Source organism: Stegostoma tigrinum, unplaced genomic scaffold, assembly GCF_030684315.1.
Source record: "Stegostoma tigrinum isolate sSteTig4 unplaced genomic scaffold, sSteTig4.hap1 scaffold_58, whole genome shotgun sequence".
Classification (NCBI taxonomy): Eukaryota; Metazoa; Chordata; class Chondrichthyes; order Orectolobiformes; family Stegostomatidae; genus Stegostoma; species Stegostoma tigrinum.
In genome coordinates, this window is record NW_026728516.1 from 1,230,602 (window position 1) to 1,374,780 (window position 144,179).

Sequence of the window (144,179 nt, forward strand, 5' to 3'; positions counted from 1 at the left end):
GTGCAATGAGGCAGACTTGACAAGGGAGCTTGAGGTAAAGGAACCCTCAGGAGGTAGTGATCAAAAGATGACAAAATTTTCTCTGCAATTTTACAGGGAGAAGATATGATCAGAATAACGGTATTACAGCTGACTAAAGGCGACAACAGAGGTATGAGGGAGGTGCTGGGCAGAATTGACTGGAGGAGGAGCCTAGCAGGACAGACATTGAAACAGCAATGGTAGGAGTTTCTGGGAGTAATTCAGAAGACACAGCAAAAATTCATCCCGAGGAAAAAGAAGCATGGTACAGGGAGGATGAGACAGCCATGGCTGACAGAGGAAGTCAGGGATAGCATAAAAGCAAAAGAGAAAGCATGTAATGCGGTGAAGGGCAGTGGGAAACCAGAGGATTGGGAAGCTTACAAAGACCAACAGAGGGCAACAAAAAAAGAAATAAGGGGGGAGAAGATTAAATATGAGAATAAGCTAGCCAATAATATAAATGAAGACTGTATGAGTTTCTTTAAATATATAAAGGGCAAAAGAGAGGCAAAAGTGGGCATTAAACCAATGGAAAATTACGCTGGAGAGATAGTAGTGAGAAAAACAAGGAAAGGGCTGAGGAACTGAATAATTACTTTGCATCTGTCTTCATGGTGGAAGACGCAAATAATGTCCCAAAAATTCAAGAGAGTCGGGGACGGAGCTGAGTACGGTGACCAACAACAAGGAAAAGGTGCTCGTAACACTGATTGGACTGAAGGTGGATAAATTACCTGGACCAGATGGACAACGCTCCAGAGGTCTGAACAGATAGTTGAAGCATTAATGGTGATCATTCAGGAATTGCTAGACTCAAGGAGGGTCCCAGAGGACTGGAAAATTGTTAACATGACACCCCTGTTTAAAAGTGTAGTAAGGCAAAATACGGGAAATTAGCGATTAGCCTAACCTCGGTTGTGGGTAAGATTTTGAAGTCCATTGTGAAGAATGAGATTTCAGAATATTTGTAAGTATCTGGTAAAGTAGGGCAAAGTCAGCATGGTTTCATCAAGGGGACGCCATGCACGACAAGTCTGCTGGAATTCTTTGAGGAAGTAACAAGCAGGGTAACCAAGGAGAGCCAATGGATCTTATCTCCCTGGACTTCAAGAAGACCTTTGACAAGGTGCCACGCAGGAAGCTGCTGAGTAGGATAAGGGCCCATGGTGTTACAGGCAAGGCGCTAGCATGGATTCAAAATTGGCTGTCAGGCAGAAAGCAGAGTGTGGGGATAAAAGGGCCTTTCCTAGGATGACAGCTGATGATAAGTGGTGTTCTGCAAAGGTCAATGCTGGGACCACAACATTTCTCCTTCTACATTAATGTTCCAGATGAAGGAACTGGGGCTTTCTGGATAAGTTTGCAGACAATACAAAGATAGGTGGAGGGACAGGAGGTATTGAGGAGATGGGGAGGCTGGGGCAGGATTTGGACAGGTTAGGAAAGTGGGCAAAAAGTGGCAGATGGAATACATGGGAAAGTGTGAGACCACACACTTTGGCAAGAAGCATAAAAGCATGGACTATTTTCCAAATGGGGCGAAAATTCAGAAGCCTGAAGTGCAAAGAGACTTGAGAGTTCTTGACCAGGATTCCCTCAAGGTAAATTTCCAGGTCAAGATAGTCGTCAGGAAGGCATATGCAATGTTGTCATTTCTTTTGAGAAGAATTGAATATGAAAACAGGAATGTAGTAATGAGCCTTTTAAAGGCTCTGATCAGGCTATATTTGGAGTACTGTGTGCAGTTTTGGGCCCCATATCTCAGGAAGGTTGCACTGATCCTTGAGCGGTTTCAGAGGAGGTTCAGAAGAATGGTCCCAGGAATGGAAAGCTTAACATATGAGGAACGTTTGCAGACTCTGGGACTATAGTCAAAGGAGTTTATGGGGAATCTAATTGAAAATTACACAAAACTGAATGGTCTGGACAGAGTGGATGATAGGAAGATGCTTCCAGTGGTAGGAGAGACGAGGACTCAATGGCACAGCCTTAGAGTAAAGGGAAGGTCTTTTAAAAATGGAGATTTGGAGAAATTCCTTCATCCAGAGAGGGTTGAATCTACGGAATTCACTGCCACAGAAGTCTGGAGGCCAAATCGTTGAGTACATTTAAGACTGAGATAGACAGGCTCTTGATTGTTGAACGGAACAAGGGTTGAAGGGAGAAAGCGGGAGATTGGGGTTGAGGAACTTATCATCCATGATTGAATGGCAAAGCAGATGGGCCAAATGGCCAAATTTCTGCTCTTATGTCTTATGGCCTTAAAGCAGACAGCATCTCCAATTTTGAAGAAGGGTCACTCAATCCGAAACACTCAATCTGATTTCTCTTCACGGATGCTGCCAAAACTGCTGAGCTTTTCTGCAATCTCTGTTTGTGTTTCTGATTTACAGGATCTGCTGGTTTTTTTTGTTTTTTTCTTTCGTAGAGGCTCCTTGAAATAACATTGCTACCTTTGAAAGAAATATTGGTGTGTCTGTTCACAAACTGAGATCTGCATTAGCTTTACAATCCAGCCTGCAACTTCTTAGTGTTGGTATTAAGTTTACAGCTGGAATTTTTGGCTTCCCAGTCAAATCAGGTTTAAATGTATTTTTTTAAAGAACTGATCATTTCTATTCTGAAAATTTCTTATTTCCAGTTCCCCCTCCCTTTCAAACTGCAAGGGTTCTCCTCCTGTGATTACATCGCAACAAATGGATACCATCAATTTCGGCTTTGGAACATTTTCAGGCAAAACATTGTTTGGACTGCATTGCAATTTTGAAATGCATGCATTAAACTAGCTCTGACATACCACCTTGGGTCAATTTCCAAGGGTTAAACGGTTGCATTGCATACACAAAGTCACTGAGAAACTTTACATTTTCACAAGCTCATGATTAATCCAAAAGTGTCCAAGTCCTTCAGGTTTAAGACTTTATGTTTTATTTCTGCACCTTTAACTATTTATGTTGTCGATCAGAATATGAAACCACGGTGGTAGTGTCCCTAATTCTGAGCCTGGAGCACTGTGTTCAAATCCCACCTGCTCCAGACCTGTGTTATAACATTCCTGAACATGTTAACTAAGCTTATCAAGAAGTAAGTGGATATCAATGCGGTGCAGGAAAAGGGCTGGGATTTGATTCCAACCTCAGGTGACTGTGTGGAGTTTCGACATTCTCCTCTTGTCTGTGTGGGCTTTCTCCGGGTGCTCTGGTTTCTTCCCAAAGATGTGCCAGTTAGGTGATGTGGCCCTGTGAAATGCAGCTAGGTCTGGGATCTTCGGAATGTCAGTATCGAGTTTATGGGCCGAATAGCCTACTTCCATACTGTATTGAGTTACCTGGTTCACTTGAAGCTTTCTCTGACCAGCCAATGCGACAGACAATTAACTGTTTCATTCTGCCAAATTTTCATTGCAAGACTTTACCCGTACAATATTTTAATAGTCTGACATCATTTTTTTATGAGGTGGTGCCATTCCCAAAGGGATTCAAACAGGCTGGGGTTGTTGACCTGGAAAGTTGGAGAGTTGTGGCTTTCCTAGTGGCTGTAAGTGTGATTCCATTTGTATCAGCATCAAATAGACAGAACACTGATCTTCTTAGGACTGCCTGTGGTATATGGCATCAAAAGGTTGCATAAAACCAACACAGATTTACTTATATCTGTCACGAAGGGCCACAGTGTAGTATATACACACAGCCATTTGAAGTTGGATTACTTTTATATTAATGCTTCGAAGTGAAGTTGAGAAGGGAACCTCAATGGGATTTGGGCAGTTTATGTGACTTGGTAAGAACACGGCAATTGGAATGTAATGTGAAATTTTCCACTTTGGAATGAGGGAAAATGAAAGACAGAGTCTTTCTTAAACAGTGAAAGGTTGAGAAGTGTTGCTGTCTATAAGGACCTGGCTATCTTGAGCCTCCCAGTAGGCAGCAGGTACAGCAAGCTGTTGGGAAGATAAACCATTGGCCCTCATCACAATGGGATTTAAGCACAGGACTGGAGGCATCTTTCTGCAACTGTTTCAGGCATTGGTGAGACTGTACTGTGCACAGTTTTGGTCTCCTTCTCCAACAAAGGATAAGTAGAGACAGTGCAAGAAGGATCAGCAGACTAATTCTTGTGATGGTGTGTGTGTCTTATGAGGATAGATTGAGGGAGCTGACCTCCCTGGGGGAGGTGAAGGCCTAGTGGGTATTATTGCTGAACTGTTAATCCAGAGACCCAGCTAATGTTCTGGGGAGCCCAGTTCAAATCCTGCCATGCGCATGGCAGATGGTGGAACTTGATTTCGATAAAAATCTTGAATTGAGGATCTAATGATGTCTACGAATCCATTGTTAATTGTTGGGAAAATGATTCTGGTTCACTAATGTCCTTTGGGGAAGGAAATTGCCATCCTTACCGAGTCTGGCCTTCACGTGACTCCAGGCCCATAGCAATGTGGTTGACTCTTTATTGTCCTCTGGGCAATTTGGGATGGGCAATAAATGCTGGTCTCACCAGCGATGCCCTCATCCCATGAATGACTAAAAATAAATATTCTCTCGTGTTTCAATGAATGCTTGGAGATCTCATTGAAACGAACACAAATCTCATGGAGATTGTCAGCATGCATGTAGATAAAATGTTTCTTCTCGCTGGCAAGGCTAAAGGCAGAGGATATAATCTCAGAATAAGGGATGGGCCATTTAAGACCAAGGTATGAAGAATTTCTTCACTCAAAACTTGCTGAATTTTTAGGATTCTATACCGCAGTGTGTTACGGAAGCTCAGACATTAAGCACACTCAAGACAAAAATGGAAAGATGTTTGTACACTGATGGCATCAAGGGATAATGGATCTTTACTGTAGACGATGAAACATGCTCTAATTGAATGACAGAGCAGGCTTAGGGGTCTGACTCGCCCACTCGTGTTCCTACATTCTGTTAGAAACTGAAAAGATGTATTTTCCAGTTCTCAGTCCAGTTGACAGTACCACAATTCCCACAGGACCAATTTGGGATTCGAAAGGAGGTTAATAAAATAAATTATATATAATTATAAAGGAGGTCATCCAGGAAACTAAACTGTTTAGAACATACTGCAGACTCCTGGACTATTAGTTTTTTTTCCCATGCAGTATATTTCAACAGCAACTACCTGTGGACAGAACAGCGACAAACCACGTGGAGCCTGACTTAGCTGCCTCGAATCCTATTTACGTTTCAAGCCTTCATCAGAAAATATGTTGTTTGCTGCTCCAACTGTTTTCGCTACCTCTGCGGAAATGTACAATATGTGCTGCTACAATGCAATCCTCTTCCAAATTACTTTTGGTTTTCAATTCTTCATTCACTACACATAATCTCTATAGGGGCCAAATCAACCCTGTGCGAAGAACTGAATATTCTGCTTGTTGCGAATTGCATATTCCAACAGAAATTTAACAGGGATGAAGAATGGCTCTTTCAATAATTAAGGGTCTGCTGTTGAAAGACTAATGTTTTCCAAGCTGTTTGATCCTACTGGGACAGTATTTTTTTTAATATGTAAAAAATAATCATGTCTATCACAGGCTAACTCAACCTAAATGAAATTAAAGCAAAATACGACAGAAGCACGAAATCAGAATGTGGGAAAATTGGGGAAAACGGAAAGTGCTGGAAATATTCAGGCAACATCTGTGAAGCGACAAAGCTAACATTTCAGCAAACATTTCAGCTAACATTTCAGCTAACATTTCCTTCGCCCTGCTTTGGTCCTAGATGCATTTTCCGATAAAACAGCCTCACCAGCTCAGAGCTCAGTCACTGCAAAAATAAACATGCAGCTTTCCTTTTTAGAAAAGGGAAAAAGCAATGAGCATCAAACAACATTTTGATAAAAAATCTTGTGAGCAAAGCATCATGACCAGGGATTTACCTAATGCTCTAAACAAAGGTCAGTATGCAGAAGTTATAAGATGCGGAATTCCACCACTAACCTTGAAGAATAATTTCTACTTTATATAAAAATATTAAAGTGGTGCGGACAGGAAGCGTTGCTGAGCAATTCAATAATGAGCAGGAACTGGTTGAGTAGCATTATCAAACATATTGTGATCATCTGATTTGATAAATACCATAATTTACGTTCATGAACCTGCCATTTGTGTTCTGACACTATGCTGATGACTGCCAAGCGTGATGCAGCTGAGATTATATCAAATCACTCATGTTGGAATTATTGAGAAAATCCCCCATATCAGCTGCCATGGGTCACCTTCACGACTTAAGCAATTAGCTGGTTTCCCTGCAGAACAGGACACATCACATTTGCCACTGCAGCCAAGTTAAATCTTTAGTGTGGGATGTCTGAGCTCAGATTTTTGCAAACATCTAAATCAGGCCATGGGAAACATGCATTACTAAAAGCAAGTTTGCATTTAATATTTTCACTTCAGGATTGCACGAAAATCTACTAGTTCCAATAATGAAACGTAGTAATATAAACACTCAATTTAGAGCATTTATTAGAGTCACAGAGTTGTACAGCACAGAAATAGACCCTTCAGTCCAACTTGTCCGTGCCGACCAAGTTTCCCAAACTGTACTAATCTCATTTGCCTTTATCCCCCTCTGAAGCTTTCCTCTTTGGGTAACTGTCCAAATATCTTATAAACGTACGAAGCAGAATTCAGCTGTAGTTGTCTGTACCACTTCCTCTGGCAGTTCCTTCCACATGCAATCCACCCTCTGTGTGAAAATATTGCCCCTCAGGTCCCTGCTGCTTCCCTCATGCAAGTAATATGTTTGGACTTTCAGAAAGCATCAGGAAGGTTTTATAAAAAGGATTAAATAGGTAAATACTCAAAATTAGACCTCAGGATTGGGGTTAAATATTGGCACATATTGGGAATTTATTAAAGGGCTTAAATTTGACACCAGGATTAAACAGTTTTGTTTGTGAACAATACGAGGGACTTAAGGGGAGGAAAGAGAGGAGGGGGCATGGTGATTTTGGTTTGGGATAACATTATGGCTGTACTTAGCGAGTACTTAGGGAGGATTCCTGGGAGTTTCCCCAAGGAAATTATTTGCGTTGAACTATGAAATAAGAAAGGGGTGACTATCTTGTTGGGATTGTACCATAGTCACCCCCAGTAGTCAATGGGAAATAGAGAAGAAAATATGTAAGAAGATCTCAGATATCTGTGAGAATAATAGGGTTGTAATGGTAGGGGATTTTAACTTTCCAAACATAGACTGGGCCTGGCATAGTGCTAAGAAGTGGGATAGGAAGGAATTTGTTAAATGTGTGAAAGAAAACTTTACTATTCAGTACATGGATGTACGTACAAGAGAAGGAGCAAAACTTGACCTGTTGGGAATAAGGCAGGCGAAATGATTGAGGTGACAGGAGAGGAGTACTTTGGGAAAGTGATCATAATTCCATCAGTTTTAAAATAGTTATGGAAAAGGACAGATTGATCAAAAAATACATTGGAAAAGCCCAATCTTGATGGAATTAGGCAGGAACTTTCAAAAGTTATGAAAACAGAAATCGCTGGTAAATTTCAGCAGGTGTTGCAGCATCTGTTGGGAGAAATCAGAGTTAACGTTTCAGGTCGAGTGACCCTTCCCGAGCTCTGAGGGAGTGTCACTTGATCCGAAACCCAAACACTGATTTCTCTCCACAGATTCTGTCAGACTTTTCCAGCAATTTCAGGTTTTGTTTCCAATTTAAGCATCCGCAGTTTCTTCAGGGTTTTTACTTTCAAAATTTGACTGGGAGAGATTATTTGCAGGTAAAGATTGGGAATCAGGACTCCTTTAAAAAATAGATAAGGAGAGTCCAGAGACAGTTTGTTGACGGTAATGTGAAGGGTAGGGCTGGGAGGTGCCAGGAATGCTGGATGAATAGAGAAATTGATGGTCCGGTTAAGAAAAAATAGGCATATATTGGTTTAGACAGCTGGGATTGAGTGAATCCCTGGACGAACATAAGGGCAATAAGTATATATTTAGGAGGGAAACCACGAGTGCAAAAAAGGACATGGAATGGCTTTGGCAAGTGCGGTTAAAGAACATCCAAAGAGATTGTATAACAATAATAAGGGCAAAACAGTAATGAGGGAGATAGCAGAATCCTTTAAAGGTCAACAAGGCCGTCTGTGTGTGAAACCGCAGGAGATGGGAGAGATACTAAATGAATATTTCACATCAGTATTTCCCCTGGAGAAAGACATGGAAGCTAGGGAACCTGGGGAAATAAATAGTGATGTCCTGAAAACAGTCCATATCACGGAAGAAGTGCTGTAGGTTTTAAAATACATAAAGTTGGATAAGTCCCTGGGACCTGATCAAGTGTAACCCAGAACATTGTGGGAAGCTCGGGTAAATTACTGGGCCCTTTGCTGAGGTATTTGAATCATCAAAAAACATGTGCGAGTTGCCAGCAGACTGGAGGTTGGCTAACGCGGTGCCATTATTTCAGAAAGGTGGTAAGAAAAAGTCAGGGAACTATAAGCTGGTGAGCCTGACTCCAGTGGTGGATAAGTTGTTGGAGGGGATCCTGAGGGACAGGATTTACATGTATTTGGAAAGGCAAGCATGACTACAGATGGTGAACATGGCTTTGTGCATGCGGAATTGTCTCTCACTAACTTGTTTGAGTATTTTATTTAAGAAGTAATGAAGAAGATTGTTGAGGGCGGAGCAGTGGATGTTGTTTATATGAACTTCAGTTAGGCATTCAACAAGGTACTGCATGGGTAGACTGCTCGTCAAGGTTAAATCTGTGGAAGACGGGGACAGCTCGCCATTTGGGCACAAAATTGGCTCAAAAGTAGGAGAAAGAGGGTGATAGAAGGTTCCTTTTCGGACTGAAGGCCTGTGACCAATGGTGTGCTACAAGGATTAATGCTGGCTCCACTGCTTTCTGTCATTTATGTAAATGGTTTGGATGTGAACAGAGGAAGTATGGTTAGTAGATATGTAGATGACACCGAAATTGGAGGTGCAGTGGACAGCGAAGAATGTTAACTTAGAGTACAACGTTGATCATTTGGGCTAGTGGGCCAAGGAGTGGCAAATGGAGTTTAATTTGGCTAAAGGTGAGGTACCGCATTTTGGAAAGTCAAATTAGGGCAGGACTTATACACTTAACAGTAAAGTCCTGGGGAGTGTTGCAGAACAAAAAGACATTGGGGTGTAGGTGCATTATTCTTTGAAAGTGCAGTCGCAGGTAGATAGGATAGTGAAGAGCGTGTTTGGTGTGCTTGCCTTTATTGCTCAGTGCATTGAGCAGAGGAGTTGGAAGGTCACGTTGCAGCTGTATAGGACATTGGTTAGGCCACTTTTGGAATACTGCATCCAATTCTGGTCTCTCTGCTAGAGGAAAGATGTGAAACTTGACACGATTCATATTCCTGTCATTACGAGGATTCATTAAAAGGATCTTGCCAGGTTTGGAGGGTTTGAGCTATCAGGAGGGGCTGGGGCTATTTTCCATGGAATGTCAAAGACTGAGGGGAGAGATTTTTTCAAAGCCATGATAGACATGGGGAGGGTGAATAGCCAAGGTCTTTTTTCCCAGAGGAGGGCAGTTGGAAACTACAGCGCACAGGTTTAAGGTGAGAGGAGAAAGATTTGAAAAGGACCTAAGGGGTCATGTTTTCACGCAGAGCATGTTGCATATATTGAACAAGCTGCCAGAAGAAGTTGTGGAAATGGGTACAATGACAGTTAAAAGGAATCTGGATGGGTATATAAATAGGAAGGTTTAGAGGAATATGGGCCAAATGCTGACAAAGTGGACTAGATCAGTTTTGGATATTTGGTTGGCATGGACAATTGGACCAAATGTTCTGTTTCAGTGCTGTAGAGCTCAATGACTCCATGAATACCAGAGACACCGTAACCTCAGAACAAATTCCTCCTCACCTCAGTCTTCGGCTGAGGCGTAGGACCTGTCAACTCTGTCCATTTCTTTTCTGCTTTTTGTCTCCCCTATTTTGGCTTCTTTCTTCTCGGTGATGTCCTGAATGTCCAGCCTCAGTGTAGGCCTGGCAAGGTGATCTGTCGGCTGACATGCCCTCAGCATGGACTTCTGGCCTTGAGGTGATTCCAGAGCAGTCTCCCGGCCTTGAGAGTCTCAAAGCGAAGCCCGGCATGGTTAGGAGTCAAGGCTCAGACTGGAGGCTCGGTGCCAGCGCGAACTGGGTTAAAAGGACTGACATTCTGAACTTTTTACTGATATTTTAAAATTTATTCCTGTGATCCATCATGGTGAATTTCTTGCTTTTGTTCTCACTTATTCCTCTGATCTATAATCCTGGAACTTTTCTTTCTTTATTTTTCTAATTGTCATTCTGACCATGAATTTGTACTTAAGAATCTTAACCTGGGTACCTCTGTACCGAAAATGGCCCAATATGTGGCATTTGAGTATCTGTGACAATGAAGCTACTTCTCAGATTCAGTTCTAACATGGGACCTTATATTTGGAGACTATGCCCTCTGGTCCTATAGTCTCCCATGAAGGAAACATCCTTTCCACATTTACCCAGTGAAACCTCTTAAGAATCCTGTCCGATTCACTGAAATCACATCCTCATTTTTTAAAATTCCAGACAGTAGAGTCCCAATCTGTTTAGCCTTTGCTCATAAAGTGATCCCAACACAGTGGAGATCATCTCGTGAACCTTCTTTGTGCTGCCTCCAGTAAAATGATATCTTTTAAATAAGGGAGGAAAAACTGCTGGCAGAGTCCAAATGTGTCTCACCAGCACACCTCCCTTGTCTTACCAAAATAAGGGCCAATATTTGATTAATCTTCGTGTTTACCTGCTGCATCTGTGTGCTAACTTCCTGTGTTTTGTGCACAAGGACCTCAACTGCCTTTATTGCAGATTTCTGCTGTTTTTTTTCTCCATTTGAATAAAACAACTCTTTTGTTCTTCCTTCCAAAACTAACAAATTTGCATTTTCCCACATTATACTGCATTTGCTTTTTGTCTATTCAGATAGCAATATTTCATTGTGAACTGTGTGTACATCTCTCACAACCCACTTTTCTACTTATTTTTCTGTTTTCTGCAAATTCGGCCCAGGTACTTACACTTCATTGCCCCAAGTTATTTATATTTGTTGTAAACAGTTGCCGTCCCAGTACTGATCCCTGTGAAACTCCATTGGTCGCAGGTCACCAAGTTGGAAAAGAACCTCTAATTCCTGCTCACTGCTTCCTGGCTGTTGGCCAATTCTCCATCCATGTCACCTTATCACCTCCAACACCATGGTTTTTACTGTAAGGCTTAACCTTTTGTGAGGTACCTTGATGAACGCCTGCTCGAATTCCAAATATAACACATGTACTGGTTCCCCCCTAACTGCTCTGGTTCAGCATTCTTCAAAAAACTAATAGTCAGACATGATTTCTCTTTCATGGAGTCATGATGACTCTGTTTAATTAGATTATTGCTTTCCAAATGTACTGTTATTATTTCCTTAATGATTGATCCCAACACCTTTTCAACATTAAATGTTTGGCCTAAAGTTACCTGCCTTTTGCCTTCCTCTCTTTTTGAATAGGGGTGTCACAAAGGCAGTTTTCCAGATACTTCCCCAGAATCCAAAGATGAGGAAAACTACAACAGTACAGCCACTATTCCTGGAGCTAACTCTTTTATCTGTCCCACCAATGCTTGTGCCAGCACGAGTTGCCCCACAGCGCTGATGTGACAGTCACTGCAAAAACCATTATTCAACAGTCTTGCACAGAAACTCTTTGAAAGGGCATCAAGGCCAATGTGGCCTTTGCACTGAAGCTTGCATTTTACAAATGGCATGGGGTCAGTGATGCAAGTGAGTAGACGGATGTCAGAGGCCATTTTTAATGGAGGCACCTTTCCCACATATTGTAAACAAACTGTTCCAATCCTGGCAGAGCCATTATTTGTTCGACCAGTTTGTCCATCAGCTGCCCCCCCAATAGAGATTTCCTGTGTGGTGCCAAGGGACCTGCCTTGCTCTCTAGGATTATGGCTGTCAATAACCCCAGATACATGGTTCGTGGAGGTGAGCTCTCAACACAAGTTGCTGATAGGAGGTTATATTTAGTGAAGCAGCACTAATTAGAGATGAAGTATACTCCCTCAGCCCAGAATTTGTCTTCTACTTCAAAAGAATGAAACAAAAGATTGCAATTTAAGCTTTTAATTTAAAACAAATGTAAGAACATTAAAAACATTTACTGAACACTATTTTTAGAAACAAAACTTAGACAAAGAACTCAGATGATTTTCTCTTCTACCTGTGGCTGGTATTGTTGGCATAGCCTCGATGTTGAACCATTTTAATTTTAAAGTGGTTATGTGTAAATGTCTAATTAGTGAATCCTATGTCGAGCACCAAGTGATTTACAGGAGGAGAAGGAAATAATATACATACGACCTCTCAAAAATCAGGGCGGTGAGCTCTCTAATTCCCTCCCTCACCAGAGCTCATTGATTCATATTGCGAAGGAGGCTCGAACATTGCCTGTGGAAGAAAGGAATGCCAGAAATGTTAAAGTGCTTGTTGTTCCGGGTGTTAATTTATACATAGTGCAAATGTGAATTTGACAGAGACTCAAATACTGTTAAAAATTCCTGATATTTTGCTACTTTGAATGGATTTTTGTTTTGGATCCATTTGAAAAGTGAATATACATAACCAACACTGTCCTGCACGTGAGATGTGATTGCATGAAGATGAAAAGGTCAATGAATGAGTTTCAGATTAGGCTGTTAACCAATGAGACCCACTTGAAACAATGACAGGTCTTAGTAATGGAACATAAGCAGATAAACTAGGAACAACAAGTGTATTTCAGTATTCATGTCTGAGGTGATCTGGTCCCCTGTGCATCTTTTAAATACCTTTTATCCCCAAAATGGTTTGCACTTTACAAATATATATTCTCTTACACGCGCGCACATCTCACAATATAACCATTCAAAATAAATTCATTATAAAGCTGAGCATTAATTAAAGTCTCAAACAAGTGCAATACCACTGGCAATAATAAACAATGCTTTATTTCTTGCAGTTGCAGTGAGTTAAAAACATCAATGGGTTTTTAATCCAGAATTAGTTAAAGCCTCTGGAAACAAAAGGTTGGCTGGAGACTTTAAAGGCCGAGCCAAACAGGCCAGCTGAAGTACTCATCATCCCACCTAATGGTCTGGATAAATGGTTAGTTTGTTAGTTTTTTTTTCCCTGAGATGGCTTGCACTTTACAGATATATCCTCTCATACACACACTCTCTCACTCTTACACTCTGACAGTTTCATTCAGTCTCACACTTACACACACAGTCTCACTCAATTTCTCACAGCCTGTTATAGTCGCTCACACACACTCAGTCAGTCTGACTCACACTTCACGCAGCCTCACTCACACTCAGTTTCACTCACAAATATGGACTCATTCACACACATGGACTGACTCACTTCCCTCACACTCTCAAACAGTCTCATTTACATTCAGTCTCACACAGTATCACAAGCACAATCTCAAGGGTGGCACGGTGTCTCAGTGGTTAGCACTGCAGCCTCACAGCACCAGGGACCCGGGTTCGATTCCAGCCTCTGGTGAGTGTCTGTCTGGAGTTTGTACATTCTCTCTGTGTCTGCGTGGGTTTCCTCTGGGTGCTCCGGTTTCCTCCCACAGTCCAGAGATGTACAGGCGAGGTGGATCGGCCGCGCTAAATTGCCCGTAGTGTTTGGGGGTGTGTGGGTTGTAGGGGGATGGGTCTGGGTGGGATGCTTCAAGGGGCAGTGTGGACTTGTGGGGTCAAAGGTCCTGTTTCCACACTGTAGGGAATCCAATCTAATCTCACACTCTCACTCATACAGTATCACACTAACTTTGCAGCTTCAGTCACACGCATACACAGTCTCACTCTGACTTTTTCACTCACACACATGGTCTCAGTCCCACACATACAGTCTCATTCTCACTTCACACAGTCTCACACACGTAGTTTGACTCCCTCCCACACAGACACTCACATTGTGTCACACGCACAAACTCAGGCTCAATAACACACATGCCCAATTTTGACTCTCACGCACCAACTCAGTCTCACACACAGGCTGTCTCTGACACTCTTAGCCAGTCTCATTTGACTGCACAGTCTCACCCACACAGAGTCTCACCTGCGCACAGTCTCACTCGCACGCAGTCTCACCTGTACATAATCTCACTCGCACACAGTCTCACTCATAACGCTGTCTCACTCGCATGCAGTCCCACCCCGTACATAGTCTCACTCGCACGCAGTCTCACCCGTACATAGTCTCACTCACACACAGTCTCACCTGCACACAGCCTCACTCGCACAGAGTCTCACCTAAACACAGTCTCACTCGCATGCAGTCTCACCCGTACATAGCCTCACTCGCACACAGTCTCACCCTCACACGGTCTTACTTGGAGGTTCAAACACACAGTATCACTCTGACTTCCCACGATTTCACTCTCACACACCTTGCCTCTCACACTCACATAGTCTCACTCATACACAATCTCACTCTGAGTTCACAGTCTCAATCACACATGGTCTTGTTCAAACTCACTCAATTACACATGCTCTCTCACTCATACATTCTCACACAATCTTATTCAGTCTGACTAATATTCAGTCTCACACTCAATCATACATTCTCAATTAATCTCACTGTGTCACTCAAACTCTCACTCACAGTCACACTCACATCGGATCACTCGCAGACTCACGAACACAGTCTCACTCACACACAGTCTCTCTAACACACACATTCTTATTCACACACATGGCCTCACTCTCACAAATGCACGGTCTCATTCACATACAAATTCCTACTCTTTCTCTCTCAGTCTCACTCTGACTCACTCACACACGGACCCACTCACAGACGGGCTCACTCACACACGGACCCACTCACACACGGACCCACTCACACACGGACCCACTCACACACGGACCCACTCACACACGGACCCTCTCACACACGGACCCTCTCACACACAGTCCCACTCAGACTCTCTCACTCACACACATGTTCTTAGTCACACACATGTTTTCACTCTCACAAATGCATGGTCTCATTCACATACAAATTCCTACTCTCTCTCTCTCAGTCTCACTCTGACTCACTGACACACAGACTCACTCACTCACCCACAGACCCACTCACACACAGTCCCACTCAGACTCTCTCACTCACACATGTTCTTAGTCACACATATGGTCTCACTCTCACAAATGCATGGTTTCATTCACATACAAATCCCTAGTCTTGCTCTCTCAATCTAACTCTGACTCTCTCTCTCACAGTCTCACTCACACATATGGTCTCACTCACACACATGCTCTCACTCACAGTCTCACTCTGACTTCATACACTCCCACTCTCTCACACCCACTCACACAGAAACTCTCAGTATCACTCACATAATCTCACACTGACTGTCATTCAGTCTCACTCACACATACAGTCTTACTCTAACTTCACAGTCTCACTCTTACACACACTCACAGTCTCACTCACACATCGCTTACTCTGACTCTCACTCACACAGTCTCATTCATATGTCCCACTATGACACAATAATTTTATGTTAAATTGTTGTAAAATTGAACATTAAGTAAAAACAGTTAAGGTCTCAAACAAGTGCAATATGACTGGCAGTAATAAACAACTCTATTATTTCTTGTAGTTGCCCTTTGTTGAAGGCATGTCAATGGCATTCTCTCCAAATTAGTTTAAGCCACTGGAGAAATAAAAATATTGAAGGCAGGAATGGAGTGCTGAAGAGTTTAAAGGCCAAACCAAACACTTCAGTTGAAGTATTCATCATCCTGCCATTGGTTGAACAAATGGCTGGTTTGCTTTTTAACCAAACAACCATTGAGGAAACCAGGCAAATTCAATCACAATTGGTCAACAAGATTGATACGTAAAAGATTCTTTTTCTCATCCAACCAATTGATACATGACTGTGATGTTCATAGAAGACAGGTGGCAAGGTTCAATTCTCCAGCGTTCCAGGAAAAATAGCTGATGTGCAAGATGTTTGAAAAGGACAAACAAGCACTGGACTCAAAAGTTAATGTTAAGCAATTGTCTGAAGTCAAGTCACTCTCTCCAAATTGTCCAATGATTTAAAGTAGAAAACTGCCAAAGTAATTTATTCATATATTGCAGGGTTTTTGATACTGAGCAGAGATTTTAGATCCAACAGAGTCCCATGAAACATTATGTTCCTTACAGCTAAAACTTGCATAAACATGAAGATCTTCTTTCGGTGAATCTCAGGATGAAGTCGTGATTCACTTTCTTGTCCATTGCATAATACAGGATGGCATTGGCCGGAAGTATGAGCACTGAAAAAGCAGAGGGAAAGCACATTATTGTTCACACGTGTTTTCATCACATTAATTGTGCACAGGTCCAACTGCTTCCTGGGTACGGAAATATCAATGGCTGGGAGGAACAGAACGAATGTACTGCAAGGATTCAGAACGTATTACAAAACACAAGAGAAAATCTTGGAGTTATACCAAATTAGGTAAACTCAACAATTAAGAACCATTGTATCTGAGACCCATTCTCAGGATGAGCATTGTTGGTCAAGACTAAAATCCATTTCAAACCTCTCACTGTCCAATGGCACATGCCTTCTTCATGACAGTTTGTACAATTGAGTGGCTTTATTAGGCCAGATATGAGGCTGTGAAGAGTCAGCATACAGTAGCCCAGGTAAAGATGTCAGATTTTCCTTACTACAGAACAATGCAAAACCCCAATTGATTCACGAATGACCCAGCAGCTACATGGTCACTTCTGCTGATACCAGCATCAAACACAAAAAGGTGCAGTGTGATCAATGCGAAAACACTGAGAAAAGCTATCCTCTCCTTCAGCATTGGATTAGAATCTAGAAAATAACACCACTGAGGGCACCTAAATCAAACACGAGTTAGTGATCCAGTGAATGGCCATTTTCTGAGGGCGATGATGGATGCAGAATAAATGCCAGCTTTGTTAGTGAGACTTACATCCAGGGAACTGATTTTTCTTTTCTGTGAAATCTGACAGGGATAGCATGCTGCAAAGGCATTGGGACCCTTCATTTTCATAATGCATTCTGCTTAACACAGCCTGGATGGCACGTTTTAAATCACAGCAGAATGAAACCCATGAGTCCTCGTTTCTACTTTTCACCAGGAAATGGTTGGGGGAGGGTTGCTACAGATTAGCAACTTGACAGCAGTGATCCCACCCATATTTCTGGTCTCTCAGCCACGGGCCAAAAAGAGGGGAAGAACAGATTAATTTCAGCAAAAGGAAACATTTATTTTGGAATAACCAGTTAAAATAAGAATGAACAAAGCAGAACAATGTGCTGACAATGCGAATAATTCAGGATTTAATGCCACACCCAAATCCTGATGTACATCCTTCATTCAATATGGCTTTAGGTAGTTTTACAAAAGGGCTACTGGACTCCAAACACTAACCCTGACTTCTCTCTACAAGTGCTGCTACTGCTGCTGTGCTTTCTGATTTCCAGCATTTGTGGTTCTTTGTTCTGATTTGGCTTTAGGGCAATCTGATGAAATAATGTGCTTTTATTAGGTGCAGGTATTAGTTGTTTATTGGCTTTACATTCCTCAGAGTTGAATCCTGCTGAACATGCTTGGATATGTTCAATGATATAAATTTAGATATCTGCAGCTTTTTGGTGAAATCAAAAGAAAATATCAATTCCCTTGCAGTGATTATGCTGTTCAGAAATAGATTTAACTTAAATTGAAGCAATTTCCACTGCTCACCTTTATTCGATTCAATGATCTGTACTAGATCAAATTTCTGAGGATGCTCGGGTTCAAATTTGAGCGCGGTCATGGCTTTGTTGAGAACTTCAGATACACGATCTTGATTAGTCACCTAATTAAAACAACATTCACTTTTCATTAATGCATTAGACACACACACCAAATGAAATATATAATGCCTCAATTTCCAAAGGGCTTATAAATATAGCTGCTTTCACCCAGAAAACTAATTGGGACATTACACTGAAAGTTGTAAAAGTTACATTAATGAAATAACATCTGGTAGGACTGTTATTGTAAAATCTGCATTCGATGCTCCATAACACAGTTACTGTGAACAGTAAAGGTTGGAATTTGAATGGAAACAGAGCCCAGTGATCAGGTTTACTTATACACACAGTTTGAAACAAGTAACTAATGACAAAATTCATAATTTAAATAATCCACTTCCATCCCCTCCCACCCAAAACCCCCATACCATTTGACATAATGGGAACTGCAGGTGCTGGAGAGTCCGAGATAACAAAATGTGGAGCTGGATGAACACAGCAGGCCAAGCAGCATCTCAGGAGCACAAAAGCTGATGTTTCGGGCACAGACCCTTCAACAGAAAAGCTTTGTTTCAAGGCTGAAGAGATTACAAGAGAGTTGCAGTGGGAGAGAGATCCACTGAGGTTTTTCCGGAGAGAGAAGGGTAACTTCTTCAGGTTAGGTATCCCTGGAAGAGGCTTCACAATGAGGTTAAAATTGTATCAGAGATAATGGGAACTGCAGATGCTGGAGAATCCAAGATAACAAAGTGTGGAGCTGGATGAACACAGCAGGTCAAGAAGCATCTTTGGAGCACAAAAGCTGATGTTTCAGGCCTAGACCCTTCATCAGAAAAGGGTCTAGGCCTGAAAGGCCAGGCTGTGTGCTCCTGAGATGCTCTGCTGCTTGGCCTGCTGTGTTCATCCAGCTTCCCACTTTGTTACCCCCATACCATTTGCCTGCTTTTAACAGTTATTGTCATTACAGCAAATGGCTCAATGTTGTTTGTGAAGTCTGCCATTTCCTAATGTTATGCTTATTCATATAAATTATTCATAAAATTGCTTTAACAGTTTGAAACATTTAGCAATTTGTGATTTGAAGACAGTGCAAATATTTAATATTCAATCATAATGTGGCTGTACAGGAATAATATTTGATAGGCAGGATATTGAGAAGACCAGTTTTTTGGGCAATTGTCTGCTTTTGTTTAATTCTCTGTTATATTTGGAGAATGCTTATCTCAGCTCAAGTTTGAGCAATGACCTGGAAGATGAAATGCACCAGCAAATTTTCTGTTTCTTCTGGAGAACTGCAATGTTTTCTGGTTGAGTAAACTCACACTTAATTCTACTTTAATTTTGCTATAGTTCATGGCTACAAAAATTACTTTTGCCACCCAGTCAAAAGCAAAGATCATATTAAATATATTAATGGATAGCAAATCTGAAAAATCCAAAAAATGTAGTGAAATTAAATTCCTGAGGAAGTGGCAGATGTGGACACAATTACAATGTTTAAAAGGCATTTGAATAAGTACATAAATAGGAAAGGTTTGGGGGGATATTTTGTTCGGTACGTCTCGACAATTCTATAAGTGGTAGAGTCAAATATTACACAACTAGAGATTAGATGAACTACATTATCTTTCTAAAGAAGGGTCTAGGCCCAAAACGTCAGCCTTCCTGCTCCTCTGATGCTGCTTGGCCTGCACTGTTCATCCAGCTCGACACCTTGTTATTTTACATTAACTAACATCCCCAAAAGTGATCTTTTTTGAATAACCAATACCTTTTCCACTCTGTATGCTCAGACTTTAAATGATTAATCACTAATTTTAGTGATTCATTGGTGATAAATTGGATTTTCTAAATTATGTTCGAAGAAGTGCCACACAAGTGTGCAAGCAAAATTGAAGCCTGTGGAATGAAATGGGCAGTGGCAGTATAGACACAAAATTGGGTAAGGATTAGAACATAGAATCATGAAGAACAGTCATTTGCTCAGGCTAACTAAAGTAAATGAGGGAAACTGTTTACTGGTCCTTCTGGCACTATGTACCAAGGTCAAAATCTAAGGTCATTGGTGGGGAGAAAAAGCAAAAACAAAAACGAATCCTGCTTTTTCCAAACCGCAATATCCGAATAGGTGGTTAAAGCAGATTAAATTACTTTCTAAAGACAACTGAATAATTACATTGAGCTAAATTTGCAGGGCAGGGCTAAAAGGGGCAATGGTGGTTGTGGTGGGGGAGATGGGTGGCGAATTAGGCTACTTCTCACTGAGATTTAACACAGACACAATAAGTCAAGCTTTTTTTATGCTTTGTGATAACATTCCACGATTCTCGAGTTGGCCTCTCATGGCTGTATTAGTTGGCAACAATTTGTTGCACATTCATCAGGAGACATTTTCGTCATTTTGGTTGAGAATTTTGTTTTCTGTGTTTCATAGATGTTCAATTTAAACAAGCTGTTTGCCATTTGCTTATCCAAATTCTGCCTCAGATCTTAGGCTGGTTCTGCCCCATCTCCAACTCACTGACAAGCTAACAAATGTTCTCTTCACCAGAGTAAAGAGGCGCTGTTTGTCAACAATATTTAAACACTAGAAGCAATTTCCACACATCACACTGACCTCTGTGGAGGCACAATCAGAGTACGACTGATCCTGTCAAGGAAAATGCATGATCAAACAAAACAATCTATGTGCCTTCTAATTTGGCCAATATTCCTTCGGCTTCCCTGAACTAGCCAGTAGGCAATTATTCTGTTTTGGATTGCACACTTGCTATTGGAACGCTTTGCCTGCAACGGTAGTAGATTCACCAACTTTAGGTACATTTAAGTCGTCATTGGACAAGCATATGGACGTACATGGAATAGTGTAGGTTAGATGGGCTTCAGATTGGTATGACAGGTCGGCACAACATTGAAGGCCGAAGGGCCTGTACTGTGCTGTAATGTTCTATGTTCTTCTCCAACCCATTTTTGATGTGTTTTCTTCCATGCACCAGCCTTTTAAATTTCACATGAGCCAAAGCCAGGAAAGAAATATTCAATATCTCTGTTAATATTACTCGATTAGTTTACAGATGGACCAAAGTGCCTGTGGTCAGCTAACTGAAGATCTGGTACCTCCTTGCTGATTTATTGTACAGTTAATGGTGCGTGTTAATTTGTGATATTTCCTCTTCAATAGTTATCAGCCAGTCCCCAAAATGCGGCAACAGAGTGCTGCACCTTGCCATGTACACTTAAAGGAGAAATGCAAGGAAAATGTGTTCAGGCCTAAAACCTAAACATTGCTAGTGCATTACAAAACAGGATCAAAATGATGGTCAAAGCACTCCTATTGACCAAAAAAAGGCTTCAGCAATGTGGAAAATACACACTGAATATGACTGCATGGCAACAAATAATTGGGATAAAAATTCCTCTTGCGATACTGGCAGAGAGCAATGGCAATTATTTGGACCGAGCATGACGAGAGCAACCAGTCCAGGGACTTACCAAAATCATTTTGAATTGTTGTGCTCTGTCCTCCTCTAATCGGACTCGGATGAGGCAGCTTTTCTCATTCTGGTGGTTGTCCCTCCGACGTGTTGCACACCAGCAGCTGCCCAAACCCGCACGCCTACCAGACTTGGCTTTGTCATAATTTGATTTTGCTGATGCACCACTGTTGGATAAACCTCCACAGGAGGCAGTATCCACGGATTTTAATGACTGTGGAATAATTATTTTATTTAAGAAAACGTTTGTCAATTGTTGCATATTAGATACTTCCCCCTTTCCAGTTATATTTATTATGACACAAAATATGCTCTCCTGCTGCCCATAAAGGTGAAGGCATTCTGTGCAGGACAGCTTAATTGTAAGAACATGAAGTTGCACATGAATTCTTGGTTGTTGCTGTCTTGTGAAATATTTAACTTGCAGTTCTTTCCTCTACCAGTAAAGATCACTTCTGAGGAATTATACTCCCGCTTGTGTTTACTAGCTGTTCAGTCAACATCAACAATTCAGTACTTAGCATGCCCATAAATTACTAATTAGTTTCCCTCAGCACAATAACATTGTGGTCATTTCACTTGACCATGTAAACTGGTGCTTCAATTCTAAGTTTGTCAGATAAACCCTTTGGGGTTTCAGTTTGCACTCAGTATGTGAACATGCTTACATAAATATTTATTTGCCCACTTCACCCTGCTACGCACCAAAATCTTGAATACAACTACACTGTTTGAAGTTAAAACACACATTTATGAAGTGCGGGTGACTGCGAATGGGCCAACCAGTGCATTGTGCAGGTCAGAATGTGTGCGGCACAGCACCACTGGCAGAAAGAAAGACAGACAGCAACAGCAAACCATACAGCAGAGAACTAAAGAAACCAGAAGTAAAATCATCCAAGTCACTGCAGCTCTCAGTTTATGATTAATATACAGGAAGTCACAACACTAAACAGGAGAATCCATAAAAAGGAAGAGGGTATTTTGAAACAAAGAAATACCACTCCAAAACACCTAAATGGGACCTAATAATACTTAGCCCAATTCTTAGGGGAATACATTATGAAAATATCCCTGGGACAAGTCCTAGACATATTCTGTAAACAATAACCATAACACAACTTTGATAATCTCCCAAGATACAATGGTCTTCAGCAGAGAATGCACTAATCATCAGCTCAAAGCCCAAATATTGAAGAAAAACAAAACGTGCAGTCACGAGGACTCCATGCAGAGAGCTACATTACTTTGTTGCAATTGCTGGATCAAGACCTATCCAACATACTCCAAATACTGTTTTTGTGGGCAGTGCGCTTCAAGCTGCGACAGATGTACCCCATGCACTAAAATTTACTGTGTAGAAATTAAACATGCTGTGAATAATTAAAGACGAAATATTTTGGCTATTAGTATAAAATCATATAAAATATCTAAGCAAAACAAAGCCAACAGCACAACTCAAAAAAAAACCAAATAAAATCAGCTCTCACTTCGTGAGCGAATAATACCTTTTCTGGAATCAAATGCTTCAGTAACCAGCACAAAGGTTGAATTTTGCTGGGAATTGCACAGCTGTCTTGCCTTCGTTCTGAAAGCAAGTAACCCAACTTTGGCAAGTGGGACCTGGGATGGAAAATTGCTGGCAGCAGCCAGTTATGAAGATGCTTGGTGGAACGGCATTCACATTAAGGATTTCAGTCTGGCTGAAACATCAAAATGGCTATTCGGCTAATAGCTCTTAAAAGAAAGGCGAAGGAGATTGGCTAGGCAGCCATCTAGCTCCAGTGGCTGGGACGGTATCACTGAGTACCCTTGTATCCTCTTGACTGCCAAAGTGTAGTCAGGATAATAGACGGCAGGAAGGCAGAAGAAAGGAAGGAAAGAAAGAAGAAAAAAAGGGTCTCGACATTATTAGACAAACCAGAGTCTCCAAGAACAACATATTTTACGTGATGAGTGCCTCACTGTCTCACCTTTTCCGGCGCTTTTTGCGAAGTGCTCGGCTCTTCCATTTCCAAGTGGCTGGAATCGGATAAAATGCTGGCTGCGGTAATGCTGTCGTCTGAATCCTCATTCTGAAGGGATGCTCGCTGCTCAGAGCTTTTAGTTTGAGTGTTGTGTATTTTAACACCTCTCTTTGAAAACAGGCTGCACAAGGGAAAGGGGACACAACAAACATGAAAATGTCATTGCATTCTAGAGAAACTGTTTAAAAAAATTAAACTAGAATGAAGGTATATTGATGATGTGAGTACCAGGAGTTTGATGTTCGCCACATTTGACCTGTGAGAAGTTAATAGTGGCACACTCATACCAAGAGCTCGCATTACTAGTATTGAACACCGTTACATTGTCTAATAGTTAGGGAGTATATGAATAGGTTACAATGTTTGCATATTCCAATGGCACAAGAATCTGGGCTTTTTGCAGTGTTTGTTCAACCTACTACCAACCTCAATCTCATGAAAGGCAAAATGTGGATTTGAATACCCACAGGGTGGAAAATTTCCCCCAACCTGGCCACATGCTAATGTGTATGTAATTTCATCCTGAAAGCCGCAGTTTATTAAAAATAAAACGTAAAACAAAGTAACACCATTGATAATTGATAGAAAACTGTATACAACACTTAGTAAGGTAGGACAGTGTACTCTGAATTTGGCCTTCAGTATATTGGTACTGCAAACGTTAGGATTTCTATTCAGCAATTTGCATTTATATTGCATGATTAACATCGAAAATTTTCCAAAACTCCCAAAAGAAGTACAGCAGATGGCATGATAAAAAAATTCCCACACAGAAAATCCCGATTGTTGGTATATTAGGCATTAAATAGTACAGGGAGCAAGAGCAGATGGCTGCTGAAATGTGAGATTGCACAATAATGCCGCAATGTTGATTGCCTGCACTTCGAGAATCACAATTAAGCCACGGAAGCCTAAATCACATCCATGTAACATCCACACTCATGTAAAGAGAAGATATCCTAGGAAGTGAATAAGTGTTTCCCTTCTCTTTCTTGGTTTCTATATAACAATAGTCACATGTCACAGTCCAGATCACTACAAGGCACAACACAGCAACAAGGCATGTTTTTGCTTCTCTGAAACTCGACATGGGGAGGTGGTGGAAAATCTGACTTTGCTGAGTTCTGGTCAGTCCTTACCTATTGAACAGAAATATAAGATAATATCCCCAACTCAGGAAAATTATCAAAAACAATAACTTTGAAGTCTTTACACATGTATGCACAACAACACAAACACATACTTTCATGTCACCTACATGGAAAGAGATTTGAGTTTTATAGACAATAGACAATAGGTGCTGGAGTAGGCCATTCAGCCCTTCGAGCCAGCACCACCATTCATTATGATCATGGCTGATCATCCACAATCAGTATCCTGTTCCTGCCTTATCCCCATAACCCTTGATTCCACTATCTTTAAGAGCTCTGTTTATCTCTTTCTTGAAAGCATCCAGAGAGTTTGCCTCCACTGCCTTCTGGGGCAGAGCATTCCATATATCCACCACTCTCTGGGTGAAGAAGTTTTTCCTCAACTCTGTTCTAAAGGGCCTTCCCCTCATTTTTAAACTGTGTCCTCTGGTCCTGGACTCACCCATCAGCGGAAACATGCTCCCTGCCTCCAGAGTGTCCAATCCCTTAATAATCTTTTACGTCTCAATCAGATCCCCTCTCATCCTTCTAAACTCAAGTCTCCAAGTCCAGTCGCTCCAATCTTTCAACATATGATGGTCCCGCCATTCTGGGAATTGACCTTGTGAACCTACGCTGCACTCCCTCAATAGCAAGAATGTCCTTCGTCAAATTGGGAGACCAAAACTGCACACAATACTCCAGGTGCGGTCTCACCAGGACCCTCTACAGCTGCAGAAGGACCTCTTTGCTCCTACACTCAATTCCTCTTGTTATGAAGGCCAGCATGCTATTAGCTTTCTTCACTACCTGCTGTACCTGCATGCTTGCTTTCATTGACTGATGTACAAGAACGCCTAGATCTCATGTGCTTTTCCTTTACCTAACTTGACTCCATTGAGATAGTAATTTTGAGGTGGAGCTTCAAATGTGAGAAGCATGGCTGATAATTTTTCAACAGAAGATATTTCTGCTGCCTGCTGACCCACAAAGTAGAACACAAATCTGATTTTTCACTCAAAATTGTTAAACATTGCTAGTTTTCATTATACAGGCCCACAAATATGCCAATTTAATTCACTGTAAGACCTTTTTTGCTTACTTGTCTCTCATAAACAAATTTATTCCGGTGAAATTTAGCCATGGTGCAGAAACTTCTCTGAATAAATGAGAATCGCTAGGCAATACCAAGCTCATCACAGGTCCACATTCTACACTCATGGTCATAGCAAAGAATCTCTATCAATCAGTCTACACTAGACACATGCACGAGGTGAGAATAACAGCACCACTCCTTGCATCATCTCAAATTACTCGAACAGTTATTAAAAAATCTCACTCCAATGAAGCAATAATGACCACACATCAAATGTCTCTATGTGTCAAGGAACAGATGTAATTACCTTTCTGTCCATTCATCCCAATAATAAAGGAAATAATGAGATATTTGCGGTGCTTAACATGGGATACTTACCAGCTGAGGTGTTTAAACACACTCTTTTTGGGCTTTGGCGGTTTCTCGAGTTCAGAGGAGCTGCAGGGTGGCAAATAAACATTTTCAGACAAGATTCATTCAAAAAGAATCAGATGCTTTTGTTCAATATTCTTATTTTTTGTGGCAAAATCAATCATTTACATAGATTTGAAATTGCAGAATGATAATTTTGTTTGCAAAAGGCACGTGTTTTCAGGCAGGAGAACACTGAACATTACTTAGAGTAATGAGCGACAAAAGTTTTCACTGTAGGCACATCGATCTTTTCTGCTTTATGAACAGCAGATCAAGACAATAAGAGTTCTGAAGAAATGTCATCAGACCCGCAAGATAACTCTGCTTTCTTTCCACAGATGCTGCCAGACCTGCTGATTGTTTACAGCAATTTCTCTTTGTGTTTTTGATTCCCAGCATCTGCAGTTCCTTTGCGTAATTTTTTACCAAGACGATAACCCCCTCAGTCTTTTTGCAGAACACGTGGAATTGAACAAAATACTTGAACTTCTACAGCAGGTACAGAAAAAATTAACGAGGACTGGGCTTGAAAAAAGTTAACTGGAAAACATGAGAATCAAACTTCCAGTGCCGAAGGTGATACAATAGGTTGTAAAGTTATACAGGAGTTTCTCTGGGCCTCATCCACACTGTCATGTGAATGTACAGACAATGTCAAGCAATGAAAGTTAGTCATGAATCAGTCACTTCCGGTGACTAAAACACCACATGCCACATCTCGGAGGTAGTAAAATTACGAGTATATCTCTTGACCAGACTTTCTGTTGCTGATATTTTCAGACAAACTGTCCGAAAATCAACCAAACTATCCGAGAGATCCAAAAGAACTTTAAATATAACTTATGATCCATGCAAAGTGAATTTCGGTAACATTTTGTAATTACTGTTATAAATAAATACCAGGTTTGAAGTTGGCCCAATACTGACTGTGCCACTGATGGAATTGACGATAATGCCAGGTGCTTGCTGCACATGGTCATCCATAGCCTGAGGATGGGCTTAATAGTGAGCTTTGATTTTCAAAGCAGGAATGTAAATTGCTACATCAGGTACATTTTAAATAATAACTTCTGCCCACCAATTTATGAAGAAGCAAACTGTTTTCAAGCAATGTAATTATTACAAAGCCTGCTCTGTCAAAACTAAAAAATAGTTTCAGTGATATATAATCTGGTTCTTTAATCAACTCTGGTCCAGGAATGGCAAAGTGTTTTGTTTTTCAGTTGGAGATTATTTTTGGTTGCATTATTAAAAATATACTGTGGCTATTTCGAGATGAGGGAATGATGTTTTTAGGCAGCCATTGAAAGATACTTTAAAATGCTGACCAATTGTGTAGGGTTATTGTTTATTTTATGTTAGTAATAGGATTATGTATTTGAAAAGAAATTGGAAGGAAAAGAAACATTTCTCAAAACTGGTACAATTTACATCTGGATTTGTAGGTGCACCCAGAATAGGAGCTCTTGGACATGTTGCTAAAATTGGTCACTCATCAAGTTTTTTGCATTTTCCTGCAATCATTGGCTTAGTGGTAGTATATTCTGCACTATTATATACCTTTGAAACGCATTTTGATGCACTACAACAGAATTGATTCATTGAGCAACTGGCTTTATCCTCATAGGTCAGAATTCATTGTCAAAACTTTGAAACCAAGGAAAAGGAAGACAGTAAGTAAACTGGCAGCTCACTAGCATTAAACAGCAATTATAACTAGAGAAGATTTCACACACAACCCTTAACTGTTTTACCTGCACACTCCTACAATACCAGTTACGTACTCGCTATCCTCACTTAAGTATTGTTGCATAAAGAACAAGTCTAGAAAATTCTCGTTTGGACGAAGGGTGTAAGATGAGCAAGCAAACTGCAGGGATTTGATACTCAAAATTATTTCATATTCCTGAAAGAACACAAATAAATAATGAGCTGTTAAGGCAAGTTTAAACTGCTATAATTGCTCCTGCTAAATCCGAGTCCGTGGTATTTTGAACAGCATCGATAACTTTATTCAAAGTGCACAGTACATCATGTCACAAAAATATTTCTGCTTTGGAAATAAATGACACAAATGTGACTTTTCAAGGATAAATTTCTGTACAGATTATCCAGGATGGTTTCAGGACACTAATTCCCAAAACAGCGCTTCAAAGATGGATTATTTTTTAAAAATGATTCACTTAAGAACCATAAGCTGATTTAGGGTGAAGACAAGAAATGTTATGAAAGATCGTTCATCCAAGCAAAAGGAAGTCTGCCAAGTACAAAATAAGTGGCTGATCTATAGTAACTGATACCAAGACAGACGGTGAAAATGTTCAGTTAATTTTTCAAATTTGCACCACCATGAAATTGAATGGACCATGAGCAGCTCGAAGTTACTGGACTATTTTCTTTCAACCACAGTGGCTTCTTGGTTGAATCTTGTCACAATTTCACATGTAAAAAGGGGCAGACCTTTCTAAGTCAAACTCTGACAACATGTTACTGCCAACTTGTAAAGTGCGTGCCAGTTGTCAACAGGTCAGTGAAAAGAAACACTTCACTACATCCACATCAGCTACTACAAATGGCGGGCCATTTGACAGATTACATTCCGAGCTGGTGAATTGGAGTCACACAGCGTTGGATGCCTATTTTAACACCCAGCTGATTTTACATCACATGGCCCAGTTTGGCAAATTCAGCATCAGCTGCTTCTGATCGGAACTTATTCTATTCATAGGGACCTCAAGTTACAGCTCTGTAAGCAAAATTTCATTGTTTGCCATAAGGTCAAATTCCACTCAAATTAATATTCTCAGGTTGCCTGCTGAATGTTGCAGTACAAGGTGAAAATACAATCTGAGTGGGTTTCCTCGGGGTGCTCTGGTTTCCTCCCAAGGTCCAAAGATGTGCAAGATAGGTGGATTGCCCATGCTAAATTGCCCGTAGTGCCCAGGGATATTTTGGGGTTCAGTGATTTAGACATGGGGAATGGGTCTGGGTGGGACCCTCTTCAGAGTGGCCCTATGAACTTGTTGGGCCGCAGGGCCTGTTTCCACACTATAGGGATTTGATGACACCCTCAACAGTAGCCGTGACAACAGGGATGTTTGAGAATTTGGTATTACCAAATTCAGAAATATGGAGTAAAAAATAGTGCCCAGTCAGTGAGAATCCAAACAGTTGTACTCCCTCAATTTCTGGCATCCCATGACGAAATGATGCCTCTCATCTAAAGGAAAATACTGACTAATATGGAGAGATTGTTTACCCAGTGTCTTCAATAATGAAATAGCTTCCATGGCACTGAGATTAATTGAACAACATCCTCATTCACATAACACCTGGCATATCCTGTACGTGGCTGTGACTGCTCAAAGGCAAATTGCAACACATTAGCAGGGCAAAAACAGGCCATTTGGCTGAACTGCTCCATGCTGATCTTTACACCTCTCCCACCTTGCTTCAAACTCTAAATATGCCGTTGTGTCCTTTCTGACATCTAACTTTCTCTCAAATACATCTGTGCTCATCCTCTCAACGAGTCCTGGTAGCAGCAGCTTCTGCAATCTGGCTGCTCTGAGCCACAAAGCATCTCCTGAATTCTTTATTGGATTTATTAGTGACCATATACATTTAGGATGCAGTTGTAGACCCCCGCTACACCCGCATCAAGCAAATAAAGCAGCACAAGATTGAAAGGCATGCTTCTCCCCTTTCATACAATTCCAAACATTTTGCACAGTGCAATTTTCAGTACTAACTTTTTGTCTCTTGTCAAAGTTGATCAAGCCATTCTGTAAGAGATAGACAAGGACAAAGAAAATTAGTTCAAATGTACAAAGGTCAAACAGTCCTACAAGATCATGAAATTTAAAAGATCAGAAGTGAAATACAAGCTCTGTAAACTTGGTTCCATTTTAGTAAATCGTCAAAGGCCAATCACAAATGATCTATCATACCACCAGGTCATATCTTGGACACCACAGAGAGCCCTTTGCTCCAGTCAAGTAGATCAGTACCAAGCTGAAGACATTCTCAGCTGTTCAACTGCTCAATAGGCAGTGACATCCAGGTAACCAATTTACCTGTACAGAATAAAAATGATGTGCAATTTATCCAACCTTTTGGAAAACTAAACCCATATTCAATTAACTGCAAAGTGATTTGCATGTTCCATTGTTTACAAATTGTTTGATTCACAGTACAAAGGATCAAATTATTCTGGTTGGGATTATTAATCAAACTCATTTGTTTTTTTATTGCTTTGGTTCTCATCTACAAGCAGCTTGCAATGAAACCATAATAATAGCACTCATCAGCAAATAAGGAATCCAAATCTTGTAAGAGAGACTTACTGAATGGCAATTCGGGAAAGCCGAATCCAGCGCTGAAAATTCTGTTAAGAAAGTTCCCAGGTACGGCACAATTCCCTGAACGATATCCTAGAAAAAGAGAGTGAATTTGTTCAATCCATTGTGAACTCATTGTCCTATTTCTCAAAATTACTACTCCATGTCTTATTTATTCCCTTGATCATACAACTAAATCTATTTAGAATCAAAATTTAGGACTCAAAATTTTAGACAGTTACACAGTGGAATGCATAGTTAGATCTATAAAGGCCAGGCAAGTTCAACGTTTGATCCCTGATCTGTGAACTGGAAACCAAACTTGTGTAACCTCATCATTTGGAGATTGGAAATTTTCTACGTAATGTGCAATTTCGCTTGAAGATAAAAGCAATTTACCTCACCAGATCTCCAAAACTTTGTCTCAACAAGTTTAAACGTCATTTTTTTCTAAACTCAAGAATATAATTCTTCTCAATGTCTTTTCATAGACACCTCTCTTACCCAAAGAAAAAATTTAATGGTCTCAGACGGTGGGTTGGTTAAGAACCTAACAGCCTAGGAGATCTATCGGAATTGGCAAATTGGAACCAATATTGGGTTTGTGGCAGGAAGTAAATGCGATTTTTGAGGGGCTTTTCGGCAACTTGATGCTTTCATCCAGCAGCATGCCAGAGGGTACAGTAATATTTCTTACTGTGCGTACATTAATGTTGAAGACACGAAAGCTCCAAGTATGAACAGCCGGTTCACAGATGACACAAGAATTGGACGGTTGTAAACAGCAAAAAGCCTTAGTCTCTCGGGTTACACATATGGGCTGGTTAGTAGGCTTGAACAGAGGCAAATAGAATTCAATCCAGAAAAGTGTGAGGTGAAGCATTTTGGGAGTCTAATAAGTCAGGACAATATATGTTCAATGAGATAATAAGATGTGGAGCTGGATGAACACAGCAGGCCAGGCAGCATCAGAGGAGCAGGGAAGTTGATGTTTTGGGTCTGGATGACAGAGGATCAGAAGGACCTTGGTGTGTGCATAAACATATTCTTGAAAGCAGGAGGACCTGTGGATAAGTTGATAAAACATTGGATACTTGCCTGAATATAAGAGCAAAGAAGTAATGACGGAACTGTAAATAACATTAGTTGAGCCACAGCTGGAACAATGTGTGCAGAGAAACTAAGGCATTTTGCTACTGACTACCGCTCCAATTCTTGTGTCATCTGTGAACCTGCTGTTCATAGTTGGAGCTTTTGTGTCTTGAACATTAATGTACTCACAGCAAGAACTATTGCGGTGCCCTGCACCATTGCCAAAGCACATTTGTGTAAGATGCTGCAAGATTAGCAAACCATGCACTGTCATTCACTGCATAATCTGGGAGAAAGCTTTATGGAAGTTATACAACTGTCCAATCATGAACTCACATTTTCCCCTGTATACTTACAGAATTTTGCACCACAAAAACAATCATCATGCAGAGCACACATTTTTGATTACAAAAGCAAACCTACTTTTAGATTCAATCTAGATCAGAAAAATATGTTGAAATTCTGCACAGTGCACCAATCACAACACACAATAAACAAAGTGTGACAGCAGGGCAGTAGAAATTCTGGGGCAAACATCTGGAAAGCAATGTAAAAAGATAGTTCACTGCAACTGGAACATTGAGCAGTTTGAAACATGGAGTGTCTGTCAAACTGACAACATGCGAGCATGATTACTGCATTTCTCCCTCTTCAAATACCAGCTTAAAAATGCTTCAATTCCATCTAAGAATGATTTAGAGAATAAGAAAACTTTGAATATTTTCTGAGCTGGACAACTAGTTTGGTATAGTGGCACCAAAATATTTATATCTGACCAATTATTTTGTTCTTTTATCAAATTCAGGAGCAAAATGAGTGGACAAAGAGCATGATAAAAGGAGTGAGGAGGAATGGCTAGAAACTTGTCAGTTTTCGTCCACGCTAGTAAAACTAGATAGTTGATGTCTGAAATACTGAACGAACAAAGAGATATGAATATCTCTCCATTCCTACGCAGCAAATAGTTCTTACTGCGGAGAACAATAAAAGGAAGACATGGTAATTGAGTAAAAACACTTATGAGAACCAGTTAAATCTCTTAATGTTTTGCCTTGGCTTTTATTAATTACAAGGCCCTTGAAGTGTACAAAGCAAATGAAAAAGAAATTGGCAGATATCGCACTTTAGACATTGCTTCAGTTCAAATTTCCAAGATAATGAACACAGAGAAAGATAATCTATGAAGGCTGCATCACTGCAGCATAACCACATTAGATGTTGATTAAAACGTTAACTGCAATATCATCAGCAATTGTAAGAATCATGGCAAAACAATCTTGGAAGACTTGAGCCAAGCCAGACCACCTGGACTGCAATACACATATTCCTGTTGCAGTATTGATTGACAGAATCTGTAAGCATTCAGTCACCAACTGAGTTCATTGCAGATATTTTACTGGAAACTATTGATCATGCCCTGAATATAGTCACACTGCGCCAAGTGCAACACCTTACCTCCATTAGCAGCTCTCTACTTGCTATAAAGTTATCTTCTTCATTATTTGAAAGGTCTTCAAATGTTGTCTTACTGCTCCTAGTCAAGGGATTGAGACACATTACTCTTGACAGAATAGAGTCAAGATAACAAACAGCTGATAAGGAACCTGACAAATAAGCAAGTAATACAGACAGTGAATGGCAGTGAAGCATTTTTACAATAAGTATAGTTATTTTAGCCAAATTGTTCAGAAATGTTTTGGCAATCTCTGGGGCAGGTAGAACTTGAACCCTGATTGTTTAAACCCAGGGATGGGGATACTGCCATTGTGCCGCAAAAGCTCTTGAGTGCAGTCGTTTTGGTGAATCTCATTGCAGCAAGAGAGATTTCATTCCCAAGCTGCCTACAAAAAACAACCATGATCAAATGGTCTGAGGCACACGAACATAAACTACAGGTGTGCACTTCAAAGTGTTATAGAGTGCTTTCTTGGGAGATTAAAATAATTGTTGTCTTTGTATTTTCGTATCCCACACAAACCTCCGGCTTATATCACCCCATCACAGCATATCCACAGGAAACTGTGTTACGTTCCATCCAACAGCAGATCAGTTTTTGAACACGATAGTTAAATATTTCGAGTTGCCAAACAGTTTTCTTTTTCCACTTAAACAAATTAACTCTTCGCTCCTTCGTGAAAGAATGAAAGATTCTGCCAATTAGCCAATTGTTACGATTGCACTGTAGCGCCTCTGGTAATCCTGTTAATGCACCGAGCGTGTGAAGATCACTTGGGCAAGTAAACCTGGAGGTCAAACCTGCAATTTCCTACCTCATATTTATTAAATAAAAATTACATGGCTCTTTCTGAACAATGACTTACTTTGACACGGCTGCCGAAGTCTTCTTCAAATTGAACACACTATTCAATTGCAATGCCGTAGTAATTGCATGCACTGACGAGAAATTCTGCAAAATCCTACATTCCTGTCAGAGAAAAAAAGCCGTGAGTTCTGTGGAAAAATCAGTGACTCCCCATTACCCAACACCTCAGACTTTTTAAAAAGGTTCTATCAGAAAAATGTTAGCTGAGAAAATAACAGCATTAACAAACAAACTTTTTGAGGGAAAGAATTCCATGATTCTTGGCAACTCAAACCTTGATATTCGTTTTGTATCCCTCTGAGACAACCTCTTCAGTTGCCTTGCTGCCAGCCTGTGACTGGTTAGATATGATTACTGACAGCAAAGGAGAGCTTAAAATGAGTAGGATTGAGACAGGGACATCTGAGTGGTAGAAGTCGCGAAGGTAGGGGGGTGGAGGCGGGGTAATCATCTTTGTTATATCCATCACATTTCGCTCATAAATGAATGATAGGTTGTATTATCTGACAGAATAGGAGGGCAGGACCAGTCACGTGAGATACTCATTCGAGGGAAAACAGACAAATCAGGAAATTGGGTCTACTTTTATGAGTCACTACGTTATTGATACTGAGTTAACTAATCTTACCTAGATTAGCAGCTGAATGTCCTTCATCTGTTTGCCACCACCCCCCCAACCTGTTGGAGGCAGGGAGAAAACTGGATCAAATCAAACCTCCCAAATGTGTACTTTGGGGTGTGGTGGAGACGAGGAGGAAGCCTGCAAGTGTTTGTTATCAGGTCTCAAAGCCACTTCTGCTTGGGGAGGAAGGCCAGGGAGGGGCAGGGTGATCACACCATTTGGGATTTCTTTGGAGGTGCGTCAATTGGCATAATCATAAGTGCCTTATCTGATTAAGGCCAGCAGGTAGGTTCTCAAGCCCAGAGTCTTCCGGCTTCAGGGAAATAAAGCTGCTGCAGTAAAATGGAAGTAACGGAGGGCACTTCAACATGGAAGCCACTCCTTGTCAACTATTGTAAAAACTCAAAATCAGAACTAGAAAAGTCAGCCAAGTGATCAAGTGATTCCTCTTCAGAATAGCCTTTCATCCATGTCTACGACTGGGTGTCAGCCTACATTCGGTTGAACTGCTCCATATTGTAAAACTGGAGACAGACTTTCAAATCCCCATCAAGGTCCCATTAATGCCTCAAGACTCTTAACGAGTCAAAACTGATGCAGGCAGTGTTGCCAAGACCCAAACCAGACTTCTCTAAATTAGCTGGCAACAGAATTATTGTGAACTTTCATTCCAAACCTTAGTAATCAATGAATATTTTGTTGTCACGTGTATACGGGAAAATACATTGAAAGTACAGTTTCGTTGCAAAATCCAGTGCAATTTAGGATTACAAAATCAGTAAGAATCAATTACTTCCTTTACTTAATTAGTTAATTACTCGGTTCCTATCCTGATCCTTTCCAAATATACGAGTGGGAATGCCACATGTTGGCGACAAGTACAAACCTGGTATCAGATCTGACAGCCCTTCCTCACTCTTTTACCGATTGCTGACTAACATGCTGAGACAAATTCCTTTGGCAAACACATAAGAAACAGACAACCAGGCAAGTTACTGAAGTGCCGTCATGTAGGCATACAGAATGCAGAACATTGGGAATAAAATGTACACTGTTTCGTAGACTGATTACAGCTTGGAAGGGAGGCAAATAACACTATGTAATGCCCAATAACTAACTTCATTTTTGAAGGGCCAGTAAAAATCTGAAATAAGTTTGCCTTTTTTATCCACATAAATATTTTTGATGAGAAAAAAATACATTAATACTTCAATGCAACTGTAAACTGAGGCAAGAACTATTAGCAGCCAGCACGACAGAAATTATGAATGCTAGGATTTTCCATGAAGCATTCAACTCTTATTCAGAAAAGTATTCTGCTTGCCAGTTCAAGAGGCTTTCAAACCTTGGACATATCAACACATAGTGTTAATGGCTTGCTCTCTTCCACCATGGTTGTTTCATGCACTGTGGACTTTAACATGTCACAAAGGCTAAAAACCAATAAAGAATAGTGTACCTGGGCAACATCAATCCATTTCTCAATGATTTTAGCCCTCTGCCGTGGTTTCAGCTGTTGAGGTCTTAATATGGTGCTGGTGACACATTTTGTAACATTATTGAACTGTGTAATGGTGGCCTGGACGGTTGATACCAGATGCTGTTTTTCTTCCTTCCCTCGTTGAGACCAGATGGACCCTAAACATTGGCTGGGCACAAGTTTCCGAAAAAGATCCTGATCAAAAATAAAAAGGAAACAAAGGGTAAAGGTATCAGTCGTGCCATGTTTTTAGCAATGAACGACAAACAAGATTTGTCCGTCCATGGGTACATTCGTCCTGCTAGTTTGCAAATGTACATTAAAACTGCGTGCTATATTGTCAACGACTGGCTACATAATACTCACATTGATGCACAAGCGCACATTGGCTATTCAGACAGATCAAAACCCTCGAATTTTCAGTCATCTGCTTCCTATTTGTAGGTTAGATTTAAAATCACTGGTTATCTCCACCCAACTCCGACTGGGCTCCACGCACACCATCATGCATGGCTCTGCTGGCAATAGTCACTGCTACAGATGCTCAGCCCTGGTGGCCCACAGGCTAGACAGGCTGGGCATCAGTATAGCAGCCCTGCATCATGTCTACTTCTCGCACCAAGGCAGGTTGACAGAACACAATGGCAGCCTGGCCCTCTGTTGGTTCAACAGATCTCAATGTCAACACTTCCCCACTGTTGGTTTCATGCTGAACACGAATATTGCCAAACGTCCAAGCTTGTCAACTGGCCATTCAGATTGCATAATGTCCTTCTGTCTCCCTCTTCAAGATGAGCAACTCCCATCAACAATTATGCCCCAACAGTGAAAGTTAACACAGCTGGCAAATAGTTCCTTCAGATCCCCGTAAACTCATTCAGAATGGAGAAATTTGTCAGTCTCGTCACTTTCAAAGCCAGAGTTGGCTGTGACAGGTTGGAATAGAATGGAATGCTCAGAAACCATCGAGTGGGAAACTGTTGCATGTTTATGCAAGCATGGTGGGCTCTCACTTTTAACAGTCTGATCACGTCACAATGATGTCATCGATCATTTCTGGCAAGGAATAGCTTAGGGTAACCCTGCTGCCTCGACAGCAAACTACATAATAAAACTCCTGCTGTTTAATGCTTCAGCCCCCTGGACCTGTGCGGTAAAGGAAAAAAAAAAGAACTGGCAATGAGGATCAAAAAAAACCGCTTTGAGATTCATCAGGTCAAACCACTGATTTGAAAAAAGACTCTCAGCCCTCACTGCAGATCTCTATGATTCAACAAAAGAAAAGCAGCTACATTCCTCGACAGACACCCAACGAGGTTGCTGCCCACCAAAAATGGCTGCTGTCATCATTATGTCACATGATTAGACTCTAAATGCCAGTCGGTATATACATACACATATGCAACAGAAACTGCAGTGAAAACAGACAGTTACCTTTGGAACTCTGTGCAGAAAAGCAGCTGCCCCTTAACAAACTGAGATAACAAAGTGTGGAGTTGGAGGAACACAGCAGGCCAAGCAGCATCTTAGGAGCAACTGTGCTCACCCAGCTCTGCACTTTGTTATCTCGGGTTCTTCAGCATCTGCAGTTCCCATTATCTCTTATCCCATAACCAAAACCAACTTTTGACAAAGTGGTCACTTCCAGATGAGATCGCTGCACCCCTGTTCTGAACACTAACATATGCTTGGGATTTTTGAGACCTAGAGGACTACTTACATTCTAGAGTCACACCCAATGCTGACATACAGACCACTGAACTTCCACTTCAAGCCTAAGCCTATGACCAGACTTTGACATAACTCAAATTTTGATTCAGCAACTACGAGTCTCATTTTTTAGAGGTAGACATCAAGCCACCTTGCAGACGAGACTGGAATATCCTGTGGCTGATTCCACTCCAGAAGATTCTGGGAAAACAACAAAATTGCCATCCTGGATACTTCAAACAAAATCACTGGACTCTTGAAGAAACAGTGACTGTTATGATGAAACAATTAAACTTTTACCCTGAAATACTATTCATTTTGTAAAGGTTCAACACTAAGTTACAAAGGATTTTCAGTGCTCTCTCAGGTCACTTATTTCACATGACGTTCATTCAAAACAAATGACAAGTGCTGAAGTATTAGTTGGCAGGTATTTCAAGCGAGATACTGAAGTTACACGTCAAACAACACATTTTAACATCTTGGAAGACTGCATTTTGAAGGGAATTCAGTTATAACGACTGGTGGAGCAGTAATAGCATTAAACAACACAGAGAGATTCAGATGCCTACTGCTGACTGAAATATCTCATTCAGAATGACTGGGCCCCAGATTCCTGTTTACTCACAGCATCCATAAAAGTCAGCTGCTCTGCAATGAAGCGTGATGGGTAGGACAGGAGCTTTTCGTCAACTTGTTCGATGGTTTGGTCGTGTTCTTCTCCAATATAGAATCTAACTCTTCTACGGTAGCCTTCTGTGCAAGTGAAGAGAGACATTTATTTTGTGCCCAAAGTTCACATTGCTCTAAAATATCTCACAAACTTGTGAATAGAAGTCATGCATTGGTTTACAATAGTTATCTAATATTCATACTTCGAAATCTAGATTTGGTGAAATTAATATGATATTGCACTGAAATCCTCTTGTTGGGAGCATCTCAATTGCAAAAGAAATTGTATTTAATGACAGATTCCCATCCCAATTTCTAGCTTTAGGAAATCTTCCGAATCACAATCTATTGTTTCACAATAACTTGCAAACTTATTACATCAGATTATAAAATAAAATGTCATTGACGGCAACAGTTCAAAAGGAAATTGTCCAGAAAGTCGTATTACATGCTGCTGGGTCTTAGCGGACCATATTAGAGTATCAAATCTATGCAGAATTTGGTCTTGTACATCATGTAGTACAGGGGTAATCATTCAGCAATAATTTTAATTAACTTCGTTTACCCAAAAATTTGGAAGTAATTTTGAAGCTTGTCAAAGGAAACCAAAATGAACTAAATCCTGAGACAGAGGGGCAAGCCGCACACAAACTTGTAGGGAGGCACCCTGAATTAAAACCACATTTTTGCAACATAATTATAAATCTTACTGAACATCTCTTTCTCCGCTGTTTCCTCCGCCAAAAACCGACTCAGGAGTTTCTGGGCCCGATGTTCAGCATCTGACCCCGGCACTGTCTGGTTCAAGTAGCAAAGTACCTTCCGGAGACAAGAGTAAGTTGGAACTTGACGAAAGTCTTCGGCAGACTCCTCCAGCCAGATTTCAAGAATTTCAGGTATAGCACTGGAAATAAAGTCAGAGTTTATATCTGTTTATCGGGGAAGCAAAACGTGTGGGAAAAAAGCTTCTAATTCTACAAATGTAAATGCAATAGATTAAAGTTGGAATATGGGGTCATCGTGCTCACACAGGAGATGAGCTGCCATCTTGAGCTGCTGCAGTGCACATGGCAATGGTGATCCTGCTGTGCCATCAGAGGGGGGCTGTGTGGCACTTTGACCCAATGATGAAGAAATGACTGTCCAAGTTCGAATTACGCTGGCCATGGATGGAAACTGCAAGTTGGCCATGTTTCCAAGTTTTCTTCTAGGTAGATTGCACAAGTAAGCTTAAGGCTCACGTATAAAGTGATTTCACATGTGTCTGAGGTTACTTATTACACCAGCAGGACCTCTTGGTGTTTAGAGTTTGCTAGTAAAGAGAAAGTGAGCTTTAACAAAAAATCTTCTTTATAAAAGTCAAATGGGACAAATCAGATGAACAAAGAAAAACACAAGGATAATGATGATTTGTTTGGCTTTGTTCTGGGAGTTGCATTGCCAGCAGTTGGATACCTCGGTAACATGGATAAATTGGGTCCAGCTGAGGATGAATAATGAAATACTCCAACATAGTCAGCTTTCAATTCACTTATTTTAACTGCCTGCCTGGCTAATACTGAGAGGCCACGTAGCATTATTTCACAGGTAAATCAATGGTTACTTTTTTGCAACAAGACGTCAGCGGCACAGAGAAGTCATCACACCACTGAAATCGAACCCTTTGCACAGAAAAACTCCCCAGGGCACTTCACAGCAGATTAACCATTCAAAAACTGACAAAGGAGGAGATATTCAAACAGGTGTCCAAACATTTGGTCATAGTGACTCTTCATGAGTTTCTTAAAGGCGAGAGATGGTGATGTCTAGAGGAAGAAACTATACATCTGCAGGAAGAAGCACTAACGGTGGTGGGCTGATGAAAAAAATAAGAAGTACACAGCACACTGGACGTGGCAGAACAGAAATGTACCAAGCAAAGTTTGGGACTTAAAATAATTCCAGACAAAAGCAAAATAAGAACGTGAAAGGATGTGAACACAAGAATTGAAAGTTTTTTTCGAAAAAAAATCTAAAGTTCAGACATTGGTCAACCGAGAGACAACGTGGGCCAGCATGGACTGAGTTGCAGCTATGGTCTATGATGCAATAGGCAGAAGAAACCTTTGATGTTCCAAAGACTCCAAAAAGTAAACATTTGTTTGATTGGCATCCCCAATTTACATGGAATATTTTACACTGAAAGTGCTGTTCTAGTTTTTAATTTGGAATTTCCTTATCTGCAGCCCTACACTGAAACAGATGATCACTTATTTGAGTCCGTTCATAATAGATCATTACAGCACAGAAATTATATGATGTGAAACATTACACACAGACATTGGGGCTTCACTCAGACTTTAACAGCTCCACTCCTGTTAAACAGTGGTTGGTGTAGGAAGTGCTAGGCAGCCATAGTGCCATATGCAGCAATAGCCTCTTGTTGTTTGAGAAAGATATACGACTTAGAAATAGTTTACACTGGAGGGACTATTTTGACTTCATCTGCTTTCAGGTCAGTTGGCATAGGTCGTACTCTTTTGCAATGATTCAAAAACACAGCTGGCCCACACTGCTAAGATGCTGAATGATATTAACTAGTGAACATGGCAAATTATGAAATGAAGTGACTCATTTTTGGAAATGTCAAGAGATTGTTTTTCAGTGAGGTCAGAAGAATTATGAAAAGCTTGATAAAAGGTGAAGTTTTTAATCAGCTTTTTAAAAAATGGAGAAAAGCATACTGTGCATTTCAGATTTTAGAGTCTAAACAGCTGAAGCCATGGCTGGTAACAACAGGACAAACATAATCTGGCATAGGCAAAAAAGTGAAACTGGACAGGAAAAAAGAGAAACGTCTGAAGTAGACACAAGGAAATTGCAGAGATGGAGGGACAAGGCTGTGGAAATGTTATTTGTTATGTTACCTCTCGGAAACAGTGACTAACTGAAACACACTGGAAATGTGACTTAAGGAAGTTGCCTGGGCTCATTTGGTCCTGAATCTTTCAGAAATGCTTCGATCACATTACAAACACTCGAACAGTAACCCTCCAAAAATATATAGAAAGAAAAATCAATTCAAAAGATCACAAAACCAAAAAATTCCATATCCTACTGAAAGCCTTCGTGGCTGGGAAATAGGTTGCTGAGCTAAAGAGCCTCTACCCTGCTGACAATATGGTAGAACTTAATTAGTACTGTGCAGAGTCCAAAATTTGACCCAAAACACTTTTCTGTCGTCCCACTAGAATTAAAGTCTCTGTTTCCAATAGATTCATTAACAAGTTACTACATCCCTACCGAGTAATCTGAAGCCTCTAATCAGCTGCAGTGTACAACATCATTTCATTTAATTACTCATTATCATCCTTCCACCACCTAAAAGGATCATTTCCTAAAGCGAGCACAACATAAACTTAGATTGCAATGGCACTGGAGAGAAGTGTATTCTTAAAGTATTAGAGTCTTCCAGAATTGAAATAATTATGTACAGGTGCACTTTTGTCTTTCTTTTCAATTCTGGCCACTTGCGCATCTGAGATTAATTGTTTCATCGATGACAACTTCACTGGATATGTTCCTGCCACTTCTGCTCTCACTCAAGATGTTCCTTTAAAACCATGTTTTGACCATGCTTTTACTCAACCCCCAAAATATCTGTGTTTTCTTCAATGTCAAACTGACAGGTTGTAAGCTACTATTCTGTAGAAAACAAAAATGATATTTTTCTACATTACTCAACCCAAAAAACTTGAATTCAAAAGGAGATTAACATACCAAATAACATGCCAAACCAGCACATTACTTTCATGAGGATTACACTGTCCTCAATCGGGGATCAGGATAATTTAGGTTCCTTCATACACTTCATCCCTATATGTCTCTTGAGACATTAGTACAGGAATATTGTGAAATTAATCAGGACCAATTTGGTATCCACAATTAGCTGTGTTCATCCAGACATGAATAGCTAGGTGTTGGAGAAAAATGTCCAGATAACCACCAAGCCCTGTGGCTTAGATTTCTAAAACTTTGTTTCATTTACCCAAAAAGCCAACTGGGTGGGTTAGAGTGAATAGCAATGCACAAGGCATCCCAACTGTGTTCTGAGTTAGTAGGTACTGCTGATGCTGGAGTCTGAGATAACAAGGTGTGGAACTGGATGAACACAGCAGGCTAGCAGGCTAGGGGCTCAGGAAAGCTGGCATTTCAGGTCTGGACCATTCTTCAGAAAATTTCTGGTGGAGGGCCCAGACCCGAAACATCAGTTTTCCTGCTCCTCTGATGCTGCCTGGCCAACTGTGTCCTATTTGTTTGATTAACAAGAGGGATTTTTCCTTTGCTGCATTTTTCATAAATTGTTTGAGCTTTCTTTCAAACTTCAGTGCAGCCCAGTTGTGAACGCTTGCTATGGCATCTGAAGTAAAAATATTCCCTGAAAATCCTCACTCCCTCAAATTGACCATTTTTCTCAATGCAATACTGCAAAAATTTGCCTTTGTATTTGCTCACAAGTAATTTATCTGTGCTGGGCCCTTCAGGCATTGGCTTTCTTGATTATAAAAATGACAAACAATATCAACTCAAGAAAACAAAATAAATGAATAAACAAACCATGCACAAAAGAAAATAAATCACTGTATATATAAAGATAAGAATTTCAAACTTTAAAGTCCCCAAGTCCAGTCCAGCACTCAAATCTATTGGATAAGTGTTCTTTTGTCTTAATCAAAAAACACAGAGTTTAATCGAACGGCCAGACAAACCAGAATAATCCCATCTTTAATCCCATGCTGCCAAAGTGTCATGCAGGGCAGCATGGTGGCTCAGTGGTTAGCACTGCCACCTCACAGCTCCAGGGTCCCGGGTTTGATTCCAGCCTTGGGCGACTGTCTGTGAGGAGTTTGCACATTCTCCCCATGTCTGAGTGAGTTTCCTCCAAGTGATCCAGTTTCCTCCCACAGTCCAAAGATGTGCAGGCTGGGTGGATCAGCCGTGTGCTAAATTGCCCTTCGTGTTCGGGGAATGGGTCTGAGTGGGATGCTTCAAGGGACAGTGTGGACCTGTTGGGCCGAAGGGCCTGTTTACACACTGTAGGTAATCTAATCTTATTCAGAGCAGTAAAACAACCTCAGCAATCTGGTATAGCTCAAAAACAACTAGAATTCCAGCTAGAGATGCATTTGTGCGATGCTTTCTACAGTCAAATATCTTTGAAAGCACTTCGTTGACAAACTTCAAACATGAAAAATGATTTCACGAGATTATTTGGATTTCATAGATTCAGGAAGTATTAATTCAAGATCGATTATATGCAAAACGTACAACAGCAGCATGGAGTCAGAGGGCTACCAAAGTCAGGACACCACAAACAAACCACTTGCCAAATATCTGACTGCTCTAGATAGCGGTATCATTTGGTTTCAACTATTCACAGGAAGTTTGCAGGATAACTACTAATAAAGTGGTGTGAAGAGGAAAACCATTCCTGCAATAATGCATCATTATCACAAACTAGACTAATGACAATCTGAGATAAACAACCCCAAAAGCGTGATAATGTAGGACAAACAATTCCAAAAGACAAAGAATTTTGGATGATTTACACTGAAAAATATTAACAAGCCAATCTCTAGGAATAATGCAATCATTGGACATGCAAGGCAAGCAGCTTCTTTAATGCAAAAACAGAGTTAATATTTTGGGTCCAGCGACCCTCCCTCTGAACTGGAAGGGTCACACAGACCTGAAACATTAACTCCGTTCTTACCTTCACAGATGTTGCCAGAAATGCTGAGCTTTTCCAACAACTTTGTTTTTGTCCCTGAGTTGCAGTGTCCGTGATTCTTTCAGTTATTATTTAGCTTCTTGAATGTGATTGTTATGGGTTGGAGTGCCGTTTGCCATCCTGTTCTGGGTGCCTCATATCTTCATGACAAAGGCTCTACATTATTTTACAGGTCTTTCTGGCTCTCCAGCAATTCTTCTCACATTCTTAAATTTCACATTGAAAATACAATTTCACTACATGTCAAATCAAACTTACATTTTCATTAGTGTTTCCTTTTCTGCAGGACTGAAATTATATTCTTCTAGAAAGCTTGATCTGTTGAAGTCTATGCTTCTGCAATTGATCATAAACCACAAAAGAAAAAGCAAATTGAAATGGTGTTTAGGTCTACAATTGGTTGCCAGACGTAAAATAAAAAAATGAAGTCTCAAAATTCAGCATCCCAAACTGTGATCAGCTAACTTTATGAAACAAGGTCACACTCTAAATGTAAAACTGCATAAAATAGTGAATACGTTCTTTAAATTTCCTCAGGAAGTTTACCAGAAATGCCCTTGAGGGCCAAAGCAGCTCACCAGCAGTGGTGGCGGCTGGTGGTAACAGGGGAAAGGAGCAGGTGCAAGGAGTGAAGCCACTTCTTCAATAGCTTACATTTGCTACTAGTCCAGAAATTTCAGTCTGAGATAAACTCAACACCTTCACACGCAACTGCTGCTTGTGCTTTGTATTGCTTGTTCCTCAGAATTAGGGAGAGAATAGGCAAAGAACTCAGAAGCTGTTTCTTCATCAATGTGCCATGATCTGGAATGATATCCGTGTTTTTGTTTCTGTGGTATGTGTTACAGAGTCATACAGCATGGAAACATCTCTGCCTTCATGAAGAGATTTCTGATTATCCAACCTATGGCCACCAGCTCTCCAGCCATTCCCTTTGTACACTACTGTATTGCAAATGAAGCATAACATGGTCACATTTTGGATCAAACTCACTTCTTGACTGTCGCTCCCTTTTCTGGTGAACTTAAATTCTGAATTTCATCAGAATTCGGACAGTGTTCAGACTCAATGCTTTCACAGCTGCAAATGAACATGAAGAACAATTTAAAACACCTCAAGCAAACCCTTTCATCTTCAGTTAAATCCAGTAAAATACCCATGAAAATTGAAGATTCAGAATTACAAGCCTCCATCAGATGGTTTTATTAAACAGGTTACACACCAGATGGTGAAGATTTCTGAGTCAGCATAAAATGTGAGCCCATATGCTCCCCAAGCATTCTTGCTTGAGACTGGGATTACAGTTCCTGTGATGCTGTCCCACCAATAAGATGAATCTAGTTGCTGGATTTATCCACACACTTTTGAACATAAACATAGTACATGTTGTAATCCTCCAGTCCTCTGATACCACCCCTGCATTCAAACAGCATTAGGTTGTTGTGCAAAGTGCCACTGCAGCCTCAAGCTATTTTTTTCTTTCTCAGTATCCTCAGTTGTCTACAATTCACTTCCTTCTGAGTTACCAACACCAGGGACAACCAGCCGTTCTAATCAAAGCAGAAATTGCTGTGTTAAGCTCAGTGGTTCAAATTACTCAAAAATGTTAACTCTGCTTTCTCGCCACAGATGCTGCCAGACCTGCTTAGCTTTTCCAGCAATTTCCATTTTCGTTTCAGTTTTCCAGCATCTGCAGTTGTTTTATTTTCACATTTCTAAAATGCTGTCCAACCTCAGCTCATCCTTGTCTCAACTATTTACTTTTCATCGTGAATTGGACATCAACTTCTTCTGAATAGTATCTCAGCCAGGCCCTTACCTCTGTGAAGATTAAACAGTGGATTTATGACCATTAGCCACACTTTTGCGACCCTTTCACTGCTCACAATGGAGGACGACATTCGGATTCCCTGTTAACATTAGCTGCCAGCATCATTTAGTTCAACACTTCCCTTCTGAACTACTTATAATTAACTCGGTACACATTGGGGTCATCAATAACCCTCATCATTTGTACCATTTGCCACTATTTCCTGCTTGTGGAAACATTCTGACACTGTCACTAAACAACCTCCTTCTGTAAGACAGACTGCTGTTTCATTGCAGTTTTCCCTGAACTTGTGTTCAACCTTACTTGCTGCAAACGCCTTCTTGCTCCTTTTGAGGTTGGACCTCCTCCAAATCAAAATTATTCTGGATTGTTCCTTCCTCTTTTCTGTAGCCAAAATAAATATCTTATGATATGGTGCTTCCTGAAATGATCCATGTCTGATATTCGATATATAGTGTGTGTGTGTGTGTGTGCACAATAATTATAGAAGTGGTAGTGCAGGTTGAAGATATCATCAGGATTCTGAACTTTAAAAATTGGAGTATTGTATGAAAAACAAATATGTTCTGACTAATCATGATTAAACAAAAACCTCCTGATTTCCCCTCAACTCTGGTATTTACCAACCACACTTCAGGAAGGGATTTGAGAGGGTGCACAAAACATTCACAAAAAATATTACCAGAGATGACAAACTAGACAGCCCTGTGGAGAGGCTGAAGAAGCTTGGGCTGCTCTTGGAGAAGACTAAGAAGTGATTTTAAAAGTGTTCAAAATCATAAGGGATTTGGTTAGAATGGATAAGAACAATCGGTTCTTTGTGACAGAAGGCTTAAGAAGAAAAGGACACTGATTTAAGATGATCAGCAAAAAGAACCAATGGTGACAAGGATTTTTTTTAAAAATAGCATCATTAGAAACTGGAAAGCTGTGCCTAATAGTGTGGTGGATGCAGCTTCAATTGAGGTCTTCAAAAGTGAGCTACAATTTTCGAAAGGAGAGGTTTCGCAGTATTACACAGTAAAAGGACTTAGGAGTGAACGTAGGCAAGTCCCTCTTTGAGAGCTGGTACAAACATTATCAAATCATTGTCTCTGGGCTATTACCATTTGATGGCTGTACAACATTGCACAAACTGCTAGCTCCCCAGCTATTTCCTACCGCTTTGTCATATTCTGAATAATGACTCACTTTGTCATGCATGCAGTTAAACTTACTTAGCAATTATTTCGCTGGATCCTGAAGAACCACAACTTCCATTTTCCTCACCATTTGCACTGTCAACATTTCCAGAACTGCAATTGATCAAAGAGGACAAATTAAGTCATTTAGAATAGGCAAACTCATCCAGAATTAAATCCAACTCAATTCAACACAAAAAAATCACAGTCTTGACAGCAGGTTCTTTTGACTTCCACAGGATGCCCACAGGTCTTCATATTGAGGCAGTGCTGGGGTGGGGGTTGGAAGAGACAGAGCAGGGCAATAAGGAGAGAAAACCATTTCTTCAGTATTTCACCCTTGTTGAAAGCCGTTCCTGCGCTGTGCAAGAACTTGATACTGAAAGACAAGGAAAATTCAATCTACCATTGAAAAGCTTTGAAAGCTTTATGCTAATTCAACATTATCCCATCTCTCAAAGTAAGCCAAACATTGCAGAAGCAGTCAAGCAGTTGCTTCATGTGATTGCTATTGTCTGGATTGGTGCTCACTGCACTGCCAATTGGGGTATCTTCCTGAGGCAACCCTGACATAATCTTACAGCAAATCCCAACAGTTTCCTTTCACAGTATTAGATCCCAAATACCATACAACAGGATTAATCTGACGTCACATCAAATTTACTTGTCAATTACTCCTTCAGTTTCTGACAAACTTAGGTTTCTACCCACCACACAGTGTGACATGTCAACATTTTCACAGCTGCAACTGGTCACAAAACACCAAATAAATCATTTTACTTGTGCATATTATCATAATGTTAATTTCTGGCACTCTTATCAACATTGGGATTTTTGGCTGAGAGGGGGAATGAGTCAGTAGATGAGGTGTAAAGATGTCAAATAAAGAACCTCTGCACTGGGACAGACAATAAACATCCCAAAAGAGAGGATTTAAGTTTAACTTCCTCATCTCTGAAAAAGAAACACAAGCTCTTTACAGACTATTGACAATTCAACTCTCACAAGCACAGCTTGTAACTCAAAGTTTGATTCGGAGCACTGATGTAGGAATTTGTCATTGCTCAAATTCACTGAAGCTTAAGGTCAGATTAGTCACCAGTGGCTGTTTTGCTGAAAAAAAAATCATTTTTCTACCCTGCTCCTTTAACAGTTCTGAGTTTAGTTAAAGATCTGGACAGAATAAGCTCAGGATTAATTCCAGGTCTCTGACTTGGGAAAGTGCCTGACTCCATGAATACACATGGCAAATGGCCAAATTAGATAATTAAAAATGCAAACTATTCAATGGCAATATTGTATGGGAGAAATATCAAGGCTCGGACACGGGGAGCAGGTCACATTCTTAATTGACGACATATTTCTTCAAATGTTACGGACATTTGGAGGACACTTCAATGAACTTGGAGGAAGTTTGTGGGGAGGGTGCAGCTGAAGCAGGAAGGAGGAACACAGAGAAGTGCTGAGGTGGGGTAGAGGAGATTAACTCATTTCTTTAGCAATTTTACCAGAGCCACATTGTCCAGAAATATAACCTCAATATTGATCTGAAAACAATTTCCCATCTAAGTGTTTTGGATGCTTCAATGGTGATGCTATTATTTTAGACAACTGTCTCTGTTATAAATTTTCCAGGGAGGCAGCCCAGCAGACACTTTATTGTGAGAGAGATAATGGGAACTGCAGATGCTGGAGATTCCAAGACAACAAAATGTGAGGCTGGATGAACACAGCAGGCCAAGCAGCATCTCAGGTGCACAAAAGCTGACGTTTCGGGCCTAGACCCTTCATCAGAGAGGGGGACGGGGGGAGGGAACTGGAATAAATAGGGAGAGAGGGGGAGGCGGACCGAAGATGGAGAGTAAAGAAGATAGGTGGAGAGGGTGTAGGTGGGGAGGTAGGGAGGGGATAGGTCAGTCCAGGGAAGACGGACAGGTCAAGGAGGTGGGATGAGGTTAGTAGGTAGCTGGGGGTGCGGCTTGGGGTGGGAGGAAGGGATGGGTGAGAGGAAGAACCGGTTAGGGAGGCAGAGACAGGTTGGACTGGTTTTGGGATGCAGTGGGTGGGGGGGAAGAGCTGGGCTGGTTGTGTGGTGCAGTGGGGGGAGGGGATGAACTGGGCTGGTTTAGGGATGCAGTAGGGGAAGGGGAGATTTTGAAACTGGTGAAGTCCACATTGATACCATATGGCTGCAGGGTTCCCAGGCGGAATATGAGTTGCTGTTCCTGCAACCTTCGGGTGGCATCATTGTGGCAGTGCAGGAGGCCCATGATGGACATGTCATCAAGAGAATGGGAGGGGGAGTGGAAATGGTTTGCGACTGGGAGGTGCAGTTGTTTGTTGCGAACTGAGCGGAGGTGTTCTGCAAAGCGGTCCCCAAGCCTCCGCTTGGTTTCCCCAATGTAGAGGAAGCCGCACCGGGTACAGTGGATGCAGTATACCACATTGGCAGATGTGCAGGTGAACCTCTGCTTAATGTGGAATGTCATCTTGGGGCCTGGGATGGGGGTGAGGGAGGAGGTGTGGGGACAAGTGTAGCATTTCCTGCGGTTGCAGGGGAAGGTGCCGGGTGTGGTGGGGTTGGAGGGCAGTGTGGAGCGAACAAGGGAGTCACGGAGAGAGTGGTCTCTCCGGAAAGCAGACAGGGGAGGGGATGGAAAAATGTCTTGGGTGGTGGGGTCGGATTGTAATTTGTGACTGCTCTCGTCTGGAGTGGCACTCATCACATTGCACTAAAAATTTTGAAGAAATCAATGGTTCCCCATCATTCTCTTTTCACACTGCTGCATTCCAAATGAAGCAGAATTAAAACACATCAAAATTATTTCCGATCAACCTTGCTTCCTCATGGTTACACAGATGCCTGGCAAACTTTGATTCCCACCCACCCGACAATCTATACGGCCAAAATATCTGCAGCTGCAAGTGCTCATGAAGCACAAATTATGAAAAGGATTTGCATCTACAACTGATTTATAAACACTGAAAATAAATTTTGAAGCCCAAAATGCTCAGTATTTCAAGTCCTCATTCGGTTAAAGTCCAGATGAATGACTACACTGGATGGTTTGCTTTCCAAATTTTCAGAGAAACTATGTCGGTCACTCCAGTTACATAGGCTGGTGCATTTGAGGGGAGGTGGGAGGTTTCGCAGTTTAGCATTGTTGCAAGTTAGACCACCAAGGTCTGGATGTTGAGGGCCAATCAAATTTTCACTGAACATTTTTGAATGTTTTCTATAGATCAAAGGCTGAAATGTGTCATTGATTTAATTACTGGCAATGGCCTCGGAGGGAATAAAGCTGTTTCTTTAATGTGATTTTTATCGTCTCGAATGGCGACATAATCTTTCAAGAGCTACTATATTCACAGCAATTTCTTTTCATGGTATGTATTACGAATGAAGCACAGAAGGAAGAAACTTACTTTGAATTTTCTGCAGTCGCTTTCGGTGAACTTGGTTCTTCAACTTTATCAGAGTTTGGGCTGTCAAAGGTTTTGGACCTGCAATTCATTAAGACCATAAGACCATCAGACATTGGAGCAGAAATTAGGCCATTCGGCCCATTGAGTCAGTTCTGCCATTCAGTCATGTGTGATAAGTTCCTCAACACCATTCTCCTGCTTTCTCCCCATAACCCTTAATCCCCTCGATAATCTGTCTCAGTTTATATGTACTCAATGACCTGGCCCCCACAGCCTTCTGTGGCAGTGACTTTCACAGATTCAACACTCTCTGGCTGAAAAAGTTTCTCCAAATCTCCATTTGAAAAGATCTCCTCTTTATTCTAAATGTGGGCCCTTGGGTCCTAGTCTCTCCTCCCAATGAAAGCATCTTCCCAACATCCACTCTGTCCAGGCCATTCAGTATTCTGAAAGTTTCAATTAGATACCCCTCATCCATCTAATCTCCAATGAGTGTAGTCTCACAGTCCTCAAACGTTCCTCATATTTTAAGCTTTCCATTCCCTGGACCTTTCTCATGAACCTCCTCTGAACCCGTTCCAGGTACAGTGCATACTTCCTGAGATACGGGGCCCAAGTCTGTACACAGTACTCCAAGTATGGCCTGACCAGAGCCTCATAAAGCCTCAGAGGTACAGCCCTGCTGTTACATTCAAGTCCTTTCAAAATAAATGCCAACATTACATTTGCCTTCCTGACTATATAAGGCAAAAATTAAAGACATTGTAAACAAGCACTTGCACCCAGAAATGGCTTCCTTACAAAACGAACATTGAAAAATTTCATGTGGAATCCATAAGGCCATAAGTTTTGGGGGCAGGAATAGCTCATTCGGCCTAATGAGTCTGTTTTGCCATTTGATTCTGGCTGAGATCTTTCTCAAGCCCAATTTCCAGCCTTCTTCTCGAAACCTTGATCCTCTTATTAATCAAGAATGCTTCTCTCTCTCTATCTTAAATAGACCTAATGACTTGGCCTCCATGGCTTCCTGCAATGTTTTCCTCAGATTAGCCACTCCTTGACTGAAGAAATTCTTTCTGACCTGAGTTCTAATGGTTGGTCTCTTCACTCCACGACTGTGCCCGCATGTCCTAATCTCTCCTACTCGTGGAAGCATCTTCTCCGTTCCACGTGCAATCCTTCCAGGCCTCTCAGTATGCTGTAAGTTTCAACGAAATTCCAACCCATCCTTCTAAACTCCATCCTGTACAGAACCAAAACCCTCAACCACTCTTCAAATGAGAAGCCCTCTCAAGTTTTCAAGTACTTATCAACTGGATTTGTTAAACAGGCAACATTTCTGATGTGTATAACTACAATAGATCGTGATTTGTTTTCCCCCTCCAAGTTTTAACTGGTGGTATACAAGTGATTGTGACTGAGTCTGGAAGAGTAGCTGGGGGGAAGCTGCAAGGAAGAAGGAATTTCACCTTTCACACAAGTTTTCAGAACACCACGGTCTGTTTATTTTTGGGCAATGGGGGGAGGTGGGGCATGTAATAACACTGGAAAGCAGAGAGTTAGAGAGTCAAGTTTTTCAATACGTTTACCTGCATTGCATAGTCCAATGTTTGGAAAAGAAACATTCCATTAAAGATCCTGTGGAGAGGCTGAAGAAGCTGCGGTTGCTCTTGGAGAAGACTAAAAAGTGGTTTTAAAAGTGTTCAAAATCATGAGGGATTTGGTTAGAATGGATAAGAACAATCGGTTCTTTGTGACAGAAGGCTTAAGAAGAAAAGGACACTGATTTAAGATGATCAGCAAGAAGAACCAATGGTGACAAGGATTTTTTATTAAATAGCCTATTTAGGAACTGGAAAGCTCGACCTAATAGTGTGGTGGATGCAGCTTCAAATGGGGTCTTCAAAAGTGAGCTACAATTTTCGAAAGGAGATGTTTCGCAGTGTTACACAGTAAAGGGATTTCGGACTGAACATCGGCAAGTCCCTCTTTGAGAGCTGGTACAAACATTATCAAATCATTGTCTCTGGGCTATTACCATTTGATGGCTGTACAACATTGCACAAACTGCTAGCTCCCCAGCTATTTCCTACCGCTTTGTCATATTCTGAATAATGACTCACTTTGTCATGCATGCAGTTAAACTTACTTAGCAATTATTTCGCTGGATCCTGAAGAACCACAACTTCCATTTTCCTCACCATTTGCACTGTCAACATTTCCAAAACTGCAATTGATCAAAGAGGACAAATTAAGTCATTTAGAACAGGCAAACTCGTCCAGAATTAAATCCAACCCAATTCAACACAAAAAAATCACAGTCTTGAGAGATGGATTGTTTTGACTTCCACAGGATGCCCACAGGTCTTCATATTGAGGCAGTGCTGGGGTGGGGCTTGGAAGAGACAGAGCAGGGCAAAAAGGAGAGAAAGCCATTTCTTCAGTATTTCACCCTTGTTGAAAGTTGTTTCTGGGCTATGCAAGAACTAAATACTGAAAGACAAGCAAAATTCAATCTACCACTGAAAAGCTTTGAAAGCCTTATGCTAATTCAACATTATCTCACCTCCCAAAATAAGCCAAACATTGCAGAAGCAGTCAAGCAGTTGCTTCATGTGATTGCTATTGTCTGGATTGGTGCTCACTGCACTGCAAATTGGGGTATCTTCCTGAGGCAACCCTGACATAATCTTACAGCAAATCCCAACAGTTTCCTTTCACAGTATTAGATCCCAAATACCATACAACAGGATTAATCTGACGTCACATCAAATTTACTTGTCAATTACTCCTTCAGTTTCTGACAAACTTAGGTTTCTACCCACCACACAGTGTGACATGTCAACATTTTCACAGCTGCAACTGGTCACAAAACACCAAATAAATCATTTTACTTGTGCATATTATCATAATGTTAATTTCTGGCACTCTTATCAACATTGGGATTTTTGGCTGAGAGGGGGAATGAGTCAGTAGATGAGGTGTAAAGATGTCAAATAAAGAACCTCTGCACTGCGACAGTCAATAAACATCCCAAAAGAGAGGATTTAAGTTTAACTTCCTCATCTCTGAAAAAGAAACACAAGCTCTTTACAGACTATTGACAATTCAACTCTCACAAGCACAGCTTGTAACTCAAAGTTTGATTCGGAGCACTGATGTAGGAATTTGTCATTGCTCAAATTCACTGAAGCTTAAGGTCAGATTAGTCACCAGTGGCTGTTTTGCTGAAAAAAAAATCATTTTTCTACCCTGCTCCTTTAACAGTTCTGAGTTTAGTTAAAGATCTGGACAGAATAAGCTCAGGATTAATTCCAGGTCTCTGACTTGGGAAAGTGCCTGACTCCATGAATACACATGGCAAATGGCCAAATTAGATAATTAAAAATGCAAACTATTCAATGGCAATATTGTATGGGAGAAATACCAAGGCTCGGACACGGGGAGCAGGTCACATTCTTAATCGACGACATATTTCTTCAAATGTTACGGACATTTGGAGGACACTTCAATGAACTTGGAGGAAGTTTGTGGGGAGGGTGCAGCTGAAGCAGGAAGGAGGAACACAGAGAAGTGCTGAGGTGGGGTAGAGGAGATTAACTCATTTCTTTAGCAATTTTACCAGAGCCACATTGTCCAGAAATATAACCTCAATATTGATCTGAAAACAATTTCCCATCTAAGTGTTTTGGATGCTTCAATGGTGATGCTATTATTTCAGACAACTGTCTCTGTTATAAATTTTCGAGGGAGGCAGCCCAGCAGACACTTTATTGTGACTGCTATAGTCTGGAGTGGCACTCATCACATTGCACTAAAAATTTTGAAGAAATCAATGGTTCCCCATCATTCTCTTTTCACACTGCTGCATTCCAAATGAAGCAGAATTAAAACACATCAAAATTATTTCCGATCAACCTTGCTTCCTCATGGTTACACAGATGCCTGGCAAACTTTGATTCCCACCCAGCCGACAATCTATACGGCCAAAATATCTGCAGCTGCAAGTGCTCATGAAGCACAAATTAAGAAAAGGATTTGCATCTACAACTGATTTATAAACACTGAAAATAAATTTTGAAGCCCAAAATGCTCAGTATTTCAAGTTCTCATTCAGTTAAAGTCCAGATGAATGACTACACTGGATGGTTTGCTTTCCACATTTTCAGAGAAAATATGTAGGTCACTCCAGTTACATAGGCTGGTGCATTTGAGGGGAGGTGGGAGGTTTCGCAGTTCAGCATTGTTGCAAGTTAGACCACCAAGGTCTGGATGTTGAGGGCCAATCAAATTTTCACTGAACATTTTTGAATGTTTTCTACAGATCAAAGGCTGAAATGTGTCATTGATTTAATTACTGGCAATGGCCTCGGAGGGAATAAAGCTGTTTCTTTAATGTGATTTTTATCGTCTCGAATGGCGACATAATCTTTCAAGAGCTACTATATTCACAGCAATTTCTTTTCATGGTATGTATTACGAATGAAGCACAGAAGGATGAAACTTACTTTGAAATTTCTGCAGTCGCTTTTGGTGAACTTGGTTCTTCAACTTTATCAGAGTTGGGGCAGTCAAAGGTTTTGGACCTGCAATTCATTAAGACCATAAGACCATCAGACATTGGAGCAGAAATTAGGCCATTCGGCCCATTGAGTCAGTTCTGCCATTCAGTCATGTGTGATAAGTTCCTCAACACCATTCTCCTGCTTTCTCCCCATAACCCTTAATCCCCTCGATAATCTGTCTCAGTTTTAAATGTACTCAATGACCTGGCCCCCACAGCCTTCTGTGGCAGTGACTTTCACAGATTCAACACTCTCTGGCTGAAAAAGTTTCTCCAAATCTCCATTTGAAAAGATCTCCTCTTTATTCTAAATGTGGGCCCTTGGGTCCTAGTCTCTCCTCCCAATGAAAGCATCTTCCCAACATCCACTCTGTCCAGGCCATTCAGTATTCTGAAAGTTTCAATTAGATACCCCTCATCCATCTAATCTCCAATGAGTGTAGTCTCACAGTCCTCAAATGTTCCTCATATTTTAAGCTTTCCATTCCCTGGACCTTTCTCATGAACCTCCTCTGAACCCGTTCCAGGTACAGTGCATACTTCCTGAGATACGGGGCCCAAGTCTGTACACAGTACTCCAAGTATGGCCTGACCAGAGCCTCATAAAGCCTCAGAGGTACAGCCCTGCTGTTACATTCAAGTCCTTTCAAAATAAATGCCAACATTACATTTGCCTTCCTGACTATATAAGGCAAAAATTAAAGACATTGTAAACAAGCACTTGCACCCAGAAATGGCTTCCTTACAAAACGAACATTGAAAAATTTCATGTGGAATCCATAAGGCCATAAGTTTTGGGGGCAGGAATAGCTCATTCGGCCTACTGAGTCTGTTTTGCCATTTGATTCTGGCTGAGATCTTTCTCAAGCCCAATTTCCAGCCTTCTTCTCGAAACCTTGATCCTCTTATTAATCAAGAACGCTTCTCTCTCTCTATCTTAAATAGACCTAATGACTTGGCCTCCATGGCTTTCTGCAATGTTTTCCTCAGATTAGCCACTCCTTGACTGAAGAAATTCTTTCTGACCTGAGTTCTAATGGTTGGTCTCTTCACTCCACGACTGTGCCCGCATGTCCTAATCTCTCCTACTCGTGGAAGCATCTTCTCCGTTCCACGTGCAATCCTTCCAGGCCTCTCAGTATGCTGTAAGTTTCAACGAAATTCCAACCCATCCTTCTAAACTCCATCCTGTACAGAACCAAAACCCTCAACCACTCTTCAAATGAGAAGCCCTCTCAAGTTTTCAAGTACTTATCAACTGGATTTGTTAAACAGGCAACATTTCTGATGTGTATAACTACAATAGATCGTGATTTGTTTTCCCCCTCCAAGTTTTAACTGGTGGTATACAAGTGATTGTGACTGAGTCTGGAAGAGTAGCTGGGGGGAAGCTGCAAGGAAGAAGGAATTTCACCTTTCACACAAGTTTTCAGAACACCACGGTCTGTTTATTTTTGGGCAATGGGGGGAGGTGGGGCATGTAATAACACTGGAAAGCAGAGAGTTAGAGAGTCAAGTTTTTCAATACGTTTACCTGCATTGCATAGTCCAATGTTTGGAAAAGAAACATTCCATTAAAGATCGTGTGTAATGCATGCCCAATTATTCACTGGCAATTAAATTGGAAGTGAGAGGATTAGGATAATGGCAGGGAGGGGGTTTGCCACCAACACATTGCAAAGCTATATTGACATGGGCCCGTTCTCTTTGACACCTGGACTCTCCTTGACTTCTAAGGACTGCCTCCCTCATTTCCCTGATGGCGCCCACCTACACAACCTCAGTGACAATCAGCATTAACAGTTGGGCTGAGAAAGATGCTGATCTGCCATCCCTTTCTCTGGACCAGCAGCTGTCAAAACTGAGCCAAACCGTCAACTGGTGAGTAACGCCGGCAGCAATCTCTGTATTGGTTACCGTTGGAATCGGCCAAGGCCTCCAGGTTTCAGATCCAGCAGAAGGCCTGCAGCATGAACCACAAGCTTCCATCTAAAATTTCTTTTTACAATACTAGGAACAGAGCAAATATTAGAACAACAGCCAACTGTTTCTTTAATGTAAAAGAACAAACTACGGACGCAGACAATCTGAAAGAAAGGCAGACGTTGCTGGAGAAACTCTACAGGTTTTGCAGCATCTGCAGACAGAAAACAGAGTTCAAGTTGAGCCAAGCGACACTTCTTCAGAGATGCAAAGTTCTGAACAGGGGAACCTCAACTCAAAGCGCCCACTCTGCTTTCTCTCCACAGATGCTGCTCAGTTTCGGGAGATAGCCTCTACGTAATGTTCCTGAAAATGCCAGACCTCCAGCAGTTGCCCTTCACATAGTTGTATTCTGATTAAAGCATCATTTCCTCACACATTGGATCAATACTTACTTTCTGATCTCAGCAACTGTCTCTGGAGGAATTGGATTTTCAACCTCCTCACAGCTCGGAATGTTAGCATTGTTCCCGCTGCTGAAATTAGTTGTGAAGAATGTCATTTTAAATAAATCCTTGTACCCAGTAATTCTTAGCTCATCGGCAGTTTCCTTTGTATTCCTTGTACTCTGAATAAAGCAAAACCTTAACCACTTTTTGTATTCAAATTTACTCTTTCATGACAGATTTTAGAGTGCACGGTCTCCCATCTACCTTGTAGTTTGCACTGTCAGGTGATCTGCAAATGGTCCTAAAAGTGTTATCAAGTAAATTTGAGCAAACATCCACATCAACAAGAAAATTATCTTCATACACCTGAAAGACATTGAGTCGGCATTTCGTGCCATTGACAGCTAATTTTCTAACAACGGGTCAAGACGCAACTACAGAATATGGTGATTGGTCTCCCCAAAACCCTCAACGATAGTTTGCAGGATAAGACCGTGAGACTGGAGTGTGGAAGTAAAGGGAGAGAGAGAGAGAGAAGGATGCAACAAATCCATTTCTTCAACATTTTATATTTGTTGCAAAGTCTACAAATATCTCAAACAAAGAGCTCCAGGCCCAAATATAGAAAGGCAACCAACTTTCCAGTGAAGAACTTCAGACAGCGTCTCTACATACAGGGCTGAATGTCCCAAGTCAACTGGCCTTGGCCTGAGACATGACATTCTTGGCAAAGTGGAGGGGAATTCAGGAGGAAAACTGAACTCTCTTTTGCACCATTATACTGTATTGTCAGCGGTGGGCAAAGTAGCTGGTTTAATGACTCACTGGGCATGAATCACGTCACCAGCTGACAGCCACTTGTGTCTGTCTGTCTCTCTGGTAAATATTAGAGTTCCTCAGCTCCTGCAGTGGACATTGGCCTGCAAATCTCTTTTGTATAAGCTCGGCAATGCCAACTGTAATGACAGCAAAGAAAAGATTGCAGCTCTGCCTCTATTTCATCCTTTTGTCAACTGTTTTTATGAAAAAGATCACCCTCCAGGTTTAGTGTGTTCATGGACAGCAGTAGGTTTTTCTTCAAAACCTTCACAGGAGATTTGAAAGACAGCACAGGCAGACTGAGGGGAGGGGAGGAGGTCGGAACCTCAATTCTTCGACGTGTTGTATCCTTAATTTAGAGTTCAGCTATCTAAATGTTTGGCGACAAATGGAGATCTGAATAGTGAATGGATAAGCAATTTTTCACTGAACACTTCTGGAGCTTTTCTGTTGATACAACTTTTCTTTTTAAACAAACAAAATCTGTGTAGATTTTTGATACAATCAAACAACTTTGTTCATGTGACTGCTGCTGTCTAGTGTTTGCTGCATTGCTGTGGGAGGAAGGCCCTCCACAGATCTTACAGGAAGTGCCAGCAGGTTTTTTAACATTGTTGTATTTTGGATGAAACTTAATTAAGTCACACATTAGACTAAAGCTTACTTTGTGCTCACTGAATCGATTACTGGAATCTCTTCTGCCTCTGAGGTGTCAAAGCTTCCATATCTGCAATTGGTCAGACAGCACAAACTAAGTGATTTTAAACAAGCTTGAATCTGCAATTTGCATTCAGCCACTGAAAAACATCTGAACGTTCAGGGTTTCGGCATTTGAAGCCTTGATTACCAAGTTTGTTAAAACTTTGCATTGAAACTCCAATTTGGCATTTTACAGCATACCTGCCTCATCCCCTGCCACAGAGAAGAGTAAAACATTCAATGTGGTTTTGTCTCATCTGATCGTAATTTCAAATCTACATTCCTGCCTCTCCTAATGACCTTTCACCCCTTCTCTCTCAACAAGTATCTGTTTATCTTTGCATTTACAATATTCCAGTGCTCTGCTTTTACCATCATTACAGGAAGAAAACTTAAAAGAATATCCACATTTTGAGATTTTTTAAAAATCACTGTTTTAATTTGACAACCACTGAATTTTAGACACCCTTCATTCTAGGCTCTTCTGTAAAAGGAAACATTGTCTCCATATCTACCCTGTACAAATGCTCAGGTTTTTTTCTTTCAATCACATTGTACCTTCCTCCCTAAACATCGACTGATGCAAGACTTGCCTATGCAAATTTTCCTTGTGAGGCAAGTCACTTAGTCTCTTTATTATTCTGATAAACCTGCTCTGAACTGCCTCTCATATATTTACGTCCGTCCTTAAAAAAGACTGACCAATACAAAGAATATCATTCACGATATGGGCTCACCAGTGATCCCTACTTTAGTGCTTAAATTCCTTCATGATAACATGAAAACATTTATTTGCTTTCCTGATTACTTAATGTATCTGTACATAAGCAATTTGTGATTCATGCATGAGGATACCCAGAATCCACTCTAAATCAGAGCTATGCAATCTCCTTCAATAATAAAAACTGCTATTCTTCCTACCAAAATGGACTTCAAATTTACCCATGTACTATTGTCTTTTGTCAGATCTTTGACTACTTGCTCAACCTCTCTTTCTCTGCAGTATTCCAACCTTCTCTGAGGTTATTTTTTTAATGCATCTTTGTCTCTTCAGCAAATCTGTCAGCCATAAATTCATTCCTTCGTAAGTCATCGACTGTTCGTCAATACTTGGAAAACTTGGGCAGAAACAGATTATTAAAATTATATTGAAATTATGTGATCCAAACAATTTTGAGCTCCAGTTAATTCGCTGTCTCAAATAAACACCTCAGTAAATGAGAACACTCATGCAAAAAGGGATGAATTCCTTGGATCGAATTACAGAAAACCAAAATAACTGTAGCATTGAGTCAGCCTGTTTCTCCCTTTCACTACGTATATAGGAAAATCCTGAAATGTGGGATGTGTGTAAGGTGAATGGATACTATTAGCATCCATTGAATTATGATGATCTTTTAGCCGAATTAAAATGGTTGACTCAAACACTAATCTTAAACACAACATCTGTCCAATTGGTAAAATGGATTTGAACTTTCGAATGGAATGGAAGCCATTTTGTTCTCGACTTTTTAAAAACTCCAAGAATCTCCCTGCAGATGGAGACTTTCACCAAAAGACAATGGACAATTTAGAGATCTAAGCAGCCAAAGTAATAAACAGCTACACTGTGAAAGGAGGAGTTAGTAAATATAACAGATGATTGTCTTAACCAGAGCTATCTCACAGTTTAATGAGAACCAACCTCCTCAAATTTCAACAAACCACATTTTGCTGAGATTCCTTGGTTTTACAAATTTTTCACTTGACCTTTAAAAGAATACCATCATCAAAGATGACTACAGGCATAGCACAAAAGCAAATAAGAAAGTAATAACCTGCAAAGAATCTTTATGCACTATTGAACCTCTGAGAGATAATGTGAGACACATGAGTGAGCTGTCATGTTTAAAATTCGAGGGCAAGTATGGGTCATCTTTTTCTTTAAAACTCAAAAGCTTATTGGTGGAATTATTCTGCTGGAACATTTATTTACTTGGGCAAAGAAAGAGAATATTTTGGCCACAGGCAAAAAGAGAAACCCAAATTCCCTTTTGAAAGGTCCAGCTGGATCGATTTCTGCAATCCACTGGGTTCATGAAAGCCAGCTCATTAGCTTACTGCTTTGAAGAAAAATCTAATCACCGCTGGTTATTTGCTGATCTTCTCAAATTTTATAAGCATAGCGCATTTGTGAAACTTTTCATCCCTGGAGTGTCCCTGTAATGTCAGAGGCACATCAATAGAAGGTCAGCAGTGGTGAGAATCGCTTTGTCCCCGAACTAAGTTTTGATCAGTTACCCCAAAAAAAATTTGTGAATTGCATAAACTGTTAAATACTCACCAACATTTAGAAAAATAATGTATTAAAAAAAACTGAGGTGACAAGAGGTGACATCACTAATGCCATTTGAAAAACATTTCACCCACTATTACAGAATTGCGGTACTCCTGCATATTTCAGTTGTAAACAGACATTCATTTGACCAACATTTCAGTTTTGCAAAAAGGCTCCTCATACTGCATTCAGCTTCCAAACTTTGATTGTTATGCCCAACACAGACTGACAGAAATTGACAGACTTTTTTCAATGACAATAACAATTTTCCATTCACTGCATGCAGTAACTTATACATCCCAAACATTGTTTCAGGAAGCTCCAAACTACATAAAAAGTATGGAAGGAAGTCAACATCACTGTTTATCTTTAATACCAAAGTCTAGTCGTCATCCTAACTCATTCACCGCATTTTTTAAACTTTGTGTTGTACTGGATCAAAATCACTTCATTATTGCGAAAAATTAATCAGAAATACGTGGCCACCGGCTTCTGCATGATGTTTTGTGAGTCTGTTTTATTCACTTCTGTCCCAAACCACTAGCGGGGTGCTTAATCATGATTTGTGCCACCATTTGGGATCAGGGATATTGGAAGGGGATAGGGGCACAAAACAGGAGAACCGAAGGACTGCTTTGCCTTGTCGTAAACAAACAAGTTCATCACAGGATGTTGTCAAGGATTCCTGCAGGAAATGGGGGGGCTCAAAATAGTTAGAAGTTCATCTTCGAGAAAATAAAATCTAATGTAAATGTCGGGGAAGCAGAATGAATGTCACACACTGGGATTTCCACAACTCTTTTTCCATTTTGAAAATTAGAACAGTTGTGTATTGCCCGTGAAATCATTCTGACTGCATTAATATGGCACATTTTTTTGTGGGAACTTTAAATCTCTTACACATGCAAATCCACATTTAGCAAGAGATTACTGAATGCTGCAAGGCACCTGAAAATGTTTGCCAGTCTCCTTTCCTTCTACACTTCCCTTCTGAAGTACCTATATTTAACTCTGTACACATTGGGGTCATCAATAATCCTCATCATTTGTACCATTTGCTACTCTCTCCTGCTTGTGGGAACATTCTGAGACTGTCACTAAACAACCTCCTGCTGTAAGACAGACTGCTGTTTCATGTCAGTAAATGCCTGAACTTGTGTTCAAATTTACTTGCAGCAAACACCTTCTTGCTCCTTTTGAAGTTGGACCTCCTCCAAATCAAAATTATTCTGGATTGTTCCTTCCTCTCTTCTGGAGCCAAAATAAATATCTTATGACATGGTGCTTCCTTAAATGATCCATGTCTGATATTCGATATATAGTGTATGTGTGCGCTCGAATTATGGAAGTGGTAGAGCAGGTTGAAGATATCATCAGGATTCTGAACTTTAAAAATTGGAGCATTGTATGAAAAACAAATAAGTTCTGACAAATGTTTATTTAAAAATACTCCTGATTTGCCCTCAACTCTGGTATTTACCAACCACACCTCAGGAAGGGATTTGAGAGGGTGCACAAAACATTCACAAAAAATATTACCAGAGATGAAAACTAGACAGCCCTGTGGAGAGGCTGAAGAAGCTCCGGCTGCTCTTGGAGAAGACTAAAAAGTGGTTTTAAAAGTGTCCAAAATCATGAGGGATTTGGTTAGAATGGATAAGAACAATCGGTTCCTTGTGACAGAAGGCTTAAGAAGAAAAGGACACTGATTTAAGATGATCAGCAAGAAGAACCAATGGTGACAAGGATTTTTTATTAAATAGCCTATTTAGGAACTGAAAAGCTCGACCTAATAGTGTGGTGGATGCAGCTTCAAATGGGGTCTTCAAAAGTGAGCTACAATTTTCGAAAGGAGATGTTTCGCAGTGTTACACAGTAAAGGGATTTAGGACTGAACATCGGCAAGTCCCTCTTTGAGAGCTGGTACAAACATTATCAAATCATTGTCTCTGGGCTATTACCATTTGATGGCTGTACAACATTGCACAAACTGCTAGCTCCCCAGCCATTTCCTACCGCTTGGTCATATTCTGAATAATGATTCACTTTGTCATGCATGCAGTTAAACTTACTTAGCAATTATTTCGCTGGATCCTGAAGAACCACAACTTCCATTTTCCTCACCATTTGCACTGTCAACATTTCCAAAACTGCAATTGATCAAAGAGGACAAATTAAGTCATTTGGAACAGGCAAACTCGTCCAGAATTAAATCCAACCCAATTCAACACAAAAAAATCACAGTCTTGAGAGATGGATTGTTTTGACTTCCACAGGATGCCCACAGGTCTTCATATTGAGGCAGTGCTGGGGTGGGGCTTGGAAGAGACAGAGCAGGGCAAAAAGGAGAGAAAGCCATTTCTTCAGTATTTCACCCTTGTTGAAAGTTGTTTCTGGGCTATGCAAGAACTAAATACTGAAAGACAAGCAAAATTCAATCTACCACTGAAAAGCTTTGAAAGCCTTATGCTAATTCAACATTATCTCACCTCCCAAAATAAGCCAAACATTGCAGAAGCAGTCAAGCAGTTGCTTCATGTGATTGCTATTGTCTGGACTGGTGCTCACTGCACTGCCAATTGGGGTATCTTCCTGAAGCAACCCTGACATAATCTTACAGCAAATCCCAACAGTTTCCTTTCACAGTATTAGATCCCAAATACTGTACAACAGGTTTAATCTGACGTCACATCAAATTTACTTGTCAATTACTCTTTCAGTTTCTGACAAACTTAGGATTCCACCCACTACACAGTGTGACATGTCAACATTTTCACAGCTGCAACTGGTCACAAAACACCAAATAAATCATTTTAATTGTGCATGTGATCACAATTTTAATTTTTGGCACTCTTATCAACATTGGGATTTTTGGCTGTGAGGGGGAGCCAGTGGGTAGATGAGATGTAAAGATGTCAAATAAAGAACCTCTGCACTGGGACAGACAATAAATATCCCAAAAGAGACGATTTAAGTTTAACTTCCTCATCTCTGACAAAGAAACTCAAGCTCTTCACAGACTATTGACAATTCAACCCTCACAAGCACAGCTTGTAACTCAAAGTTTGATTCGGAGCCCTGATGTAGGAATTTGTCATTGCTCAAATTCACTGAAGCTTAATGTCAGATTAGTCACCAGTGGCTGTTTTGCTGAAAAATTAATTTTATTCATTTTTCTTTCCTGCTCCTTTAATAGTTCTGAGTTTAGTTAAAGATTTGGACAAAATAAGGTCAGGATTATTTCCAGGTCTCTGACTTGGGAAAGTGCCTGACTTCATGGATGCACATGGCAGATGGCCAGATTAGATAATTAAAAACGCAAACTATTCAATGGCAATATTGTATGGGAGAAATACCAAGGCTCGGACACGGGGACCAGGTCACTTCTTAATTGTGGGAATATTTATTCAAATGTCACGGAAGTTTGGAGGACACTTCAATGAACTTGGAGGAAGTTTGTAGGGAGGGTGCAGCTGAAGCAGGAAAGAGGAACAAAGAGAAGTGCTGAGGTGGGGTAGAGGAGATTAACCCATTTCTTTCATATTTTTTACCAGAGCCACATTGTCCAGAAATATAACCTCAATATTGATCTGAAAACAATTTCCCATCTCAGTGTTTTGGATGCTTCAATGGTGATGCTATCATTTAAGGCAAATGTCTCTGTTATAAATTTTCCAGGGAGGCAGTCCAGCAGCCACTTTAATGTGATTGCTATAGTCTGGAGTGGCATTCCTTACATTGCAACAAAAAATTTGAAATCAATGATTCTCCATCATTCCTTTTTCACACTGCTGCATTCCAAATGAAGCAGAATTAAAACACATCAAAATTATTTCCGATCAACCTTGCTTCCTCATGGTTACACAGATGCCTGGCAAACTTTGGTTCCCACCCACCCGACAATCTATACGGCCAAAATATCTGCAGCTGCAAGTGCTCATGAAGCACAAATTAAGGAAAGGATCTGCATCTACAACTGACTTATAAACATTGAAAATAAATACTGAATCCCAAAATGCTCTGTATTTCAAGTCCCCAATTGGTCAAAGTCCAGACGAATGACTACACTAGATGGTTTGCTTTCCAAATTTTCAGAGAAAATATGTAGGTCACTCCAGTTACGTAGGCTGGTGCATTTGAGGGGAGGTGGGAGGTTTCGCAGTTTAGCATTGTTGCAAGTTAGACCACCAAGGTCTGGATGTTGAGGGCCAATCAAATTTTCACTGAACATTTTTGAATGTTTTCTATAGATCAAAGGCTGAAATGTGTCATTGATTTAATTACTGGCAATGGCCTCGGAGGGAGTAAAGCTGTTTCTTTAATGTGATTTTTATCATCTCGAATGGTGACATAATCTTTCAGGAGCTACTATATTCACAGCAATTTCTTTTCATATTATGTATTATGAATGAAGCACAGAAGGATGAAACTTACTTTGAGATTTCTGCAGTCGCTTTTGGTGAACTTGGTTCTTCATCTTTCTCAGAGTTTGGGCTGTCAAAGGTTTTGGACCTGCAATTCATTAAGACCATAAGACCATCAGACATAGGAGCAGAAATTAGGCCATTCAGCCCATTGAATCTGTTCTGCCATTCAGTCATGGGTGATAAGTTCCTCAACATCATTCTCCTGCTTTCTCCCCATAGCCCTTGATCCCCTTGATAAACAGGAACCTATCTGTCTCAGTTTTAAATGTCCTGGCCTCCACAGCCTTCTGTGGCAGTGAATTTCATAGATTCAACACTCTCTGGCTGAAGATGTTTCTCCAAATCTTCAATTGAAAAGGTCTCCTCTTTATTCTAAGACCGTCCCCTCGGGTCCTCGTCTCTCCTATCAATGGACGCATCTTCCCAACATCCACTCTGTCCAGGCCATTCAGTATTCTGAAAGTTTCAATTAGATCACCCCTCATCCTTCTAAACTCCAATGAATATAGTTCTGGATTCCTCAAACGTTCCCTATATGTTTCGCTTTCCATTCCTGGGATAACTGTCGTGAATCTCCTCTGAACCCATTCCAGGGACAGTACATCCTTCCTGAGATTTCGGACACAAATCTGCACGCAGCTCTCCAAGTACGACCTGACCAGAGCCTTACAAAGCCTCAGAGATACAGCCCTGTTTTTACATTCAAAATAAATGCCAACATTGCATTTGCCTTCCTGAATATATAAGGCAAAAATTAAAGACATTGTAAACAAGCACTTGCACCCAGAAATGGCTTACTCACAAAACGAACATTGAAGTATTTAGTGTGGATCCATAAGACTATGAGATATCGGGGCAGAATTAGCTCATTCGACCTGCTGAGTCTGCGTTGCCATTCAATTCTGACTGTGATGTTTCTCAAGCCCAATTGCCAGCCTTCTTCTGGTACCCTTGATCCTCTTATTAATCAAGAACCCTTCTCTCTATATATCTTAAATAGACCGAATGACTTGGCCTCGATGGCTTTCTGCAATGTTTTCCACAGATGAGCAACTCCCTGACTGAAGAAATTCTTTCTTACCTTAGTTCTAAAGGTTGGTCTCTTCACTGTGCGACTGCGCCGGCATGTCCTAATCTCTCCTACTAGTGGAAACATCTTCTCCATTCCATGTGCAATCCTTCCAGGTCTCTCAGTATTCTGAAAGTTTCAATGACATTCCCTCCCATCCTTCTAAACTGCATCCTGAACAGAACCAAAACCCTCAACCACTCGTCAGATGACAAGCTCTCCCAAGTTTTCAAGTGCTTATCAACCGGGTTTGTTAAACAGGCAACATTTCTGATGTATGTAACTACAATAGATCGAGATTTGTTTTTCACCTCCAAGCATTAAAAGGTGGTTTGCAAGTGACAGGAGTTGAGTCTGGAAGAGAAGCTGGGGAAGTTGCAAGAAAGAAGGAATTTCAACTTTCACACGTTTTCAAAACACCACGGTCTTCTTTTTTGGGCAACGGGGGGAGGTGGGGCATGTAATAACATTGGAAATAGAGTTAGAGAGTCAAATTTTTCAATGTATTTACCAGCAGTGCACAGTCCAATGTTTGGAAAAGAAACATTCCATTAAAGATCGTGTGTAATGCATGCCCAATCATTCACTGGCAATTAAATGGGAGGCGGGAGGATTAGGAAAATGGCAGGGAGGGGGTTTGCCACCTATACATTGCAAAGCTATGTGACATGGGCCAGTTCTCTTTGACACCTGGACTCTCCTTGACTTCTAAGGACTGCCTCCCTCATTTCCCTGATGGCGCCCACCTACACAACCTCAGTGACAATCAGCATTAACAGTTGGGCTGAGAAAGATGCTGATCTGCCATCCCTTTCTCTGGACCAGCAGCTGTCAAAACTGAGCCAAACCGTCAACTGGTGAGTAACGCCGACAGCAATCTCTGTATTGGTTACCGCTGGAATCGGCCAAGGCCTCCAGGTTTCAGATCCAGCAGAAGGCCTGCAGCATGAACCACAAGCTTCCATCTAAAATTTCTTTTTACAACACTAAGAACAGAGCAAATATTAGAACAACAGCCAACTGTTTCTTTAATCTAAAAAAAAAACTACGGACGCAGACAATCTGAAAGAAAAGCAGATGTTTCTGGAGAAACTCTACAGGTTTTGCAGCATCTGCAGACAGAAAACAGAGTTCAAGTTGAGCCAAGCGACACTTCTTCAGAGATGCAAAGTTCTGAACAGGGGAACCTCAACTCAAAGCGCCCACTCTGCTTTCTCTCCACAGATGCTGCTCAGTTTCAGGAGAAAGTCTCAAAATAATGTTCCTGAAAATGGTGGCCCTCCAGCAGCTGCCCTTCACATAGTTGTATTCTGATTAAAGCATTATTTCCTCGCACATTGGATCAATACTTACTTTCTGATCTCTGTAACTGTCTCTGCAGGCACTGGATTTGCAAGCTCCTCACAGCTCGGAATGTTATCACTGTTTCCGCTGCTGAAATTAGTTGTGAAGAATGTCATTTTAAACAAACACTTGCAGCCAGTAATTGTTCGCACATCGGCAGTTTCCTTTGTATTCCTTGTACTCTGAATAAAGCAAAACCTTAACCGCTTGTTGTATTCAAACTTATTCCTTCATGGTAGATTTTAGAGTGCATGGTTTCCCATCTACCTTGTTGTTTGCACTGTCAGGTATTCTGCAAATGGTCATAAAAGCGCTATCAAGTAAATTTAAGCGAACATCTACATCCACAATAAAATTATCGTCATACACCTGAAAGACATTGAGTCCGTAATTTGAGCCATTGACAGCTAATTTTGTAACAACAGGTCTAGACGCAACTACAGAATATGGTGATTTGTCTCCACAAAGCCCTTGACTGCAGTTTGCAGGATAGGACCGTGAGACTGGGGTGTGGCAGTAAAGAAAGAGAGAGAGAGAGAGAGAGAGGGAAGGAGAGAGAGAGAGAGACGGATGTATCAGATCCATTTCTTCATCATTTTATATTTGTTGCAAAGTCGAATAATATCTTAAACAAAGAGCTCCAGGCCCAAATATAGAAAGGCAACCAACTGTCCGATGAAATACTTCAGATAGTGTCTCGACATACAGGGCTGAATGTCCCAAGTCAACTGGCCTTGGCCTGAGACATGACATTCTTGGTAAAGTGAAGGGGAGTTCATGAGGAAAGCTGAATTCTCTTCTGCACCATTATACTGTATTGTCAGCGGTGGGCAAAGTAGCTGGTTTCATGACTCACTGGGCATGAAGTAAGTCACCAGCTGAAAGCCACTTGTGCCTGTCTGTCTTGCAAATATGAGAGTTCCACAACTCCCACAGTGGACATTGGCCTGCAAATCTCTTTTGTGTAAGCTCAGCAATACCAACCTTCATAACAGCAAAGAAAAGATTGCAGCTCTGCCTCTATTTCATTCTTTGGTCAACAGTTTTTATAAAATAGATCACCCTCCAGATGTACTGGGAGTAGGTTTTTCTTCAAAACCTTCACAGGAGATTTGAAAGACAGCACAGGCAGACTGCGGGGAGGGGAGGAGGTAGGAACCTCAATTCTTCAACATGTTGTATCCTTAATTCAGAGTTCAGCTATCTAAATGTTTGGCGACAAATGGAGATCTGAATAGTGAATAGATGAGCAATTTTTCACTGAACACTTTTGGATCTTTTCTGTTGATACAAATTTTCTTTTTAAACAAACAAAATCTGTGTAGATTTTTGATACAATCAAACAACTTTGTTCATGTGACTGCTGCTGTCTAGTGTTTGCTGCATTGCTGTGGGAGGAAGGCCCTCCACAGATCTTACAGGAAGTGCCAGCAGGTTTTTTTAACATTGTTGTATTTTGGATGAAATTTAATTAAGTCACACATTAGACTAAAGCTTACTTTGTGCTCACTGAATCGATTACTGGAATCTCTTCTGCCTCTGAGGTGCCAAAGCTTCCATATCTGCAATTGGTCAGACAGCACAAACTAAGTGATTTTAAACAAGCTTGAATCTACAATTTGCATTCAGCCACTGAAAAACATCTGAAGGTTCAGGATTTTGGCATTTGAAGCCTTGATTACCAAGTTTGTTAATACTTTGCATTGAAACTCCAATTTGGCACTTTACAGCATACCTGCCTCATCCCCTGCCACAGAGAAGAGTAAAGCATTCAATGTGGTTCAATGTTTTTTTAAAAAATCACTGTTTTAAATTGACAACCACTGCCCTTTAGACACTCGCCCTTCATTCTAGTCTCTTCTACAGGAGGAAACATTGTCTCCATGTCTACCCTGTCCAAATCGTCAGGTTTTTTTTGTTTCAAACACGTTGCCTCTTCCTTCCCTAAACACCAACTGATGCAAGCCTTGCCTGTGCAAATTTTCCTTGTAAGACAAGTCACTTAGTCTTGGTGTTATTCTGGTAAACCTGCTCTGAACTGCGTCTAATATATTTACTTCCATCCTTGAAATACACTGACAAATACAAAGAAAATCATTCAAGATATTGGATAACCCTAATTTTGTGCTTAAATTCCCTCATGATAAAATGAAAACATTTAATTGCTTTCCAAATTACTTAATGTGTCTGTACATGATCATTTTGTGATTCATGCACGAGGATACCCAGATTCCACTCTATCTCAGAGCAATGCAATCTCCCTCAATAAAAACAAAACTGCTATTCTTTCTGCCAAAATGGACTTCAAATTTACCCATGTACAACTCTATTTGTCATATCGTTGACTACTTGCTAAACCTATATTTCTCTGCAGTATTCCGAAGTCCTCTAAGGTTAATTTTTTAGCGCATCTTTGTCACATCACCAAATCTGTCAGTCATAAATTCATTCCTTCAGAAGTCATGGACTGGTCGTCAACACTTGGAAAACTTGGGCAGGAACAGATTTTTTAAATTATACTCATACTATACGATCCTAACCATTTTGAACTCAAGTTAATTCTCACGTATAAAAGCACACGTAAAAAGGGATGAATTCCCTGGATCTAATTACAGAACACCAAAATAACTGTAGCAACTCGTCAGACTGTTTCTCCCTTTCACCATGGATAAAGGAAAATTTTGAAATGTAGGGTGCCTGTAAGGTGAACGGATGCTATAAACATCCGTTGAATTATGATGATCTTTTAGCCGAATTAAAATGGTTGGCTCAAACACTAATCTTAAACACAAAATCTGACCAATTGGTAAAATGGGTTTGAACTTTTGAATGGCATGGAAGCCACTTTGTTGTTGACTTTTTAAAAACTCCAAGAATCTCCCTGCAGATGGAGACTTTCACCAAAAGACAATGGACAAGTTAGAGATCTAAGCAGCCAAAGTCATAAACAGTTACACTGTGAAAGGAGGAGACAGTAAATATAACAGATGATTGTCTTAACCACAGCTACCTTAGAGTTTAATGAGAACCAAACTCCTCAAATTTCAACAAACCACAGTTTGCTGAGATTCCTTGGTTTTACGAAATTTTCGCTTTACCTTTAAAAGAATATCATCATCTAAGATGACCACCGGCCTAACACAAAAGCAAATAAGAAAGTAATAACCTGCGAAGAATCGTTGTCCACTATCTCACCTCTGAGAGATAACGTGAGACACATGCGTGAGCTGTGATGTTTCAAATTCTACGGCAAGTATGGGTCATCTTTTTTTAAAAACTCAGAAGCTTCTGGTTGGAATTATTCTGCTGGAACATTTATTTACTTGGGCAAAGAAAGAGAATATTTTGGCAACAGGCAAAAAGAGAAACCCAAATTCCCTTTTGAAAGGTCCAGCTGGATCGATTTCTGCAACCTATTGGGTTCATGAAAGCCTGCTCATTAGCTTAGTGCTTTGAAGAAAAATCTAATCATCTCTGGTTATTTGCTGATTTTCTCCAATTTTTTAACCATAGCACATTTGGGAGACTTTTCCTACCCAGGGATATCCCTCTAATGTCAGAGGTACATCAATTGAAGGTCAGCAGTGGTGAGAATCGCTTTGTCCCCGAACTGAGTTTTTATAAGTTACCCCAAAGCACCATTTGTGAAGTACATAAACTGTTCAATGCTCACCCAATATGCAAAAAAACTAATGTATGAAAACTGAGGTGACAAGAGAAACCATCACTGATGTCATTTGAAAAACATTTCACCCATTATTACAGAACTGCGGTATTCCTGCATATTTCAGTTGGAAGCAGACATTCATTTGACCAACATTTCAGTTTTGCAATGAAGGTTCCTCACCCTGAACTCAGCTTCCAAACTTTGATTGTTATGCCCAACACAGACTTACAGACAATTGATCAGAGATAATGGGAACTGCAGATGCTGGAGAATCCGAGATTACAAAGTGTGGAGCTGGATGAACACAGCAGGCCAAGCAACAAGTTCGGAGCACAAAAGCTGGGTCTAGGCCTGACATGTCAGCGTGTGTGCTCCTAAGATGCTGCTTAGCCTGCTGTGTTCATCCAGCTCCACACTTTGTTACTACAGACAATTGATAGGCTTCTTTCAATTAAAATAACATTTTTCCATTCACTACATGCAGAAACTTAAACATTCCAAACATAGTTGTAGGAAGCTCCAAACTACATAAAAAGCATTGAAGGAAGTCAACGTCACTGTTTATCTTTAATACCAAGGTCTAGACATTGTCCTAATACATTCACCACACTTTTTAATCGTTGTATTGTACTGGTTCTCGATCGCTTCATTATTGCGAAAAAATAATCAAAAATACATTGCCACCTGTCTCAGCATTATGTTTTGTGAGTATGTTTTATTCACTTCTGTCCCAAATCACTAGCGGGTTGCTTAAACATGATTTGTGCCACCATTTGGGATCAGGGATATTGGAAAGCGATGGGGGCACAAAACAAGAGAGCTGAAGGACTGCTTTGCCTTGTTGCAAACAAACAAGCTCATCAGTCCCACTGCAGTCTCTCTTTATGAAGGACTTCAAGTCTAATTACTTTTAATCAAGTTATTCAAACTTATTATGACACATGACATAGGAGATAGAATTTGAATCTGGACCTTTTAGGCAGAAGGTGGAGGATAAAACCATCTGTGTGGAGGATAAAATCCTCCAGAATACTTTAAAAAATGTGGACTTTTCTGATGAAACTGGATGAAAGTTAAAGCCCAAATTTGCAGAGCTTAACGTCCAAGGGATTGGGGTGCAGGTAAGTTCGTGTCTTCAATGAACAAAAAATCGTCTCCCTTACTGAGGGTTGGATGGAGATTGTCAGTTTACTGAGAGTTTGTTTCCATCCGGCTAGTTTCAGCGATTCATTGCCAGAAGGATTAATAACAAAAATTACTCGACAGAACATACTTTTCTATCATTACCATTAAACAAAGGAGATGCTCATTATATTTATGCTCACTTGTCCAGGAGGATGTACAACACACTTTCAGCAGTGGTATATGCTTTGTATGTCGAAAAGAATGTGCGGATGTAGAAACGCTCCTTGTTCATGAGAGCGATTACAAAATTTTCGACGAGTCTTTTTGAGGTCTCAGAGTTAAGAATTTGAACGTTGGGGGTATCGACAGTGAGATGGGATGGAAGCTCATCTCCTGATGCCTACAGAGAATACAAATTTAAAAAGTAAATGTGATGCAGGAACAATGTTTATTTGTATAGATCTCTGACATGGTAGAAATATTTCAAAATGCTTCACATTTACATAATCATTTAAAAATCGCTCCAAGATTCATGAAGCTAAAACTAGGGCAGGTCACCAAAAGCTTGGTCAGAAAGATTGGTTTTGAGGACAAAGAGGAGATGTTTTGGAACAGTGTCCCAGAACTGGGTAGCTGAACACACCAATGACAGAATAAAGAAGATCAAGCATGCAGGCAAGATCAAAGTGGCCGGAATTAGAAGTGCAAAGATATGAGCATTGAAGGGTTGGAGGGGAATACCATTGATGAGGAGATACAATATGTTCAATCCAATGATAAAGCAGCTGGTCACTTCATGTATTGCTTGAACCATTCAAAAAAACACAAAGTTAAAGTCAAAACATCACAGAAACATGGCCAGCTAGATTCATGCAAAACAGAAATTTGAGCCTTGGAGTTATTTTGTATCGATCTCAAGAATATTAAACCATCATTTTAAGTAAATAAACATTTAATATTAAATCCCTCCAGCTGACTACCCACTATTTCTCAATTTCTACTTTAATCCAGTCATCAGACGGGCCAGAAAGTTTCCACAACAGAGAAAATGTGGAATTATGTGCAGCAACTTCTGTCTACAGCTCGAGGCCACAGCAAGCAACAGGAAACATGACAGTCTGGCTTCAATCCTGTTTGAATTCTCTGCTAACAATATCACTGACTTCACATTTCTGAACAATATTGTTTTGAGGAATCTAATTACTCTTGAAAGCAAGCTTACATAACTGGAAGGAAAGCAGAGAGGCGTAAAATGTTTGCTGACTTGGCGGAAAATAGAAGGAGGGAGAAACTGAAGAAAAAGGAAACCTCTGTTTTTTTTTGTTCCACAACTCGTGCCATGCAAGGTTTCTTCCAACGTGCTGCCTAAGGGTTACCATACTTGATGCTGTGGAGTGTGCAAAAGAAATTAAGAACTCTCACAAAGAACTTCATAGTTCAAATCACATCAAGCACCCCTATATCAAATTCAGTTTCCTTCATGTCAGCAGATGAATATACCTTTGGGATTGGGCAGGGGTCAGGGTGGAGCATGTCAGCAAAGGAGGGAATTGGAGCACTCTTGAAGAAGCCTGATTTGAAATTTGAAATCCAATGTGAACCTCTCAACTTTGCCAGAGTAGCTGGCCGGTTCTGTCAGAATTATGAATCGTCTGTATTCACAGGAAATGTATTTCCAAGACTTGTTCCAAGTCATAGAAAATTGTACAAAATGTGTTTCAATTAAATGAAGTTGCCGTTTTAAGAACTTTACCCCACACAAGTATAAAAATGCATGACTGCAGAAAAGCATAACCTTCAAACAAAGATAACAAAGTGTGGAGCTGGATGAACACAGCAGGCCAGGCAGCATCTTTGGAGCACAAAAGCCGACGTTTCGGGCCTAGACCCTCCATCAGAAATGGGGGAGGGGGAGAGGGTTCTGAAATAAATGGGGAGAGAGGGGGAGGCAGATCGAAGATGGGTAGAGGAGAATATAGGTGGAGAGGAGACAGACAAGTTTCGAGGCAGGAATGGAGCCAGTAGAGGTGATTGTAGGTGGGGAGGTAGGGAGGGGATAGGTCAGGCTGGGGAGGTCGAATAGGTCAAGGGGGTGGGATGAGGTTAGACAGAAGAAAATGGGTGTGTTGCTTGGGGTGGGAGGAGGGGATAGGTGAGAGGAAGAACAGGTTAGGGAGGCGGGGACCAGGTGGGCTGGTATTGATATGCGGTAGGGGAAGGGGAGATTTTGAAGCTCAAATTGTTTATGTGTCATCATATTTTGATCCAGTTAGACAAATAACATTAAAAATAAATTGATGTTTTATGACCATGATGACAATCTCAGTAAGAGAAATTATGTAATGTCCATCTTTAAATATTAAAAGAGCAAAACTATTGAATGTTTGCAATACATTACTAAAATAAAGGCTACCAGCTGTCAATACATTGCCTTCAACATTTTTAATGGTGAAATTTCTGTTCCTTTCTCTCACCCGACTACTCATTCCTTCCATCTGTTCTGCTGTTGTGGTAAAAGGCTATCAGCTCCCCTACTCAAATTTACTTCATAATCATTCTTCCCGCTCCTTTCCTTCCCATTCATTGCACGGTGTAACAGAAGAAAGGGCAGGATATCTATGGAAGGATGTGCCCTCCAGTGTTCTAAGTTTTCACAATGCCAGCAAAAAGGAAACAAAAATACTATCGAGCGCAGTAAATCACGGTCCCTCAACGCACAGTTTTTGCGGCGATAAATCAAAACTGGTGTGTTTTCTCAGTATATTGTACACATGCAGTCAGTAAGCAATCAACAGGCATGGAGGAAATCTCTCAAGCAGATATTAATATGTCAATAAAAGCAGGATGGAAGAGTTGAAGTTAATTATGCAGCGGAGAGAATCAACTGAAATGTGCACATTCAGGTTTCAAATATTAAGTGGAGTTCCACATGAACATTGTTTTATTTTCCTCTCGTAGTCAAAATGCCACAACACACTAGCTTGCCTGACAGATGACATGTTCTTTTCTTGTTTCGAATTCAGGAATTGGTTTGCAAATCTGGTTCAAATTTGGACTTTGTTCACTGAAGGTTGCCAGGCACAGCATGTGGCAGAGCAGTGGAAAGTGGCCAGTGATTGAAACACCATCTAATGCCCACTCTTAACCCCTATTAACACACTCCAGTTTGTGGCTTAAGTTAGTTCTAGTCATGATGATTGTCAAAAATTTATGAAAAACATGACAGTTATTTTCACCACCCCCACTACACTACATCAAGGGACACAATTCCTCTTCATGATTATATCGTTGCTCTATGTTCATCATGAATGTAAATTGGGTGACTATTCTATCTCAGTCTAAAATTGAAAAGAAGAATTTGCACATGTCGCTTACTTAATTAATGCCAATTAGAAAAGTTTGAACAGATCTCTATCCTAGTACATAGCGGACTTTTGTTACTCCATTTGTCTTACAGTTTGCTTGCTGAATATCTCAGAACTTAAACTATATTTTTTGAATTCATAGGAATAAGGTCTCTTGAGCTTGCTCCATTGTATCACATCATGATGTATTTCTCTCTTAACTCCATTTATCCATTTACTGTGAATACACTAGCATAACATAAATGGCAGTCTTGAAGTTCTGAATGAACCCAACAGACTCCAACTTCAGAACCTCCAATGGACAACATTTTTTGGAAAAACGTCTGTCGCCAGATTTCACACCCATCGGACGCAGCTCGGATTTGAAAAGTGCAGCAATAGATATTTCCTGACATAAACAGTCAGTGATTATCACAAAAAAACCCAGCTTGTCTGTTCCAAAGTGACCCACCTTCGAAAAAAAAGTCACCATTACCACACCACATCATTGGGCTGTGCTCACATGAGCAAGAGAGAGAGAGACAGCTGGTGATTGTTTAACCAGCATGTCAGGCACGGGGAGAAGTTGATAAGGGCAAACCCTCATGGTCAACACAAATGTTTATTTACTCTTTCAATATCACCTTGCTCTTCCTTAGAACAACTGAAACTTTAAAAGGCCAAGTGAGCAGATGAGAGCATCAGCCTTCAAACATTTCAGCTCCCTCAAAATGAAACGGGACAAATCTGTGACCAAATATATAAAACATCTTGCACATCGTGGAAGAATGTGCGAGTGAGTGAGTGTTGGATGGTATATAGGAATATGAAGAATAAGTAATCAGGGGATTGGAATTTGTTGTGTGTGAAAAAGCAAGGGCAGTACATACCATTTTTATTCTGAGTAGTATGACGGAAATCTGACTGCTTCGGCAAGCTGACTGACCGGAAACAACAGTCAAATCTATAAGATAAATGAAAACATCATGAGAGACAAAACCAAATTCAACATGTAAAGAGAAAGACTGCCATAAAAAAATATAATACTGGACCAAAAAAGATAAAATGCTGACTTCAGTGTAGTTACATGTGTCCATGATCTGTTTGATCTTCTGATATCATGTTGCTCTTGCTCAGAAAACACAACTTTAAAATCCTAACTGAGCCAACATGGACGTCAGGATTCAGACTTTTTCGGCCACTCAAAATAAAAATCAACAAAGCTTTCACATCAATATATGAATAAAAATCACTCTACACACCCTGGAAGCACTGTCTCAGAATCTAAAGGGAGTAACCCAGAGTCAAAGCAAGGGAGGCTGCCTTCATGCAGGATAGGTTCACCAAGAGCAGTCTCTGGCATTAATACAGGGTAATGGGCTCTGCCAGATGGACACCCAAGGCAGTCAGCTTCTCAGAGTCCACACTTCTGCAGTCCAGTGAGTGGGACACAGTCAGCCCAGTGGGAGACCGAACCCGGTGTGGGGAGTGGGGAGAAAACAGCTGGGAAACTGTAGAGACATCAGTTAGATGTCGGGTCACCTATTGCTCAGTCTGTCAAGGTCGCAAAAGGGGGCTGCCACATCAGTCCTCATTGTGCTCAGTGATATTACACTGAGAACTGTCTGACTCCAGGGTCAGGCTGCTGTCATTGATGCAAGGCTGACAACTACTACTTTTCACAGGTGTCATGGACCGCTGCTGTTTTAATCTCGTCGGATACGGGAGGCACGGTGGCTCAGTGATTAGCACTGCAGCCTCACAGTGCCAGGAACCCGGGCTCGATTCCAGGCTCAGGCTGACTGTGTGGAGTTTGCATATTCTCCCCGTGTCTGCATGGGTTTCCCCTGGGTGCTCCCACAGTCCAAAGATGTGTCGGCTAGGTGGATTGGCCATGCTAATTTGCCCGTAGTGTTGAGGGGTGTGTGGGTGAAAGGAAGATGGGTCTGGGTGGGATGCTTCAAGGGGCGGTTTGGACTTGTTGGGCTGAAGGGCCTGTTTCCACACCGCAGGGAATCTAATCTAATTTAATATGTCACAGATGAGTATGAGAAAATGGAACAAAGGAGCAGGAATATTTCCAAGAAAACAAAGTGTGGGGCTGGATGAACACAGCAGGCCAAGCAGCTGCAGTTCCCTGCTGTGTTCATCCAGCTCCACACTTTGTTATCTTGGATTCTCCAGCATCTGCAGTTCCCATTGTCTCGAAAGGCAAATTTCCATGTGAGGTCTGGAATAAGTGAGTCGATGCCTGACTGAACACAGGGAGACAAGGAACTGGATTGAAGCTTGTGCTTTGTGAAAAATTAATGATAACTCATACCTTTCAGAATCAAAGTGGGTTGGAGTCTGAGGAATGAGAAAGGTGAAGTATCGTCAAACCTAAAAGACAAATGAAAACACAATAAAAGTAAAAACCAAATTCAACATGAAAAGAGAAAGAGTACGATCACACTTAAATACTAGACCAAAAAATATGCTGACTTCAGCCTCATTACATATGTCAAATATTCATTTGCGCCTTCACTGTCTACTTGGTCTTCCTTCAACAATTTAACATTTTAACTTGTCAGCTGAGCAGCCAGGACATCACCCTTCAGATACTTCAGTTCAAAATGAAACTCAACAAAGCTTTGCTCTAATCCAACACCTTGAACATCTGGAATGATTTCCCAAAGGGCCTTTTTCATCTAAATACTATTTTTTGGCTGCTGTAATGTAGGAAAGGCACTGGTTAATGTGCAGAAAGCACGTTTTCATCAATAACAATTGGTAATGATTAGCTTTTCCATTGAAACAACATTCACTGAGGGATAAGTAGTAGATGATTTATACGGGAGAATTCCATTCTTGTTTTTTTTGCGAATTGTTGTGATAATGGGATCTTGTGGTCATCCGAGATGAACATTTTTCCTGCTAATATCACCTTCAGCAAAGACCAGAAGAAACATTTTGCTCCATCAAAGAGCGGACACAAAAATGTGGCCAATATAATTTTGGTTTTGGCAAGTACTGGAACCATTGCGACCCACAACATACACACATTAATTCAATCGGGTTACCCCAAATTCACATCATTTTTCCAGTTTTCCCGTCTTTGAAATTCGTACTAAAATCCAATTTCTTTACAAATAGTGTCCAGTATATATTGAATTCAAATTACCTCAAAACTCTTCTCACAACCAAGAGTGATACCACGAAGGTATTGCTCCTTTCCCTCTGCTTCAATTAGTGTTAGTTCTAATTACACTGATGAGGGAGAGAAAAGAAATAAGCGATTCGCACTTGAAACTGCAGAGCGACAAGTCTGCAATGTTCACCTCACGTTGTCTCAACATGAAGTGAAGACACACAGCAGTTATTGTTTATTCTTGTTTGTGTTTATGACATCACAGGCAAACCATTGTGATGTCACTGGGCTTATTCTTTTTTGAAAGAAAACCTTCCTGAGAAAGAACACAAAACCTGTTCGAGCAGTTACCTGCTGTTTTCCACTTCATCTCCGTGTACGCGGTTGTCATGTGGGGAGGGCTTGTTTGTAAACGTGGGCATCATGTCATGGATGCAGTTTCCCATCTTCACCATCTTCCCTGAACAGCCTTCCTGGTATATTGCCCATGGGGGTAAAGGCACCAGGAGGCCTGCCCACATGTGACCAATACGTCTATTAATTTATTTGGTGGCCAGACTGGCTGGTCAGCTGTCAAGAGGAAGGATGGTCTCATCTGTCCTGAAAGTCCCTTAAAAACATCCCTGAAGTTAATTTAACCTTTATATTCACCTTCGAATCCTTTGCACTCCTCTCATCACAGTCACAACAACACTTCCTGTTATGTCCTGCATGTTCACCAACTCTCTATTCATGCTCATACATTACCTTCAGTTCCAGAGCCCTTCCCTTATCTATTAGCCACCAGTGTGACACCCTACAAAATGCCTCTTGGGAATCCAGGTGTTATGCAGCTGTTGGTTTCCTCTTTGCGACCTCACTTGTTTGACTATCAAAAAGGAATGAAATTGTCAAACATGCCTGGCCCCAGGGTGACCTTGAACTTACCTGCAACTGCCCTGTCTCCATCATGGAATGTCTTCTTCTGGATTGACCACGTTGATTTAATCAGATGATACGATTTTTGTTTTAAGTGCATTGCTGAAACATACTTAATGAAGAGACATTATTAAGCACTTTCCCAACTGATTGAAATCATGTTAACTGGCTTTATTCCTTATTTTTGCTCCTCCTTCTTTCTTACATAGCAGTGTTACAACTGCTAATTTCTACTGAACTCAGATTTTTCCAGAATCCAGGATGTTTTGGTAAATCAGAAACCAAAATATCTACAATGTCTGAAGCTGGGCTCCAGGCATATTCAGTTTCTTGGAAGGACTGACAAGAAGGAGGAGGTAGGTTAGCATTACTGGCTACGGAATAAAATTAATATGGTAATGACAATGGATATTAGTTCTGGTGAAATGGAGTCTGGGTACAGTTTAGAAACATCAAGGGACAGAAATTGACAGTGGTCGATGTATATACACCCCAGTTAACTCGTGTGGTAATTTTAGCAGAAGGCACTAAAAAGGAAATTGAAGACACCAGCAGAAAGGGAGAGCTCTAATTATGATAAAAGGTCACTGACTTCAAGAGTCCAGTGACTTCAGTCTGCATAAAGATTGGGCAAAGCAAATCAGTTATCATTGCATACAGGAGGAATTCCTGACGTACTTTTTAAATTCATTCACGGGATGAGGGCATCACTGGCTAGGGTAACATTTATTACACATTCCTAAATGTCCAGAGAGCAGTTAAGAGTCAACCACATTGCTGTGGGTCAGGAGTTACATGTAAGCAAGAATGCCAATTTACTTCCCTTAAAGGACAACAGATTCATGCTCATCATTAGACGCTTAATTCCAGGTTTGTATTGAATTCAAATTCCGCCGTCTGCTGCAACTGGATTCAAACACAAGTCCCCAAAGTACTATCTGGGTCTCTGGATTAACTGTCCAGTGATAACAACCTCAGGCCATTGTCTCCCCAATGAAGTGTGTGCTGTGCGGGTTTCTGGGTCAACACTTTGAGGAAACAACAAGCAAAACTGAAGTTTGAGGTGTGAAGACTGTGCTCATGCCCCCTCGGGGAAGTGAACCTCATTTTCACCCACAGAAGGAAACTAACAAGGACACCTTCCACCGAGAGTGCCAGAGGCTTTCGGAGAGAGCAACCCCCAGAAAGCAGAACTTCACTCACTTGGCTCTATTGTCCCACTCCAGACTCCAAAACTAGAACCTATTTACAGCAACAAATGGAAGTATTTGATGGATGCCCTGGGTTTGTGCTCCTCCCCCATTGCTCACCTGCAGTTTTCCTGCTTCACCTTGTACTTCCAGCCAAACATCACTGATGCCAGCTGCTTCCTGCCATTCCAAATGATCCTCCTCAAGTGGAAGGACAAACAGCAATGTGGAAATTCACACATATTTCTGGTCTGTGGAGGAAATGATACTGTTATAATTTCAGATAATTTTTAAAGGGCTCTTTTTGACCATTGAAGCAGGGGGTGTACAAACACTATCACAGGCTCGAACTCACAACCACTAGTTTCTGAGACCAGTGCTCTGACCACTGAGCTGTGCAGCCAGGCACAAGACATGGAAAGAGGGTCTCATGTATTGGAAATGGCAAAAGAATAGATAACTGGAGACTATTATATATCAAGACGTAACAAAACCGAAACAGAGCAGAGGGGCATCATGTGCAGAAGGTTGGGAGAATGCAAGGCCGAATCAGACAGTGTCCTGAGTGCCTTAAACTGATCTTTCCTGCTGGTCCAGAGATTACGATTCAGTGCCTTCACTGTCGTAGCCTGTTCATGGTTATCATTTAAAGTAATAAATCTGAAATATTGACTGATCTTGAGAAGCAGAATTACGTCATTGATCAGTCAAAATCGATTCACTCCATGTTACAGTCCCACATCAGCAATGCCAGCTGAAACTGCCTGATGTGCAATCAGTTTAAAACAAGAATAGAGGGGAGTTCAGGAAAAGTGAAGGGCAATGGTAGTTTGTGAGAGTTGGCCGGAGGCCAAGTGGAGTCAGGTTCAATGTGGGTGCTGAAGACCAGTCTTCACTGTTACCCTGTTATACAGATCACATTGGATCAATCACACAAGGATCCTCCTTTGTGTGTTTTTGCAAATCACAACTCGGGTCAGTGCCTCGAGGGGCTCGGATACTTTTAATGTGGCAACTAACTCAGGTCAGTTTTGCACAAACTAAGCTGTGTCGGGACACTATTTAAACGGACCACCACTCATTGCAATGACCCAGAAATATGCAGAAAGAGGAAGAACACCAATACAAAATCTTCGCTTTGAATGGAAATCCCTGCAATTTCATCCACAGGTACTGACTAAACAGCAACACGAAGAGGGCACATTATGCCCTAACACACTGGACACACTGCCATACATCAAGAACATATCAGAGCTGACAACTCCTGTGAGCACTAGGAGTTACGGTAGCACACAAGCCCAAAGCACAGCTACGACAAACATTCTCAAGGATTAAAGACTCCATACCCACGACATGCAGAACTGACATTGTTTACAAAATACCGCGCAACGATTGCCACGAACATAAAATCAGACAGACAGGAAGGAAACTAGCCATCAGTGTACATGAACTTCAGCTGGCAGCAAAATGACATGACAAACTTCCCCTAACATCTGTACACCCAGATCATGAAGGCCATCAGTTTAACTGGGACAACATAACCCTAGTAGTGCAATTCAAACACAGACACACATGGGAATTCCTGGTGGCATGGTTCTCAATCCATAATGCAGTCAGCAAACATAGAGAATTGGACCCCATATGCAACCCATACAGAACAGAATGCATAATGACAGAAGTCGCCGGAACGGACCAGGCAGTATAAATTCCAAGTGGAGGAAAACAACATCACTTCATCGGAAGTCTCACCCATGAGGTTACCTCGCATGGTGACGAAAATTCTAAACGAAAACAAGCTCACAACTTTACTTGTTAACTTTACTGTTTTATGTGTGGCTCAGTGTCAGTCTTTGTGATATTATGCACACACTGTTCTACCTGCTTATCCCGCTGTACACAAGGTTTCTCAACAAAAGGCAGCTTTATGTGGAACATAAGCAGTTTCTCCTGACAATGGGTACCGTTGCCATGAGCTGGGCTATGAAATAGACTGTGAGCTGAAGTAGCCCCAAACTCATGTTGCTCATTTACCTTACAATTTCAATTTTCAATTTCCAACACCCAGCGATCCATTCACTTCAGCTGCTGGGAACCTGACAAAAACAGCGTTGGGCAGACATTCCTCTTCGGGAGAGTCTGTCAAAATGCAAGGGTAGAAAAGCTGTCAACTTTACTCGAGTGAGACAGGATACAATATTCCAATATTCCAATCCAAATTCCGACGCAGTATCAATTACACCACTGGCTCCACATGTCTTGTTGCAGCTTTCATCCTGTCGATTGTGATGTAATCAGGGATACTGGCGGAAAAAAAAACATTTGCAAGGTGAATATCCAGCAAAATAATCACCGTCACTGCTGCACTTCAATGTTCTCCACTTTGTGAAGCGGTGAATGTCACTGGCAAACGAAACATATTAGCCCTCACATGCCTGCTTCACTGTCACCTGTTTCTTTGCCACCTGTTTCTCTGCTGGAACTTGCCATTGTTTTATTCACAGTCGTTGCAAAATTCTGCCTCACATATTTTTTTTTATTACATAATCTCCTCGCAACTTAAAAACATCCCCTAGTCTTGAAATCTCCCACCCTTGGGAAATGATGACCATAATTCATACTATCTACATGTCTCATTATTTTATGAACTTCTAACAGGCCGCCTCTCAACCTCTTAAGCACCAGCGAGGAAAGTCAAAGTCTATCCAACCTTTCTTTATAAATCAAACCTTCCATACCCAGCAATATCCTGGTAAACCTCTTCTTAACACTCGCCAGCTTCATAATATGCCTCCTGTAATTGTGCGACAGAAACCGCACACTGTATTCCAGAAGAGGTCTCATCAACATTCTGTGCAACCTCAATATGACTTCCCAACTCCTAAACTGAAACGATCGAGCAATGAAGGCTGGCGTGCCAAAAGCATGTTTAACGACTGTCTAAATGTGATGTAAACTTCAAATAATCATATACCTGGATCCCCTAGGTCCATGTGTAGGCACCTCAACAGTGAGACAAAGTCTGTGGGAGGATGGGGAATAGTTTTGAATTTCTCTGACCTCACATATAAAGAAATTATTCGTACACATGCAGCCGAATAAGATCAACAATTCATTCTTCGTGAAGAACTATAAATGAACCTGAACATTTTTCCATTAAAAAGTTAGACCCTCTCGAGTCAGAAGAAAGACGTCGCTGTTCTGTTTCTGAGCTTATGTTATCCAACGAGTTCTGTACCATGTCATTCATTCACCATATCCTGATACATGAACTTTGGATCACTCTCCAAAGGTATCAGTAACTATTGCCAATCCTCAGTTACATCTGGATAATTTGATGTTTGACCTTTCTGAACCAGTGCAGGTCGTGTGGTGAAGTCGCACTTGCAATGATATTAGGTAAGAAGTTACCAAATGATCGTGAAGGATTAGTGATGTTTTCCAAAAGAATCAATTAAATGTTTTCACATTTTTGATTCAATCCAATGATCTGACATATTACACAACGTTGTCACAAAACAATATTTGATACCAGGCACTTATTAGGACAAGTGACCCAAAACTGGCCAAAGAAGTAGGTTTCAAGGAATATCCTGAACAAACAAAGGGGCTTTGAATCCAGGGATGTTGAGGGAATAAATTCAAGAGCTTATGGCCTTGGAAGCTGAAAACATGAAATAGGTGGGAGAGTTAAAACCAGAAATCTACTGGCGGTTGGAAGTCAGGGAGAACAAATGTCTTGAAGGAAAAACCAAAAGAACAGTAGATGCTTGAAAGTAGTAACACAAGCAGAAGTTGATGAAAAACTCAGCTTATCTGGCAGTGCTTATGGAGAAAGAGCAGAAATATTGTTTTGTGTCCAGTGACCCTTCAGATATACCTCAGAGGGTTTTGCAGGTGGAGGGACTATCAAACGAAGGAGGTATAATGACAAAATTTCAAAATAAGGATATGAATTTCAATACCTTGGTGCTTTCCAACCAGAAAATGTGTATGTTAATGAGCACAGGATGGCATAACTCGAAGATGCTGAAATGGGTGAGAGTAAACACATGGGCAGCAGATTTTTGGATCATCTCAAGATTTCAGGGAAGTAGAATTAAGAAGCCGGCCGGGAGTGTGTTTGGGGTGTTAAGTCGAGAGGTAGCAAAGGAATGGATGAGAGTTTCAGCAGCAAATGAAATGAGATGCTGCTGAGGTTGAAATTGTATGTGGTCTTTGTGATAATGGGCGGGGTGTGAGTAATGTGGTTGGAAGCTCACCTTGGGGTGAAATATTGCACCATGACTGTGAGCAGTGTGTTACCAGCCAGTTACCAGGGGCAGGGATGGAGTCAGTGGTGAGGGAGTGGAGATTGGCTGCCAGCCTGAATTGATATTTAGCATTTTCTATTTAAATATGATCTATACCCCTTTTCAAACAGGAACGGACTTGGCAGCAGAACTAATTTGTGAACCAACTGTCGGCTTTATTGAGACAAAGTGTGGAGTTTATCTGTTATGAAGTAAACTACAGTGACAAACTCAGACAGCTATTTCCAGGTACACTGGACCCGGTGTGGCTTCCTCTACATTGGGGAAACCAAGCGGAGGCTTGGAGACCGCTTTGCAGAACACCTCCGCTCAGTTCGGAACAAACAACTGCTCCTCCCAGTCACAAACCATTTCCACTCCCTCTCCCATTCTTTAGATGACATGTCCATCATGGGCCTCCTGCAGTGCCACAATGATGCCACCCGAAGGTTTCAGGAACAGCTACTCATATTCCGCCTGGGAACCCTGCAGCCTAATGGTATCAATGTGGACTTCACCAGTTTCAAAATCTCCCCTTCCCCAACTGCATCCCTAAACCAGCCCAGTTCGTCCCCTCCTCCCACTGCACCACACAACCAGCCCAGCTCTTCCCCCCGACCCACTGGATCCCAAAACCAGTCCAACCTGTCTCTGCCTCCCTAACCGGTTCTTCCTCTCACCCATCCCTTCCTCCCACCCCAAGCCGCACCCCCATCTACCTACTAACCTCACCCCATCTCCTTGACCTGTCCGTCTTCCCTGCACTGACCTATCCACTCCCTACCTCCCCACCTGTACTCTCTCCAACTATCTTCTTTACTCTCCATCTTCGGTCCGCCTCCCCCTCTCTCCCTATTTATTCCTGTTCCCTCTCCCCATCCCCCTCTCTGATGAAGGGTCTAGGCTCGAAACGTCAGCTTTTGTGCTCCTGAGATGCTGCTTGGCCTGCTGTGTTCATCCAGCCTCACATTTTATTACCTCTATTTCCAGGTAAATGTGGATGATACTGCTTATGCCAATAAATAGGCAGTAGAGCAGTGATACAACTTATTGGAGTTTTTGCAGCCTCGGTCTTCAAACTTTTTCTTCTGTCATGGACTTTTATCTTCTGATTCTCGTTGCTTGCCATTGCACAAAACTTTCTTGAGAATCTCCTTTATGCTTGTTCTTTTTTGATTAACCTCCCTCTCTGCCCAATCACAGTTCATATGAACAACACTCACCTCACTTCACCACGTGATGTTCTTCATATTCATCGTTATTCTCTTTATATCTGACCTGAGGACTACTCGACCTGTATTTATTATCCTTATATCCCCGCCATTTCTCTATTCGCTGACAGAGCGGTATCAAGAGTATCTTTAGCTTTGAGCTACAGGAAGCCTTTTCAATCGCGACTTATTAAAATATAACAAAAGAACTGGGATGTTGTAAATCAGGAACAAAAACAAAGTTGCTGGAAAAGCTCAGCAGGTCTAGCAGCATCTGTGAATGTAAAAAGACAGAGTTAACGTTTCGGGTGCAGTGCCCCTTCCTCAGAGCGACTTATTAAAGCCCCAGGATCGCTAACGTAACAATCTTTCTCATCCAGTTCACAGTCTCATTTGTCTCAAAATGCAACATTGTGACGACAAGCATCAGCTTCTCACAATGACAACACGAAGCACTGCACATGCTCCAGCTAACAATGGCATCTGGGTGATTGATGTCAGCGAGGGGCCAATAGGGGCACCGGGGTGCCGTGCATGACCGGCGGATGTCGCTGCCATTCTAACCAATCAGAATGAGGAGGGGGCGGGATCGGTGAAAACCACATGATCATTCACGAGAGCAGCGCAGAGTTGCTCAGATAATTTGAACCGCAGATGCTGGAAAATCCGAGATAACATGTTGCAGAGCTGGATGAACACAGGAGGTCAAGCAGCATCGGAGGAGCAGGAAAGCTGACGTTTTGGGCCTAGATCCTTCGCTGAGACCAAGATTTGTGCAATTGAGGTAAGAGCAGGACACGGTAAAGAAAGCAAATCGGCAGAAAGCTGGAGGGAAGTGAAATTCGTATGGGTTTGGAAGTTTTACAAACAGTTAGTGCATGTTGGAAAACACACATTTGAAACTCCCAGACTCAAGTTTGCAGAAAACAAATCAATGCCTAAGATGACGATAGGTGTGTGTGACCGTCACCATCTTTATTGGGGGCAATGATCCGTGGGGCGTATGCGCGGCAGCTTCTGGCTGAAAGTGAGAGAACAAGGTGTGGGGCTGGAGGAACACAGCAGGACCGGCTGCATCAGAGGGGCAGGAAAGCTGGCGTTTTCGAGCCTAGACCCTTCAGAAATGGGGGAGGGGCAGGGGATACTGAAATAAACAGGGAGACAGGTGGAGAGGAGACAGACCAGTTAAAGAGGTGGGGATGGAGCAGGTAAAGGTGAATGTAGGTGGGGATAGGTCAGTCTCGGGAGGAGGGGATAGGTGAGAGGAAGAACATGTTAGGGAGGCGGGGATGAGCAGTTGTTTGTTGCGAACTGAGCTTAGATGTTCTGTAAAGTGATCCCTAAGCCTCTGCTTGGTTTCCCAGATGTGGAGGAGGCCACAACGGGTACAGCAGATGCAGTACAGCACATTAGCACCTGCATTCCCCATACAGATGGCCTAAAAGCCCTATACTATTTCCTGTCCTGCAGGTCTGACTAGTTCCCCTCCACTGACCCCCTTATGCGCTTAGGTGAACTCATCCTCACCCTCAACAATTTCTCTATCAACTCCTCCCACCTCCTACAGACCAAGAGGGTGGCCATGGGTACCCGCATGGGCCCAAGCTATGCCTGCCTCTTTGTCGGAACAATCCCTCTTCCGTACATACACTGGCCCTGAACCCCACCTCTTTTTCCGGTACATGGATGACTGTATTGGCGCTGCATCGTGCTCCCATGAGGAGCTCGAACAGTTCATCCACTTCACCAACACCTACCACCCCAACGTTAAGTTCACCTGGGCCATCTCTTAACACCTTTATCACCTTCCTGGGACCTCTGTTTCCATCTTGGGCAACCGTCTGGAAACGAATATCCATTTCAAGCCGACCGACACTCTCAGCTACCTAGAATACACCTCCTCCCACCCACCGCCCTCAAAAAATGCCATCTCCTATTCCCAATTCATTCACTTCTGCCCAATCTGCTCCCAGGATTCCACTCCTGTACATCTGATGTCCTTCCTTTTCAAGGACCGCAACGCTGCCCCCCACTCCCGCAGTGATCGAGAATGCCGTTGACTGTGTCTCCCACATTTTTCCACAACTCCTCCCTCGCGCACCGTACCTGCAATAACAACCGAAAAAGAATCTCCCTCATCCTCACGTACCACCACACCAATCACCGGATCCAACGCATCATCCTCTGACATTTCCGCCATCAGCAATCCGACCCCAACACCAAAGACATTTTCCCCTCCCCACCCTTGCCTGTTTTCCGGAGGGACCACTCTCTCCGTGACTCCTGTGGCTCCACACTCCCCTCCAGCCCCACCACACCTGGCACTCTTCCCTGCAACCGCAGAAAGTGCTACACTTGCCCCCACACCACCTCCCTCACCCCCATCCCAGGACCTAAGAAAACTTTCTACATCAAGCAGATGTTCACCTGCACATCTGCTAATGTGGTATACTGCATCCCCTGTACCCGTTGTGGCCTCCTCTACATTGGGGAAACCAAGCGGAGGCTTGGGGACTGCTTTGCAGAACACCTACCCTCGGTTCACAATAAACAATTGCACCTCCCAGTCGTCAATCATTTCAACTCCCCGTCCCATTCCTCAGACGAAATGCCCATCCTGGGGCACCTGCAGTGCCGCAACGATGCCACCCAAGGGTTGCAGAAACAGCAACTCGTATTCTGCCTGGCAACCCTGCAGCCCAATAGTGTCAATGTGGATTTCACAAGCTTCAAAATCTCCCCTCCCCCAACTGCATCCCAAAACTTGCCCAGGTTGTCCCTGCCTCTCTAACCTGTTCTTCCTTTCTCCTATCCCCTCCTCCCACCTCAAGCTACACCCCCATTGACTGCCTACTAACCTCATCCCACCCCCCTGACCTGTCTGTCCTCCCTAAATTTACCTATCACCTCACTACCTCCCCACCTATACTCACCTTCACCTGCTCCATGCTGGCATCTTTGACTTGTCCGTCTCCTCTCCACATATCTTCTCTCTCCATCTTCGATCTGTCTCCCCCTGTCTCCCTATTTAGTTCACAACCCAATTATCTCAGGATTTTGAACGTTGAAGGAGAAAGCAGCACTCACACTTTGGACAAATGCAAACGGTTTGTGTGTAAAAGAGTCTGAAGATTCATCTGAAATGTCCTAACACCATCGCAGTGACACTTGGGAGACACTGTTGAAATGGGCAGATTGCAAGAAGGAATTTCTTCATCCATCCCAGCTGGAAACTGACCACCACAGTCACACTGGAGAGAAACCATTCACCCGCTCTGATTGTGGTATGGGATTCACTCAGTCATCTAACCTGTTTAAACACCAGGGAGTTCACAGTGGAGAGAAACCATTCACTTGCTTGGAATGTGGGAAAGCATTCACTCAGACAACTCACCTGCTGATACACCAACAAATTCACACTGGAGAGAGACCATTGGCCTGTTCTGTGTGTGGGAAAGTTTTTCTGACTCGAATTCCCCTCTGACACACCAGCGATTTCACTCTGGGGAGAGACCATTCATGAGCTCTGAGTGTGGGAAAACATTCACTCAGTCATCCAAACTGTCACAAAGAACCACAGTTGAAGGATTTTGCGATCATGCTCACGATCAAATGAACCATAGTTTTTGGCTGTTTGGACTGATGTTACTAATCCCTGCTCAATTAAACGTGCTGATATTGTGAATAAAATGTTAATAACAGTTGTATATTTGTCAGGTGGAGCTTGGAAATAGTCACGTCACGACACATTCACACTGACTAAAGACTATTCACCAGCACAGTATGTGAAAAGGGATTTCCTGGTTCATCAGGACTGGTTAACTAGCAGCAAATTTGGGTAACTTGTTTTTTTTTATTCTGCTGTTAGCTGTCTCCAAACCAGGTATTTTTGGGCTTGTTTCTGGAGATTGTAGGATCCCTCCAGTGTGGAAGCAGATGACTTGGCCCATCAAGTCCGCACTGAACCTATGAAGAGTGTCTTACCCAGACCCTGTCTGCGCTGGTTTCCTCCCACAGTCCATTAAATGTGCAAAATAGGTAGATTGACTATGCTAAATTACCCTTAGTGTCTTGCGTGCAAAATGCAAGGGCAGAGTAGGGTGTGAGACTGAATAGGATGCTCTTTGGAGGGTTCGTGTGGACTCAATGGACTGAATGGCCATCTTCCACACTGTAGGAATTCTATGATGATCTTGGTGGCCCTTTATTTATTAGTTATGTCTGCACACCTTTTACAATTACGGATCCTATTGTTCTCCTCAGACACGTTTCGACTTTTAGTAGATATTTGTTGATTTGTAAACAATGGTAATGTTTCCTTTTGATTTTTGCCCACAAAATGAAAGTTTTAAGTCTAAACAAAAGATTGGGAGCAGTCCAGTACTATATCCCTGATTGCATTTTCCCAATCGGCTATGAAACCTGGTGTCCATTGTGACTCTGTTCGCGTTGGGGGCCGGGGGCGGAATGCAGTCTCTTCAGATCTTTACCTGTTGTCCATAGCAGTGATGGATTTCATGATGAATACGTATGCACTAGATATCATACAATGTCTTGGTTTATTTTCTATTTAGTCTGCTGTACTTTACTCCACAGAGACCAAGATAATGGTCTGGGGACCTAGGTTTGAATCCCACCATTCCAAATGGTGGAATTTGAGTTTTTTTTTTAAAAAATCTGGAAATAAGAATCTAATGATGGCCGTGAATCCATTGTCATTGTTGGAAAAACCTATGTCCTTTAGGGAAGGAAACTGCCATTCTTATCCAGTAATATCAAGATCCCATGAATGATTTTAAAAAAAAATTAAAAAATCTCCCACAAATATATTTATCTCTGTCTTAATTTATTTGGCAACCGACAGTTCAAATTGGTTGATTGCTACATTCACTTTTGATCAAGTTGTGGCCATTTCATGGTTGAAACAAAAAAAAAGTGCATGAATGGAACCACAGTTGTTCTCGTAGGAACAATGCATGCTCTGACATGTTTGGAAAAAAAAGCCTCATCTCACTTATGAGCCAGGTATCAAAGCTGACCAGATCCTGATGCTGTGGACCGTGAAAGTGAGATTCTTCACCGTCTTATCCACTTGTGTTGCTATTTCAGGGAGCTATGAAACTCCCAAACTCCTGAACACCTTTGAGAATTTCATCAAACTGACCCCCAATGGCAAGAATGGACAGGGTCAGCTTGGATTGATGATCATAATTCAGGCTCAACAAATCTACTGGAGCATTTTGAGAATGTAATTCGTGGTGAGTGTGGCCACCTCTCTGTACTATAGTGATACAGATCCTCTGATCGTGTTTGCCCCAAATGGCTGATATTGAATAATTCCTTGGACATGCTGTGTCAGGATCACCTGACTTAATCCTGTCTCCCTTGCCCTGACTGAGAACTGTTTCCCTGAGACTTTGAGACGTGACCATTTGGTCGAAACATGTGATGGTTGCCACAGCTGCTGACCAGCCCTTGACTGACTGCTGGTAATAACAGTGATAAGCTGCCTGGCTTATGCCTGTGATAAACAACCAGGCAAGACAGGAGCACTGTGAGACATTAGGTTCCAGTTGAGACTATGAAGTGCAAAAATGCCAGGGAAAGGCAGAGATATTGTGGCAGAACACGTCTCAGGTGCTGAAAAGCTTGCAGAGTTCTTTCAGAAAGCATGTACTTTGCGGACAGGCCATTCTGCATCTTGATGTAGCATTTTTATCTAACTTCTGGCTCATTTTGCTAATTTGCAAATATCTCCTGGTCTGGCTAATGTGAGATTTGGCTTGGTCATTTGCAATTGTGTCCCATGTCAGTGAATTGATAATCTGATTAAACTCACAGGCCTTGACTTGAGAAAAATAAAGCACACGTTTGATTGGTTGCTGTTGCACTCAAATGAAAAACGTGCATTGTATATGCCATATCCTTTCCTGGCTCACAGTGTTTCCAAAATCTCTAGTTCAATACATCCCAAGTCGTCACCATTAAAGTCAAAACTAGTGAATACTTCGATCGCTTCATCTTTTGTTTTTTTTTCTGAAATGCTATTTGTAATGAGGTAGTATTGGCAGGCAATTTTCTTTTACTTCTGATGCCATGTGTGAATAATCAGGGATGGTGTTGGCGGGAAGATGCGACATGTACCACAGATGAGGCACGAACATTAGAACAAGTGCTGAGCATGCAGAAAAGGAGAGATTCACGGTTACCTTGGAAAAAGCATATTTGGAGAAAGTTGGGTGAGTGTGCTGTGAGAAAGCACATTGGCGGCATGGTGGCTCAGTATCTAGCACTGCGGCCTCACAGCACCAGGACACGTGTTTGATTCCAGCCTTAGTTGACTGCCTGTGTGGAGTTTGCACATTCTCTCTGTGTCTGCGTGGGTTTCCTCAGAGGGCTCTCACAGTCCAAAGATGTGCAGGCTAGGTAGATTAGCCATGTTAAATTGCCTGTAGTGTTAAAGGAGAGATCGATTAGGTGGGGTATAGGTCTGGCTGGGATACTCTGAGGTTTGATGTGGACTTGTTGGGCTAAGGGCTGTTATGGTTCCAGAGTGCTAAGCTGCTGGAGATTACAAGGTCCAGAGCTGGATGAACACAGCAGACCAAACAGCAAAGGAGCAGGAAGTCCGATGCCTCAGGCCGAGACACCCTTCTTCAGTTTTTGATAAGGCTGTTTTTAAAATTGGTTTAACGAGACTGCACCATTCCTAGAAATACTGCAATACCAGGATGATGCATGGAGAGGACAGAGCAAGCTCCTTTTCCAAAAATTGGTTTAATATAGGGTCCTTAAGTAAAGAACATATCAGATATTGAAGCTGTTAAGAACATTTTTTTAATTTGAAAAAATATACTTTATTCATAAGATATACAAACAAAAAACACATTCATACACCTGCCCAGTCATGCAAGCTGCTCTGGGTTACCCAGGGCGTACGAACACCAACTAAAGGGAAAAAAAAACAAAACAAAGAAAACACCCCAGCAGTCGTAACCCCGCACAGTCCCTGTTGGCCTCCCTGACGAGTTGGGGAAGGCGCCAGCTAGGCCCAGTTACCAGATAGGGCCTTTTTTTCTATTCTGGACGAGGGGTTTCATACAGTGGTCTTTCCCCACCGCGCCTTGGCGGCGGCTACCCCAAGCTTTAGCGCGTCCCTCAGCACATAGTCCTGGACCTTGGAGTGCGCCAGTCTGCAACATTCATTCGGGGTCAGTTCTTTCAGCTGGCAGACCAGCAAGTTGCAGGCAGACCAAAGAGCGCCTTTCACCGCATTGATGGTCCTCCAGGCGCTGTTGATTTTGGTCTCGGTGTGCGTCCCGGGAAACAGCCCGTAGAGCATGGAGTCCTGCGGCACGGAGCTGCTCGGGATGAACCTCGACAAATACCACTGTATCCCCCTCCAGACCTCCTGCGCATAGGCACACTCCAGAAGGAGGTGATAGACAGTCTCGTTCCCCCCCCCGCCGCAGCCAACTCGAGGGCAGCGTGCGGTGGCGCAGAGATTCCGGGCATGCATAAAGGATCTCACTGGCAGAGCCCCTCTCACTGCCAGCCAAGCAATGTCCTTGTGCTTGTTTGAAAGTTCTGGCGATGAGACATTCTGCCAAATGACTTTGGCAGTCTTCATGGGGAATCACATGACCGGATCCACCCTCTCCTTTTCCCGAAGAGTCTCTAGGATACTACGTGCTGACCACTGCCAGACGGCCTTGTGGTCAAAGGTGTTTCCTTTCAAAAATTTCTCCACGAAGGACAGGTGATACGGAACGGTCCAACTACTCAGAGCATTCCGCGGCAAGGAGGCCAGGCCCATCCTTCGCAACACCGGGGACAGGTAGAACCTCAGTAAGTAGTGACACTTGGTGTTTGCGTACTGAGGATCTACGCACAGCTTGATGCAGCCGCACACAAAGGTAGCCATCAGGGCGAGGGTGGCGTTCGGAACGCCCGTTCTCCCCATTTTACAGGTCTTTGTACATGGTGTTCCTAAGGACCTGGTCCATCCTCGACCCCCAAATGAAGTGGAAGATGGCCCGGGTGACCGCAGCAGTGCAGGCCCAGGGAATAGGCCAGGCCTGCGCCACATACAACAGTACCGAAAGCCCCTCGCACCTGACAACCAGGTTGTTACCCGCGATGGAGAGGGACCGGAACGTCCACCTGCCCAGCTTCTGCTTCAGTTTGGTGATACACTCCTCCCAATTCTGAGTGCACGCCCCAGCTCCACCAAACCAAACACCAAGCACCTTCAGGTAGTCTGTCCTGACGGTGAAGGGGATGAAGGATCGGTCGTCCCAGTTCCCGAAGAACATGGCCTCGCTCTTACCCCTATTGACTTTGGCCCGATATGTCCAATAGCCTACTCACCGACCGACGATCGGTGCAGAATACGGCGACATGATCCATGCACAGGGAGGTCTTGACCTGAAGTCCTCTGCTACCTGGGATAGTCACGCCCTTCAGGCTCACATCCTTCCTGATGGATGTAGCGAAGGGTTCCACACAGCACACGAACAAGGCAGGAGAGAGCGGGCAGCCCTGCCTGACGCCAGATCTGATGGGAAAACTTTCCGATTCCCACCCGTTGATCGAGGCTGCGCTAACGATGTTGGTGTAGAGCAGCCAGATCCAATTGCTGATGCCCCCCCCGAACCCTAATTTGAAGAGGACATAACTCATGTAAGCAAGAGAGACCCTGTCGAAGGCCTTCTCCTGGTCCAGGCAGACGAGGCAGGTGTCCACCTGCCTGTACTGCATATAGGCGATCATATTCCTGATGAACGCGAGGCTCTCAGCGATCTTCCTGCCCGGCACAGCACAGGTTTTGTCAGGGTGAATCAGCAACTCTAGGACAGACCTGACCCGGTTGGCTATGACCTTGGCCAGGATATTGTAGTCCATGTTCAATAGTGAAATGGGACGCCAATGCTTAATTTCTTCCCTCTCCCCCTTCCTCTTGTAAATGAGGGTGATGATGCCCTTCCTCATGGACTTGCACGTTTCCCCTGCCCGAAGCGCACAATCGTACACCTCCAGCAGGTTCTGGCCGACCAGGTCCAATGGAGAGGAACACAGCTCGACCGGTAAGCCGTTGCTAGCAGGAGTCTTATTCCTCTCAAAGGACTTGAGGGCTCTGGTCAGCTCGTCCAGGGATATCTGCCGGTCCAGCCACTCCCTCGTGCCGCTGTCAAGGACCTCCATGATAGGCAACAGGAGTAACTCGGAGGCCGTGCTGGCGATGGGCTTCGCGTCATACAGTCATTCTTCAGAGAGAAGGATCTGTAATTCCTCAAAATGTCGGGGCGAGACAACATCATCGAGCCGTCGTTCTCCTTCAGCCGGCTGAGCACAGAACTCTTTGTGCACCTCCTGAAAGGAGAAACGCAAGCACATCTCGTCCTGCTCCACTGAGCGGACCCTGGACTGGAAGATTTACCCTGAGGCCTCCGTGGCAAAGAGGGAGGCTTGTTGGCCCCTCACCTTGCGGACGTCCTCCGTGAAATCGACCCCAACGACTGCAGAAGCAGCAGGTTCTGCGTCCTTTTCTGGAGTCACGACAGCTTTCCCCGCCTTTCTCTCGCCTTCCGAACACCCTTGAGCACAAAGAACCTCTTGATGTTCTCCTCCACCTTCTCCCACCAGTCGCCTGGAGACTCAAAGAGGGGTTTCACAGTTCTGCAACCTGCGCACTCCCTCTTAAGCTCCTCGACATTCTCTGTGGTCAACAGAGTCGTGTTGATGTTCCACGTCCCCTTGCCGGCCGGCTGGTCGTCCTGTAAGTGACAGTCGGCCAGCAGGAGGCAGTGGTCAGAGACGAACACCGCCTCGACGCCCGTGGACCTGACCGAGAACGCTCATGACACAAACAGGAAGTCTATCCTTGAGCGGATAGACCCGTCTGGCCCCGACCAGGTGTATCCCCACTGCGCTCTGTCTGCAGGGTGTTGAAGACATCGAGCAGCTTGGCGTCCTTCACCGTGCCCAGCAGAAATCTGAATGTGGCGTCCAGTTTACTCTCCCCACCCACTGTCCCCATGCCAGATCTTCCATCTGCATTGATGATGCAGTTGAAGTCTCCACCTAGAATGACTGGCCTAGACTGAGCCAGCAGGGGTGGAAGCTGCTGCAGGACGGCCAACCTCTCACTCTGGACCACTGGGGCCCTCCAGCGCGCCTTCCTCCTCGACTTCTGGATCGTTGTCCACTCCCCTGGTCACGTGTTGCCTCCTCCATCGACTCCGGGTTGTGGGGGGAGAAAGCGAAGCCTGCAGGGGTGCTTTGCTGGCCTCGGTTCCATCCTGCGGGGCTGGTCCCTCCTGCATAGTAGTACAAAGGTCCTTGCAATGGCCTGGTGCCTGCCTCTCCTATGGGGGCTTGCCCCGCATTGCCGCTGCTAGTGACCTGGGCGTAGGTGGTCCCCCGACGCCGTCACGGCCTGCAGATGTAGCCCGCTTCCCTACAAAGCTTGCAGCTTTTTTACCTTTCCAACGTGTCCGTCCTCCTTGCAGTCCCATCAGATGGTGACTGCAGTCGGCCACCACGTGACCTGACCTACCACAGGAATGGCAGACTTTGGGTTGCCCTGCGTAGGTCAGGTAGTCCTTGCTCCCACCAAACGTGATGCTGGCTGGGGGTGTATGATGTTTCTGTCCACGCCCATCCTCAGCATCACCCTGGCCTGCCTCTTACTTGTCCAGATCCCAAAGGGGTCCAGGATGTTGGCTCGGTCCCCTTCCACCTTCACGTACCTTCCAAGGAAGGTCAGGACATCAGCTGTTGGCACATGTGTGTTGTACATGTGTATTGACACCATACAGCGCCCCGGCATAGACATCACAAACAGTAGGACAGCAGTCAATGCAGAGAGGAAGCCCCTTACCTCCTTTCCTTGAAAACCTCCAGGAAGCACTCACAAAGCTTGGTGCTCCTGAAGGTTACAGGTTTAACCACACACTTGATATAAGCCAAAGAAAGCCAAGAAACAATACCATTATAATGCTCGACTACCTTGGGTCCCAGTTACCTTCCATATTTTCCATCAGCCTGACTGAGTGCAAAGACTTGTAAATCACTGTTGACAGTTTTTTACGGTTGTTCCCGTACTCCTGGGTTTCCTAACCGGGGAAAACCGATAATCGGTTTATGCCAGTACTTTTTCAAGAGCTTTTATATAAAAGTCTCTTCGCAATGAATGTAGATCATTGGAAATGTACCAATCAGAAGAGGTGGGGCATGTCACTAACAGCCTCATCAACCAGCTCCGTGTCTATCGGCGGGGAAGAGAGATTGCAGCAACAATCGGTACAGAACCACACACTCAGAGAATGTCCCAGCACAGAGGAAGGTGCTTCAGCGTGTCACAGTCTGCATCAGCAAACTTTACCAGTCCCACCCACCATGGTCTTACCGATGCCCTATAAATCTCTCATCATTCAACTCTCTCCTGAGGCTCACAAATGATTCTGCTTCCAGCGCCCTCTCAGGCAGTGTACAGCTGGCAGGAACCACTCGCTGAAGACATTGGGTCTATCTCCCTCGATAAATATGACTCTTCGTTGCAAAAAAGGCAAATCACCACCCCCTCCCTCCAAACCCATCCCACCCCACCGGTTTCTTTAGAATGTGCAACTGCCTGCAGTGTCAATGTGCCTGCAGTTGCTGAAAGGGTCTGATTTTGCGCTGTTCTATTCTGTGCACGAAGCAAACTGAACTTTTAGCAATGCAAAAAATGCCTGCCTCTTCCCAAATCAAATTGAAGCAAATACTTGAAACAAATTCTAATTCTGATCAAGTAATATCACTGTCAGGAAGTACTGGGTCACAGTTATAAACAGAATTTCTTCGGCTAATCCAGCTGTCCTGGAATATATTGAACTCCGGTTCCCAAGCCACTCCAACATCCCTGACATTACTCCCATCCCTTCATGGATGGTGGACATTAAGTTCAGTACATTGAATAAGTCACGAATGGTTTGGCTTCGACTCCAAACATTCTAATTACAATCTGGTAATTTAGAATTGCAAATTAAGATCCAAGAGCTGTAGAGATATAAAGGATGGAAACAGACTGATTGCTGCAACTTAATAAAGTGTGGAGCTGGATGAACACAGCAGGCCAAGTAGCATCTCAGGAGCACAAATGCTGATGGTTCGGGCTGAGACCCTTCGTCAGAGAGGGGGATGGAGTGAGGGATCTGGAACAAGTAGGGAGAGAGCGGGAGGTGGACCAAAGATGGAGAGAACAGAAGATAGGTGGAGAGGAGAATACAGGTGAGGAGGTCGGGAGGGGATAGGTCAGTCAAGGAAAGACGGACAGGTCAAGGAGGTGGGATGAGGTCAGTAGGTAGGAAATGGAGGTGCGGCTTGGGGTGGGTGGAAGGGACGGTTGAGAAGAAGAACAGGTTAGTGAGGCAGAGACAGGCTGGGCTGGTTTTGGGATGCAGTGGGGGCTGGGGATGAGCTAGGCTCATCCCCTCCCCTCACTGCAACCAGCCCAGCTCATCCCCTCTCCTCACTGCATCCCCAAACCAGCCCAGCCTGTCTCTGCCTCCCTAAACTGTTCTTCCTCTCACCCATCCCTTCCTCCCACCCCAAGCCGCACCTCCATTTCCTACCTCCTAACCTCATCCCACCACCTTGACCTGTCCAATCTCCCTGGACTGACCTATCCCCTCCCTACCACCCGACCTGTACTCTCCTCTCCACCTATCTTCTTTTCTCTCCATCTTCGGTCCGCCTCCCCCTCTCTCCCTACTTGTTCCAGATCCCTCACCCCATCCCCCTCTCTGATGAAGGGTCGAAACGTCAGCTTTTTGTGCTCCTGAGATGCCGCTCGGCCTGCTGTGTTCATCCAGCTTCAGACTTTATTATCTTGGTTTCTCCAGCATCTGCAGTTCCCATTATTTCTGATTGCTGTAGCTTGTCTCTTCGGACCAGATACCCTAACTTATTTTAGTCCCATTTGCCAGCATTTGGCCCGTATCCCTCTATCCCCGTCCTGTTCATTTCCCAATCCTGATGCTGTTTAAGAGCTGTGACTGTAGCACCTCCTCCATACATGCAGCATTCTGTACATGTAAAACTGTCCCTCAGGTCCCCTTTAAATCTTTCACCTCTCAACTTAAACCCATGCTGTCAGGTTTGGATTTCTTTCCCTGAGGAAAAGATATTGCCAATTCACCCCACCCAAGCCCCTCATGATTTTATAAACCTCTGTAAGGTCATGCCAGAGCCTATGACGTTCCAGGGAACCAGCCCCGGCCTATTCAGCCTCCTCTCCCAGTAGCTCGAACCATTCAATCCAAGCATTATCCTTGTAATTTTTTTTTTCTGAAACCTTTCAGTTTAACAACTTTCCTGTAGCAGGGATATTATAACTGAGTGCAGTATTCTAAAAGTGGCAATGTTCTATACATCTGCATCGGAATGTACAAACTCCGATACACAATACATTGATCAATAAAAGCAAGCATGCCAAATGCCGCCTTCGCCACCCTCTCTAACTGTGACTCCGCTTCCAAGGAACTATGCATCTGCACACCAATGTCTGTATTTGGTGACACTCCCCAAGGCCCTACCATTAACTTATAAGTCCTGCCCTAGTTTGCCTTACCAAGTCGCATCACCTCACATTTATCTGAACTCTATCTGCCACTCCTTGGCCCATTGGCCCATCTGATCAAGGTCCTGTTGTACTCTGACATAACATTCCTCACTGTCCACAACAACATGAATTGTGGGGCCATCTGCAAACTTACTAACCATCCCTCCTGTGCTTCCATCTAAATCATTTATACAAAGTTATGGATAAGCAGTGTCGCAGCACTGATTCTTGTGACACACCACAGGTCACAGGTCTCCAGTCCGATATATAACACTGGATGTGAGTTTGCTCGCTAAGCTGGAAGGTTAGTTTTCAGACGTTTCGTCACCATTCCAGGTAACATCATCAGTGAGCCTCTGACGAAGCGCTGTTGTTATGTCCCGCTTTCTATTTATCTGGTTAGGACTATATAACACTCTACCATCACGCTGTGCCTCCTGCCTTCAAGCCAGTCTTGGATCCAAACCACTAGCTTCCACTGGATTCCACGTGATCTAACCAGTCTACCAAGAGGAACCTTTTCAAACACCTTTCCAAAATGCATCCAAACAATGTTTACCCTCTCTGCCTTCACCAAGCTTCTTTGTCAACTCTGCAAAATACTCAAGTTAGTGGGACGTGATTTACATCACATCAACACCAGAGTCAGATAACTGAGAACAGCACGTGAAGCAAAATATGTACATGAGATAACAAAGCGTGGAGCTGGATGAACACAGCAGGCCAAAATGCCCACAGTCAGCAGCCCCAGAGGAGACAGTCACGCTGAGCCCTGCCGAGTTTTCACCATCACCCCTAGACCTCCCACTGACTGACGTCAAATGTTCAGTCCTCAGTAAGGGGCTCACCTTTATCGCCCTCCACACACACATCAACGAATACCACTCACGTTTGGACATCCAGCAGTTTTTCAGCTGCCTTCACCGCTCCACCTATCTTCTCCTCTCTCCCTCTTTGAACTGCCTCTCCCTATTTATTTCAGAACCCTCTCCCCATTCCCCTTTTCTGATGAAGGGACTAGGCCCGAAATGTCAGGGTTTGTGCTCCTAAGCTGCTGCTTGGCCTGCTGTGTTCATCCAGCTCCACACTTTGTTATCTCGGATTCTCCAGCATCTGCAGTTCCCATTATCTCTGATACAAAATGTGTACATTACTGGTTAAAGATACTGAAATAAATTCATTGTCTTCAACTTTAAAATCAAATGCTGGAGTCTGCAGCTCAAAAGACATCAGAACGACTGGGGTCAGAGGAAACCGACAGTTCATGAAATGCCCTTGAATTGGGGTGATGTCATTAAGCAATTGCCCGTGTGTGATAACATCACCCACTTGAACACAGAGCATTCGGGTCTGCACAAACAGGTGGTGTGCACAAAGGATGTGAGGGTCTGTGGAGTGATTGAAAGGAGATTGATCAGAATGATTCAGGAACTGAAGGATATTAGTTGTAAGGTCAGGCTGGAGAAACTGAAATGTTCTGCACAACGCAAAGGAGACTGAGGTGATCTTTGACAAAGGTGTCTAGGTTTATGCTAGATTTAGATCGGGTAGGTAAAGAGCAGCTGTTCCTCTTCACTGATCGTAAAATTAATAGAAACACAGATTTAAGGTATTGGGCAATAGTTAGTGGGAGATGAAAAGAAGGAACTTAACGTTACTTTTATTTGACTCAATACTGACATTCAAAGACCAATAGTATCCAGTGCTGAATGATTAAAGAATCAAGTGGCACGCTCAGATCGTGCTGTATCGAAGCAAGTTTCTGATCTGCAAAGCCTTTTCTGACACTCTGAAGCTCTGAAATTCATTTCCTTCATCTGCAAAACAAAAACCTTGCTCCTTCTTGAAACATGCAGGTTTTTTTAGGAGAATTAATGGGTTGGTTGCAGAAAGGTTGGTTCCCTTCTAGGACAGTCTAGGACCAGAATACCTCATATCAGAGTGGGGTTTCATATTTCAACCAGAGGTGAGGAAGAAATTATTCTCTCAGACAGTTGTGAATTGGTGGAATTCTTTGCAGCAGAGGTTTGTTGTGGCTGGGCCAATAAGTATATTTCAGGCTGAGATCGACAGATCTTTAAGCAATAAAGGTATCAAGGGTCATGGGGAAAGGCAACAAAGTGCAGATCAGACAGGATCTCATTGAATGGCAGAGCAGAGGTGATGGTCTGAATGGTCTCTTTCTGTTTGTAAACTCAATGGTCTTGAAATGAGGCTACAAAACTCTCCGCACTAAAATGTGCAAAATGAAAATTGCATGGAACCCTTCAGAATGCTGAACCAAGGTGAGACATGGAAAGGGGAACACACAAACGATAGTTAATGTGGGTGATTGATCCGGAGTGATCTGTTTACCAGGGTAAAGAGGAAAACTGGTCTTCAGCTCTCACATTGATCTTGGCTCAAAGTTTTGGCAAAGATTTATAGCTCAGTTTGTGGGTGAGTTGTTGACTTGTTCGCCGAGCTGGCTTGTTCTTGTTCAGATGTTTCATCACCATGCTAGGGGACATCATCAGTAGAGCCTCCGTTGAAGCAGTGTTTTTCTCCTCTGCTTGGAATTTATACTGCTTGCCCTGTTATGGTGAGTAGTGTCATTTCTGGTTTTGATCTGTGTGGGTTTGTATCGGGGTCCAATTCTTTATGTTTGCTGATTGCATGACGGGTGGAGAACAATGCCTCTAGGAATTCCCGTGCATGTCTATGTTTGGCTTGGGCTACTATGGTTACCTTGTCCCAGTTGAACTGATGGCCTTCATTGTCTGAGTGTCTCGATATTGAGGAGAGTTTGTCATTCCGTTTTGCTGCTAGTTGAAGTTTTTGAATTCCAATGTCTAGTTTCATTCCTGTCTGTCCGATGTAATGTTTGCAGTCGTAATTGCATGGCATTTGTAAACCGCATTGGTTCTGCATGTTGTGGGAATGGGGTCTTTAATTCTTGTAAGTGTTTGTCATTGAGCGGCTGTGGGCGTGTCCACCACCATGACTCTGAGTGGTCTGAGGGGTCTGTTGTCACTTCCTATATATTCTTGATGTATGACAGTTGGTCAGTGTGTGAGGGCGTACTGTGTCGTCCTATTGTTGTCTGTTTAACATCGGCAACCTCACCAAAATTCCCTCACACAAGGTACTGCTGCAGAAGACCAGATAATCCCAATTCCCAGGCCTGGAATCAGAGCCTCAGTGGCCCAGCCACAAAGATACAACGGGAAATGGGAATGGCAATGAGCGCACAGGGCTACTCTGTAGTTCCTGTCACACAATTGGTGAGCTTGCGGTCCTTCTGTGACGGTACAGAGGTGCGTAAAATGCCAAGGCTGTGAGCTTGAACCTCACCCAGAGATGCTTTTATTGACATGGAGCAGGGATTATTGGGTCATTGGGCTGTGTGAAATATCACAGAGCAATGTTGGTCATTACAGAATGTGCAAAAAGACTAGCTTCTTTTGTTGGATCTTGAACTTTCCCAGGGAAATGTCTCAATTATCAACCATATTAGAGATTGCTCTCCCATCTCGTGAGAGACTCGCCCTGCCTGTTAAATTCACTTTTTGTATGTCTATCTCTGTCTTTTAAAACTTGATTTTTATTTCATATCCACGACCTTTTCATTGGAGCCAGTTGAATTTTCGTGTGTTTGACACCATTAGGGAGAGGAAGTGAAAAAACCTACCAGCTGTGCGGTGTGACTATGGAAGGCAGAAGGGTGAGAGAAGGTTGATAAAGAGAGAGTGGGGAGTGATGATCGTCTTCAGATGAATTTGAATGTCATTGTTCACAACCCGGGGAAAGTTATCACCCACTGATAAATAACAATCAGAAATATAACAATGACGGAAATTGCTGGTGAAACTCATTAAGTCTGACGGCATCTGCGGTGGGAAAGCAGGGTTAATGTTCCCAGTTCAGTGACCCTTCTTTAGAATGAGGCATGTAACTGTTGGTTTAGCATTTTCCAAAAGTTTGGTCAAATCATGAGTCTGCCCACCTGTTTGGGTTGCTGGTCTGCTTGGCCCCTTTGACATTGTGTGTCTATCAGTCATTCATTTTTGTGTGTGTGTGTGTGTGTGTGTGTGTGTGTGGGGGGGGGGGGGGGGTGGCGGGGGGGATCCTGAAATTGACACACACTGTAAATGTTACAAACATGCACCAGCTGGTAGTTTTTTCCTTTCACTCAATCCCTTTCTCAACAGGAACCAACACCAAATTGTAACGGTCCAAATGGCTTTCTCCTGTCTATGTCACTCTGGGATGATCTGAACAGTGAAAGTTATCCTGTACAGTAAGGCAATACAGCGGAGAGATAGCAGTGCAGTGGTGATAATCCCTGGGGACTGAGACACAGCAGCTGCTAGAGTTTGAATTCAGTGAATAAAATCTGGAACGTAAACGTGAATTTCAGGAACAGAGGCCATGACTTTAATTTCCTGAAATCCCATTCATTCATGTCCCTTTGGAAGGGAAGTCCTTGCCTGGTCTGGCATACAAGTGACTTGAGGCCCACAACAACATGGTTGACCCCTAAGTGCCCTCAGACATCAGTTCAAGGTAAATTAGGGATGAACAACAAATGCTGCCCTGACCAGCGATACCCACATCCCAAAGGAGAATAAGGAAGAATAAAAACACATTCACAACAGGGAAAATGGGCGTTTTCTCTGCATTGAGTTCATCTGGTCGCCCAACCTGGACAGAGATAAGGGCACCCACAGCACAGAGAAATCAGGGAAATGTGCAGACTGAGGGAAGGATTCACTTACCGACTGAGGTGGAAACTGATTTACTCAGGTGTACTGGGGAGAGGTTGTTCACCAGTCCCACGTGTGGGAAGGGATCATTCAGAAAAATAAACTCCGGAGCCACCCACAAATTCACATATAGTTATAGTCTGCTGTTATAGCTGCTGCGAATCCCCACCTAAGAAGGAACCATATCTGGATACCTGTTTCCAGTGGAATTCTGAGGGTTACTCGACCTGAAATGTTATCTCTGATTTCTCTCCGCAGATGCTGCCAGTTTTACTGACCTTTTCCAGTAATTTCTGTTTTTTATTTGTTTCTGATTTACAGCAAATGCAGTCCTTTCAGTTTTTAATCCAGTGGAGTTCCACTGCTTTCTGATGTATAACCATCATTAAAACCTAGTTGTAGAAGCCATAATTTAGAATAAATAATCATGTCGTTGACAATGACGAAGAAAACCGTGGACTGCAGGGAGCTATCAATCAAGTGGAAAGATAAAATGGTGAAAGGAATTGAATCCATAGGAGTGAGTGATAATGAATTTAGGGAGACTGAACTATGAAAGTGAGGAATAGTGAGTGGTGTAGAGGGACAAACAGATCTTGGAGTGAACATTCACAAATCCCGGAACGTGGTTGGACAGGAAGATCAGGTGTTTGAGAGGGTTAGACGTATTTTGCAGGCACATTATTCAGCTGATAGTTCCAATTCAGTTTCGCATCAATATTAGCCCCCAGGATGATGATAATGGGGAATTTCATAAAGATACACCCAGTGAATGTCACTTGGCAGTGGTTAGATTCTCATTTCTCAGATTTGGTCATTATCTGTAGGTACTTGTTGGTGCAAATGTTCTTTGTCACATGGCAGGCTCACTTCAATGTTGTCTAGGCTCACGGCATTGAGATATCTACTGCTTCCGTATCGAAGGAGCCATAAACGGTGCTAAAGTATTGTGCAAGCAGCAGCAAACATTCCCACTTCTGACCTTACAGTGCAGGGAAGGTGATTGATGAAACAGCTGAAGGGGGCTGGGACGAGAACCTGATCCTGATGAATTCCTGCAGCCGAGACGATTGCCTTCCTACAACCACAAGCCTCCTCTTCTGTATTCAGTATTATCAAACCAGGGTGAAGTAGGGTAAGGAGGGTAGCAGAATGTACATTGGAAACAGAGAAGGAAAAGGAGCAGAACATTAAAACACAGAACAAGTAGAAAATAAACTTGTCCAAGCAGTGCAGCAGAAGGTAACTGTCAAATACAACCATATCAGGTCAGAGTTATTGTTGCTCCTACAGTTTAACTGCAGGCCCATAACAGTGAACCATCAACAGTTTCTTAGGGCTCAGAAACTATCTGTATGGCTTAAGATAGTCATGTAAGTATTGCTCACCCAGCTGTGAGCTGACGGTGGGGTAGGGAAGCTCTGAAGATAATGTGGAAGTGGATTTCCTGTTGAAATTAGAGGACTCAGAACTTTGTCAGAAACTGAACAGCATCCTGTTTTGTAGTAAGTAAGTGACATATAATTTATTTTATATCAATGTCACATGCAACCATTCTTACATGAAAATGCCTTCATATGCTGTTTTGAGCTGTAAAATGTGTAGTGTCTCCGAGCTAAACTTACAGACCTCTTCCACATGTCTGTGGTACAAGTTTGAATAAATTCACCTTGTTTTGATTTACTGAGGTCTGATGACACAATGTTTTCAAAAACCAGCTATCCAAGGAAGAATAATATTCTCTGGTTCTTATTGAACTTAGCTTTGTCATGATTCCTTCATACAATGCTCTGTCAAATGGAGCCTTAAGATAGTGGATAGTCACTCTCACATTTCGAATACAACTGTTTGGTCCATGTTTTCACCAAGAACGTAGGGAGGAGAGGAGATGAGTGGCCCTTGCTTAACTCAAACTGAGATCCATCACTGTGATATTACAAAGCAAGAGCTGTTTGATGTCATTGTTGTCACCCTGTTTTGACTGCATTTACGTACTTACAGGCCAGACAACTGACTGAAGGCTTGTCCACACAGACCACATGTATGGTTTCTCTTCACTGTAAACGATGCTTGTTCCTTCCATGTTCAGAGCTCCTGAGAATTAAGTGTTCCTGGCAGTTCTTGATCCAGTGTTTGAGTTGAGCAGCCTGTCAGTAAATGCCCCCTTGCAAATTCCCTGGAAAAATAAATTTACAACATTTAAATGTAGAATGAAAGCTGCTAGATTGTCACCTGGATCATTAAAAACTGCAGATGCTGTAAATCAAGAATGAAAAATAATTTGCTAGTAAAGCTCAGCAGGTCTAGCAACATGTGTGACTGAAAAAACAGGTTAATGTTTCAGGTCTGATGATCCTTTCTCAAGTTCAGAGGAAGGGTCACCGAACTCAAAACATTAACTCTGTTCTTTCCTTCACAGATGTTGTCTGTCCTGCTGAGCCATTCAACTTGGATCATTTGATATCTTTGAAAGGACAGAAGATGAAAAATACAGGACAAATCAGGCTGTGGGAACTGGCTGCAGAGCCAATCTTTGTTTGTGCAGAGCCAGCAGAGTGGGAGGTTTGAGTGAGACCACAGCAATGCTGTCGGTGTAACAGTACAAACCGTACAATGATCTGACCATAACCAGCCCAGTTCGTCCCCTCCCCCCACTGCACCACACAACCAGCCCAGCTCTTCTCCTCCACCCACTGCATCCCAAAACCAGTCCAACCTGTCTCTGCCTCCCTAACCTGTTCTTCCTCTCACCCATCCCTTCCTTCCACCCTAAGCCGCACCCCCATCTACCTAGTAACCTCATCCCACCTCCTTGACCTGTCCATCTTCCCTGGACTGACCTATCCCCTCCCTACCTCCCCACCTATACTCTATCCACCTACCTTCTTTTCTGTCCATCTTCGGTCCACCTCCCCCTCTCTCCCTATTTATTCCAGAACCCTCACCCCATCCCCCTCTCTGATGAATGGTCGAGGCCCAAAACGTCAGCTTTTGTGCTCCTGAGATGCTGCTTGGCCTGCTGTGTTCTTCCAGCCTCACATCTTGTTATCTTGGATTCTCCAGCATCTGCAGTTCCCATTATCTCTGACCATAGCCTGTGTCAGTCTGTAACTGGATACGTGTAAACGACCGCAGCTGGCTGAAAATGCATTCCTGCAAGCAAGTCGGAATTCATGGTCCTCCTTTTGATAATTAATTCCCCTTTTGCACTGGTGAAATTTGTATTTGGAGTATTGTGTTCAGTTCTGCTCACCCAACTTAAAGAAGATTATGAAACATTTTGGGGCAAATTCAATGGACTAATACCTGGAATGAGTGGATTGTCTTAAAGGAACATGTAGAGGCAAATACAGGCTAGGCCTGTATCCTCTGGAGTTGAGAAAAGAAAGAGGAGACTAAATTGAAACATGAAAGATCCTGAGGGGACCTGACCAGATGCATAGTGAAAACATGGTTCCTCTTGTGGAAGGATCTAGAACTGAGGGCCATTGTTTAAAAGTAAGGGTGAGTCCATTTGAATTCGTGAGGAACATTTCTTTTCTCTCAGAGGGCTGAGAATCTTTGTGACTCCCTTCGTCAAAAGGCAGTGGATGCAAAATCTTTATATTTAAAAAAAGGCCGATTCTTGCTGACCAAGACAATAAAAGATATTCTGAGATATGCAGGTACATAGAACCGAGGTTGAAATTAGATCAGTGATTTTATTGAGTCGCAGAGCAGGCTCGAGGGGCTGAGTGACCCACACTTGTTCCTCATTCCTACGTTTGAATAAACCACAGGTCAAAGCAGCTCAAGTCTTGTCTGATTACTGTGGGTGAGGAGGGTGTTTGAGCTCCCAGTTCACTCACCCAGTGGATTAGTTCCTCTCTACACCCCAAAACAGCTTCAATTAACATTTGAAAAGTTTTAATCACATCAGCTGTCATCCTTCTAACTTCCAGGGAATACATCATTCCTAGTGGGATGATGCATTTTAATAGGAGTAGCGAACACACAAATTAGGAATCAGTTGTCCATTCTGTGTCTCGAGCATCAAAAAGGTCAAACTTGATCTATTTAGGCTTCAATTCCACATTCCCACTTGGCCTTGATAGTCTTTTAAAAAAAAACACATCCTGTGGGCATTACTGGCTGTGTTCAATTGTCATTAAGAAAGTGGCCATGGTCTGCCTTCATGAACCACTGTAGTCCATGAATGGTAGGTGGACGCATAATGCTGTTAGGGACAGAATTCAGGATTTTGACCCAGCAATACCTTTCCAAGTCAGGATGGTGAGTGATGTGGAGGGAATTCACGCCCAACGCAGAGTCCACAGTATGGAAAAAGGCTCCGCTGGCTCTGGCTGATCTTGACAGTACCTTCCAAGTGCACTGTTATTCCATCTTTTATAGCTGACCCGAACATATTTTTTCAACTATCAATTTTATGCAAATTCCCTGTTTTCTTTCTCACTCCCTTCTTACATATTAGGGTTACAGTAGCGAATGAGTGCTGTGAAGCTGCAGTGCTAACCATTGAGTCACCATGCCGAGTTTAGAAGAATGAGGATAGATTTCACAGAAGCAAATAACATTCTAACAAGCCGAAATACAGGAAGAATGTTGTCAATGACCAGGGAGTCAGAGCTTGGGGCATGGGCTAAGCTGTTAAGGACTGAAATGAGGAAACCTTTTAAAAAAAACACAAAGTCTGGCAACCGTGTGAAATTTGCTGCCACTGAAAGCAGTTAAGCCCAAACACTGATATTGATGACGATGATGATGATGATGATGATGACGACATGTATAGTTGTGAGGGCTTAAGGGATCAAAGGGTATGACTCTCAAGTGGGAAGAGGCTGAGTAGAATGATCAGCCATGATCAAAGTGACTAGCGGATAAGGATCGAAAGCTGTGCCTGTTTTTATTTTCTATGTTTCTATTCTGTTAAAGGTGTTAAAAGAACAAAATTATTACAACTGACACAAATATCAGCTCTGGATGAAAATCCTGTACCTCTTTACCAAACAGCAACATGGGAGCTACTTCAACACGTGGATTGCAGCAGATCAAGAAGGTGCAGAGTGATTTTGGAAGCTTCTGGAATAGCTGCTCTGTCTCTCATTTTCAATCCAGTTTTCAGGTTGTGGAACGCCCTGAGAAAAGTAACATAGTGTGTCAGAAATATCTTTGGACGTTTGCTGATACTGGGGGAAGGGGTGGGATAGGTGCTGGGGGTACAGGAGGGGGTAAAGTTGGGGAAGAGGGACAATGAGAGAAACAATTGGCTGGATTTTGTGGTGGGATGACGGCCAAAGAATAACCCAAATATCGAAACCACAGGGCCCCACCCTGCTCAGTTCTCTCCCTCCACTCTGGTCTTTCTCTCAGCCTCTTTCACACCAGCAGCCAGCTCAGCGTCAAAGATGTGCAGGTGGACACTTTTTCATCAGTCTCGGGCACTAGGACAAGCATATTGCAAACTGTCCTCAGTGTACACAGCAATGATTTAAACCATTAACTTGTGACTCCAGCCCCATTCACACCAAAGACAGTCACAGGATAAATTAAAAAAAACAAAAACAAAACTGACCACATTACATCAGTAGTTTCGATGATGCACTGTTTCACACAGATACAGGATTGTCAAACCTTTACCCTGTCACATCAGCAGCTAAATATCTTTTCTCAGAAAGCCCCTGTTGTAAAGTCCTTCTGTTTGACCATGTTCCCTCCCGGACTTGCTGGCACCTGTTCCTAGATGCTGACCTTATTAATGGCCAAGAGTCTACACAGTTTTTGAACAAGAAACATCCTGCAATTAACTTCCAGGCCTGGCCTCAGGAACCAATAATTGATTTTGCATTTTTTTAGCACAACTGCTGCTCACAGCCCAGACGTCACCGTTCAACTCTCAGATTCAATCCAAAAATTATTTTTAAAAATTCAGTGAGGATGCTAACACAGGACACAGTGGAAAGACCTCTGACCAGTGAGTACACATTGAAGTTCTGCTTTACTGAGAACACCTCTCATTGCTGTAATCACGTTCTGAAGTGGCTTGACAGGGTAAAAGCTTACAGGACTTTCCCTCTCACAGGACAGTCTAGGCCTGTTTCAGGGAGGAAGCCTGAGGCTCTCTGCACCCTACACGCAGCACCGGAAGACCCCTGTTTGGGACTTGAAACCTAAACTGAGCTGTCATGCAGCCTTCTTGCTGGAATACAGCACCGAAGCTGCCCTCCCCTTTAACCTGTACTCACCGCTTGTGGCTCTCATGAAGGTCCATTTCATTCCGGACATCCCTCCCAATACGCATGCTCCATAGCTGACCACAACATCTAACGACCAATAGCAAGCAAGAGGCGGAACAGGAAGAAGGCACCGGCTGTGCTTGTTCTCCAACCAATCAGAGGACGAGGCCGCAATTCTGAGGGCGGGTTACCGGGCCCGAAACATTAAAATCTGCCTGATCCTGCGCAGATGCTGCAGACAGGCTGAGCTTTTCCAGCAAAACAAAGTGTGGGGCTGGATGGACACAGCAGGACAAGCAGCATCTTTAGGAGCACAAAAGCTGGTGTTTGGGGCAGTTTTAATGCAGTTCCCATGATCTCTGAGCTTTTCCAACAGAGATAGTAGGAACTGCAGATGCTGGAGGATCTGAGATAACAAAGTGTGGAGCTGGATGGACACAGCAGGACAAGCAGCATCAGAGGGGCAGGAAGGCCAACGTTTGGGGCCTAGACCCATCATCAGAAATGGGGGAGGGGAAGGGGGCTCAAATAAATAGGGAGAGAGGGGGAGGTGGATAGACGATGGATAGATGAGAAGATTAGTGGAGAGGAGACAGACAAGTTAAAGAGGCGGGGATGGAGCCAGTAAAGGTAGGTAGGGAGTTAGGGAGACGATAGGTCAGTCCAAAGAGGGTGGACAGATCAAGGGGCGGGATGAGCTTGGGAGGTAGGAGATGGAGTGGGACTTGAGGTGGGTGGAGGGGATAGGAGGGAGGAAGAACAGGCGAGTGAGGTGGGGACAATCTGGCCGGTTTTGGGATGCGGTAGGGGTGGGGAGATTTTGAAGCTTGTGAAGTCCTCATTGATACCATTGGGCTGCAGGGTTTCTCAAGCAGAATATGAGTTGCTGTTCTTGCAACCTTTTGGTAGCATCATTGTGGCACTGCAGGAGGCCGTGGAATGACATGATGTCTAAGGAACGGGAGGGGGATTTGAAATGATTCGTGACTGGGAGGTGCAGTTGTTGACTGTGAAGTGAGCACAGGTGTTCTGCGCAGTGGTCCCCACGTCTCTGCTTCGTTACCCTGGTGTTATGGGTGCCACAACGGGAACAGCAGATGCAGTATACCACAATAGCAGATGTGGGGCCTGGGATGGGGGTGACGGCGGAGGTATAGGGGCACGTGTAGCTTGCAGGGAAAAGTGCCATGTGTGGTGGGGCTGGAGAGGAGCGTGGAGCGGACAAGGGAGTCACGGAGAGAGTGGTCCCTCCGGAAAACAGATAAGGGTGGGGAGTGAAAAATGTCTTTCGTGGTGGGGTTGGATGGCAGATGGCAGAAGTGTCGAAGGATGATGCGTTGGATCGCAGGTTGGTGGGGTGGGACGTGCGGACGACGGGAATTCTGTTTTGGTTGTTCTTGTGGGGAGGGGATGTGAGGGATGAGTTGCAGGAAATGCGGGAGACACGGTCGAGGGCGTTCTCAATCACTGAGCGGGGAGGCTGCGGTCCTTGAAAAATGAGGACATCTGAGATGCACGGGGGTGGAATGCCTCATCCTGGGAGCAGATGTGGCAGACTTGGGAATAGCGGATGGCATTTTGCTTAATGTTTGGTGGAGGAGGTGTATTCTAGGTAGCTGTGGGAGTCGGTGGGCTGAAATGGATATTGGTTTCTGGGTGGTTGCCGGAGATGGAGATAGAGAGGTCGAGGAAGGAGAGAGAGGTATTAGAGATGGTCTAGGTGATCTTAAGGTTGGGTTGGAAGGTGTTGGTGAAGTGGATGAATTGTTTGAGCTCCTTGTGGATGCAAGAGGCAGTGTCGATACAGTCGCCAATGTAACAGAGGAAGAGGTGGGGCTTAGGGCCAGTGTAGGTACGAAAGAGGGATTGTGCAATGGAACCTACAAAGAGGCAGGTATAGCTTGGGCCCCTGCGGGCACCCGTGGTCACCCCCTTTTTCTGTAGGAAGTGGGGGGAATTGAAAGTGTAGTTGTTGAGGGTGAGGATGAGTTTTGCAAAGTGGATGAGGGTGTTAGTGGAGGCCGACTGGTCGGGCCTGCGGGACAGGAAAAAGCAGAGGCCCTTTAGGGCATCTGTATGGGGAATGGAGGTGCATAGAGACTGGACATGCATGGTCAAGGTGAGGTTTTGGGGACCGGGGAATTGTAAGTTCTGGAGGAGGAGGAGAGCGTGGGTGGTGTCACGGACATAGGTAGGGAGTTCCTGGACCAAGGGGGTGAAAATGAAGTCCAGATAGGTGGAGATGAGTTTGGTGGGGCAGGAGCAGGCGGAGACAATGGGTCAATGAGGGCAGGCAGGTTTGTGGATTTTGGGAAGGAGATAGAAGCGGGCGGATTGGGGTTGGAGAATAATGAGGATGGAGGCTGTGGGTGGGAGGTCACCTGAGGTGATGAGGTTGTGGACGGTTTGGGAGATGATGGTTTGGTGATCGGGCGTGGGGTCATGATCAAGGGGACAGTAGGAGGAGGTGTTGGAGAGTTGGGATATAGCCTCGGCGATGTAGAGGTCAGTGCACCAGACTACAACTGTGCCTCCCTTGACCATGGGTTTTATGGTCAGGCTGTGACTGGAGCAGAGGGCTGCTTGTTCTGCAGGGGAGAGGTTGGAGTGGGTGAGAGGGGTGGAGAGGTTGAGGCGATTGATATCATGATGGCAGTTAATGATGAAGCGGTCGAGGGAGGGTAGGGTGTCTTGGGATGGTGTCCAGGAGGGGTGGGCGTGTTGGAGAAGGGAGAAGGGGCCAGTAGAGGGAGGGTTAGGCTCACAGTTAAAGATGTAAGCGTGGAGGCGGATGCAGTGGAAAAACTACTCAGCGTCTGAGCATCAGTGGTTCTCGTTGATGTGTGGATGGAGGGGGGCGTACGGCAGCAGTGGATGGAGTGGCATCGGCAGTGGGCGGAGTGCCATAGGTGTCGGTGGTGGGCGGAGCAGGGTAGGAGGCGGCAGCAGCGGTGACGGTAAGAGTCACCTCATTGCCTATGGTGTTGGACTCGGAAATGGAGGCAGTGGCATTCGCTGTCCCGGAAACGGTGCATCCGGCGGCAGACGATGTGTCATCTTTCCTGGTGGCTCCGACAGTGGCCACATGGCCAGTGGTGGTGGGCATATTGTGGGGAGGTGCCTGGGTGGGTTTGGGGATTTGGGAGATGGAGGAAGACCGTTTTGGGTGGTAGGTACCAGTAAGTTTACTGTACTTATGGTTTTTTGTGCCCACGAAAGCAGAGGAGAATTGTGTGTTCAGGTTCTGGATCCTACGAAGAATAAAAAAAAAGCAGGAGAGGTCCTTTGCAGGTCTGAGTGAGGGAGGGTCTGAGCTGGGTTAGGCTGGATTGCAGTGCCTGGAAATGTGGGCGCATTGTTGCGAGTGTGTGTTTCAGGAGTCGCAGGTAAAAATGCTTCTGAAGTGCCTTAATATAATGAATGTAGACATTGTCACGCCTCGGGCCAAATTGGGAAGGCTTGAATGTGGACTGTAGTCCATTGGGGATGATCTGGTTCCATAGGCAGTTGCTTAGAAAGGCAACGTGTCTGTCGTACCTGGTTTGCTTCAGGGTGTGGTTCAGCCGTTTCAAGACCGAAGAGGGCAGTTTTTGGACACTTTTCCAGGGTAATCGTGAGACTGCATTAGGCTGTGTGCATGATGAAATCAGAAGCCATCCCGAGATGATTGACTGAAGTGATTCCTTTGAGAAGTATTTATCTTCAGAGGAAATCATAACCAGACTGGCCCTGGATTTATTGGACTTTAGGCAAATGACACATGGTCTTGTTTAAACCCAAAATATTCCGAGCAGTCGTTTCAAGTTGAATGCTGAAACATTATTTCCATTTGTGCAAGAGATTACCACCAGTGGATGGACTGTAAAACTGGAGAATATCTCAGTTAGACAATGGTGACATTTCTTTTACCCTTCCAAAGGATTGTGTGCTTATGGAAATCTTTCCAGAAAGAGATGGAGGATAAATCATTGAATATTCTTAAGGGAGAGGCAGAAAGATTCTTGACTAAGAATGGCACACTAATGTTATAAGGGGTGGAGAGGAATGTTTATTTGAGGCCACATCCAGATCTTTCAAGAACTCATGGCATGGCAGACTGGGGTTGATTTTTCTGATCACTTACTTCTGATCCAAGTTTCTACGTATATTGTCTGTAGAAACCGGAAAATAAGGAGAGAATTAATGTGGTCACGAAGGCTCTCCCTTTCAGGATGATTGGTACAACTTCCAAATCTGATTTTTAAACAGCACTATGAAAGTACACGGGAAAGTTTCATGGTTTTTCAGAAAGATCAGAGACATAGAATGAAGTTAAATTCTCATTAAAACTGCTTTAGTAAACAGATTGGGCTGAATATATGTCTTTAATAGGACAGATTACTTTTATTTGTTGTTGTGAGATGGGTTTCATTGGCAAGACCAGCATTTATTGCCTCTGTCTAATTCCCATTCAGAATATGATGGTGAAACCCAGGGACACTAACAGATATGTTTCATGGAGAAGTATAGGATTCTGAGCAAGTGACAGTGAATGGACAATGATATATATCGAAACCAGGATATGTGTGGCCTTGGACAGCGTAATCCTCAACATTTGATGCTCACGACATATGGAAATTGTAAGACTGTATTTTCTGTTTTCAAAAATTAAGGTCAGAGAGTCATTCAGTAGACAAACAGCACTTTCAGCTCAGCATGGCTATTCCAGTCAAGCAAACAAAACTACACTAATCACACTTACCTTGAAGTCTACGGCCACTAGGCTCTGGCATTTTGAATGCTCCTCCAGCTGCTTCTCAAATGCTGAGTTATCTTGAATTATCTGTGACCTGAGATTTTGCTTTTTTCTTTCACATTATGCATGAACTGCGTTTTGCAAATATATCCCACAACATCAAAGACAGTGATTAGCTCGATAGATCATGACAAATGTCTGCAGTGCTTTATAATCTTCTGGAAAATCAGACTTTCTTTTTAATTCGTTTGGGATTTTAATGTAGCTAGATCAGCCCTAATTGGCCTTGAAAACTTCCAGCCTGAATTTCACCAAATTGGAAATGTAGTGGACATTGAAAAAGGTTACTTCGGAGTACAATGGGATCTTGATCAGATGGGCCATTGAACCAAGAAGTGGTAGAGAGAGTTTGATTTGAATAAATGTGATGTGCTGTGTTTTTGAATTCAAATCAGGGCAGGACTTATACTCTAAATGGTAAGCCCTTGGGGAGAATTGCTGGAAAATGTGTCCTGTTAGTGGGCGCATAGTTCCTTGAAAGTGGATTCAGAGGCAGCTAGGATAGTAAAGAAAGTATTTGGTACAACTTCCCTTTATCGGTCAGTACATTGTGTATCGTAGTTGGGAGGTCCTGTTGCAGCTGTACACTGGTTAGGCCACTTTTGGAATACTGCATGCAATTCTCTGTCCCTGCTATCGGAAGGATGTTGTGAAACTTGAAAGGGTTCAGAAAAGATTTATAAGGGTGTTGCCAGGGTTGGAAGGTTTTAGCTGCAGGGAGAAACTGAATAAACTTTTTCCTGGAGATTCAAAGGCTGAGTGGTGACCTTACTGATGTTTGTAAAGTCAGGAGGGGAAGAGATAGGGCATCCAGACAAGGTGTTTTCACTGCGGTCGGGGAGTCCAAAATTAGACGGTGTGGATTTAAGGTGAGCTGGAAAAGATTTAAAAGGGACCTCAGGGGTAACTTTTTCACACAGAGGGTGGTGGTGTGTGTGGAATGAGTTGCAAGGGGAAGTGCTAGATTTTGGTACAATTACAACATATGAAAGGATGAGTATGTGATTTGGAAGGGTTTAGAGGGATATGGGCAAAATCCTCACAAATGGGACAAGATGGGATATGTCGTTGGCACGGATGAGGTGAAACTGAGGTCTCTGTTTCCGTTCTTCACAACTTTATGACTTTATGATTTGGTGAATTTCTGATGAATAGTTACATACAGCATATTTGTTGCTGGAAGTTGATTATCACATTGATTATCAAGGGAGGGCTTTTGGTTTGCCTCCTGTTGGAGATAATTCCTGACGGACAGCATTGAAGAACTATTCTTGTTAGCCATTCATCAGCTATGCTGCCCTCATCTTTTGAAATAATAACATAGATGACTGCAGTAACTGAGGACCATGAAACGGTGCTGAAGACTCGTTTTCAGTACAGTTGAGATGCTGATGTTGTAATCTCCTGCCATCATGGTCTGTTCGTTTGTGAGCATTCACAATCCAGGCTCAAACAGAAACACTCTCTTTGGCAATGCATATTTGAGTGACACAAACATGGAACCAGATCATGGAAACAGCACTGGAAGGGAGTGGAGGTTAAGAACTGGCAGGAAAACAAATACATCAGCAAAATATGCACATGGGAACAAGGAGTTTATTGTTCTTTTGAGGAATGACACCATAACAGCTAAAATACATTATTCTGATGAACGGAATGTTGTATCCATTTTATTAGTTTCATTAAAATAATGGTGATAAACAGCTGAAATAAGCTGGCACTGACCATTTGAAAAAAGCTGGATGCTTTCAGAGATAGCTGGGCTGTCCCAGGTTCCGTAAGTGCTGAGACTTTATGAGAGATGCGGTTTTGAAAAACTTTCTAAACACAGTTGATGGAACAGACAAACAAGAGCCATTGGCTAGTACTTCGGAATATATCAGACCTTTCATGGCTGCTACCACATAGAATCAGACAATTGAGAAAAAGCTCATTGAGACTGCACCACCAGATGCTGATCCAAATGCGTTTTATAGTTTGGCATGTTACCTGCCTCAGCCATTCTCCTAAGCAGTCATTTCAGACACCATCACAATAGGACAAACATCTCCTGACAGAATTGGAAGCCCGTAATGAAAATTCTTTGGAATTTTGTGAGGACGGTAAGCACAGTGTTCTGTACTTTCACTCTTTATTGTTTCAGCTGGTGTTCCAATATCATTTGAACTGAGATCAGAGTAACTTCCCATGCCGCCCATGCTACTTCACTCATTATGGCATCATGGACCCGAAGGAAAAATGTGATCAATGCAAATTGGAGACAATCCTGCACAATCTTGGAACCCCTTATAAACAGCTCTGTGTGTACTTCTGCACCACTTGGATTGGAAGCGTTTCAGGAAGGCAGCTTCATGTTACGTTCTCTAGAGCTCTTGATGATGAAAAATAAACATAGCCTTTGCTCATGCCTGCTAAAATCCATGGATGAGTGTGTCTTATTAAGACGATCAAGATACTTTATGGTTTCAAAGTTGAGTCTAAAGTCTTGGAAGGTAAGACTTTGCCAAATGAGTGTAAGCCCAGCGACATCAGGAGCATGGCATGACATTGTGGTAAGGATCCCTGTTGTTTTCAATCAGAGGACTGATCATGCGAAATCAGTGCCACTGAATTCAAAACATTCTTGGCAATTTATCTCAATGTGACATGGCATCAATATTAGGGATCTTTCATACAGAAACTTTGCAATGTCTCATTTAATGATCATTCACAAATACTTGAAGGTCAACTCAAATGGCAGCTTTGTTGTTCTGATCCAGATCAAACAAATTGTGACAGTCCAAAAGAAAGAAGAGAAATTCTGGAATGTAACTTATCCAGTCCAGCAGCATCTGTAATATGACTTTTTCAGAACAGGTTCATAACAGACTAGATATGTTAACTCAAAATCTATCTCCAGATGTTGCCTCATCTGTTGCGTTTCTCCACCAATTTCTGCTTCTGTTTCAAATTTCCATAATCTCCAGCATTTTGCTTTTCTGGACTGGCCCAGCTTGGTGAGATTTTGACAATATCATCCATTCCTGTTTCCGTTAGTGCTATTCTGCCGATTACACTCATCATGCCCCAGTGTCTGTTTCTTCTTTTAAGTTCCAAAAAAAATTGCGAATATCATCCTAAATGCATGAATATCTGGAAATCAATTTTGGTTAAAAGTAATTTTAGAGGCAGCTTCATGAGACAACTGAAATAGATTACTCATGACAGTACAATCCGTGCCCTTCACTGAAAGTGTTTCCCCTCATGCTCTGAAAACTTTTCATACAAATCTCAGAATATTTACAGCAAAGCTGTGGTCACTCAGCCATCATCTCTGTACTGGCTGGGGATGAACTATATTCCTACTATTATTATTCTGTCATCTCGCTATACACCTAACATTTTGAAATCTTGATCTGCTTTTAATTTTGAATATCTTGGGCAGACCCCATGATTAAAAAGTGTATACATAATACATAATTTCCTACATCACATTTAAAGTTATCATACTATGATCATATTGTTGTTTGTCACTCCATCTCCCAAGTACAACGTAATGACATGCTCTGCTTTGCAATTCATTCTGTCTGTCAGAATAAGTGCTAGTTAAATACTGGTGACATTGGGATATCACTGTCCTCCTCTCCAGTCTCAACAGCCACTGCCGCCATTCCATTCTGTCTCTGAACAATTGGCACATTCATTCTGTCCCTGACTATTTAGTCCATGCTCTTTAATGAACAACATCATTGCACACGGTGCATTTGATTTAGTTTTGGTCAATTGAATCATGAAATGTAAGTGTTACTGTTTTAAAGCACATAACCTGCAAGAAGAACTTTGCATGTTGAAGATACATTGTTGTTTTATTACAGCAGCGAGAAAACTACACTTACTCTGCAAGGTCAGCCTGACTATGCCCAGCGATTTTTTTTTGTTGTGGTTGGCTGTGTCAGAGTAATCAGCACAGTAATAACATTTTGATTGTGTTTTGTTTTGGAGGGGGAGGGTGTTGGTGCAGGTGGTTACAGCATTGCACGTGGACAACAGGACAGAGCCATTTAGCCTGAAAAATGAAAACATCCATCATTCTCCCTCACGACAGACGTCGGTAGAGCAATTGCTAATGGCATATAAGACCTATAGCCAACGATGTTAACATGCAATCCAGTCCAGATTTAATTGTGAACTGAAGGCTCACTGAAGGTGTATTGAAAGGGGTTAAATGGGAGTGTTTGTTCGGTGACTGTGATTGATGTCAGTCTCCATGGATTCGAACTGTGTCACAGGAGGGTTTCCCTATCCTATAACTAAGGGGCTCCATTCAGTGTGTTATCCCATAGTATAAGTGAGACATCAGCGACAGCGCTAACAGGGATCAGCAGCTGCAGAGAGAGGCGGTGGAGAGATCAGAATCGGAGAACAATAGACTGGAATGTTGCAACAATGAATCAGAATCTCAGAACAATAGACAGGAATGTTACAACAATGGATCAGAGTCTAAGAACAATAGACTGGAATGTTACAACAATGGATCAGAGTTTGAGAACAGTAGACAGGAATGTTACAACAATGGATCAGAGTCTGAGAACAATAGACTGGAATGTTACAACAATGGATCAGAGTCTGAGAACAATAGACTGGAATGTGACAACAATGGATCAGAATCTGAGAACAATAGACTGGAATGTTACAACAATGGAGAGGATTTTATCCTGGGGTCTTTGCTTTCTTACCAACTATAGGTCGACATTACCAGAGCGGATACTAGGTGTACTGTGGGTTATTCAGGCTGGTTACTATCCCATTCTCGCTATTATTGGTGTTCCTGGTAAGTCTCTCTATCTCTGCCCAGTCTTTACTTCCATAAAGTATATTCAACTTTATTGCCGTTTCTGTTGCCTACATTTGGAAAAGATGGAATCTGTTATCTTCAGTTTAATTAAAACCTCACTTCATTGTTCATGAATTTCAGGCTCATCCTTCACAAGCATCTGAGAACAAGAATTGTTCACAGCATTGAGGGCCTTTATTGATTTATGTTTCGCTATTGTCTCCAACGCCAAACATGTCCAACACCAGCTCCATAATATCCCCACTCTCCCCCTCTGCCTCTACTGTTATTGAATAAACCATTTTCTATGACGTGGTAAAATTCAGACTTTATAGTTCCAGCTCTTTTCGGACCAGTCTACCAAGTTATAAATAATTTGATCACGCCTTTATTCTTGTTTCTGAAGTAATTAACGATAGGAACATCATTTCAGAGCAGTTAAGTCACTCAGCAGGTAATTCCAGAGACACAGGTTATTACTCTAAAGATACTCTTTCAAATCACACCCCAGTTGGTGGTGGAACTTAAATTCTAATGATAAGAATTGTAACGAAAGTGAATTTCAGGAATAACAACCATAAAATCAGCAGCATTTTGACTAAAAAACTGCTCTCATTCCACTGATCTCCTCTGAGAAAGAAATCTAACGTTTTACCTGGTCTGGGTTAAGTGTGATTTCAGACCCATAACAATGTGTTTGGCTCCAAACTGCCTTGTGGAATGGCCACAGTCAAAGGTAATTAACGATGGTTAACAAATGCTGCTCTTGCCAGTGATTCTGACATCCCATGGAAAAAAAAAGTTTAAGTCAAAAAAAGAAACATGTCAGAGATCTGAAACAGAAAGAACCAAAGTGCTAAGGAAAATGAACAGGTTTGATAGGCTTTGATGAATTTTAAACAGAGTTAGCATTTCAAGTTCACTGAACAGACATCAGAACTGAAATCAGCTGGTAACTATTGTGATTTATTCTGTTGACAGGGATGTTTGTTTTGAAGGGGAGAAGGAATGAGTTGAATAAATGTTGAAAGATAGAACTAGAGGAAAACAAGAAACAAAGAAAGGGATTGTTGATTATCAGGTGGGATGGAAATGAAATGTGAAATTAATTACATTTATTTTTTGCCTTTTCCCATATTCCTGTATGTCGTGCCCATGTAGATATACTTCGAAGTGCCTGTCTGAAATAAGTTATATCCCCTCAGTCTGTCTTCCCTGAGTGTGGTCATCTTCACTTATTCATTAATGGGATGTGGGTGTGACTGGCTGGGGCAGCATTTATTTCCCTTTCCTAGTTGCCCTTGAGAAGGCATCTTTGAGCTGCTTTCTTGAATCACTCCAGACCATGTGCTGTATATTTCTGGTATATAGGTCTGTCCTGTATCATTTCTTTGAGACTTTGTGGTGATTGATACAAGTGAGTGGCTGGCTTGGCCATTCCAAAAGACGGTTGAGAGGTAACCACATTGCTGTTGGTCTTGAGTCACATGGAGGCCAGACCATGTGAGGATGGCAGATTTCCCCCCTTGAAGGCCATTCGTGAGCCAGGTGGGTTTTTCCCAAATATCAACGATGGCTTGATAGTTTCATCATTCCATGTAGTTCATTGAATTCAAATTCTACAATTTGCCGTGGCAGGATTTGAATCGGTGTGTGGGTCATTACCTGGATCCTTGGATTAACAGACTAGAAATAACACCACAATGTCATCTCATCCCCAACATCCCCAGTCACCTCCAGCAGCTATAGTGGTGTTGCTGCTATCGCGACTGTGGTACAGAAAATTGTGCAATTACATTGTCAACTGCTTCTATTAAGAGCAGACTCATTAATATTTCAGGCCACTGCGACTGTGTAGAGATATGATCGTTTATCAGCCAGGAAAATAAACTAAGGAGAGGAAGGCATTTCCAACACTGAGAGGGAACACGATGTATGTATCAGGGAGAGGGCAGCACTGACAACGGGCATCAAGTGAACTGGTTTCATTCTAGAACTTACTCAGAGATAGTAGGAACTGCCGATGTTGGAATATGAGATGAGGTATAGAGCTGGATGAACACAGTAGGCCAGGCAACATCAGAGAAGCAGGAAAGCTGATGTTTCGGGTCTGGGCGCTTCATCCAGCTCTTCGCATTGTTATCTCATTGCAGAACTTTCTTTGCAGCAGTGGGTGACTTATCCATCATGTGCCAGAGTGCCGACCTCCAATATATTCACGACATGACACACGCCAGCCCTGCCTGGCGTAGTGAATGTGATGTTTTGTTTCCATGAAGGGAGGAACAGAAACTCTTCCAGAAATAGCAGGAAACATGGTGAATAGTGAAAATGAGGAACTGTTGGAAATTCAAATCAAATTTTACTCTGAGATAACTTGCTTCATTGTTCATTACATCACCAATTTTAGTGTCATCTGCAAACTTACCAACTATACCCCATGTTTTAAAAGTGAAATCATTATAGAATGACAAAAAACAATGGCCCAGTACTGGTCCTTGTAGCACACCATTGGTCACATGTTTGCATTTCGAAAAGCACTCTGTCACTGTGCTTTGTCTTCTTCCTTTGAGACAATTTTTATTCAAATTGTTCATTCTCCCTGTATTCCATGTGATGTGACATTGCTAACCAGTCCACCATGTGGAACCTTGTTGAATGCCTGACTGAAACCTATATAGACAACATCTAACACTCTGCCTCCATCAATCCTTCTCGTCATTTCTTCAAATTTAATTAAGTTATTGAGACACAATTTCCCAGGCGCAAAGCCATGTTGACTGTCCTCAATCAGCCCTTCCCTTTCCAAATACATGTAAATCCTGTCCTGAAAATCCCATCCAACAATGTGCTCATCGCTAATGTCATCCTCACCAGTGTACAGTTCCCTAGCGTTCCCTGATCACCTGTCTTAAATAGTGGGACCATGTTAGCCAACTTTCAGCCTTCCATCACCTCATCAGTGGCTATCGATGATACAAATATCTCAGCAAGGGGCCCATAAGTCAGTTCCCTAGGTTACCATAAATGCCGAGGATATGCTTGATCAGATCCTGATGATTTATTCATCTTTATGCATTTTAAGGGGCCAGCACCACTACCTCCGTAACGTGGACACTTCTTACTGTTTATTTCCCCGAGATCCCTCAGGTTCGTATGCTTTGAACAGAAAGCACAGATACAAATTGTTCATTTTAGTAACTCACTCATCTCCTGCGGTTCCACACATAAGCAACCTTGCTGATTTTTAAGGGGCCCCATTCTCTCAAAAAAATCTTTTCTCCAAAATGTATTTGCATAAATCCTTTGACTTCTCCTTAACCCTCTTTACTGAAACTCTCTCATGACCACTTTTTGCCCTCATGATTCCCTTCTTAAGTGTACTCCAACTGTCCTTCGCCTCCTGTAGGGATGCATGCAATCCCCGCTGACAGGACCTGATACACGCCTCCTTCTTTTTCTTGATCCGAACCTCAATTTCTCGAGTCATCCAGCATTCCCCACACCTATCAGCCTTGCCTTTCATCCTAACCAAGTGTACTGTCTCAGGAATTTCTTATTAAATTTGTGACGAATTCCCATTGCAAGCCATCCCTTTACTTTGTAATATCACTCATATCAACTTTTGAAAGTTCACGGCTAATATTGTTCAAAATGACCTTGCTGAAGTTTAGAACTTTAGCTTTTAGATCAGGTCAATTCTTTTTCATACTTATTTTAAAATGAATAAAATTATGGATATTTTTTGCCCCAGAGTGCTACCCCACTGTCAGTTACTTTCCCTGCCTTATTCCCCAAGAGTACATCTAATTCTTTCTTTAACCTTCTCTTGGAGGTAAATCCACATGCTGAAGAAAAAAAAATTCATGGACAGACACAAAAAACCCTCTTTCTATCCGATTCTTTTACACTATGGCAGGCTCAGACTATTTTTGGAAAGTGCAAATCCCCTACTGCCACCTTATTATTTTTACAGTTGACTGTCAATTCCTTACAGATGTGCTTCTCAGTTGAAACACTGACTGTTTATTTTTGTGGTGGGGAGTACAATTCCAACAAGGTGGTCAACACTTTCTTATTTCTCAATTGCACCCAAATAACTTCATTGATCACACTCATAGGAATATCCTCCCTAAGTACAGCCAGAATATTATCCCAAACCAAAAATGCCATCGCCCTTCTTCCCCACTTCCTTTGCAACCTTTTCTACCTGTCTGATAGCAGCTATCTGTTTGAACGTTAAGCTGTCATGACTGTCCATCCAGGAGCCACATTTCTGATAGCTATGTTATCCCAGTCTCATGTCACGAACCGTGCCCTGAGTTAATCTGCAATACTGTCAGACCATGTGCATTGATATAAATGCAGTTTAACTTATCAGACCTACCTCATTCTCTGCTTTGCTTCAGCCTGCCTTGCCTATTTGACTTGCTCTTTTTACAGAACTACTGCACCAGTCTCAGACTGCTCCCTTTTCTCACAACGTTGCTTGATCCCTCCAGCATATCCATCTGCACCAACCCCGCATCCCATCCTCATCATCTTACCAGTTTAAATCCTCCTGCATGGCTATAACAATTCTCACTGCTAGAATATTAGGCCACTTCCCATTCAACTGCAATCCATCCTCCTTGTAAAGTTCACTTCAACCCGGAAGAGATTCCAAATATCCAGAAATGTGTATCCTTTCCCCCAAATCAGCTCCTCAGCCCCGAGTCCATCTGCTCGATCTTCTCTATTCCAAACCTCACTAGTTCCTGGCACCAGAAGTAATCCAGTTTTTACTGTATTCACCCACCAACATTCACATTCCCCAATTTCCCATGTGCTACCCTCATAATCGCATCCATTTTCTCATCCTATGTTGTTAGTTCCAAAGTGTACAACAATCTCTTGTTCGTCTGTCGAGCCATTGAGAATATTATATACCCTGTCCAAGACATCCTTAACACTCGCACTCTGTAGGCAACACACTATCCTGCTGTCTTGCAGTTGGCTGCAGAAACGTCTGCCTGTGTTTCTGCCTTGACAGTTCCCTGAAATCAATCACTTGGAACCTGATGTAACCCTCATTACAGTAGAGACAGTATGGCTACCAGAAACTTGGCTCTGAGTGCAATATTCCTCCGAGAGTCTGTCACGCCCAAATTCCCCAAAACAGCATAATCGTTTGAAATGGAGATGGCCACAGGAGACTCCTGCATTGCCTGTCTACCCATCCTACATTTCCTACAAGTAGCGCATCAACCTCACTGTATCTGCAGTATTTCTACCCCCTGGAACAGATATTCATCACATTCCCTCACTCCTGTAAATTCCTCTTTGCCTCCAGCTACTGCTGTAACTGATCCATGCGATCTGATCTGATTCACAGAACATTACATTGCAGGACAGAACCTTCAGCCCTCGATGTTGCACCGACCTGTGAAACCAAACTGAAGCCCATCTAGCCTACACTGTTCCCTTATCATCCACTGTCCCTCCTAACCTTCAGCAATTGACATTAAAGAAACTGTTCTGAGGGAGGGTCACCGGACCCGAAACATTAACTCTGTTTTCTCGTTCACAGATGCTGCCAGAGCTGCTGAGTTTTTCCAGTGACTTTGTTTTTGTTCTGACGTTAAAGTCACGTGTGTACCATTAGCAATGGCACCAGGAGAAACCACATGGAGCAGTCTGCCTGTGCATTCTCTGCTTCATTGGTTTGTCATGTTGGAGCATCAATGACATCCTTCTGTTTCTGTTTATGTGGCTTGACGGTCAGAATGGCCGACTCCTGGTCCCAGGGAAAAGGTTCAAGGACCTGATTGGATGACCCCTGGTACCTGTTGAACAGCTCGATGTGCTGCCGAGACTCCTTGTCTTCCTGTGTAATAGGCAGGAGAGAGTGAATGGGCTGTGCCTCTTATTTCCCAATAGTTTTGATGAGCTGAATGGCTTCATCTCCTTCCCTTGAAACCAGCTTGAAGAACCGGATAAACTGCTCTATTATTACCCTGGACATGAGCATTGTGTAGCTATGTACTGTTACATGAATATTACCGACACTTCAACAGCATAAGCTTGACTGTTGTCGTCCCACACATGTACACAGACTGCTTCGGGGGCTGAGAGGTGGCATTTTTTCTATGAATATTGTGTGATACAGTGAACAGCCAAGGTCATTTTTTCTCAGGTGAGGGTGTGCAAAAATAGAGCGCAGAGAGTTATTGAGAGACGGAGGAAATTTCAAAGAGACCTGAGGGGTAACTGTTGCCTGCAGAGGGTGTTGTGTGTAAGCAATAAGCTGCCAGAGGAAGTGGTTGAGACTGGTACAGTCACAACATTTAAAAGGCACCACGATGGATACATGAATAGAAATGGTTTAGAGGGTTATGGGCCTAATGCTAGCAAATGGATATACATCAGTTTGGAAATTCTGGTCAGCATGGATGAGTTGGACCAAAGGGTCTGTTCCTGAACTGTATGGCTCTGTGGCTCGACAAGGCTTTCCTTCCAGGAATGAGTAACGTGAAATAAATTTGATAAGCTTCTGAAGCAATTGCATTTTGTTTTCAGTTTAGGGAATTGTAACTGCGCGGAATATATCGGGAGTGGTCTCAGTAAAGCCCAGTACTGATGTGGTACAACAATCCGATGATTATACAGATAGCTTTTGCATAAAGCAGCGCCATTCCATATACTTTCTTAATCACTGGCTACATGCGCAGACTAAAATGAAAGGATCCATGTCACAGGGCTCACAAATACATCTGCACCACCATGTTCTGCAATCGCTTTCCGTTCATTTACTTTCCTGTTATTTTATCCTTCCATCATAGCACAGACTTCCCCATAACCATATTCAGCCTGGAGTCAGGTCACTCGTGGTGTGCCTCAAGGACCTGTTTTGGGTCCACTGCTGTTTGCCATTTTGATAAGTGACTTGGCCGCCGGCATAGGTGGATGGGTGAGTAAGTTTGCAGATGACAGTAAAGTCGGTGGAGTGGTGGACAGTGTGGAAGAATGTTGCAGGTTGGAGGGAGACTTGGATAAACTGCAGAATTGGGGTGAAAGGTGGCAAATGGAGTTTAATACAGATAAATGTGAGTTGATAATGGGAACTGCAGATGCTGGAGAATCAAAGATAATAACATGTGATGCTGGATGAACACAGCAGGCCCAGCAGCATCTCAGGAGCAAAAAAGCTGATGATTCGGGGGGTCTAGGCCCGAAACGTCAGCTTTTGTGCTCCTGAGATGCTGCTGGGCCTGCTGTGTTCATCCAGCCTCACATTTTATTAAACGTGAGGTGATTCACTTTGGGAGGAATAATAGGAAGGCAGAAGACTGGGTCAATGGAAAAAAAATTGTAGTGCGGATGTGCAGAAGGCTCTTGTTGTCCATCTACATAGATCCCTTAAAGTTGCCACCCAGGTTGATCGTGCTGTTAAGAAGGCTTACGGTGTGTTAGGTTTTATTGGAAGAGGGATTGAGTTCCGGAGCCGTGATGTTGTCAAGTTCGTTTTCGGAGACCCTCACGGACTTGCTGCAATAACAAGACACTGACCTGTTTAGAAAAATACAAATCCATTTATAACCAAGCAAGTACAAGCTGTGGAGAATTACTGTACTCAACCCAGTACAGAGTGCACAGTCTCACGAGTAATTCTCCCCGAGCAGCGGACAGCCCCCGCTTTTTATACTTTACAAAAGACATGATACATAAAACGATTTCACAACTTACAATGACTTGATACATAAAACAATTACTACAACAGACAAAGACAGGATACCAAACAGTTATTCCATCAACAACATAAAAGGCTAGGATATAGTATCGGTTGCTAGTGAAGTAGTTGCTAATGGCAGGAGGCGATTTTGAGTTGTTGTCTGGGACAGATTGTGATTTCAAGTTGCCAGTGTGTCTGGCTGGAACAAAATCAGTGCCCTGGCCACCTTGTCAGCGACAGAAGTTACATGATTTGGAGGTTTCACAGCTTTTCAAATATTCCCCACCGACCCCTATTTGAAACAGTTTGATTCAGATTTTAATTCAGTCAGGAAGCTTAACACAGTGTTTGCGTACCGATGTGTGAGAAGATAGGGAGTTACAAAAGCATTACACTGATTTCCTAGCTGGGCAGGAAGCTTCAGGGCAGTGCATGCATACCTATGTGTAGGTAGATAAGAGTTTACTTCGACAAATTAAATTCTCTGTATAGGAATCAAATGCAGATAAAATACTTTAATTTATAGAAGTATAGAAACCAATGAGATGTTATCACATTAACATTTCATTCCCTCCTTTTTCATTTCATGATCACCTATAACGGGGCCGAGAGGTGAGCTCTGCAGCAAGGGGCTCAGGTATGCCATAAATGTACAGCAGGCAGCTATGACAACCACTAGAACAACGAACCCATGCAGCAAATATGAGCCCCAAGAACCACCCAAAAACCATCCCAACAAACCCCGTCCAGGCCGGGGTCCCTCACTGTGCTGTTCCAACTGCCCCTCTATGGCTTGGATAGCCTGGGTAATGTCAGAGGACTCGTTGGTGACGTGGGTAATGCACTTGTCCCCGATAATAGTGCATACTCCTCCTTGCTGAGCCAGCTGATAGTCCACTGCATACCGGGTTTGCTGAGCATTGAGCCCAAGTTCAGCCAGTTCCTGGTTGACTGCCTCCAATGCCGTCATTGTGCTGTTTCCCAGGGCGGTGAGTCCACATATAAGGTAATTGCGATTTTTTTTTGTGGCCACCACCCCAGGGGAGCCTCCCAAGCCGACAGTTCCCAGTAAGCTGTATCCGAAGGAAGAGCCCAAGGCAACTGGGTTCTGCCATGCAGTGCAAAACTCCCGGCTCAGGAAGCGTGTGACAATTTGCCATTGAATTCGTGCTTGTTGGGGACAAGGGACAGTGAGGGGCCCAATGGTCCCAACAGCAAACAGCACTGGCAGAGTTGGAGTGGTAGCAGTGAAGGTCTCGTTCAGGAGGCAAACAGACTCACATATTTCTTGATAGCTATGCCAGGAGGACTGACCCTTATGTGGATGGAAATTTGTGGAGTGAAATGGACAGGACCCATAATCTGTTTGTGCATGAGTGCTATTGCAATCCCCACAACTCTACTGTATGCCCGGGGCCACAGTTATTGGCTTAGATTCTAAGCAGGGGCAGCTCAACAATCCTCCTCTAGTGGTGCAAATTCTCTTTATGCACCAATGGGGCCAGGAAACATTATTCGGGTGATTAGTGACGAGAGCAGGCACACAACAAGTCCCAGTTCCATTAAAGCAAAACGGATAGCTGTTGGGATTTGTACAGCTAGCCCCTTCCTTCCCATGCCCAGTTCTAGTTACCCCACAACCAGAGAGACCACTAACTACCAGTTTCACACATGTACCCTGCACACCCCTGTCCAAGTTCCCCTCTCCCTTCAGCAAGGCTTCCCAGAATACTCTATTTCATAAAGCTGACTAGGGTTCCAGGCAGATGTTGCCACAAATAATGCTTCCACAGATCGTGCTAGTGGGTAACATGCTGTCTGATTCCCGTGCAGCCGGATGTGTGTTTTATGAAACAGATTGTCCAGCTGGCCGTGCATGGGCAGAATAACACTCAGTCCAATGGTTAACTGAACGCCGATGAGGAAATCCATCGTTTACAGTCACATAAGTGGACCCAGCGATTCTGTTCTTTAACTTTAAGAGCTGTCGGAGTCTGAAGAAGCACTTGCTACGGTCCTTTCCACCTTGGTCCAAGCTTGGGGCGATCCCAGTCCCGGACAAGTACAAAATCTCCAATCTGCGGCCATGAAGATCGATCCTGAATCTCGAGTCTTGTTCCGGGGTCTGCGGACATGGCCCAAAGGCGCACTTCACCTGCGAATGGAGAAACTTTAAAGATGATCTTAGTTGTCGGAAGTCCCTTTGTATTTCTTCTCCCATCACATTTAGGTCAGTTTTGGTGGGTGGGCTGGTATTGGCATCCCATGTTATTCTGCTGGGTCGGCCATAGACTATTTCCGCTTCTGAGAGCCCAGTAGTCGAGTGGGGTGTTATTCGCATGTGATACAAGGCTAGTGGCAAAACCCTTAACCAGTTAAGGCCGGTTTCTGATGTCAACTTGGTCAGTTTAGTTTTAAGTGTTCCATTAGCTCTCTCTACTGTCCCTGCTGCCCGAGGGTGGTAGGTGCAGTGGAATTGTTGTTGGATGTGTAATGTATCACACAGTTCCTTATTAATTTTCCCTACAAAGTGAGGGCCGCTGTCCGAACCAAATTGCCGCGGTCCTCCAAACCTTGGTATTATTTCAGTTAATAACAATTTTACTACTGTTAGGACATTGTTGTTTGTCGTTGGGAAAGCGTCTATCCACCGACTGAAAACATCTACAATGACAAGACAATATTTGTAAGAGTTTCCGCGTGGCAGTTCAATAAAATCTAGCTGAATGCATTCAAACGGCCGACCTGACAAGGGTGTTTTTCTTGGTGAGCATCTCACCCCCGACCCACATTGTTTTGCTGGCATGTGAGACAAGATGCGACACGAGACTGGGCTGCCACCAGGTACGGAGCATAAGACCACTCATTCCCTCCTTGCCAAGGTGGGTGTCAGAATGCAGACAGTCGACATGCTTAGGTAATAAAGTATCAGATACACACACTTGGCCGACTGGGGTAACCCAAAGGCCTGAGGACGCAGAATGCAAACATCCATGCGCCTTCCAAATATTCTATTCAGAAGCAGGGGCGTGCCCCTGTAAGTGCCGAACAGTGACCATATCTGGCATGCCCGTCTTGTCTGAAGGCGTGCGATTTACCGCCTGCTTGTTCATAGAGGGTATAATAAAAATTTGGTCTGCAGCAGCCAGTTTAGCAGCCAGATCAGCCCGAGCGCTGCCCCGAGTAACTATTGAATCAACAGAGACATAGGCAGCGCAAAAGATAATAGCCAATTGTTTAGATTTAAGTGTGAGACTGTTTAGGGAGGAGGATTGCCTGAAGGTTTTCAACAGACAGGGAATACTGGATGGGTGTACCTGAAGACGTTAAAAATCCATACAGGTCCGGAGAAGGATTGGGGCATCAGTAAGGCCCGGGCGTGGAGAGGTTAGAACTTGGTTCCTCAGCAGGCAGTCATGTGGGGGCTCGCTCAGAAATGTGGCTGGGTTAATATTGGAGCAGGAAGAGATAAGGAACAAATCGTAGGGAGAACCTGGGAACAAAGGGGTAATCCCTGAGATACAGTTTCCAGGCGAGTGGAGTAGTAGGCAACTGGTCAGTATAATTCAAGTTTAAAGGGCCTATTGTAAACCTGTCAGTTTCAGTATGATGTCTGTGTGTGTGTAAGTGATGTAGTACCACACAGGGTAGGGCAGTTTCAATACCCACTCCGCATGATGATTGCTGTCAGTCAGGAGGAAGGGCAACAGGGTGAGTGCACAGGAGGAATCTCTGCCCCGTGTCATATCTCATTTGCACAGTGCCACCATATCCCATTTACCAAACTGAACCAGGGAGGCAGTATGGGCACTAACATTGCAATGGTGTCCTGAACTGAGAGAGAGAGGGGGAGGAGGGGAAGAAAACTCCAATTCGTTTAAAAAATTACCAAGCAAGAGTTGGATTTATACATGCTAAAAAAAATTAACCAAATTTACCATGCACAAAAATCAGAAATTCTTGGGAAAAAAAAATAATGTTACAGATGGGACCTAGGACCCAGCAGAGCCACAGTTGTGGGAGAAACTGCAAGTTTCAAGAGGTATCCATGACCTGGAGAAGTGGGCGTGAATTTCAAAACAGTGGCGTGTGCCATTGATGGAAAGGCGCTCTCCTGCCTTAAAGCAGGCGGGGGTGGGGGGAGTGGAATTTCACAGTGCTGGATATCTCGAATGGTTTCTGGTCTATCCCGGTTCGGCAGGACAAGTACAAATTCGCATTTACTTTTACAGGACAACAGTACACGTGGAGCTGTCTGCGACAGGGTTTCCATTATAGCCCCAGCATTCTCCACCAGTGTATGGCAGACTGTTTAAAAGATTTCAGTGAGCCACATAGGCTTGTACATGACGTGGATTACATCCTGTTGTTCACAGGCAATAGTGAGGAACATGGCCCCCAACTGAGTGAGTTATAACAACTCCTGTGCAAGAGCGAGGTGAAGGTAAACCCCAAGGCGGCACAGATAGGGTTGAGGGAGGTCAAGTTCCTGGGACTGACTCCCAGGGCTGGAGAGCGCAGCATAGATGTAGCACAGGCTCGATCAGGGGCCCTTGACATAACTAAACACATCTTTTGTGGCTTCCAAGGGGCATCGGCTTGCATTGCATTTTGACCCCCTTGTTTTGGGCTCGGGTGAGGGACCGTGCGATTAGGGAATTGCCGGAGATTTTTTTCTGACAGGGGTCCTTCTTTCGGGGATGGCTATTCGAGGATCTCTTCCAAACTCTCTCCTCACATTCACTATCCTCTGCATGTGATTTGGGACGATCATATTCTTCGCTACTTGTGGAGTCGCCAGGAAACTGTGAACAGATGTTAGAGGGTCAAGTAGACTGCACCCACGACTTGTGTCTTCCTGGGCTTCTCATGGGTTTTAAAAGGGTCCTGTCGTCCCTCCTTTTGTTCACTGACCATCTGGCGTGTGCCCTGTTTCCTGTTTCCCTGTTTTGTTTTAGATCTGGTATGACAGGAGGTAGGGTCTGTACAAGCCGTGGGCTTGTCAGGGGATTCATGTGGGCTGACTACTGAAGGGCTTGGAGATTCTATGGGAGGATTAGTTTGGTCAGAGCACGATGGCGGTTGCTGGGACTGATGGCAGTGTTGGGCTGCCTGCAGATATAGATTGGCCAAGGACGGGTAGGGTTCTGGAGGGGATAGCAGTCCCGATGGGGCAGAGGGATTCCTTCCCCAGTCCTCCTTGGTCTTGCTCATCTGTGTCATTAATTTGGAACAACATCGGCACGCCAGATATGTCAGGAGGTATCTCCGATTTTTTGTTTTCTGTCAATGCGGCCTGCCGCTCTAGCCCCCGTTCTTTGTCTCGTTGTTCTCTCTCCTGCATTTCTTGGTTAACTCTTTCCCTTTCATTTGTCTCATGATCCTCACTCTGCAGTTTTCAAACTTCCCAAGTTTTTGGTTTCCCCTCGTTATCACAGGCAGTGATCCCTCTCCTACGTGCATTATCCACCCAACTGGCCAGTTTTGATTTTTCAGGCAGCTCCTCAGCTCTCTTTCCCGAGAATGACATTAACCCTTTCCAGTGCCTCTTCTGCTTTAGTGCATAGATCTATATCCCGCGTTCTCCCCAGTGGCCAATTCTCATTTCCCAATCTTTTGTTTAAGCATGCTGACAGACGTCTGTACTATACTTCATTTTCGGGATTATCCCGGCATAATCGATGTAAAGGAGTGCCAACACTTGATTTATCCAGTATTTGTCCCAAATTTCCTTTGTTTTTTTTAAATTAGCGCTTTCACTTTTTACCATCCCTATATATTACTGCAGTGTCCTTAGTCTCAACACCCACTTCAGGGTCCTGACCTTCGCGTGGAGGATTTCCCCTCTTCACAACCGGTCTAAGGCAGGGTGTTTGAAACAGACAGACACTGTAACTACACACTGTACCTAGGTCTTACACTAAACGCCCTCCCTTTTCAATATTGCCCGATACAGGATATCACCCCCAGTCACCGGGTGAAATCTATCCTCCTGGATTTTAAAAATTACCACTTATCTGACCTGGGGACTCTAAAACCGGCCACCATGGGACTCGAACCTCCTGGATTTCTTTACTCACCTGGGGTCTCGAACCTCCAGGCGTTAGGATTTAGAAGTGTTCATGACCGTGAGTTATCCCAGGTTCCGTCAGTGCAGCGACACGCAGGGACGAGGGGTCGCACGGATGGCAGGTTAGAGAGAGAGAGACCAAGGTGAATCGTATCTTGCAGGGCCGTCCGTCTCACTCCACTGACACTCGAGCGATCACTTATTCAGCCCTCCACATGAGACTGCTGTACATGTTGGAGCCCTGCTGTTGTGCCAAATGTCAAGTTCGTTTTTGGAGGCCCTCACGGACTTGCTGCAATAACAAGACACTGACCTGTTAGAAAAACACAAATCCCTTTATTACCAAGTACAAGCTGTGGAGAATCACTGTACTCAGAGTGCGGAGACTCGCAAGTAATTCTCCCCGAGCAGCACAGTCCCTGCTTTTATACTTTACAAAAGACATGATACATAAAACGATTTCACAACTTACAATGACATGACACATAAAACAATTCCTACAACAGACAAAAACAGGATGCCAAGCAATTATTACATCAACAACGTAAAAGACCAGCATACAGTATCGATTGCTAGTGAAGTGGCTGCTAATGGCAGGAGGTGATTTTGAGTTGTTGTCCGGGACAGATTCTGATTTCACATTGCCAGTGTGTCTGGCTCGAACCAAATTAGTGCCCTGGCCCCTTTGTCAGAGACAGAAGTTACATGCTTTAGAGGTTTCACACCTTTACAAAATTTCCCCACCTAACCCTATTTGAAACAGTTTGGTTCTAATTTTCATTCAGTCAGGAAGCTTAAGACAGTGTCTGCATACCGATGTGTGAGAAGAAAAGGAGTTACAAAAGCGTTACACTGAATTCCAAAGTGGGCAGGAAGCTTCAGGGTAGTGTCTGCACACCGACGTGTAGGTGGATAAGCGTTTACTTCTATAAATTAAAGTCTCTGTGTAGGAATCAAATGCAGACAAAAGAGTTTAAATTTATAGAAGTATATAAATGAATGGGATGTTTTCACATTAACATCTCTCAGACAGTTTAACTGCAGGCCCAAAACAGCGAAACATCAACAGTTACGTATAGCTTATGATAGTCATGTAAGTATTACTCACCCATCTGTGAGCTGATGGTGGGCGAGATAAGCTCTGAAGATAGTATGGAAGTGGCAGTCCTGTTGAAATTCGAGGACTCAGAACTTTGTCAGAAACTGAACAGCATCCTGTTTTGTAGTAAGTAACTGACATATAAGTTTATTTCATATCAATGTTACATGCAACTATTCTGACGTGAAAATGCCTTCATATGCTGTTCCTGATTAGCTGTAAATGGAAGAGTGTCTCTGAGCTAGGCTTATAGACCTCTTCCACGTGTATGTGGCACAAGTTTGAATAAATTCACCTTATAAATACAATACACCCTATATCCTGGCTAACGTCAGTTTCCTGTTTTAATCAGCAGCTCCTGACAAATCGTTTTCCCTCTTTCCTGCCCAATCCATCTTCCTCAGACGACCCACTGATTCCAGGTTTCAATCTCCTAAACCTCCTCTGAGACACTTTGAATAAACGAACGAAAGACCAAAACCTGCAGACGGTATTCGAGATTTGGTCTGACCCCTTCATTATACAAATGAAGAACATCTTTTCAATGATGTTTATGTGTTGTCATAACAAGGGAGGTGGCCTAGTGGCTTTCTGGATTTCAGAGAGATCTTAAATCAATTGGGGCAATGGGCTGAGGAATGGCAGATTGAATTTTATTTGGATAAATGTTTGTTTTCCCACAACGCAATACTTCACAAAGGCAGGACTTACATCATTAATGGTTGGACTCTGGGTAGTGTTGCAGAACAGAAAAAACCGAGGGTTTCAGGTACATCATCCTTTGAAATTTGCATCATAGGAAGACAGGGTGGTTAGGAAGGCATTTAACACACTTGTCTTCATTGCTCAGGCCTTTGAGTACAGGAATTGGGAAGTGATGTTGGCGAGTCCTCTTCTGGAGGACTGTGTGCTGCTCTAGTGGTCCTGTTGTGGGAAGAATATTGTTAAACTGGAGTGGGTTTGGAAAAACTTACCAGGATATTGCCAGGAATGGAGGGGTTGAGTTATAAAAATACACTGGATTGGCGGGAACTTCTTTCACGGGAAGGTAAGAGGTTGAGGGATGACCTTATGTAGGTTTAATAAAATAATGAGAGACACAGATAAGGAATAGCAAGGCTCGTTTCCCTCAGGTGGGGGATTTCAAAACCAGGGGCATATTTTTAAAACGAGAGGAGAACGAATTAAAAAAGGCATGATGGGCATCTTTTTTGTTTTATATAGAGTGTTCAGTGTGTGGAATGAACTGCCAGAGGAAGTAGTGGATGTGGGTCGTTCCGATGTTTGAAAAACATTCAGATAAGAACATGAATTTGAATGGTTTGGAGCTAATGAGGAAAACATTGCTGCTATCACTAGAAGAGATGTTTCTGAAAAATCATCCCATGAAAACATATGTTGAAATTAGAAATAAGAAATAAGAAAGGAACAATCATCTGATGGGATTGTACCATAGGCTTCCTAATAGTCAGAGGGAAGCTGAGGAACAAATATGCAGAGGGATCTCAGATATATGTAAGAATAACAAGGAAATAATAGTTGGTGATTTTCAGTTTCCAAACATTTACTGGGACTCCCATTGTGTTAAAGGTTTAGATAGTGAGTAAGTTGTGAAATGTGTTCAAGAATTTTTTCTTTATCCATAAAATCAACGTTCCTATGAAAGGAAAAGGCATAGCAAGTGATTGAAGTGACAGTACAGGGAAACTTTGAGTCTTGTGACAGAATTACTATTAGTTTTAAAACAATTATGGAACAGGATATGCCTTCCTGAAAAAGTAAAAGCTTTAACTGGAATAAGGCAAATTTTAATGCTGTAAGAAAAGAACTTTCAACAATCCTGAGGAAGGATTAACAGACCCACAACATTAACTGTGATTTGTCCTTCACAGATGCTGCCAGACCTGCTAAGCGTTTCCAGCAGCTTCTGTTTTTATAACTTTCAAAAGTTGACATGAATGGACGGCAGGTATAAGGATGTCTGATAAGTGTGTGGGGGGGCTTTCAAAAATGTGACAATTTAGAGTCATTATGTCTCTGTTAGAGTGAAAGTTAAAGTTGGTAGGATGAGAGAACAATGGGTGAAAAAAGATACTCAGGTTTTAGTCAAGAATAAAAAAAAATAGATATAAATAAAAACTTGGTTCAAATGAATCTCTTGAAAGTGTAAACAGTGTTAGCGGTATTCTAACACAGGAGATCAGGATGGCAAAAAGGCAACATGAAACTGCCTTGATTGATAAGCTTAAGAATAATTCCAAGAGAATCTACAAGTGCATTAAAAGCAAGAGAGCACCGAGAGAGCAAGCAGGGCTCCATAAAGATGAAAGAGATCAACTCGTCAGCTTTTGTGCTCCTGAGATGCTGCTTGGCCTGCTGTGTTCATCCAGCCTCACATTTTATTATCTCGGATTCTCCAGCATCTGCAGTTCCCATTATCTCTGAGGTCAACTCTGTGTTGAGCATCAGGAGAGGAGAGAGATTTGAAAGGAATATATTGCATCAGGTATTACTGTAGAGAAAGAAATGGAGGGGGACAAGTCAGGGGTACAAATATTTTGATTTGAAAACAGCTCACGGAGATGGGGGAGATTTTTAATGAATATCTCTCCTCAGTGTTTACTAAGCAGAGAATCATGGATGCTAAGTAAACAAGGGAAGCAAGTGGGGATGTTTTGGACAATCGAGGTGGTGTTTGCAGCCTTAAAGCACATTAAGGTTGATAATTCAACTGGATCTGATGAAGTCCATCTTCGGACACTGTGGGAGGCTGGGGAGGAAATTGCAGAGGCCCTTGCAGAGATTTTTCCCTTCATCTTTTCTCACAACTGAAATTCCAGAAGACTGGAGGGTGGCTAATGTTGTCCCATTGGTTAACAAAGGTAGCAAAGACCAGCCAGGGAACTACAGGCCAGTGAACCAGTGGTAGACAAGGTATTGAAGATCATATTTAGGGAGTCGATCAACCAAAGCTGGGATACGGAAGATCTGATTAGGGATAGTCAGCATCGATTTGTGCACAGGAATCATGTCTGACAAATCTATTCAAGTTTTTTGAGGAGGTAAGCAAGAGGACTGATGAGGTTAGGGCAGCGAATGCTATCTATGTGGACTTTAGTAAGGCCTTCAACAAGGTCCCATACGGCAGCCTAGTCATGTAGGTTCGGTTTTGTGGGATCCAGGGAGAGCCAGCTCATGAGATTCGAAATTGAGTCGATGGTAGGAAGCATAGCGCGATGGCTGAAGGTTGGTTCTCAGACTGGAGACCTGTGGCTAATGGTGTGCCACGTGGGTCGATACTGGGATCTTTGTTATTTGTCACTTACATAAGTGATCTGGATGTGAATGTCTATGACATGATTAGTAATTTTGTATCATCTGCAAACTTAAGAGGTATCGTTTAGGTATCAAAAATTACAGGGGGATTGTGATCAAATGGGGAAGTGGGTTGAGGATTGCCAAATGAAATTCAATACAGCTAAGCGTGAGGTGTTGGCCTTTGGAAGGTTAGGCCAAGGTAGGAGTTATTCAGTGAATGGTAAGGTTCTGAGGAATATTGTGGAACAGAGAGACCGAGAAGCACAAGTGCATAGTTGGTTTAAAGCAGCATCACAGGTAGACAGAGTGGTGAAGAAAGCATTTAGCATGCTGGCCTTCTTCGCTCGAGGCATTGCATATAAGAGTTGGGATGTTATGCTAAAGATGTGTAGGTCATTGGTGAGACCACACTTGCAGTGTGGTGTACAGTTTTGGCCACCCTGTTACAGGAAAGGCATAGTTAAACTGGAAAATGTGCAAAGAAGAGTTTCAAGGATGTTGCTAGGAATCGGACGCAAGTTCTAAGGAGAGGTTGGCCAGGATTGGACTTTATTCCTTTGAATGGAGGAGAATGAGGGCTGACCTTATTGAGGTGAATAAAATCATGAGGGGCATAGATGGGATGAATGCATGTAGCCTTTTTCCCAGGGATAGGGAATGGAAAACTAGAGTGTATAGATTTAAGTTGAGAGGGGAAGATTTAAGGAGGACTTGAGGGGCAACTTCTTCACACAGAGAGTGGCGCATATTTGGAATTGGCTGCCAGAGTATATGGTTGAGACAGGTACAATAGCAACGTTTAAAACACATTTGGGTAGGTACATGGATGCAAAGTGTTTAGAAGGGGATATGGACCAAATGCAGGCAGTTAGAAATTGCTGAATGGGCACCATAGTCAGCACAGACCAGTCTGGGCAGAAGGGCCTGTTTCCATACGGTATTACACTTTGACATGAAACCTCCAGGTCCTGCTCTAGTGCATCAAATCATGTTGTTGGAAGTTAAAGAGAAAACATGGGATCCCTTTGCAGAAATATTTGTATCATCTATAATTACGGGTGAGGTGCCAGATGACTGGAGAGTGGCTAAAATTGTGCCTTTGTTAAGGGATATCAGGAGAAGCCTGGGAGCTGTAGACCCGAGTCTGACTTCGGTTTTGGGTATGTAGTTGAAGGTAATTGTCAAATGTAGGATTTATGTATCTGGAGAGTCAAGGAATGATTAGTTGATTGAATTTTTTGGAGAAGTAGCAAAGAAAATTATTGAGGGCAGAATGGTGGGTGTAGTTTATTTTGACAAGTGTAAAGCCTTTGCCAATTTCCACAAGGTGGACTAATTAGTAAAGTTAGATCGTATGGGATTCAGGGGGAGCTTGTCAACTGGATACAAATATGGCTTAATGACAGGACACAGGGACTGGTGGTGAAGGGTTGTTTATCAGACCGGAGGCCTGCTCCCAGAACTGTTCCACAGGGGTCAGTGCTCGCTACAATTTTGTTTGACTTTATATAAAAAAAAGCGATTTAAATGAAAATAGTGGAGGCATGGTCACTAAGTTTGCAGATGACACCAAAATAGGCAGGATAGTGGACAGCGAGGTAAGCTGTCCAAAATTACAAATAGATCTTGATTCATAGGGTTAAGAGGCTGAGGAATGGCAGGTGGTGTTTAATTTGGATAAAGGCGAGGTATTTCATTTTGGTAAAACAAACAAGATCAGTACTTGTACAATTAAACGTAAGGCCTTGGGGTTAGTGTTGTCAAACAGAGAGACCTCAAGGTTCAGGCCCATAATTCTGTGAGGTTGGCGTCACATGTAGAAAGGGTGGCTAAGTCGGTGTTTAGCTTGCTTGCCTTCATTGCTGAGACCTGTTGAGTATAGGAGTTGGCACGGTATGTTGAAATTGTGCAGAACATCAGTGAGGCCTCTTCTGGAGTAATGTGGCCAGTAAAGATCTTCTGTTCTTCGAAGGATGTCATCAACCTGGGGAGGATTCAGCAAAGATTTAGCAGGAAGTTGCCAGGAATGGAGGTTGAGAATCATAAGGAGAGGCTTGATCGTTTGAGGCATTTTTCCACTGCACTCGAAGAATGGAGGGGTGATTTATATGTTTACAAAATCATTAAGAGTACACCTAAGGTGAATGGGAGATCCCTTTTCATTTGGGAGGGGAATTTCAAGACTAGGGAGCTGGAGAAAGCAAGCTGAAACGTTCCTGGTTCATGCCTGAATCTGGACAGATCTTATTGCCAGACTATTTGACGAAAGGCCAAAGAGATGGAGGTTAGGTGATGCTTCTCGTGGCTGGATTAAGTTTCTACTCTGGGTGGATTCATGCAACACTTACAGTCTATAGGTTACCAATACTGGAGGGTATGGGTTATGAGGAGAGACTGGGACTTCACTGGAAAATAGGAGGTTGAGCAGTGACTTTCGAGAGGTTTATAAAATCGTGAGGGGTATAATGTGAACAGCAAGGGTCTTCTCCCTTGGATAGAGGAGTCCAAAACTAGAGGGTATTTTTGAACGGGAGAGGAGAAAGATTGAAAGGGCAGGAAGGGGAACTGTTTCAAACAGAGGGTCGTTTCTATGTGGAATGAACTGCCAAAGGAAGTGAAAGATGCAGTTACGCTTCCAATATTTAAAAGACATTTGTACAGGTACATGAATAGGAAAGGTTTAGAGGGATATGGACGCAGCACAAGCAAGTGGGACTCGTTCAGTTTGGGAAGCCTGGTCGGCATGGACAAGTTGTAACAAACGAGGCTACAGAACTCAAATAATTTTGGATATTTTGAAAATAGTTCACATTACAGGAGACGAAGTGCTAAATGTCTCAGAAAATATAAAGGTGGATAAATCTCCAGCACCTGATGTAGTTTATTCCAGGACATTGTGGGAAGTAATGGACGAAATTGCAGAAATATTCGTATCATCTATAAATATGGGTGGGTGTGAGATAACTGGAGACTGGCTGATATTATCCCTTTGTTTTAGAAGGGATGTGGGAGAAGCCTGGAGAACTAGGAGCCTTAGCCGAACACTGGAAAACAGTGACAGAATTAGAGTCAGTATGGATTTACGAAAGGGAAATCATGTTGGACAAAACTGCTGGAATGTTTCAAGAATGCAACATTTAGAGTTGAAAAGGCAGTGGATGTGGCTTATGCCGGCTTTGAGAAGGCATTCAAAGGCCTCACAGAAGAAATTAGCACGTAAGGTTAAGGCATGAGAGGTTGAGTATTCACAGGGATACAGAACCTTTTGGCACACAGAAACAGTCAGAATAAACAGTCATTTCTTGTATGCCGACCAGTGACCAGTGTGGTACTGTGGTCCATGGTGGATCCCAGGTATTCATACAATCAATTAGTTATTTAAATGAGAAATGCATCTCAGTTCGAGATTATCCAGTTGGATTACAAAACTAGGAAAACACTGACAGTAAGCAAGCAGGTGTAGGAGGGGGTGAAGAAGACAAATGGTATTTTGACCTGTAGAGTGACAGGATTTGAGTACAGGAGCAGGGATGTCTTACTGAAATTGTACACGATCTTAGAGAGTCCACACCTGGGATGGTATGTGTAAATTTGGAATTTTTATCTGAGGAAGGAACTTCTGGCTATGGAGGCTGTTCACAACAGTTGATCAGACTGATTCCTGGGATGTCAAGACTTACATATAAGGATAGGATGGAATGGTTAGGATGAAATTCACTGCAGTTTCGAAGAACGAGGAAAGATTTCACAGAAACCAATAAAATTCTCGGTAAATACAGGAAGGATGTTGTCAATGACCAGGGAGTCGAAGGTTAGGGGCATGGGCTAGGGTGTTAAGGATTGAAATGAGGAAATTAAAAAAAAATACAGAGACTGGTGACCCTGTGAAATTTGCTGCCACAGAAAGCAGTTAAGGCTGAACACTGGATGTTTCCAAGAAGAAGATGATATGTACAGTTGTCGGGGCTTAAGGGATCAAAGGGTCTGGCTGTAAAGTGGGAAGAGGCTGAGCAGAATGATCAGCCATGATCAAAGTGACTAGCGGAGAAGGATCGAAAGCTACAATGGCCTGCACCTGTTCCTATTTTCTATGTTTCTATTCTTGTGAAGGTGGAATATAAGAACAAAATGACGACAACTGACACAAAAAACAGCACGGCCTTATCACCACTGGATGAAAATCCTGTAACTCCTTCCCAAATTGCAACATGGGAGCTACCTCACTCCGCAGATTGCAGCAGTTCAAGAAGGTGTAGTGTGATTTTTGAAGCTTCTGCAGTGGCTGCTCTGTCTCTCATTTTAAATCCAGTTTTCAAGTTGTTGCATGTTCTGAGAAAAGTAACAGTATGTCAGAAATATCTTCGGAAGTTTGCTGATACTGGGGGAAGCAAGGGGTGGGATAAGGGCTGGAGGTACAGAAGTGGGTAAAGTTGTGGAAGAGGGACAATGAGAGAAAAAACTTGCTGGATTTTGTGGTGGGGTGATGGGCGAAGAAGAACCCCAATATCCAAACCATACGGCCCCACCCTGTTCAGCTCTCTCCCTCCACTCTGTGGTCTTTCTCTGAGCCTCTGTCACACCAGCAGCCAGCTCAGAGTCAAAGATGTACATTTGGCCCAGTTTTAAAGACCTTCTGTTTGACCACATTCTCTCCCAATCTTGCTGGCACCAGTTCTCAGATGCTGACCTTATGATGGGTCAAAAGAGTCTACACAGTTTTTTGATCAACAAACAACCTGCAATTAACTTCCAGGCCTGGCCTCAGAAACCAATAATTGATTTTGTATTTTTTTTA

The 144,179-nt window shown here is 42.8% G+C and overlaps 2 protein-coding genes, 1 long non-coding RNA gene and 1 pseudogene across 3 annotated transcripts; all 4 read right to left on the reverse strand.

Annotated features, from left to right (window-relative positions):
• Positions 1–12,278: 12,278 nt before the first annotated feature.
• On the reverse strand, positions 12,279–21,541 carry LOC132208949 (ral guanine nucleotide dissociation stimulator-like 1). The gene is made up of 4 exons (XM_059644215.1): positions 21,394–21,541; positions 17,849–17,963; positions 16,282–16,396; positions 12,279–12,524 (listed from the first exon to the last, which is right to left on the reverse strand). Exons 1-3 carry the CDS (start codon positions 21,400–21,402, stop codon positions 16,284–16,286), a joined length of 237 nt encoding a protein of 78 aa, XP_059500198.1. The 5' UTR covers positions 21,403–21,541; the 3' UTR covers positions 12,279–12,524; positions 16,282–16,283.
• Positions 21,542–29,379: 7,838 nt separating this feature from the next.
• LOC132208947 (ral guanine nucleotide dissociation stimulator-like 1) lies at positions 29,380–78,635 on the reverse strand. The gene is made up of 18 exons (XM_059644213.1): positions 78,580–78,635; positions 77,147–77,220; positions 73,113–73,312; positions 69,620–69,682; positions 68,130–68,210; positions 65,715–65,792; positions 63,353–63,430; positions 55,018–55,095; positions 52,659–52,736; positions 50,510–50,587; positions 47,120–47,197; positions 45,065–45,151; positions 44,330–44,407; positions 39,012–39,205; positions 38,258–38,385; positions 35,899–36,114; positions 33,856–33,919; positions 29,380–29,420 (listed from the first exon to the last, which is right to left on the reverse strand). Exons 2-18 carry the CDS (start codon positions 77,147–77,149, stop codon positions 29,380–29,382), a joined length of 1,623 nt encoding a protein of 540 aa, XP_059500196.1. The 5' UTR covers positions 77,150–77,220; positions 78,580–78,635.
• A 15,052-nt stretch (positions 78,636–93,687) lies between these two features.
• Positions 93,688–93,848, reverse strand: LOC132208955 (U2 spliceosomal RNA; annotated as a pseudogene).
• A 13,051-nt stretch (positions 93,849–106,899) lies between these two features.
• Positions 106,900–111,676, reverse strand: LOC132208951 (uncharacterized). The gene is made up of 3 exons (XR_009445050.1): positions 111,588–111,676; positions 110,341–110,480; positions 106,900–107,521 (listed from the first exon to the last, which is right to left on the reverse strand). It is a non-coding gene; the product is annotated as an uncharacterized LOC132208951 (long non-coding RNA).
• Between the last annotated feature and the right edge of the window lie 32,503 nt (positions 111,677–144,179).

Bases quoted from the DNA above. Each gene is read 5' to 3' on its own strand.
- LOC132208949 (XM_059644215.1), bottom strand. The intron at 16,397-17,848 runs GTGAGCAGTGGA...CTGCTTTTTCAG, and splicing joins GATCATTGAATCGAATAAAG to TGCTCATACTTCCGGCCAAT.
- LOC132208947 (XM_059644213.1), bottom strand. The intron at 52,737-55,017 runs GTAAGTTTCATC...GATCAATTGCAG, and splicing joins GCGACTGCAGAAATTTCAAA to TTTTGGAAATGTTGACAGTG. The intron at 47,198-50,509 runs GTAAGTTTCTTC...GATCAATTGCAG, and splicing joins GCGACTGCAGAAAATTCAAA to TTCTGGAAATGTTGACAGTG.